The 101,258-nt window shown below is 31.7% G+C and overlaps 9 protein-coding genes, 1 long non-coding RNA gene and 1 pseudogene across 23 annotated transcripts; 9 read left to right on the top strand and 2 right to left on the bottom strand.

Moving 5' to 3' along the window:
* Positions 1-3,515: 3,515 nt before the first annotated feature.
* LOC107420835 (sugar transport protein 5) lies at positions 3,516-7,692 on the top strand. Of its 6 annotated transcripts, none has more exons than XM_048476621.2 (5): positions 3,516-4,036; positions 4,234-4,462; positions 5,612-5,931; positions 6,068-6,697; positions 6,800-7,692. In XM_048476621.2, the coding sequence occupies exons 2-5, from the start codon at positions 4,330-4,332 to the stop codon at positions 7,262-7,264; spliced, it is 1,548 nt and encodes a 515-aa protein (XP_048332578.2). In that variant the 5' UTR covers positions 3,516-4,036; positions 4,234-4,329; the 3' UTR covers positions 7,265-7,692. The 6 variants fall into 6 exon arrangements, with proteins under 6 accessions (XP_048332578.2, XP_048332577.2, XP_048332574.2 ...); XM_048476620.2 differs by having other exon boundaries at positions 3,516-4,039; positions 4,179-4,462; XM_048476617.2 differs by having other exon boundaries at positions 3,516-4,039; positions 4,145-4,462.
* A 10,316-nt stretch (positions 7,693-18,008) lies between these two features.
* Positions 18,009-20,670, top strand: LOC125418121 (sugar transport protein 5). Its single transcript, XM_025075213.3, has 4 exons — positions 18,009-18,224; positions 18,905-19,224; positions 19,361-19,990; positions 20,125-20,670. Exons 1-4 carry the CDS (start codon positions 18,092-18,094, stop codon positions 20,599-20,601), a joined length of 1,560 nt encoding a protein of 519 aa, XP_024930981.2. The 5' UTR covers positions 18,009-18,091; the 3' UTR covers positions 20,602-20,670.
* A 2,793-nt stretch (positions 20,671-23,463) lies between these two features.
* LOC107420836 (sugar transport protein 5) lies at positions 23,464-27,152 on the top strand. The gene is made up of 4 exons (XM_016029897.2): positions 23,464-23,596; positions 25,587-25,906; positions 26,005-26,634; positions 26,736-27,152. Exons 1-4 carry the CDS (start codon positions 23,464-23,466, stop codon positions 27,150-27,152), a joined length of 1,500 nt encoding a protein of 499 aa, XP_015885383.2.
* A 4,199-nt stretch (positions 27,153-31,351) lies between these two features.
* Positions 31,352-36,623, top strand: LOC107420843 (sugar transport protein 5-like; annotated as a pseudogene).
* A 4,767-nt stretch (positions 36,624-41,390) lies between these two features.
* LOC107420845 (protein CURLY FLAG LEAF 1) lies at positions 41,391-42,668 on the top strand. The gene is made up of 2 exons (XM_016029908.4): positions 41,391-41,758; positions 42,054-42,668. The coding sequence occupies exons 1-2, from the start codon at positions 41,537-41,539 to the stop codon at positions 42,489-42,491; spliced, it is 660 nt and encodes a 219-aa protein (XP_015885394.1). The 5' UTR covers positions 41,391-41,536; the 3' UTR covers positions 42,492-42,668.
* Positions 42,669-50,028: 7,360 nt separating this feature from the next.
* LOC125423062 (uncharacterized) lies at positions 50,029-50,784 on the top strand. The gene is made up of 2 exons (XR_007241627.2): positions 50,029-50,570; positions 50,670-50,784. It is a non-coding gene; the product is annotated as an uncharacterized LOC125423062 (long non-coding RNA).
* Positions 50,785-57,221: 6,437 nt separating this feature from the next.
* On the bottom strand, positions 57,222-64,971 carry LOC107420852 (synaptonemal complex protein 1). The gene is made up of 19 exons (XM_016029916.4): positions 64,595-64,971; positions 64,456-64,505; positions 64,074-64,281; positions 63,840-63,965; positions 63,558-63,656; positions 61,862-62,538; positions 61,531-61,779; positions 61,320-61,448; positions 61,165-61,233; positions 60,984-61,094; positions 60,430-60,537; positions 60,234-60,344; positions 60,071-60,157; positions 59,371-59,460; positions 59,155-59,262; positions 58,887-58,973; positions 58,690-58,752; positions 57,888-57,994; positions 57,222-57,530 (listed from the first exon to the last, which is right to left on the bottom strand). Exons 1-18 carry the CDS (start codon positions 64,746-64,748, stop codon positions 57,890-57,892), a joined length of 2,631 nt encoding a protein of 876 aa, XP_015885402.2. The 5' UTR covers positions 64,749-64,971; the 3' UTR covers positions 57,222-57,530; positions 57,888-57,889.
* Positions 64,972-67,067: 2,096 nt separating this feature from the next.
* On the top strand, positions 67,068-71,716 carry LOC107420837 (probable mitochondrial adenine nucleotide transporter BTL3). Its single transcript, XM_048475998.2, has 4 exons — positions 67,068-67,774; positions 68,330-68,633; positions 69,766-70,227; positions 70,925-71,716. The coding sequence occupies exons 1-4, from the start codon at positions 67,332-67,334 to the stop codon at positions 70,991-70,993; spliced, it is 1,278 nt and encodes a 425-aa protein (XP_048331955.1). The 5' UTR covers positions 67,068-67,331; the 3' UTR covers positions 70,994-71,716.
* A 2,538-nt stretch (positions 71,717-74,254) lies between these two features.
* On the top strand, positions 74,255-79,661 carry LOC107420855 (uncharacterized). 3 transcript variants are annotated; one of them, XM_016029919.4, is made up of 8 exons: positions 74,255-74,676; positions 74,815-74,955; positions 75,096-75,323; positions 75,626-75,833; positions 77,021-77,157; positions 77,739-77,819; positions 78,776-78,842; positions 78,935-79,661. In XM_016029919.4, the coding sequence occupies exons 1-8, from the start codon at positions 74,357-74,359 to the stop codon at positions 79,244-79,246; spliced, it is 1,494 nt and encodes a 497-aa protein (XP_015885405.2). In that variant the 5' UTR covers positions 74,255-74,356; the 3' UTR covers positions 79,247-79,661. The 3 variants fall into 3 exon arrangements, with proteins under 3 accessions (XP_015885405.2, XP_024930705.1, XP_024930704.1); XM_025074937.3 differs by lacking the exon at positions 74,255-74,676 and having other exon boundaries at positions 74,815-74,903; positions 75,091-75,323; XM_025074936.3 differs by lacking the exon at positions 74,255-74,676 and having other exon boundaries at positions 75,091-75,323.
* LOC107420844 (signal peptidase complex-like protein DTM1) lies at positions 79,276-82,018 on the bottom strand. Of its 7 annotated transcripts, none has more exons than XR_003056392.3 (4): positions 81,483-82,018; positions 81,253-81,368; positions 80,401-80,461; positions 79,276-80,249 (listed from the first exon to the last, which is right to left on the bottom strand). XR_003056392.3 is itself a non-coding variant. In XM_016029907.4 (3 exons), exons 1-2 carry the CDS (start codon positions 81,722-81,724, stop codon positions 81,281-81,283), a joined length of 330 nt encoding a protein of 109 aa, XP_015885393.1. In that variant the 5' UTR covers positions 81,725-82,015; the 3' UTR covers positions 79,276-80,249; positions 81,253-81,280. The 7 variants fall into 7 exon arrangements, 5 of the variants coding, with proteins under 5 accessions (XP_015885393.1, XP_015885392.1, XP_060673385.1 ...); XR_001581707.4 differs by having other exon boundaries at positions 81,233-81,368; positions 81,483-81,994; XM_016029907.4 differs by lacking the exon at positions 80,401-80,461 and having other exon boundaries at positions 81,483-82,015.
* A 6,241-nt stretch (positions 82,019-88,259) lies between these two features.
* Positions 88,260-89,865, top strand: LOC107420842 (transcription factor MYB93). The gene is made up of 3 exons (XM_016029902.4): positions 88,260-88,436; positions 88,570-88,699; positions 88,817-89,865. Exons 1-3 carry the CDS (start codon positions 88,304-88,306, stop codon positions 89,592-89,594), a joined length of 1,041 nt encoding a protein of 346 aa, XP_015885388.2. The 5' UTR covers positions 88,260-88,303; the 3' UTR covers positions 89,595-89,865.
* Positions 89,866-101,258: the final 11,393 nt, after the last annotated feature.

Genomic DNA, 101,258 nt, shown 5'->3' with positions numbered 1-101,258 from the left:
AAATTTTATATTTTAGTATTTGTTTCTGATTCTAAATTTATTACAGTTTAATAATATCAATCATGTAAAATGGTTCTTCAATCCTATCAATCAAAAATTTAAAAAATTTAAATTATAATAAATTGAAAAAATAAAAAACTTAATAAATTATTTAATTAAAAAATTAAAAACTTAAATTATAAATTTTTTAACTGAAACTGCAATTAATCTTTAAAAAAATAAAAAATCATGAGATTTGTTATCCTCTCTCAAGTGGCAATTTCCTTTAATTGACTAATCAGACAATTTAAAAATAGAAAGATGCTCTTCTTCTGTACACGTAGCTTCTAGGCTATAACTTATAAAGCGTGTACAGAGTGCGATTTTTTTTTGTTTTTTTTTTTCCGCTCTTGTACATGTAGCTTAGAGGTTTTGACTTACTAGGTTTGTACAGAGTGTGGACTTTTGTTCGCTCCTCCTGCTAATAAAACACCGAGAGTTACTATTTGTGATCATAGTGTAAAATTCTCATGAGGTTCAAAGCTTTCTAAAAAATAAAAACTACATTTTTTTTATTTTCTTTTGGGATAAAGTCGTTATTAATTGTAATAAAAAAAATTATATAAATTATGATGGGGTTCTGAATTTAAAATATTATTATGATACAATTAATATCAAATAGGCCCATCCTCGGAGTTTTCAGTTTGAGTACAAAGAAATCCAGAATACAAGGATTCATGTGGACAGCTTGAGTTTGGAGAAGACCAAGTCATGGTGGTGCCTAGCAGCATAAGATTTGTAATGACAATTTTGACCTCATAAATCCGATTCCCACAATGCCACGCCTCTAATGGGGTGGGGATTTCCTAGTTAAACAGGTTCATTTTATAAAAAGAAACATTATTCCTCAATCCTCAAGTGGAGGCCGAGGAACAAAATCCACACCCTCTGTCGGCTCCGTTGGGTGTATATATATATATATATATAGATATATGTATCTTTAAAAAAAATTATATACAAATATATTGAACGTTTGAAATATATTTATTTTTAATTCCTTTTTTATTATATTGTTGAAACTTAAAGATTTCAAAAGAAACACTTGCTCACGCTAGTGTAAAGGCACTCCTCTTTACTTTGATAAAATGTCAAAGTTTTATTTATTATATGTATTTTGTGGTTGGTCCCATAATATATAATAATTAATAATTAAATAATTTATAAAATATGTGGGGATACAAGTTAATTTTAATTGATTATAAAATTTAAATTGACATGTGATAGTGTGCCACATGGAAGTAAGGAGATGTACCTCTATACTGGTAAGGGGGTAAGTATTGTCTTTTCCAAACCACCTAAACTTGATTTCAATTCTTCTCTACAGGCCCCAAATTTCCAAAATGCAAACGAAATACCACTTGACGGCTCTAGTCCACCTTGTCCAAATCAATCATCACCAACCATCGACCATCGTCATCACGACCAGTCAATCAGCGTGGCGACCATTCGAGCACTCTGCAAGTCTCTCGGTCTATCTCTCTCTCTCTCTCTCTCTCTCACCCCATTCTACTAAGTATTTTGTAACATTTGAAAATTGAAAGTGTGAATTTGCTGAGATAAATTGTGAATTTTGTGAATTCAAATATTTGGATATTTGTACTTTTTTTTGTACAATTTTTTTATATCTACTTCTCCTTCCCCACTATTTTTTAGGAGCTGTGTTCACATTACTCGATCTTCTTTTTCATGTGTGTGTATATATATATATATATATATATATTTTTTTTTTTCTTACATTCTGTTTGCAAAAGTAATGTGTAAGACGAACAAAACATTGTAACAGCGATGTCGGACAGGGAATTTTGATCCCCATCGGACTCCCAGTCTGGGGAATCCCCATCTTCAGTTTGACTCGTCATGGGCAGGTATTTGTTTGGGGATGGGACATGCAATTTCACACAAAGATTGAAATGGGATTTCCAAAACCAACCCCGTCGTCTTGCTCCATTGTCATTCCTATGAGACATGCACATTTGGCATACAAACCAAGCTGCCGTCACAAACATGTATATGTGTTGTCCAATAAAAATTCCTTTTGGAATGTGTGTGCGAGCATTCATGACAAATAATGCATACGACAAAGGTGCATAGCAAAGTTATGGGACCGTGGACATTAATAATTGTACGACGTGGGGTATATATGCTGTGGGTAGGGCCCGTACTTGGTGCATTTTTGCTTGTGTTTCGCATATTGAGAACAAATAATTCATGTCTTGAGTAGAAGGATAGTTGTTGCTGTCTTATGCATCCCAATGCGGTAAATTGTTATCGACATTGTGGCATGGCATATATAGGGTGATAGGTGTTCAACCATTCTTAGAGGGAGTTAAAAGTCTATTAAATAAATAAATAAATAAAAATATATATATATATATATATACACATATATATAGTTTTACTATATATATATATAGGGGATAAATTTATTTTATAAAATGAGAATTCAATATATCATATTAAAAAAATCAGTTTTACTTAAAAACAAACATTTTGTATAATATGTTTATTAAATATATCTATTATTTTGAAACAAAACTGACATTTTTAAAATAATGTTTAACTTATTATCATCGTAGAATAAACTTAATCATTTTCTATACAAAATTGTATATGTATTTATATATAATCAATATATTATTAGATCAATATCTTGTTATAGTTAAGACCTATGATTTTGTTTTTTTTTATATATATCGTTTTAAAAAATAAAATCCAAAGTTAAACAAACCCATTAAGTTCAATAGTTGACATAGAGACATTAATATAATATTATCACATTAATCAGATTTGAACCTAATACACACACACACAAACACACAAATAAGAAGGCTTTTATCCAGAATTTTTGTTTTTTTTTTTGGATATTGATTTTTTATCCAGAATTTTAAACAATATATATTTATAATAAGGCTTTTTATCCGAAATCCAAGATGATAATCAAAGTCGTTCCAAGATCATTCTATTACTATATATTCCCACTATATATCACTATATATAAGTACGTTGGATTTGGACTGGAATTGTATAATAAAATGCACGATAATTTAATAAATAAATTCCGATTTATTTATCTACACACAATAATTTAATGGCGTCCGGTTTGACGGACTAAATTTAACACAATACCATCATGAATATAGATAAAACACTGACACATTGCCATGCTTGATGTAACTATCTCCAAGCAATAAGACGACTTTTAAAGTTAGAACGCACAAAACCATCATCAATAATTTTCAAACATAATTACATTTATTTATTTCTTTTTTGCTATGCCCCCAGGCATTCCCTTCCCCCCAAGACACGAACCCAGCGTTCACTGGCCGGGCTGTGGTGTGCTAACCTTGTGCGCTGCTTTAATCAACTTTATTATTATTATTATTATTATTTGGCTTCAAGTGCTGCTCTAACATTAATTAAATACTTTACACTCTTTTTTAAACATATACAACGCCAGCAGGAAGAAGTAACATAATTTGACGCTAAGAAGTTCCATAAGAAATTCCAAAGTCCAACCCGCACATGGCAATTGTATTATCTTTATGTCTAAAAAATTGTGATAATATTTTAATATTGTTCGCACGTGCTGGGGATACTAGTGAAGCAGATGGAGCTGGTTGTACATGTAAAGAAGATTAGGTAGTGGATGTACAGAGATGCCACTCCTTGTGACCAAACAACCTTCCTCCCCTTTTCATCTTTTACGTCGGAGACTGTTAGTTGATGTATCAAAAAACCAACCCCGCCCCAATTTTCAGACTTAAACGAAATATAATTGTTATGTCGTTTGACAATTTTGTCATTGTAATTGATACCCAGCAATTGTCATCTCTAATAGAAAAAGAGAGTGTCAGTATCTCTCTCCCATGTTTTAGTAGCCCATCGTTTACCCCTTTTAAAACGACCTGAGTTAAGAATTAAAAGCTCAACACCCAACAAAAAAACAAGAAGCAGAGTTCATTCAAAGGGCAAAGAGTAGAAGCTGCTTCACCACCAAGTTGTAAGCTGAAGATTATGCATTAATTTTATTTCAATAATGTTCGATTAAGGGTAATAGTTATATCTGTTTTCTAATTAATTTCATCTTTACATCTTTGTCGTATAGAGTGCTAAAAGAGCATGCTCTGTTTTCCTTCCAGTGTTGGTTATTATTTTGTTTTGATTCAATAATTTGATGATCTGGGCAATCATCAGATCAACTCAAGAATATCCCGTTTGGATTCCAAGAAAAAGAAAAACAGAACAAGAGGGAAAGTGGTAGTGAAAGTTAAGCAAAAGAAGGAAAGCAAAATGGCCGGGGGAGCTTTTGCCGTTGATGGGCCAGCCAGCGCTCTTTACGGCAAAATAACAGTGGCCGTAGTGATCACGTGCATCGTTGCTGCTTCCAGTGGCCTCATCTTTGGTTATGACATTGGAATTTCAGGTCAGTTTCTTTTATCTTTTATCTTTTTCTTTTTCCTCTTTTCAGGTTTTACTGAGTTGGTAATTACGTTGTTAATTAATTAGCAGTATATTTAAGTAGCATAATTAAACCAATTAAAAGAAAAGAGACAAAAAATAATTATGTATTTACATTACAGTACATTTTGTGTCTATATTTATTTATTTTTTGCCCTTTTCTTGTTTCAAAAACATTATATTTAATTAGTCAAGTCACTATTGAAGGGAAAAGTGGTAAGCCTCAATGGAAATTCATGTAATACTGACAGAACACAAAGCAGAGCAGTATAATTTTCTCAAAAGAAAAAAAAAAAAAAAATATATATATATATATATATATATTTTAAGCTTCCACGTAAATAAATAAATAAATAAAACAAAAACTTTCCCTTTTGTCTTAAAAATGAGACATAATTAATGATTATGCTCCGCGGTTTAAGCAACATTTTTGCTCAATCATTAAATATGATTAAATTTTAATCATAGTTGGTTTAGGTCGCTGAGAATTTTGTAGTGTTTGTTGTGGATTTCAACAAATTGATTTATCATTTACTGAAACTTTCAAAAATGTCATCAACGAGAGGACAAAAATAGCCATTTATGATGCTAGCTCCTTTGACTATTAGTTTGTCCTAAAATTTCCACCATAACATAACAAACTTCAATAATTGGCCCTGTCTCCGCAATTTGTTGTGGGATATTTGTCTACGATAACATATAAATGCTAGTGAGTGGATGCAATTTAATTATTTCACTTGTCATTTTCTAATCAATGGAAATAAATTTTTTAATTATTTATGTTGTCATTTTCTAATTGATAAAATTAAAAAAATTTCGTTTTACAATTACAAGGATTATTATTTTTCATCTCCAAATTCTACAGTTATCTTCCATTTTCATACTTTCATTCTTTAGTATTTTCTTTTATCTTTTTTTTTAAAAAAGAAAAAGAAAAAGAAATTCTACAGTGAGTCAGTGACACAAAGTACCAACTGAATTACGATGATATGCTATAGTTTATTTTATTTTATTTTTTTTGTTAAGAGAAAATTAATTGTTTGTTTATATGCCGAAATTGACAATTTACATGAAAATTAACTTTAAAAAAGGAAATTTTGATATGTTTTTTCAGGGGGTGTGACAACAATGGTACCATTTCTAAGCAAATTTTTCCCATCCGTACTAAAGAAGAAAGAAGAAGCCAAAACAAACTTATACTGCATGTATGATAGCCAGGTCTTGACAGCATTCACGTCCTCGCTCTACATAGCAGGTTTAGTAGCATCACTTGGAGCTAGCCGTCTCACTGCCTTATTGGGCCGCAGGAACATCATGATCTTAGGTGGCTGCACTTTCCTTGTTGGAGCTGCTATTAACGGCGGGGCTGCCAACATTGCTATGCTCATATTAGGCCGTATTTTGCTCGGATTTGGTGTCGGTTTTACCAACCAAGTAAGTCTCATCTCCATCAATACATTGCTAAACAAGAAATGTCACTCTTTTTAAAGTCTGCTTAATTTTGTACTTAAATGTTGTTTCTTCAAAGTTGACATTAAGTTCTTCATACAAATCTTATCATCATGTATAGGCTACTCCTGTTTACCTCTCAGAGGTGGCACCTCCCAGGTGGCGTGGTGCATTCAACACGGGCTTTCAGTTCTTTATAGGGATAGGCGTGGTGGCAGCCAATTGCATAAATTATGGCATGGCTAAGCATAGCAGGGGCTGGCGTGTATCGCTTGGCCTTGCTATGGTTCCTGCTGCTTTCATGACAATAGGAGCGTTACTAATTTCGGACACGCCTAGCAGCTTGGTGGAACGTGGTAAGCTAGCTCAAGCCAAGAAATCTTTACAAAAGGTCAGAGGATCAAAAACTGATGTGGAACCAGAGTTGAATGATCTTATTAAGACCAGCGAAATCACTAAATCCATCAATCAAGAGCCATTTGTGACCATATTCCAGAGGCAATACCGGCCTCACCTTGTGATGGCAATTGCTATACCCTTTTTCCAACAGCTCACTGGCATCAATATCATAGCATTTTATGCACCGATCCTGTTTCAATCCGTAGGATTTGGAAGTGACTCTGCTTTGATAGGAGCGATCATATTGGGGGTGGTTAACCTTTGTTCGATCCTAGTGTCTACATTCGTGGTTGATCGATTTGGTCGTAGATTCTTGTTCCTATTGGGCGGGATTCAAATGTTTGTCTGTCAGGTAACTATATATGCATCTAATTGTAGACAATATGTAGCTTAAATTACTTTTTGTCCCTCAAGAAAGAATAAGAGTTTTGTTACCTTTATTTTTGGGGAACAGGTTGGGGTGGCTTGCTTGCTAGCTGTGACAACAGGGGTTTCTGGTACCAAGAACATCTCCAAGGGCTATGCCATATTAGTACTAGTGCTGATGTGCATCTATGCTGCTGGTTTTGGATGGTCGTGGGGGCCTTTGAGCTGGCTTATTCCAAGTGAGATATTCCCTCTTAAAATTCGATCCCAGGGACAAAGCATCAGTGTGGCTGTCAATTTTGCTACCACATTTGTGCTATCCCAAACATTTTTAACCATGCTATGCCACTTCAAGTACGGTACATTCCTATTCTATGCCGGTTGGATCTTAGTCATGACCCTTTTTGTTGCAATTTTACTACCGGAGACCAAAGGAATCCCTTTGGACTCTATGCATGTAGTGTGGGAGAGGCATTGGTTTTGGCGTTGGTTTGTTCAACTCCAAACCGAACCACCCAGAGTCAATGAACATTTTGCTTCTACGCTGAATTAAAATTAGCCAGGAGAGTTAGGGATCTCTATATATATATAAGGTTATATTTGTTTAGAACTATGTGAAAACAATAGATTTGCCTTTGTTGTGTAAAAGCTATGCATTTCCTCCACAAAAGAAAAAGGACAAAAGACAAAAGAAAAATAATACTATACAGATGCCTTTGTTGTGTTAGCCTTGATTGAGCTCAATATAGAAGGTTATCATTGGTGGTCATTATCATATAAGCTGTCTTAAATGGTTAATTCCAATATTAGATGGTTTCATGACTTTTATTTTATCCATTTCTGATAATTTATATATTTGAAGTTGTAATTTAGCCAAAACCATTGGGATTTTTCTCTTTGGATCATTTAGATTTGTGCAAAGATATGTAATTTATCATATTGATATAGCAATAACGTTCAAGTGTACAATTTTCATTTTCATACCCATTGTGTAGCTTACTAAACCATCCACGATGTACTAGACCATTATTATTATTTTTTTAATGACACACGAGTGATTTACTAATGTTGTCATGGAAATACCCCAGAGTCTACTCAAAAAGGCAGTCCCATTTCTAACATGTAAAAGAAATAAAATTGGGCTACTACAACATATTGTTGGCAGGATAATTGGAGAGTTATGTAGGTTGGGCTTACCTTGCATCTATAAAGTCAATTGTAAAGTAGTAAGCATCCATGAAAATAAAGCTTTTCTTTTTAAAACTTTTGGTAATATATTTATTTTAAAGAATGTTTTTATTAAAAGACTAATAACACTTGAGTTGTCAAATAAAAAAAATTCTGTGATATATGGCAATATAATTGTAAAAGTGATTTTGACTTGAAGGTGTACTATATTATTTTTATTATTTTATATCCATATATTTTTTTTTTATGTAAGTAATGATTATTAAGAAATATATAACATCTACAAAAATCAATAATATAAAAGTTAATGCGGTAAATATTATTGTTTATAAATATATTATTTTAATTTTGTTTGTTAGATTTTATATTTTATGGTTAGTTCTTTAAATATATACTCAAAAATTAAAAAAAAAAATTAGGAAGTAAAAGAAAATTAACAGGGTAGGGGAGGCAAAACGTTTTAAACAAGATTAGCTATTAGCTATGGTAATCTTGGGTCGGATCCTTCTCAGCCTTGTAGTTGATTTGACTAACCTGGCAAGACTATCTGCATCACGACTATTTTATGTTGTTAGTTTCTCCAACATTAGTGCATTGCTGATTTATAGCTGTAAAATACCTCATTATAAATCCCTATTATAAATCTCTCGAAATTGTACATACATATATATATATATATATTGCTAAAATGGACAATGTCATCCGGTTTTTGATAGCGGATAGGGAGACTTTTTATACGAAAAGCTTGCTCAATTATATGAAAAGTATAATGATTGAATGGTCACGATGGGCTGTCACCCTCCATTTGATAGACGACCTCGCCTTGGCTTTTATCAGAATCATAATTAACGTCCAAGATCTTCCCAGTACCATGTATGTTCCTACTATGTATAATATCGCATTGGATTGGGAGATTTCAAATCCTGAACCCTTTATCTACTTAAAAAAAATTAAATTTTTAGAGCGTTTTCCTATAACCGATTTCTTGTTATTCATATTTTGTACATTTCTTATGTGCAAACCTATGTCGACTTTAAAGGTTTCGAGTATTTTTATGTGACCGGTCTTATATGTGCATATTTTTTTTTTTGGGTCAAATCTTATATGTACTCGTTATTATTCGTATTTTGTACATATTATGTTCAAATCTTTGTGCCTAAGACCTTATTTGCCAAAGCTTTTAATAAGTAAAAAGTAATTTTTAAGTTTTTAAAATATTTTTAAAAAGTACTTTTAACTTTTAGAAATTTTTCTAATCAAAATCAATAAAAATGGATATTTTCAAAAAGTACTTTTAGAAAAAGAAAGGGGGAAACAAAAATAAAAGTAAAAGTTATGCTAAACAGGATCTAATTAGGATAAACTTGACACTAATAGTAGTAAAGAATTCTACTTTTGAGAAAATTGATTGCAATAATTGGAATTTAGTGATTTCTATACACAAAAAGATAGAGTAAGCCACTTGGAAGATTTTAAGTGTGCCCCATTTATTTGTGGCCAAACAAAAAGTACTCATGCATATATTATGAGGTCTATTTTAAATATAATTTGGATAAATCGATTTGATTTACAAATATATTCCAATTATCAATAAATTTTTAAAATTTTAAATCGCATGAGGATTGTCATTCTTTGTACTTCTAAGATAAAGAGACTTGATTAGATGGAACACCTGGAGAAATTTTATGTTATATATGGTAATCCTTCTAATTATATGCAGAACTTTTTGTGTTATACATAGTAATCCTTTTAGTTATATGCAGAACTTTCATACTTGTAAAGAAAAAAAGAAAAAAAAGGTGGTTTTCTAATATCACCTTCCTTTATTAGTTGATAATCAAGGAGTTTGCCCAAAATGAAAGGAAAAAAATGTTAAAATTTCATATAACTTGGTAACATGATATAAATCCATACCATTTTAGTTCGCCAAATAAAACCTAACAAGTTTATATTAGTAAAAATCCAATAAGATTTTAAAAGTTAATTGGCAAAGTATATTAACATGAGATTAACCTGTTAGACCCAATAATGAATGTGTTCGCCATTCACTGCCACGTACGGCCAGCCCTCCTGACATGTACACTTGTACACCAGCTCCATCACTTCGCTATCCCACACGTGGGAGCAATATTAAAATATTATCGCAAATTTTTAAGTTTAAAGATTTTAAGAATAATACTAATCATAATTAATATACCGATCATATAATTACCATGTGAAGTATGGACTTTGATTTTTCTTCTCTTTTAATTTTTTTTTTTTTTGGGTGAAATGGAGTTTGAAGTTTCTTTTTGTCAGATTATAAGACTCCTTCCTTGGCTTTTTATGTGTATAAAAAGAGTTCTTTTTGTGTATAAAAAGAGTGTGCCAGGACACTCAACTTTGGGGCCATAACGTAAATGGAAAAAAATATACATGTATGTATTGCTCATTTATAATATAATAATAATAATAATTCAAGATATAAAATGAATAACACTTTATTATATTAAAATAATACTTTATTATATTAAAAAGAACAAACCGCTCTGAAAAACAATATAATTATCAAGAAAAAAAATTCATCAAAAAAAAAAAATTATCAAGAAAAAAAAATGATACAACTTGTAAAGAAATGATATAAAGAAAATTGGTAAAAAAATTCTAGACAAGTTTGCTCTTTTAATTATTATTAATATTTTAACAAATTTTTTATGTAATTATTGAAGAAAAATTGTTTATAAGTAAATTTAATTTTTAGACTAATTATTAGATGAACATTTTTAACTAGCAAGACCTAATAAAGGTATGTAAAACCACATAACCCAAAAAAAAAAAAAAAAAAGAAAAAGAAGCACATTAAGCCAAATTAAAGAAAAATTAACTAAAACCACTACATTTTTTTTTTTGGTAAATACTACATTTATTTATATATATTAAACTAAAACTGATACTAAAATTTTAGGATGAAATATATTTACCTTGGTTTATTACTTTGTTATTTAAAAATAAAAATAAAAAAAAGAACATAACATTATTAATTGAGTTTATTATATATTTAAGACATAAACTATAAACTGAATTCCTTCCATTTTAAATAAAGACAAGGATATATGAACTAGAAGCTTTTAAAACAGCAATTGATTATAAACTTATTTGGTCTGTCACCATTGGAAGGGCCACATTATAGGTGTTACGTGAGTTATTAATCGTAAGCCCTTTATACTTATACACGAAGTAGGAGCCTGGAGTTCAAGACACGTTGCCTCTAAATTCAATTGAAAAAATATTATATAGTTTACAAGGAACTCTTAAACGAGTATGAAAAGAAAATGGAAGGGCAGGAGGCGCCATATGTCTAGACTTTCAAATCAAAGTCAACATGCCTTTCACCTATTCGAGTCCCATAGACTTTCTCATTGCTTCTCAGCATTCATGGTATTTTGCCAACACACTCCCCAATCAATATATCCTCACAGCCATCAAAGCTCACAACGCTGAACAAGCATATACCCGATGGCATGTCTTGCCTCGTGAAGCATTCGCTTTCTAAGACTTCTTATCCTTATCTTACTTTCAGGATCTTCGCTCAGCTTTATTAACATATGCATTCTATGTGAACTTTTTCATTTGTTGGTGGCCTAAAGCACAACTTTATGCTAAGATCAATCCAACATCCCTCTTTCCAGTTAGGTCTAGTTTATATGCACGTTCCAAATAGCTCATGACTTTAAGACAAGCATAAAAGCAATGTGTAAACATACTATTCAAGGGAGTAACACTAGATCCGAAGCACACATACAAATGTCCCACGTTGGCACGGTATCCTTCACTCTGTTGGTGCTTACTTGCTTCTGAATTTGTCAAGCATAGTCTATGGTATATGTCGCAACCCATATGCAATACAAGATATGTTCAGCCCATCACCTACATCCGATGGCATAATGGATGTGTATCTGTTACGGAATTGGGAGAAAAACAATTAGCAACGGAAACAAAGAAAGCGAAGAACAAACACAAATTAACGTGGAAACCCTTGATGGGAAAAACCACGGGCAGGGAGAACAAATCCAATATCGAAAGATTGGTACAAAAGGTGAGCCTGACTGCGCGATACCTTCTAACCCTAATTACAGCCGAAAACTAAATATATATAGTACAGAAGAAACCCTAAAATTGAACAGGTCCATACCGCGGGGGCACTGCCTCCGCACCCCCATCGGGCTCAGTGGTGGGCTACGGTCTCGGGCCTATCGGTCCGAGACCTCCGCTTCCATCACAGAGCCCCAATTTTTTTCTCCAAAATTTAGTTTCACCAAATGGGTCGCACCGCGAGCTTTTCGGGTCGGGTCAACAAGAATTCGGGTCACAAACTCTAACAATCTCCACCTTGACACGAATTCCATATAAGGAATGAAAAACATACAAAACTCCAATCTTCGATAAAAGTTGCCATCCTCTTCCACAAAAGTCCCTAAAAGGCAAAGCTCAACAACAAACACCAACCAAGTCCAAGCAATGCTCAAACTTGGCTACTGGAAGTGCCTTGGTCATCATGTCAGCAGGATTATCATGAGTACTCACCTTGCTGACAACAATATCTCCACGAGCAATAACATCACGTACAAAATGATACCGAACATCTATATGTTTTGTCCTCTCGTGAAACATCTGATCCTTAGTGAGATAGATAGCACTCTGACTATCACAATTGATGACCGTACTCTCCTGCTCAGAGCTCAACTCACCTATCAACGCCCTTAACCAAATAGCTTCTTTCACCGCTTCAGCTATAGCCATATATTCAGCTTCTGTAGTTGATAGTGCAACTGTTGCTTGCAAAACAGACTTCCAACTGATAGAAGTATCTCCAAGAGTAAATACATAACCAGTAGTGGACCTCCTTCTATCAAGGTCCCCAGCAAAATCTGCATCAACATATCCACGTACACCCTCCTTACTTCCACCAAACTCTAAACAAGTGTTAGTAGTGCCTCTCAAGTACCTTAGAATCCATTTGACAGCTTGCCAGTGTTGTTTGCCAGGATTAGCCATATACCGGCTCACAACACTAACAGCATGTGCAATGTCAGGACGGGTACACACCATAGCATACATCAAACTACCAACAGCACTAGAATAAGGAACATGTGACATATACTCAATATCTCTATCCGACTGTGGTGACATATCAGCAGACAATCTAAAATGAGTAGCTAATGGAGTACTTACAGGTTTAGCGTTCTTCATTCCAAAACGCTCCAGAACTTTCTCAACAAAAGATCTTTGAGTCAAGAAAAGTTTACCTGCAGATCTATCTCTCTCAATCTCCATACCAAGAATCTTCTTTGCCGCTCCCAAATCTTTCATCTCAAATTCACCACTCAATTCTGCTTTCAATCTGTTGATATCGGATTTCTTCTTGGCCACTATCAGCATATCATCAACATAAAGCAACAAATAAATAAATGAGCCATCTTCCAACTTCCTAAAATACACACAGCTATCATATTGGCTTCTAGAATAGCCATGGCTAAACATAAACCCATCAAACCGCTTGTACCACTGACGAGGGGATTGCTTCAAACCATACAAGGACCTTTTCAACAAACACACATGATCCTCTTTTCCTTCAACCTCGAAACCTTCGGGTTGCTGCATATAAATTGTCTCCTCAAGCTCACCATGCAAGAAAGCGGTCTTCACATCTAGTTGCTCCAACTCTAAATCATGCATAGCAACTAGCGCTAACAAAGCACGAATAGAAGTATGTTTAACGACAGGGGAAAATATATCATTAAAATCAACTCCCTGTACCTGTGAATACCCCTTCGCTACTAAACGTGCTTTGTACCTCGCATCTTCAACACCAGGGATGCCTTCTTTCTTTTTGTAGACCCACTTGCATCCCACAATCTTCTTACCCTCTGGAGGTAATGCTAACTCCCAAGTGTGGTTCTTATGAAGCGACTCCACCTCTTCCTGCATAGCAATTAACCACTTTGCAGAATCCTCACATGAAATGGCTTCATGATAGTTGCAAGGATCACTGGGACTCTCGATCTCCTGTGCTGCAACACAAGCAAAAGTGACATAGTCTGCTAAACTAGAGGGCTTCTTGATCTCCCTGCGAGGTCTATCCTTGGCAATCGAATGCTCCTGCACCTCCTCAATTCTCTCTTCTTCCACATGAGTGGGTGTCGCAAATGGGCCTGAAACTGAACCATTCTGTGAAGTACTTACTTCCTCCACCCTAAACTCCACCTGCTTTGGCATACTGTCTGAAACAACGAGCTCCTTTTTCGGATGCAGCATTGCCATCTCATCAAACACAACATCCCTGCTAATCACAACCTTAGATGACTTTGGATCAGGAAGCCAAACTCTGTATCCTTTTACACCCTGCGGGTAACCAAGAAATATGCCCTTCTTCGATCTAGGCTCAAGCTTACCATCATTAACATGAACATAGGCAGGGCATCCAAACACCTTCAAATCTAAATAATTAGCAGGTTTTCCAGACCATACCTCTTCAGGAGTCTTGCAATCGACTGCTGCCGATGGAGAACGATTCACCAAGTAGCAAGCTGTAGCAGCTGCTTCTGCCCAAAAGTCCTGTGCTAACCCAGAATTCGACAGCATGCATCGGACTTTCTCCATAAGAGTTCTGTTCATTCGCTCAGCCACACCATTTTGCTGCGGAGTTCCTCTAACTGTGAGATGTCTAACGATCCCTTCGTTTCTACAAAACTCATTGAAAACACCATCACAGAACTCCAATCCATTATCTGTACGAAGGCGCTTCACCCTTCTTTCCGTCTGCTTCTCTACCAAAGCTTTCCATTGCTTGAAGATAGCAAATACGTCATTCTTGTGCTTCAAAAAATATACCCAGGCCTTCCTGGAGAAATCATCAATGAAGGTCAACATATATCTGCCACCACCCTTAGAAGCAGTACGTGCGGGTCCCCAAAGATCTGAATGAATATAGTCTAGAGTACCTTTGGTTTTGTGAATTCCAGTACTGAAGCTAACTCTCTTCTGCTTCCCAAACACACAATGTTCACAAAACTCCAACTTCGAGATACTCCGATCACCAAGCAAACTCCGTTTGCTCAACATCGCCAAACCTTTCTCACTCATATGGCCCAATCTCATATGCCACAAACGAGTAACATCCGAATCTGACATGGACACTGAAACAGCAGCCGACCCCATTACCACAGAACCCTGTAGCCTGTATAATGTACCAACCAGGCTAGCTTTCATCACCACCAAAGCACCCTTCAGAACCCTCAAAACTCCACCTCCACCAGCAAAAGAACAACCAGACTTGTCCAAAGCAGATAAAGAAATTAAATTTTTAGACATATCTGGAACGTGACGTACCTCAGATAGTGTTCTAATAATTCCATCATGCATCTTCACCCTTACAGTTCCAATGCCGATGACACAGCAAGGATGATCATCTCCTATCAGCACAACACCTTTATCCACCGGAACATAAGAAGAGAACCAATCCCTATGGAGACAGATGTGAAACGAACAGGCTGAATCCAAAATCCATCCCTGCTTGCCCGAACTATCCTCAGTCACTGAATAAACATCTCCATCTTCAATTTCCTCATGTGCGACACTGGCTTCGGCATGTTCCTTACTCTTTTCATTATTTTTATTCTGAAGCTTACGACATTCAGTTTTGATGTGCCCCTTTTTCTTACAGTAGTGACAAATAAGGTTTCTGAACCTTGACTTCGATCTTGGCCGACTACCACCATTGTTATTTTGATCTCTAGATGATGTTCTACCTCTAACAATCAAACCCTCTCCTCCGGAACTCCCAAAATTATTGTTATCCGAACTGCTGGTCAACTCCTTATCAAACAACTCCTTAGAATATAAAGAAGCTTTCACATCCTCCAATTTTAGGGTTTTATTACTGTAAATCAAAGTTTCCCTAAAATTTTTATACGATGGAGGTAAGGAACGCAGTAGCATTAGGGCCTGATCTTCATCATCATATTTAATGTCCATGTTTGCCAGATCCAACAAAATAGTAGAAAAATCATCTATGTGTGTTTTAATAGATGTACCTTCAACCATAGAAAGGGTGTATAGACGGTGCTTCGCAATCAGTTTCGTTGTGAGATTCTTTGTGATGTACAAAGATTCCAACTTGTCCCATAAGTCCTTTGTTGTCTTCTGATCAAGGACCTCCCTCAAAACTTCATTGGACAAGCATAGCTGAATGGTGGATAGGGCACGCTCATCAACCTCGGCTTTCTTTTCGGCATCCCACGAAGACGGCATCTGCTCCTTGCCAACCAACGCCTTGTGTAAACCGTTCTGTGTCAAAATCGCCTTCATCTTGACTTGCCACATGGAGAAACTCATGTTGCGCTCAAATTTCTCCATGTCGAACTTTGTTGCCATGATCGAAAAAAAAATAAAAAAAATTCCCAAATAGATCGATGCGGCTCTGATACCACTTGTTACGGAATTGGGAGAAAAACAATTAGCAACGGAAACAAAGAAAGCGAAGAACAAACACAAATTAACGTGGAAACCCTTGATGGGAAAAACCACGGGCAGGGAGAACAAATCCAATATCGAAAGATTGGTACAAAAGGTGAGCCTGACTGCGCGATACCTTCTAACCCTAATTACAGCCGAAAACTAAATATATATAGTACAGAAGAAACCCTAAAATTGAACAGGTCCATACCGCGGGGGCACTGCCTCCGCACCCCCATCGGGCTCAGTGGTGGGCTACGGTCTCGGGCCTATCGGCCCGAGACCTCCGCTTCCACCACAGAGCCCCAATTTTTTTCTTCAAAATTTAGTTTCACCAAATGGGTCGCACCGCGAGCTTTTCGGGTCGGGTCAACAAGAATTCGGATCACAAACTCTAACAGTATCTTTCGGAGAGACAAGATCACCTTCGTAGTAATCATATACTCGCTCTGTAGGCTTGTCCATTGCCCATGAGTAGCTTATTTTGCCCCAACACGAAAGCATGGAATCATGCCTTCCTTTAAAGAACTTATTTAATCATTTCGCCTTAGTCAAAAGGAAACATTAAGATGTGCATGATGAGTTATAATGCGTTTTTTGAAACAATCCATCATATTCAAAGTCGCCCTTTTCCGTACAACATTGTCTTAACTTCCATTAGGCTGCTCCATGGCCAAAAATCGATTATCTCACCGGCATCTTACAATACTCTATAATTACCAAAATACCACTATATAATTACAAGAATGCCACTAGACCAATCCATGGGCAGATCTTAGTACCATACCATGCCCCTTGGGAATAAGTATAGGTCCGTTTCTATGTGTAATATTTAATTAATCTTAAAGTGACACAGTAGGTAAAACCCAAATTCTTTTTTTTTTTTTTTTTTTTTTTCCCCTCGTGAAGAACCTGAATTTGTTTCATTAAATCATTATGTAACTCTTCACATAATTCATTAAACCAGTTGAAAACATATACAAATTTGGAATTACAAATTTAATTTGGATTTCAAATAATAACATGGTTTATATATATACATATATATACTATCTTGCGAAATGGATTTATTTGTTTCATAATTTCTAAAAAATTATAAATTAAAAAAACAAATTAATAAATATTTAAATAATAAACTAAACACTTTTAAAATTATGGTCGTTTTTTTGTCACTTTATGTCGGAGACTGTTAGTTTAACGTGTATCAGGAACAACTCCGTCCCATTTCTGGAAGTAAACGAAATGTAATTGTTATGGTAGTTATAACTAATTATCGATAAGCAGGAATTCTCACCTCTAATAGTAAAAAGAGTATTTCAGTGGTTGTTTGTTCCATGTTTTACTAGCCCACCATAATCCCCTTTTTAAATGATCAGAGTTTATGAATCAAAAGCTCACCGCCCCCCCAGCAACAAGAGGCAGCAACGGGTAGCTTCTAAGACTAAGGAGAAACTGCTTCACCACCAAGTTGTAAGCTGAAGATTCTCTGCATTTTTATTTCAACAATTTCCTTTATTGAAATAATTTTACAATGCAAAAACATGCTCTTTTGTTCTAATAATATTATTTATTTATTTGGTTTTAATAATTTGATGATATTGGCAGGCACTCAGAACTCAAAAGTATATAACTCTGTGGATTTCAAGAAAAAAGAAAGAGGGAAAGTGCAAGTCAAAAAGAAAAAAGGAAAGCCAGCTAGATGGCCGGGGGAGCTTTTGCAGTTGATGGGCCGGTTAGCGCTCTTAACAGCAAAATAACGGTGGCCGTAGTCCTAACGTGCGTCGTTGCTGCTTCCAGCGGGCTCATCTTTGGCTATGACATTGGAATTTCAGGTTCGTTTTCATTTCTTTCAATATTAATTAATTAGTTCAAAGGAAATGCATTTAATGCTCTTTTTTTTTTTTTTTTTTTTTTTTTCTGGGTAATTGAAATGCATGTCACACTGACAGAAGACAAAGAAGATCAGCATAATTTTATTTTGACAAAGAAGATCAGCATAATTTTATTTTTCTAACAAACTACTTATTTTAAGCTTCCTCGTAAATAAATAAAACAAACACAAAAACGCATTAACTTTCTCTTATATGTTAAAAATGAGACATATTTTCTATTCTCCACCGTTTCGGCTACATTGATGTAGTGGTGTGTTGTGGATTTCAACACATTAATTATCATTTATCCAAACTTTCAACAAAAAAAAAAAAATTAATATATATATATATAAATGAAAGAAAAGTCATCTATACAATTAGTTCCAAGATTTGTTTTTCCTTCTTCAAATTTGACAGTTGCCTTCCATTTTCATACTTTTAGCATTTAGTATTTTGTTTATCTAAATAAAATTCTTAGCGACATAAATGATCTCATCTGTGAACCAAGTGTGTGTGTTTTTTTTTTTTTTTTTTTTTTTTTTTTTTTTTTTGGTTGGCGAAGAGAAAACTACTTGTATTAGTTTGCCAAAATTGTCAAGTTACATGAAAATTAACTTAAAGAAATGGTACATATTCTTCAGGGGGTGTGACAACAATGATACCATTTCTAAGCAAATTTTTCCCATCGGTATTGAAGAAGGGAGCACAAGCCAAAAGAAACTTATACTGCATGTATGATAGCCAGGTATTGACCGCATTCACATCCTCGCTCTACATAGCAGGCTTAGCAGCATCACTTGGAGCTAGCCGTCTCACTGCCTTATTGGGCCGCAAGAACATCATGATCTTAGGTGGCTTCACTTTCCTTGTCGGAGCTGCCATTAACGGCGGTGCAGTCAACATTGCTATGCTCATATTAGGCCGAATTTTGCTCGGATTTGGTGTCGGTTTTACTAACCAAGTAAGTTCAATCTCTATCAATACATTGCTCAATTAGAAATGTCACTACTTTAGAGTCTACTAAATTTACACTTAGAAATTCTGTTTCTCCAAATTTGACATTAATTTCTTCATCCAAATCTTATTATAATGTATAGGCTACCCCTGTCTATCTCTCGGAAGTGGCACCTCCCAAGTGGCGTGGCGCATTCAACACGGGCTTTCAGTTCTTCATAGGCGTAGGCGTGGTGGTATCGAATTGCATAAATTATGGCACGGCTAAGCGTAGCTGGGGCTGGCGACTATCGCTTGGCCTTGCCATAGTTCCTGCTGCTGTTATGACAATTGGAGCTCTACTCATAATGGACACGCCTAGCAGCTTGGTGGAACGTGGTAAGCTTTCTCAAGCCAAGAGATCTCTTCAGAAAGTCAGAGGATCTAACAACGATGTGGATTCAGAGTTGGCTGATCTTATTAAGACCACCGATATCACTAGAGCAATCAATCAGGAGCCTTTTGTGACCATATTCCAGAGGCAATACCGGCCTTACCTTGTGATGGCAATTGCTATACCCTTTTTCCAACAGCTCACTGGCATTAACATCATAGCATTCTATGCACCTGTCCTGTTTCAATCCGTTGGGTTTGGAAATGACTCTGCTTTGATAGGATCGATCATATTGGGGGCGGTTAACCTTTGTTCGATCCTAGTGTCTACCTTCGTGGTCGATCGATTTGGTCGTAGGTTCTTGTTCCTACTGGGCGGGATTCAAATGTTTGTCTGTCAGGTAACCATGCATCTAATTTAGACAATTTAGCATAATCAGTCTATATATGAAATTTTATCTTACATTTTCAACATATATATATTTATGCATGTGTATGTATGTATACTTATGTCTTTTTTTCTTTTTGGGCACAGGTCGCCGTTGCTTGCTTGCTAGCAGTGACAACAGGTGTTTCTGGTACCAAGGACATCTCAAAGGGATATGCCATATTAGTACTAATTCTAATGTGCATCTATGCTGCTGGTTTTGGATGGTCGTGGGGGCCTTTGACCTGGCTTGTTCCAAGTGAAATATTCCCTCTCAAAATTCGATCCCCGGGCCAAAGCATCAGTGTGTCTGTCAATTTTGCTACCACATTTGTGCTATCCCAAACATTTTTGACCATGCTCTGCCACTTCAAGTACGGCACGTATCTATTCTATGCTGGTTGGGTCTTTGTCATGACCCTTTTTGTTGCACTTTTACTACCGGAGACCAAAGGAATCCCTTTGGACGCTATGCATGTTGTTTGGGAGCGACACTGGTTTTGGCGTCGGTTTGTTCGACCCCAATCCCAACCCCCACCAACCCCACCTACCCCGGAGGCCATGAACATGTTGTTCATACACTAACTCAAAATTAGCATGGGGAGGTACGGATATCTATATATAGAATTTTAATATATTGGAAGTTTATTGATATACAAGTATTAATAAGGTTGTCACTCACCAATTATATTTAAAGTTTTAAATTATTAATTAAGATGATATCTTTAATATAGTTTTAAATTATTAATTGACGTGACATCTTTAACATGAAAAGATTATGTTAAAAATATATTTTTAAGATATCATTATTATATATCCGTGACTCTATATTTGTTTAAAACAATATGACAATAATGGCTTTGCCTTCTATTGTATAAAAGTTATACATTTCTTGCAATACAAAAAAAATAAAAAAATAAAAAAAAAATTGACGTAGTACTATACACTCCAGTTTTAAGGGGTCTTAAGATTCTTATTTTTATGCACAGGAAAGGCTATATGTTTGAAGTTTTGGATTTGTGTAAAGATTTGTAATTTATCTTGTTGATAGAACAATAACATTCAAAGGTACAGGTTCATATACCCCATTGTGTGGGTGCTAAATCATTGAAGATGTGCTAGACATTTGTTGTTGTTTTTCTTTTCTTTCTTTCTTGCTTTCTTATGGATAGAATTTCACTAAATTACATTTAGTGTCCATTTGAAAGTGATATTAAAATTTTTAAAAGTATTTTTGAAAGAATAAAAACACTTATTATAATCGTTTTGACAAAAATGAATCATTTAATGATTTTTGTTTTTAAAAAATTGTCTATTTAATGATTCTAAAAGAAGCATTGATCAAATGATTATGAAAAAACCACTTCCTCTATAGAAAGTGATTCCTTTGAATCATTTCCAAGTAGACCCTTACTGAGGCATTCTTATGTCTAACGAATAAAATTCGGCCACGTAACATTTAAGGGGAGCGTTTATTATGGTATCTATCCATTAAATGAAATGGACAAGAAAGATGATATTCAAATATCTCGTACATAAAACCAGTCTGCACGTATAATTTTGGTAAGATAATTGGAGACGTATCTAGGTTGGGCTGACCTTGAATCTGCTAAGTCCATTGTAAAGTTGGACTAAATTGTACTGGGCTGTAGCATCCCAAAGCTTGTAAAGTTGGACTAAATTGGACTGGGCTGTAGCATCCCAAAGCTTGGATGACTTTTGGGGAAGACTTCTCACACACACACACACACACATCCAGTCGCATCCTAAGGCGTGGAAGACTTTTCCGATAAGAGAAACGGTTAAAATGCACACACACAATAAAAAATAAATAAATAAATTGAGAGAGAAAAAAAAAATTATAAAAAAAAACAAAAAACAAAGAGAGATATTTTTTACACTTCTAAATTAATTATAAACAGTTCCATAAATATTCAATTTATCTCAAAGCTCATTTTATCTTTCTTCTTTTTATTTTATATATATATATATATATTTATATTTATTTATTTATTTATTTTAGGATTAGGATTTTTTATTTATTAGGTGCTTTGTCATGGTCGTATTTCCAGTAGCTTTGCCGTTTATACATACTTTAACTGCGAGACAACTTGCTTTTTGAAAATTTTCATTTTTGATCTAGACTAGTCTTTTAGATATATGATATTGGATTTTCATTTATTCATTAATAAATCTTTTAAAACCTTGTTTTAAAAGCTTTTCAAACCATTTTAGACTGGTCAAGATTATCATTGAAGGTTGCAGGAATAGAGGGAATAAAGAGAGGAGAATAAGCCGAAGGTGGTGGTGGCAGAGCATGTAATAAAAAAATAGTTTGAAAACTTTTAGAAAGGTGAAATACCCAAAAAACCAAAAAAAAAAAAAAAAACACAAGAAATCACCATTAATAGAGCACCAAGAGTCTTACACCGCTGGCAAGTCTTCCTCTATCATGTAAGATGTTGAACAGATAAAGGAGAAAATAAGTAGAATTTTTCAAAGGTAAAATTTTCTTTATTGTTATTTGTATAGAGTGGTTATGTGTACACATTTATTCATAACTTATATTTCTAAAGCTTAAAAAAATAATTAAAACCCAAATAAAATTTCCCACTTTTATTTTTTACAAAATTTTTATTTTTAAATTATTAAATGTCCACGATTTGTCCATCTGAGAACGCAACCAACACTCAATGTCTATTTCTTTTTTCATGAAATTTTGGTAATTTTTCAACTGACTCGTATATTTTAAATTCTTGCCTTTTTACTTTTTGGTCCTCTTAAATTGCCCCCTTTGCTTACACAAATTGTTTTAAGTTTTAACCACCAACGAAGTTTATTTAAACCCATTTATGATTTGCCAGTCAAATTACCAAACATTCCTGTCTACCTAATTTTCTTCTATATTCTACAAATTCTTAATTCTTTTATTTTCCATATTCTAAAAATCAATATAGATGCATCTCTCTTGTCTTTTTGGTAATCTGATTTTGCTAAATCCAATATACTAATATTACTCCTCATTTATCTAGTAATACTAAATTGTCAAATACAATATTTGTTCTTTCCTTTTGATTTCATAATAAATTTTATAACCAAAAATAATAATAAAATAGCCGAGCTAGATAAATCCACTTCTGCCCCAGCAAAACTTGGGCTGTACAGGTTTTTTTTCCTGAAACATATTTTCTTTTCTTTTTTTTTGGAACACTTTTTTTTTCTCAACATTATCGGTTATAAAGACTCGTATATATTGATGACACGACGCTCTGACACACACTCGATATTTAATTGCATCAATTCCATATTACTTTGTTATAAATACATCAAAAAGACTTTCACAGAATATTTGAACTCAAAAAAAGCCTTGGCTTTTTCACACCAATTAATCCTGTTCGGATTCCAGGAAAATAAACGACAGTAAGAGTGAAGAAGAAGATATAGCAAATGGCTGTCGAAGGTTTTGCCGTTGATGGATTTGCCAATGGCTTTAACGACAAAATAACGATGTCAGTGGTTATAACATGCATCGTGGCAGCATCTAGTGGACTCATATTTGGATATGATATTGGCATTTCAGGTTCGTTTCTTTACAAAGTTCACAACTTGGTCTGAACCTCAGAAGCTCTAGATTGTTTTCTTTGATTCAAGTTAACTTTTTTCTTTTTCTTTTTTGGTGATGAAAAAAAAAAAGTTATTTATTTTTTTAAATCTTGAAAAAAGAACTATATATTTAGAAGCCTTTTTCGTTTTAAGTTATTTATTAAAAGGCTCCAGAGAAAATAGGAAATAACTTGCCCATTTTGCGAATTAAATGTGCAAGTATTAACTGTTAAATTAAGTATGAAAAGTTTTTTTTTTTTTTTAAATAAAAAGTATGAAAATACTTTTTGAAAAACATTTCAGTTTATCGAGAATCGTAGATAATTACATCAAGTATTGGCAGTGATGTCCTTTCCACTTATATCCTTGAATGGTAATTTAATGCCTACTAATTCCATAATTTGCTCATCCTTTACTATGTGAATTTGAAAGCTTACACAAAAGAATTCACCAAAAAAAATAAAATTACAAAAAGGCTATTTCTATTTATTGTCCTATAATGGAGTCATAAAGGTTGAATATGGAATTCCATAAGACGTTATAAAAACATAATTCTCTGTTTCACAAATAAATTGTTATGTTCGAATAGCAAATCAAATATGCAGTACACTTTGTGTTCAGAAGATAATAATAATAATAATGATGATGAATACACAGTGGACTCCTAGCTTAGTCGGAAGCAGTTTAGTCTACCTGAAACTTTTTGTTTTCCTACGAGAAAGATAGAACTTTACCGTTGGGATTTTCCCTTGTTCCATGTGTAACTCAAAAATTGTCTTCTGTTTTTAAAAACAACTTTTTGAACGTGGCCAAAAATGGTGTATTTACATATATACATTGAAGTTATTTGCTTTTAGATGTTCTTTTTTCTTTAATGTGATCCCAAATATTTTTGTTTAATTTTCTTTTTAGGGTTAATTGTATTTTAGGATCTTTAATTTTTAGAATTTTGTCATTTAAGTCTTTCACTTTTCGATCTAACAATTTAAATTCTTGATTTTTTTAATTTGTTGCAATTCGAATATTATTTGATTTTTAACTACAAAGTTTAACTATCGTCTCACATAACAAGTATTAAATTTTTATCAATTTTCAAAATAGAAAATATTAACTTGCAAAATATTGAAAATATTACTTTAGTATCCTTTATGTTTTGGAAAAAAAAAAAAAATTTGTTGCAAGTCACATGACTAGTACTATCTTATTAAATTTCAAATTAGTAGATACTAAAAATGTAAATTTTTGAAATTAGTTTTAAAATTTTATAATTTTAATATTTGTATCTTCTAATTTGAATTGGATTTATGGTTTAATACCAAGCAAGGTAAATATTTACCTCTATCAATTAAAAATTAAAAATATCAAAATTACAATAAATTAAAAAAATTAAATTTTAAATTGTTGAATTAAAAAGTTAAAAACTTAAAATACAAAATTTTCAAAATCAAAATATCAAACGCAATTAACTTTTTTTTCTACGCCGCCTTCACTAAATAAATACTCTCTAATGTACATACAAATTTAATTATATATCACCAGTCGAACGGTAACCTTTTTTTTTTAAATCAATTGAACGGTAACCTGTACATATATAACACAGCATATAGCATGACATTTACCAATTCCACAATCTTTAAGAGACAGTTGTATATATATATATATATATATATAGAGAGAGAGAGAGAGTTATCAATGACGTTCAAAATATTAGGAAAAAAATCAAGTACATAATAACGAATATAAATATGAAATTATATATAGATAAACAGTAATGCTACCATGTGCAAAATCGCTCTCACCAATATTACATGCAATTTGCGTTAAATATAACCCACCAATGATATGTAATTTGGTGTAAAAATACTTGTTATAATGTAGTGTATGGACAACTCGCTCATCATAGCAAAATTTTTATACATTGTATATGATAAGCCTAATTACTTGCATGAAACACGTGTTTAAATCAGGAGGAGTGACAACAATGGAACCATTTCTAAGTAAATTTTTCCCATCCGTATTAAAGAAAGCAGCAGAAGCTAAAACAAACATGTACTGCGTGTATGACAGCCAGCTTTTGACACTGTTCACGTCCTCACTCAACATAGCAGGCTTCATTTCATCACTCATTGCTAGCCGTCTCACAGCCGCACTGGGCCGCCGGAACATTATGCTTCTCGGTGGCTGTACCTTCCTCGCCGGTGCTGCCATTAATGGCGGTGCCGTCAATATCGCTATGCTAATCTTGGGCCGGATCCTTCTGGGCCTTGGCGTCGGTTTTACTAACCAAGTAAGTCTCCATCAATTTACCAAAAAAAGTAAGTCTCCATCACCACTTTCCGTGCTTTACAAGTAAGTCTTCTAACAATGCAAAAATATGTTGTGTAGGCCACTCCTGTGTACCTCTCGGAGGTGGCACCTCCCAAGTGGCGCGGCGCATTCAATACTGGCTTCCAGTTCTTCATAGCAATCGGTGTGGTATCGGCCAATTGCTTAAATTTCGGCACGGCTAAGCATAGCTGGGGCTGGCGTCTCTCCCTAGGCCTCGCAATAGTTCCGGCCGCTATAATGACAATTGGAGCACTTGTTATCTGGGACACGCCTAGCAGCTTGGTGGAACGTGGGAAAATTGCTCAAGCCAAGCAATCTCTAATCAAAGTTCGCGGACTAAAAGCTAATGTGGAAGCAGAGTTGGATGATCTTATTAAAACTAGCCAAATTTCTAAAGCAGCCAATGAGGAACCATTCGTGACCATATTGCAGAGACAATACAGACCGCACCTTGTGATGTCAATAGCTATACCTTTTTTTCAACAGATCACTGGGATTAACATTATAGCATTCTATTCACCTGTCATGTTTCAATCCGTTGGTTTTGGAAACGACTCTGCTTTAATAGGAGCAATCATACTCGGTTTGGTCAACCTCTGTTCGATCCTTGTGTCTTCGTATGTTGTTGATCGGTATGGTCGGAGATTTTTGTTCCTAATTGGTGGAATTCAAATGTTTGTCTGTCAGGTAAAAATTAAGAATTATCATTATTATTATTTTTACATCCAATTCTTGATTAATAATAGTTGTTCAATTTTTTGAAGCATTTGGATTTTTGTTTGGAGTAGGTAGCTGTGGCTTTGGTGCTGATGGTTGCGACGGGAGTTTCAGGGACCAGGCAGATTGCTGAGGGATACAATATACTAGTGCTAGTGCTGATGTGCGTATATGCTGCTGGTTTTGGATGGTCATGGGGACCATTAAGCTGGCTTATTCCAAGTGAAATATTTCCTCTGAAAATTAGGCCAACAGGGCAAAGTATAAGTGTGGCTGTGAATTTCGCTACCACATTTGTGCTATCCCAAACATTTTTGACGATGCTTTGCCATTTCAAATTTGGGGCTTTCCTGTTCTATGCGGGTTGGATTACGGTGATGACCATTTTTGTTGCAGTTTTCTTACCGGAGACCAGAGGAATCCCTTTGGAGTCCATGTATGGAGTGTGGGATCGCCACTGGTACTGGAGTCGATTTGTTAAAAACTGACTTATAATTTCCTGCAAGGCTAGACATTTGGATAATATATAAATACTTCATGAGGTGTAAGCTGAATGATTGAATTTATTTATTTATTTTTGGCTATGTTGCAGCATGGGGCTTTGTATTAATGTTTTATTTCAAACCCTTTTTTTTTTTTTTTTTTCTGGTAGAAAGGGAAAAATACTTGTTCAGATGTTTTATAATCTTAAAACAATCATTAGTCATATTGAACTGTTTTGGCTAAAATCACTTTTGGACCCAATGAATACTTCATAGCCATTCTAATTAATTTTGGCTACAATAATAGTTGTGGTTAAAAAATAAAAATTATTGACCATAACATAGTAATAAGGTGTATATAGGCTATGTTTGGAGCATGAATTTTAGGAAGGAAATAGAAAACAAACCATAGGGAATTTACTTTCTGTTGTTTGGTTATAAAAGAAAAAGGTGCAAAAAATTTTACGATGGAAACTATGGGGGAAATTTCCTTTAAAACAGGATTACAATTTTCCTTTGAAATGTGTAAGAAAAACTAATAAAAAAAGTATGGGACACTTGATGTGTCCTTTTCTTGTCTCATTCCTTTTCTTTCTCTCAATATTAGTTAGAGGACCTCCCTGTCTATACAAACTAACTCTATCTGTTCTCTCTTTATAATGTTATACAAAATCTCTCTCCCCTCTCTCCTCTCCCTCAATTTTACAAAACATCTCTCTCTCTCCTCTCTTTCTCTTTGTGACTTTCTCTCTCTTCTCACTCTCTCTCAACGTTACAAACATGCGATTTTCTCAGTCAAATATTTTTGCACTAAATTTTTTCTAGCTTTTTTCCTCTGACAAATTTCTAAACTAAACAAGAGAAAAAGTTCCCTTTTTTTTTTTTTTTTTTGCATAATTGTTTTTCCTTCTGTTTTCCCTGCACATTTTTTTACTCAAAAACATTTTCTTGACTCCAAAAATATTGTTTTTCTTTTGTTTTCATTTTTCGGCCTCTTTTTTTCCTAAACATTATTGGTTATAAAAAATTGGTATACGTTGATAACTCGCGATGCACGGACGCACATTCGAATTTTAATTGACTCAATTTCCATATTATTTGTCATAAATACATCAAGAAGACTTTGACATTCAGAGTGAATATTTGCACTCAGAAAAAAGTCTGGCACATTCAGAGAGAATATTTGCACTCAGAAAAAGTCTGGCTTTTCCCACTCCAATTATTCTGTTTGGATTCCAAGAAAATAAAACAGTAAGAGTCAAAAAGAAGGTATAGCAAATGGCTATGGGAGGTCTAACCGTCGATGGATTTGTCAACGGCTTTAACGACAAAATAACCATCTCAGTGGTTATAACATGCTTTGTGGCAGTATCAAGTGGACTCATATTTGGCTATGATATTGGCATTTCAGGTTCGATCTTTACAAAGTTTTGGACAACTTGACCTGAACCTTAGAAGCTCAAGATGGTTTTTTTTTTTTTTTTTTTTTTTTTTTTTTTTTTTAATTTTGTTCTCTTTATTTCTTGTTAATGAAAAAAAAAATTATTTTGTTTATTCTTGAAAAAAAAAAAAAAGAACTATTGAAAATCCTTTTAAGTTTTCATTTATTAAAGGCTCCACACAAAAGATAGGAAATAACTTGCCAAATGTGGGTATTAAATGTACATGTATTAACTGTTAAATTAAGTATGAAATTGGTTTTTAAAAAAAATAAAAAATAAAAAAGTGTAAAAATAGTTTTTCAAAAACATTTTCGGATTATTGAGATTGGTAGATCAACTACATCCAATATTGGCAATGATGTCTCTTCCACTTCATAACAACTTGAGTTCAGATCCTCTCAACTTCAATATTAAGAGGGGAAAAAAAAAAAAAAACACTTAACTATATGTGAAAGCTTACAAAAAAGATTGTTTTGATTTATTGTCCCTGTAATGTAGTTAAAAAAACAACTTTTTGGAAATAGTTTTGAGTAGCATCCAAAAATAATATATATATATATATACATATGTCTAGTTTTTTTTTAATAATATGGATAAAAAGTTCCTGATAAATATCAAGTAATATATTACTTGATATTTTGACATTTTTTTAAGGAATATGTTGGCTGATGTAGGCATCTGTAAATTTTAACTTTCTCATATATATATATATATATATAAGTTATTTTCCATTAAATATACACCATAAAAAAACTTATTTTCAGTTAAGCGTTTTTATTTTTTAAATGGACAACTGACATTCTTGTTTAAATTTCTTCCTAGTTAGCAAATTCATGAATAATATGTGTAAATAAATTTTTTTAAAAAAAATTATATTTTTCATATCGATTTCAAATGTGTATAAATATATATATATATATATATAAACGTTTTTATGAAGGGAAAAGTTTAAAATATGTATTAAATATATCCTTATATTATATAAGTAAAAAAATCACATATTTTTGGAAAAATAAGTATTTTCAATTTTTTTCCCTCTTTTAGGTCAACAAAAAAATGTATATAAAAAAGACTTTTTATTTTATTCTTCTAATCGTTTGCTATTTTTATTTTTCAATATGTTAAATTATTACTATTTTACTAATAATTATATTTTCATCATGTGTAATTTTGATATATATTTAATATGGTCTTATATTTTTTAATTTGTAACGTATTAATTATATACGTATACACCGAATTTGTAAGCTTGTGTTTTTTGGGCCAAATTTTTAACTTAATAAGATAATTTGTAAATATATACTACTTAGATATTTTTATTATCCCGTACTTTACCAACTAACTATGGTTTCTCTGTCAGGTACTATGAATGAAATTAATTTTAGACATTCAGTTGAAAATTTTGAAGCATTAATTTGCATTTTTGTTTTGATTAGGTAGCTGTGGCTTGCGTGCTGGGGGGTACGATGGGAGCTCCGCGGCGGATTGGAGAGGGCTACAATGTATTAGTGCTGGTGCTGATGTGCGTATATGTTGCTGGTTTTGGATGGTCTTGGGGACTATTAAGCTGGCTTATTCCAAGTGAAATATTTCCTCTGAAAATTAGGCCAACGAAGCAAAGTATGGCTGTGAATTTCACAACCACATTTGTGCTATCTCAAACATTTTTTATGATGCTTTGCCGCTTCAAATCTGGGGCTTTCCTGTTCTATGCGGCTTGGATGCGGTGATGACATTTTTCATTGCATTTTTCTTACCTGAGACCAGAGGAATCCCGTTGGAGCCCATGTGTGGATTGTGGGAGCCACAGTCGTACTGTGGTCGATTTGTTAAAAACTGACGTTGTAATTATTTGTTGCTGTAGGGTAGACATTATATGCATGTATATATAGTTCATGAAGTGTAAGCTGATGATTGAATGTATTATTATTTGTTTATGTAATTTTTAGCACTGTGACAACATTGGACTCTTGTACTCATGTTTTATTTAAAACCATTTTTTTAATAGTATCAAAGGGAAAATACTTCCTAGATGCTTATGATCTTAAAACTACAATAATTAATTTTTAGTGCCTAAAAGCTAAGGTAAAACAAACTTAATGGTTTCTAGGATTTCATGGACCAAAGAACTAAAAAGAAAGAAGGGGCTAAAGAGGAAAACAGAGCTACATTTCTGTATTGAAAAATAATATCCTGCTTACAAATAAAGCTAAACTCTTTAGCTTATATAGGACATTGAAAAAAAAAAAGAAAAAAAAAAGAAAAAGAAAATAAGTCTCCAATAAAAGGGATACACGTGGCATCAACAAACTAAACCCATAACCAACCTACTAACAGAAACTAAAATACAAGAACTAATTCTAGTGGCTTAACTAAATTATAAACCAGCACATGACCTTAGAGAAGGAATACTATTTAATAGTGTTAAATATTATTTTATCATTTTTTATTATACATAAAATTAAAAATTTATGAAATTAATTTATAATATTATTATCAATTTTAAAAAGATTTTATTAAAAATATATAAAAAATTAAAATTAATATTCAATGTATTAATATTATTATTATTTTTTATTACTAAATTTTAAATATTTTTATTTGAAATAGAATAAAATAATTTTAACCTTTTTCCTAAGATGAATTGAATTTAGAACGTGACTATTGAGTGGAGTCAAAGCAACTCCATTTGTATTTTTTATTATATAGATATATATATATATATAATCTTTTTTTAAAAAAAATTGACTAAGAAGTCTATGATCCAAAGAAGTTAGTGATCCAAAGTGCTTAAACACCACGTGCCACACAGCTCCGAAAGTCGTCTGTAAGTGATAAAATTTGTAGATTTTTTACCGTCTCAATCTCTCTCTCTCTCTGTCAAGAGTCTCTCACACAGAGAAAATTTAGAAACCTCAGAGAAGGATTGAGCTTCAAACTTCATGCTGTGAGTCTCTGCCTTTGTCTTCTTGAGGCGGGTTTTTCATAGCTTTGCTCTATTATTGATGTTGAACATTACCCTTTCACTGTCGCTTTCCTTTTCCTTCGAATCCCTCAACTCTAAATATTCCCCACCTCCATTTCTTTGTACCCTTTTTGTTATAGAGAGAGAAAACAGGATTGGAATTGCAGTCTCGCAGATCCAGCTCGTTTTGCCCTACTCTTCAGGAGGTCAGCGATTCTCAAAGTGGTAGACTATTTGTGTTCTGGGTTTTTCTTGTTTGTTCGGTATTGTTCAAGCTAAGTTTCTGTTCACTGTAATGTCCATTTTACCATTTATTCAACTTCCAAAATAATGTTAAAATTACGTAATTTGAGAAGAAAAAAAGGGCATATTTGTATTTTCAAGGGGGCCCGAAAATTGGAACAGTATTTGGCATTCGGCGACAATATGCAAGAGATAACCTTCAGATTAGCTTCCGTTGAAGCTGAAACTTTCAGGATATCTTTTAAGCGAACTCAATCTAGTTTCAATTATTGAATTTTTTTTTTTTTCCCTTGTTCTAAAAAATCATGTACCGGAAATGATTTCTTGTCTAATATATTTGTTTTTCAATCTTATTTTTTTATTGAAGCATATTAAATAGAAATGGATTCAAATCCTCTGTTTGTTTATTTTTAGATCTTATCCAGTTTCATTTCTAATCCTAATCTTTCCTTTTAAATCTATCTAATACATCCCCTCCTGATTATGCCACTAATATTACAGAGAAATCTGGATTGGTCGTTCCTTGGCTGGAAAGTTGAGGACACCTGTAAATTGATCGTTGATAGTGACATATATTTTCAACAAGCTTTTCTATATTTGTTTTCCCCAAAAAAACAAAAATAATATTGCTTTTTCTAATGCAATCAACATACTATCAGGCAAGATTTGTTGTTTTTACATTATAATTAATCAATTATCATTTTCTGAAATTAAAGCTGTATATTTTAATTTGGAATGTTTTATTTGTTTTCCAATTTAAATAAAATATAACGTTTGCAAAATTGATGCAAGATTGAATGTTTTCTCTAAAATGTTTTGATCAGATTGCATGGTATTTGACAGGCACACAAATCACATAAGTGTTTAATTTATTTTTTATCCAAAAAAAAAAAAAAAAATTATACGTACTCACTTGGTACTTTTGTGTACCCTCGTATCACTCTCTGTTTTGTTTTGTTGTGTTCTGTTCTTTTTTCTTTTTCGTAATATGTTTTTTGTTTTTCCTTAACAAAATGTAAAAGAAAGAATCTAACAGCAAAGGTATTACTTTCATGATAGGTGGAAAAGTATTAATACATATTTGTTTTTCCTTTTTTGATTTTTTATTTTCGCTGAAAAGTTTTCCTTTTTCTGAATTTTGGCCATCAATTTCAAATGTGGGCCTCTTTTAAGGCGATTAGTGTTTTAAATTCTAATTACTGAGTATAAATTAAAATACTTCTAACAGATACACGCTTCTTGACTCAAACTACAGAGCATTTGTTCCTGTTCAATAGAGAAAATACAAAATGAACACACGAAGTATGACTGTGGGAGGTAATTTTGCTGTAGATGCAGGGTCCATCAACCATGTCAATAACAAAATAACCCTATCGGTGGTGATCACTTGCATAGTAGCTGCGTCCAGCGGACTCATTTTTGGCTATGACATTGGAATTTCAGGTGCATACCGGAAAATAAGATGAAGAAAAAAACGTAGCACAAGTTAGCTTTTGAAGTATTTGCATTTCGAAATTGTGATTGAGATTGATTTAGAAATTTTTATTGCGAATTTTGTGTTGCTTAATTTCCTGTTTTTCATAACCCCAATTCTGATTTCTCTGTTTAATTTCTCTAGGGGGTGTGACGACAATGGCACCATTTCTAAGAAAATTTTTCCCATCTGTGTCGAAGAAGGCAAGGGGAGGAACAAGAACAAACATCTATTGTATATATGATAGCCTGGCTTTGACAGCTTTCACATCTTCACTCTACATAGCTGGTATGGTTACATCGCTTATTGCTAGCCGTCTTACCATGATAATCGGTCGCAAGAACATCATGGTCTTGGGAGGTTTCACCTTCCTTGTTGGAGCTTGTGTTAATGGTGGGGCTGTTAATCTTGTTATGCTCATCATTGGCCGTATTCTACTTGGATTTGGTGTTGGTTTTACCGTTCAAGTAAGTGTATATATTCACGTACTCACTTCAAAAACAAGGAATAGAGTTTCATTCATCTTTTCCTAGGTTTTGCATAATTAGTGCAATTAAACTCATATTGGTTTGAAATCGATTGATTTTGTCTCTTATTGCTGATTACATTTTGGTTTTAGCTAATAAAATTTGTCAATTACTTTGTATTACTAGTAACTAGTAAGGTTTAATTTAATTAAAAGGATAATTGCAGTTTAGGATTTCTAGTTTGGATTAATTGCATTTAGGCACTCAAGTTTAAAACATTGCAACTTGGGCCTTCAACTATTCATATTTTGCAATATGCGCCAATTGGATTTGCTAGCAAACTGTTCTTTCTGGCAATATTAAAATACAATTTGGTTTTTGTTTTTAAGTTCCTAACTTCAAAATTTGCATAATAACACTTTTAATAATTATCCTCTAACCAAAACAATCTAATTTGATTGAATTATAGCTTTTCAGTTTTAATATAATAAATGATTTATAAAAAAAGACGGTAAAAGATAACATCTAATAATATTATATCTATATGATCTGATAATCATGGATAACTATCTTTTACATTTTTTCGTTATAAATCCTAATCTATGTCAAATATGAAAAATGCAACTAGCGGAACTAAAGGTATTAAATTTCAATTAACCCTTAATTACTCTAAACTTTAAGGGAAGTGATCTTAAATATTGCATTAAAAATATAATAATAGTAATAAGATTGAGTTATTTTAGTGATTTCCCAACATTGAATTTGTTTGTATGAAAAATGAGTTAGGCTGCTCCACTATATCTCTCAGAGGTAGCACCACCAAAATGGCGAGGTGCATTCAACACAGGCTTCCAATTCTTCTTAGGAATCGGTGTGGTAATATCAGCTTGCATAAACTACATGACTTCTAGGCTTAACTGGGGCTGGCGTTTCTCTCTAGGCTTCGCCGTAGTTCCAGCTGCTTTGATGACATTCGGTTCGCTGCTCATCTCCGACACTCCAAGCAGCTTGGTCGAGCGTGGAAAGCTCGCTCAAGCCAAGCAATCGCTTCTTAGAGCCCGAGGCATAAACTCTGACATTGAAGCAGAGTTGGCTGATCTCGTTAAGAGCTCCGAAATCGCGAAAGCCGCGAATCGAGAGCCGTTCATCACCATATTTGAGAGGCAATATCGGCCACACCTTGTGATGACGTTTGTAATACCAATTTTCCATCAGCTTTCTGGGATTAATATCATCTCGTTTTATGCACCGGTCCTGTTTCGGTCCGTTGGTCTTGGGAATGACTCGGCTTTGATCGCTGCTATCATATTAGGGGTCTGCCACCTTAGCTCCATCGCTGTTTCTGCTTTTCTTGTTGATCGCTTTGGTCGGAGACTTTTGTTCATGGTGGGTGGAATTCAAATGTGTCTTTCAGAGGTATGTATGTCTAATCTGCTGTCGTTTTGCTTTTTCTTTGGGAAAATTATGCTAACAATAACATCCTTTGGCTTTACCAGTTTTGCATTATATGCCATTGTAGTTTTTAGAATTTTGAGAAGCACCCCCTTTATTTCAGTTTTGTTGTCGTATCACTCTTTTGTGTACATTTTTTTGTTTTTTTGAATGTTTCACCCTTCTTTATCAAATTTTTAGTTAAAATGTAATTGACAGTCACATATATGATTATGCACAAAAGGGGTTAAAATGCAACAAAAATGAAATGTGCAAGGATGTTTTTGTAATTAATGAAAATACGAAGGCCAGTAAAATTAGAAAAACAGAGGAGGTGTTAATATGGTGATTTTTCCTTTTGCTTTTTTACAATAACAAAATATTGATACTCCACCATTGAATTTGCTTATTGAAAATTGTTCCTTAGCGCTTTAACTATATTGACAACCATGTAACCATAGTTATCAAAAGCATTTAGAAGATGACCAAATCCAAGGCATTCTATAGTAAAATTTGTCTAAAAACAAACAAAATGATTGAAGCTTTTATAGTATATGTGTTAAATAATCGTAGTTTTCATCATAATTATTAGTAAATGATCCAAAAATATTATAATATGCTTTCAATCTAAAAATATATATATATATATATATATCCAAAAGGAAAAGGCCATTTGGCTTTAGTTAAGCCTAGCAGCCTACTTTTTGTTATAGTCACAAGTTTAAATTTGACATGGTATGGTTGACTGTTTGCAGACACTCATCTTAGAAATTAAGTTCAAAAGCTTAACCATTCAATAGGATCATACCATAATTTGCACACATTTACCGTTTAATAAAATCTGTGTAGGTGGCGGTTGCTTCCGTTTTAGCGGCGACGACTGGATCGGGAACAAGGCAAATCTCAGAGGGCTATGCCATATTAGTGTTAGTACTGATGTGCACGTATGTTGTGGGCTATGGATTGTCTTGGGGACCATTAAGCTGGCTGATTTCCAGTGAAATATATCCTCTCAAAATTAGAACAACAAGCCAAAGCATCAATGTGGCCATCTACTATGGCGTGACGTTCCTTGTGGCCCAATTCTTTTTGACAATGTTGTGTCACTTCAAGTTTGGTGCATTCCTTTTCTATGCCGGTTGGATTGCTGTGATGACCATTTTTGTTGCACTTTTCCTGCCGGAGACGAAAGGAATACCTTTGGATTCCATGCATGCGGTGTGGGAGCGCCATTGGTTCTGGCGTCGGTTTGTCATTCCAGGGCAACTCCAGGGACATTCTCACTGAATCAACTGCTTCAACTTAGCCAGGGATAGGCATTATGTGTTGGCATTTAAGAGAATGGGATATTGTATGTTTATATATTTCTTTTTTCTTTTTTTTTTTTTTGGGCAAAACTTGGATTCCATGTAAACCAAAAAAGAGAAATGATATACATGAACCCTGACTCAAAAAGTTTCCTGTGATACACTATCCTTAGTCATACATAAACAAGGATTCGGATATCAAACTAAACTGAGCTTTTTGCATTTAATAGCACAGATATTGACGTTGTCTGTGTAATCAATCAGCGCAATATAAAATGAGGCCCCTACACCAAAGAAAGGAAAGTGGGCAGTAAATATATGGATCTGAAGGGTAGCTTAGAGGGCGCAAGATGTCCGCCAAGATGGTTGACATGTTTAGGTTTGACCAATCAGTGCGGCGATTTATTAGGCACACTAAATAAATGTCAAAATCATGCAAGTAACAAATTCATCCCCACTTAAATACACTTTTTGAAAGCTCTTCCATTGGAGACTCATATCATTACCATTTCATTTCAATTAAAAAAAACTATTCTCAGTATTCATCAACAAACAATATATTATTATTTATTACTTTCAAAATATTAAATTATTATTATTATTATTATTATGTTTCATGTTCACCTTTAATTTGTTATTAAATTTTTTTATAAATTTCTATGCAGATTGTTCGATTTCTTTATGAAATTATTCTGGATTTGAATTCCAATATCTTTAATATATAATAATAATGATAGTAATAATAATAAATCTGGCCAAAGGAAATTAAATTCCATTTTTCCAACTAAGCGTTGAACAGTCCATGGTATGCCCACAAAATGATCTGCCCAGGTACTCTGAAAACATGATGACGATCAGAAAAAAGTGGGACTCTCTAATACATCTTATACACCAAATTAGGACCCAATCTAACGTAACTTGGGGGTGAAAATAAATATATGATTGAAGCCCTTCATTCTGCCGATGGTCGAGGAAGGATATATTAAAAACTTGGGCCAACCGTATGATACTGCAAGTTGTACCCTTTTTCAGGTATGAATTTAATTTTAGTTTATACACAACATCTACTCCATATATATGGATTAATTTTTCTTCATAGGAGTAATTGGAACACTTAAATTTATATAATGAAAATAATAATAAATGTATTAGATTTATTTATCAAATTTTAGATGTAAGACTGATTCATTATTAATTCATATTTTTGGACACATAATTTTTTTAAAAAAATTATAGTAAGCTGTAAGCAGTTAATTTTTTTTTAAAAAAAATTATAGTAAGCTGTAAGCAGTCCCCTGTTTTATCAATTTTATTTCTTTTTTATTTAAAAAAGAGAAAAGAAAAAGAAAGTTGGAGAAAAATCTTTGTACCCAAAAAAAAAAAAAAAAAAAAAGGGAAAAAAGGGGTAATATTGCAAACAAGACTAAAATATGAAAATGTTTTCTAATTTATAAAACATAAAGGAACTGCAAGTAAAACAGAGGCTGTTTTTGTAATTAATTTTCCTTATTATTTTATACGTGGTTTTTATTTGTATTTTAGCAACTAAGATGCCGGTTAGTGGTACATAATGACTTATACTAAGTTTTTAATTGAATTGTTTTTTGAACCGATAAAATTAAACTGAAGTATCGTATAGGCAATGTTTAGTATTTTAAAAAAGAAAACAGAATGTGGAACTTGATTATAATAACACATGCCAAAAATCATAATTAAGAAAAAAGGAAATACAATACTAGTATCATAAAACAACAATGTTAACTTACTGAATGTCTACTAATTAGTTAATTAGTTTGTTGGCTATTGATGGAATTGGTAGAGGAACAGACAAACACCAAAAAAGAAAAAAGAAAATACAATATATATATATATATATATATTCTATTAGATAGTATTCGACAGCTTTTGTTATTTGACTAGTATATGATTATATGTAATATAAAAGGTTAAATACTTACATGTAATTCTAGCTAATTGACGGTCCGGACAACATAAAGTGTCCTGCCATATGTAGTTCTGTTTAGTTTTTATTTATTTATATATAAAACCATCTGTTATTTCAAAAATATGTATATTATATATAATTTATACCACATACCCAGCTCCTTCCCTGATAAAGTTTGCACCTTAAAAATTAATAATGCGCTTACATGCACCTTGAGTTATTTGTGTATAAGGAAATCTCCATTTTTATCAAGAAACATCCCAAAGTAACTTGCTCTTACCCTTACATCCTCAAAATCTTAAGAGAGTAGGAGTGCTCTATCTAGCTAATAATTAATTGTGCTCCTATTCATCTCATGCGTCAAGTCATCATAGCTAAGACACATATCGAGCTGACATCACAAATCATAATGGTACAAACCCTAGCTAGCTCTCTAGCTCTACCATGCATGCATGAAAACAATTAAGCCTCTTCCAACGAAGTGTAAGATATCATTTTTCCTTTCCTACCAAAACATCTAAATGCCCAGCAAAAGTTTTACACTAGCTCGTTTTGCTTCCCTTGTACCGAACAAATTATTACCCCATGTACTCTCTCTTGCTACATGATCATATATGTCTCTAGCTTTATTGGAATCTTGGTTTTTTGAAGTATTTCGAGTCAAAGTGCAAACAAAATTCGGCTACCTTTGAATTTAGTTTATTAATCGAATTGCAAAATAATGTTATATATATATATATATATATATAATATTTATCCAATTGTCAGTCCAAATTAAATTGTTAAATAGTTTCTTTTCCACGCACACATTCTTAATTGAAATTTGTTGGTATGGCATACATGCAATAGAAATTAAGTTGGTCAATTTGCAATTACATGTTTTTTTAAGAAGCATTTTATTAACTAAAGGAATTATTAATGATAAGTGTAGGTTCTGACAGTTCATCCCAAAATAGGAAGTGATTGAAACTTTGAGATAAATGAATAAATTTTGAAAGAGAAAGAGAAAGTGGCTGAAACAAAAACATAAATGAAGGGAAGGAGAGGTGGGTTGGAAGCATTAAACAGAAGGAAAACAGGTGGTGAGAGTGACGAAGAAAGTTGTTGAAGAAAGCGAAGGTGTTTCAATAGTCATCCTTGAATTCTGCATTTAAGTGAATTCAAGATGAGTTAATGAAGGCAGGTGGACTTACTTGAACCTCCTCTCCCTCTCCAAGACTTTAATACCTTTGGGTCCCTTTTTATTTATTTATTTATTTATTTCATGGATTTCTTTCTCTTTAGTTTTCCTCTTATTCCCATTTTCAATTTGGTGGCTACCTTACAAAAATACCCTTAGTTTAGGAAACCAGTTTATTGTGCCTTAATATAACTCTTTTGACTACTAGCAATGAAACGGTTTGGTATTTATGTCATTAGCTGTGTGGTCTATTTAGGGTCCCTCACCAATTTATAATATGGTTGTTGATATTTAGCTAAGGATACATATCCCTCCAAAACCTAGCATCCTAAATTCGTGCATATGCTTAGATCTTTTCCCTAACAAAGTAACTTTTGATCGGAAAAAAATTCTGAAATTTATATTAGCCCTTTTCTAATTCACTGCTCTCAATCCCGATAATGGATCGTATCACGGGTAGAGTTTAAAAAGAAAAAGAGAATTGGAAAGAATTCAAATTAAATTAAAGAATCTTTTGAAGGCTATTACAACTATATATCACATGATATAAAACAAGGAATAGTTGATATACAATCATATAGTTTTCGAAATGAAACAGTTTTATATAATAAAATTTGTTTGATTGTTGGTCCAAGAAGAACCAAAATTAAACAAGAACAAAAAAACACAACCCTGATCTAAGGAGCAAGTGGGCATACATATTTTGGAGCATTAGTTGTAGGGTAGTGTTTCTTGTAAGTGTATCCATGTATATAGGACGTATGAAGAATATTTATTGGGAAGAGGGTGTTGAGAGCTTTAAAGACATATATAGTATATTTCTTATAACGTTGATATGATATGATATTATATTAAAAATCTATCAAATCAACCATTTAAATTTAATTTTAATAATACACTCAACCTAATTAAAAAAACTTAAGCAAATCCTCCAACTGTTATGATTTAATAATTATTCCATAATATTATTAGGTCAACTTGATAATAAAATTATATATATATATATATATCTATATCTATATCTATATCTATATATATATTTATAATTTTATAGAGAACTCATGTATCCAACAAGTATTTTACAATAAACGAGTTGAGCAAGTGACATCTATTAATATTTTTCACGTAAATATATCTACCAACATATATAAACAAACGAAATAGTTTCAAGGTCAAATTTGTATTTATGTATATGTATGTATTGTACGTTTTGCAGCGCCAGTGATTAAGTAATAGGTAGCTGATCCATGGGATTTGGTTATTGTTTTAATGGCCGAAGGAGGGAGGGGTGTTGAGAGCTTTAAAAGTTTTTAGTTCTTTGAGTGACCCAATTGTGGATGCTGGAGTTATTATCACTATTAAAGAATCAATAGGCATGCATTCAAGTCCTCCTTCAACCGTATACAGACTCTCCTCATTTAATGACCAATATTTCACGCCCCCCCTCTTCCTCTTCCTCCTCTCTCACCGCCTCTCATAAGTACCAAAACTTCCCCTTCGGCTTCTTTAATTTGGCTTGGCTAACATTTAATTAATTTATTAGTACCAAAATTCACATGAAGTTTATCTATTTTATTTGAGCATCAAGATCAGGAGGGTCTGACAGTATAGAGTTAAAGAGAAAGGATTGAGAATTTAGTGCATGCAATGAAAAGTAGTAGTTGGTTAGAATTTCACATCCTTGTCTTTAATAAGATGGTCTGAGAAGGGCTTGGAGAAGCTGTGTAGTTTAAATTATATAGAACCAACTTGGAATCCACGTCATGCATAGGTAGGCCAGGAACGTCCTTTAGTTTCTACATTCAAAGCTTTTGCCCCTATTAGATATTCTATCTCCCTTGCAGTTACACTCCAAAACTTCCTATATAATCACCAAAACCTTTTCCACCATTTGATCACTCTCTCTCTCAATTCAAATTGTACTGAAGCTATAGCTATGGTTTCCTGTCAACCTCCTCTTTCTCCAAATCAAAGGAAGCCGAACCCAGGGTCCGATAACTTATCCAAGAAGAGAAAATGGGAAGAGCCCTTTGTCGATCAAATATTCGAAAAACGTTCCAAAGCTGAAGAAACTACAAAACCCATCTTTGATATTGATCATGATGAGCACTTTGAGATTCCCTTGCCTTTGGAATGGCAACGCTGCCTTGATATTCAGGTATTTAATAAATGTATATATTTATTACATAAAAAGATATGTTAATTCTTTAACAGCTATATATATATATATATATATATGAAGATCGATCATCTTATGTATGAAAATGTTTATACATATATATATATATATATATATATATGTATACATAATTTTTCTCTCATCCGGGAGAAATCTGTCCAAGACCGTCCAGAATAACATCATGCACAATATGTTAGATAACGTTATCTTTGATGATTTCGGATAGAATTCTGGATGAGATAATGATTATATATGTATATATTTGTACATGCAGTCTGGGAAAATACACTTTTACAATACAAAGACACATACAAGAACATGTAAGGATCCAAGGAGGAGCCCTGATCCTGATGCTGATCTGCCAATAAGTCCAGTGCATAGGAGCTTAGACCTCGAACTGAACCTAACATGTGATCAGTCGCTAGGTAAAAACAACATGGACGATCATGACCATCATCATTTGTCGAACCTCAATTCCGGCGGTTCGGGGAAACAGAAGCGGAATTCTTCAGGAGGGATAAGACGGTGTCCGTCGTGGTTGGCGTTCGAAATGGATCACAAACAAGAAATGGTAGCAAGGGTGTGTATGCGGTGCCACATGTTGGTGATGCTATGCAGGTCATCACCAGCATGCCCAAACTGCAAGTTTATGCATCCACCTGATCAGAATCCCCCGACCTTGTTCAAGTCCAGGTGTCGCTTCTTCTGCTAGTATAGGGATCGATCCTGCAAGTGCAAGTTAACTATGTTGGTTGAAATTTAAGGCCTAGTTAGCTACTTAGCTTATAGTTATTTTCACCTCTACTAAAAATGACTCATCAGAAAAACAGAGTAACTTAAATATATAATGTAAGTATACGTGACTGCCCTTTCTTCTTCTTTTATTTTATTTTATTTTTGTCTTCCTATATATATATATATATATCTTCCTATATATATATATATATATAAAATATATTTATTTATTTATATATTTGTCAATCGGCCAATGGCGGCCGGAGAAGAAAACTAAAACGTGAGTGCATTGTTTTTGGCTAAGACTTTTGTGCATTTTTCCGATGCCTAAGTTTTTCTAACATTTATTAAGCTAGGGAACTCGAAGAATTATTATTATTATTATTATTTATTAAGGTTCTTTGATAGGATGAAATTCAAGAAGCAGAGGCAATAAGAACACATGTAAATTTAAAGCAATCTTTTTCTCATCAATATTATCACCAAATTTACCAACAACTATAAATTTATTGTGGATCACTGTATGGACAAAAATTATGAAAAATAAATTTGCAACCTTTATTATCATGTTTTTCTTGATTCCACTTTATTATTGGGTATATATGTTTATCATTAAAAGTTATTCAAATTCAAACATTACAAATAAAGTAGTGTGGACAAAACGACTAGACTGTCGATTATTGAGTATTCTATTTAAGACAACTTTATAATTAAAAAAATATAAAATATTAAGACACAACTTTATAATTAGAAAAAATAAAATATTAAGACAACTTTATAATTAGAAAAAATAAAATAAAATAAGGACCTTAATTGAAAATTTTTTCAGCTATTTACATAACGCAATGTTTAGCTAAAAAGCCAACTCACAATTAGTAGTTTTTGACGTGGTTCTAGTTTAACAATTTCCTATTCTGGTTTTAGTGTTATTTTTCTTTTTGTCAAAATATATTTTACTATCTTCTATTTTTATCGAGTTCTTATTTAAAAATTATGCAAAAAATTTTAATATTTGATATCCTTTATTTACAAATATGTTAAAATTTTTTTTCTCTCAGTTTTTGCAATTAAATCTAGAAAAGTAAACCACAGTAAACAAAAAAAAAAAAATTCCCTACCCACATCCCCTCTCTCTTTCTCTCTCTCTCTCTCTCTCTCTCTAAACATTTTATTTTTTTTCTCCCTTTCAATCTCAGTTTTCTCTCTCTCTTTAAACCAAATTCCAAACCCAATGAAACTTCGAAAGTTTTTTCAATTTTTTTCAGCAACATGATTAGAAACAGAGAGGACATTTCACACCTCGTCTGGTGATGAATCCCACCATTGAAGCTCAAGCTCCTCCTCCACCACCACCACCACCACCACCATCCCTTCCACCTTTGCCTCTGCAACCACCCCGGCCCTTTGATACTCAAAAGAGCATTTCACTGGTTTCTGCTCCTCAAACATCTGCAAGCGCCTTGCTGTGCTCGATGACTCCTCATCTACTTCATCTTCTTCAAAACCCCCCCACCACCTCCGCTGCCCTTAATTCAACTAGGTACCTGTCTTAGAAAATATATATATATATATATATTCATTTGATCCTATAACACTAATCACCATTAGAATTCAATTTGACAGAAGGGAAGGCTAGGCAGAGCAAATCACCATTAACCACCATTAGAGAAGCATCGGAGGAGATAATTCATGGCAATAATTTTTTTCTTTTTTTTTTTTTTTGGCTAAATTTAATTGCCAAAAAATTTGAGGGGTAACTTCTCCGTATCAATATTTAATTTATTTATCTTTTAATCCATTTAAAAAATTTATTAATTATATAAATATGTCAACTAAAAAATATTATAACATATATAATTTTATAAATAAATTTTATATATATTTAAATAAAATATATTTTAATATCTTCTATGTTTATTAATTTTTATTTAAAAAACTGTAAAACAAATTTAACAAATAATATCCTCCATCCTCAAAATCCGTTAAAATCAACAAAATCAGCTAAATGAGTTTCATGTGTCTTGCTGTTAATCCCGCATTACACTCACAATTGAGTTCGATCTCTACTTAGCCGGAGACCATGTCATTCTAGGAGAATTACAAGTCCCATATGTTCCGATGAAAGATCAACTTGCCGATATATTTACCAAACAATAAATCAAAGCCTAACACCAAAAGCCCATAATGATTATTGTCATTTTTAGCTCAAATAATGAAACTTCAGGAATGCTCTAGAAGACTAGAACTATCCAGGTAGGCTTTTCGTATGCCTGTCATTCTTATCTACAGGAGTATTCTTATCCTCTAGTTTATGTTACTTTCTAATAGTTTCTTTTTTTCTTTTTATTTATCAATTATTAATTCCACGTAAAATACAGTAGGGTCACACTATAAATGCCAATGATAAGAGAGAGAATTATTTTTATCTTTGTTTCCGCAGTCATCACTGTCTAAATATCTATATTGTCTCCTCCATCTGTTTTAAATATGAATTATTTTAACTAATTCTTAGATTATAGATAGCAGTAACACATTCATAAAAAATATATATATATATATATATATATATAGTACTAACACATTAAAAAAAAAAAAGAAAAAAAAAAGTTGAATAACCTCTTGAACGAAGATGATATATACATGTTAATGTGTTATTTTTGCCATTAAAGAGTTACTTTTGACTAACCAATCAAGGAATTTAGGAGTACATTTGATATGATTATGTAGTAATAAATACAAAAATAATAATAAAGATACTAAATATTAAAATATATACAAATGATCATATATTAATATTTAATTAGTTTAATTTTAATTACACTTTTTATTTCAAGAGTTCATTTATTTATAATTTGGTTATCTTAACATGGTAATCAATGAAATATTGATACATGACATTTAGTATGTATTTTATAAATTTATATAGTATCTCTAAAATGAATAAAATACAATGAACAGTATTTGCAAAGAGACGACAAAGCTATCTATACAGAGTGAGTGAGGCATTATGACACGTTCCAACGATTTGATGACTACTCCTGTTTATTTTATTTATTTATTTCTTTTTTATTGGCAGGCTTGGCTGATGTTAAAATAATTGAGACACACTTTTAAGTTCAATTTCAAATTTTGACTTGGATGAAAATCATCATTTTCTAAGTTGCTATTGAAAAAAAAAAAAAAAAAAACTTTATTTTTTATTTTTTATTTTGTGGGTTTATTAACGTATCTTTTAAAAATAATAATAACAATCTAAGCTAACATCAAAGGTGGGCATTTTGCAACCCTACAACTTTGTAGAGTAGAAATTGGGCTGCACACATTTGAAATGGGCTGGATAAATTACGGGTTCAAATCTGGAATGGACTGGGCATGCTTAACTAGACTCAACTATATGGGCTAAACTAAAAAATCTCACCTAATCCATCCAGTCTAATATTGTGAATAGGCCCTATGGTAAGCAGCGGTGGGCAAATAACCGGTGAAATCTAACCGGATCAGTAAACCCGATAGAACTGAGTACTTATGGATCGGATGGGTTTGGGTCGATCGAGTGGTTCAGTTCCTTTGAGAGGGAATAAAAAATAGTTCGGTTCGATTTTCGATTTTAAAACTAATATTCTTAAACCACTTGAACCGAACCGAATAAGTTAAAATATTATAAAAAATATATAATTACATTTATATATATATATATATAATAATTTGATGTAAAAAATTAAAAAAACACTCTCTATCTCACTGGTATCGGGCCTTTCTCAATCTACCCCTCCTCTTTCACTCTCTGCCTCTGGAAAAAAAAAAAAAAAAAAGAAAAGGATAAAGCTCTCTGAAAAAAAACCTAACTTACTGTCACTCTCGGTCACCAGTGACTACTGACGAGCAGCTCCTCCGGTCACCCGCCATCTCTCCGATGACCAACGGTAATCTTCCTTATCTCTTTCTTCAATTCTCTCACTCCCAATCTCTCTCACCATTTTAATTTTCACCCTTTCGCTCGAACCTCTTCACTCTCTCTGTCTCTCTTTATCTCTATCTCTTGCTCGAAAATTAAATCTTTCTATCTTTTTTACTCTCACTTTCACTTTCTCACACTCCAATCTATCCATTCTCAGGTTAGGTGGTTGATTGAAACCCTAGCTCTATCACATTTACACTCTGCGATGGGCCAGTGGCTGTGAAACCATCAACAACCTTGATTATCATCATCTAGTCATCAACCATCACGTTATTTCTTTGGTAATTTTGCAAATTTCCATTTTCCCCAATTTTTGTCATTTGAGGGTTTAATTTCTAAAAAATCATTATTTCAAAATTATAATTTTTTTTTTGATGATCTCAATTCTCAAATATTACTTGTTTACTGACTGTTGGATTTTAATTTTTGAGAAAATTGACTATTCCAGTTGACAGATTCAAGAGGAGAGGGTGAGGTAGCTTTGTGGCTCATGGCAGGCTGTGTCATGCTCGTGTGTGGCACTGGCTTTGTGCTTAAAGCTTAAGGTAAGGTGTTCTGTTCTCTCAAACTCTCAATGGTTGTGGATGGATAGATTGTAGTTGAAGTTGAGTTGACTTTCAGAATTTAGATTCTCTGTGATTGTGACTCTAAATTTGACTTAAAATTCAAAAATTAATTGCTTCTGTGAAACTGAATTGTCTCTGTGAAATGTTGAATTGGTTGTAAAATAGTTTTATTATGACAGTTCATATGGTTTTAGTGTGAAATTTCATATGGATTTGAAATGCTAAATTGTATTTGTGAATTGTCTTTACAACTCTATTTTTATGAAATTTTGAATTCAAATCGTGTGATTGCTTGCATTTAGAGTCTTTGTGACTCCAAAATTTCTAAAATTTCAATTTTAAGAAGGTTAGCTCATTTCAGAGTCTTTGTGACTTTGAATTCCTAAAATTGCAATTTTAAACTGGTTAGCTTACATTTCAAAGTCTTTGTGACTCTGAAATTTGAAGTTGTTGTTTAATTTGTAATATTTGTGGAATTGTTGAATATTGTGCAATTTTTAAATATTGTGGAATATTATGGAATTGAAACTGTTTAAACAAGATTTTTGCATGTTTGTAGTTGGAGTTGTACAATTTTAAGTATGTTAGCTTACATTTCAGAGTCTTTGTGACTTTGAAATTTGAAATTGCTATTTAATTTGTAATGTTTGTGGAATTGTTGAATATTGTGCAATTTCTTAATATTGTGAAATATTATGGAATTGAAGTTGAAATTGAAACTGTTTAAACAAGGTTTTGCATGTTTGTTGTTAGAGTTGTGCAATTTTAAACATGTTAGCTTATATTTCAGAGTCATTGTAACTCTGAAATTTGAAATTGCTGTTGAATATGTAATGTTTGTAGAATTGTTAAATATTGTGGAATGGAATTGAAGTTGAAATTGGGATTGTTTAAACAATGTTTTTGCATGCTTGTAGTTGGAATTGTGCAATTTTTTTTAGGGAACCAGCCAGTTAGTTATGTTTCAATATTGTATCATACAGCAGTTGATTGGTTCTAATTGTTAAGCTATTGAGTACTATGAGTCTAAGTGACAACAATTTTTTCAAAGCTTAAAACCGTCTCTCTTTTATTTTAGTTCATTGCATTGTAATCAGTACCTGTCTTGCCTTGAAGTTTTGTGTAATTACTATGTTGTTTTTGTTTGTTTCCTCTTATGTAAGCAGTGTCTTATATATGCTTGATATGGACCCAGATTCCCAATCATCAGTTAATGCACCTTCCTCTCAAACCCCAATAGGCCAAAGTCTATCACCACCAAGTCCACCACCATTGTCAAAACCTACATCGTCTAATGCCAAATCAACATTACCTCCACGACCTTCATTAAGGGGCAAAAAAACCTTCAGCAAGTGATGTACAAGATCACTTTGTCAAAATAGAAGATAGTGATCCTGATGACCCTAGATGTGAATGCATATATTGTCATAAGGATTATGCATGTAGTTCTAAGAAGTGTGGAACTAGTACCCTAAGGGACTATTTGAAGCAATGTCTGAAAAATCTTTATAAAGTAGATGAAAAGAAGCAAAATACCTTAACTTTTGATAGGAATGATGGTAGTGGTAGCAGTTTGCTAGCTACAGTTTTCAACAAAGAGGCATGTAGGATGGCATGTGCAAGAAAATGATAATATTGGATGAGTTGTCTTTTAGTTTTGTAGAAGGCCATGGGTTTAGACACTTTTGTAATGTTGCATGTCCTAAGTTTGATCTTCCATCTAGAAGAACCATCGTGAAGGACATTTATCAATTGTACTTGGATGAGAAGTTGGCTTTAAGATCAATGTTTGTTACAAAGCAACAAAGAGTTAGCCTTTCAACTGATACATGGACTTCTATTCAAAATGTTTGTTATATGTCATTGACTGCCCATTATGTTGATGATGATTGGATGTTACATAAAAGAATTTTAAGTTTTTGTGTGGTTCCTAATCAGAAAGAAGAGGCAATTAAAAAGCTAATTGAGGTTTGTTTGCATGATTGGGGTATTGAGAAAGTGTTCACAATAACCCTTGATAATGCAAATGCAAACAATAATGTAATTGCTTATCTTAAGAGGAAAATGGTACATTGGAAAAGTTGTGTATTGGATGCTAATTTTTTGCATATTCAATGTAGTGCACACATTATCAATTTGATTGTGTGTGAGGGTTTGAAAGAATTAGATGACTCAATTTCTAGCATTACGAATGCTGTGAGATATGTTAGATCCTCTTCTTCTAAATTGTAAAAATTTAAAAAGTGTATAAGTTAAGAGAAAATTAATAGCAAAGCTTTAGTATGTTTGGATGTTCCAACAAAATAGAACTCCACATATTTAATGTTAAAGTCGGCTTTGAAATTTCAAAAAGCCTTTAAGAGAATGGAGGAGGAAGATGGACATTATGTTTCCTATTTTGGAGAGGATGATAATAGTAGAAAGAAGGTTGGACCTCCTTTTGCTTGGCATTGGGATGATGCCAAAGTTTTTGTCCAATTTCTTAAGGGCTTTTATGATGTGATTCTTAAATTTAGTGCCTCTCTGTATGTTACCTCCAATATTTATTTTCATCAAATTTCTTCCATACAAAAATAATTGGATGACTTGTGTGTTAGTGAGGATAAACGGTTGTGTGTTATGGCAAGAAAATGAGAGAAAAATATAATAAATATTAGGGTTCCATGGGAAATGTCAATAAATGGCTTCTAATTGCAGCAGTGCTTGATCCAAGATATAAGTTGGATTATGTGTCATTTAACTATGGGTTGCTTTATGATAATGATGAAAGTATGGTTACTGAATTGACAAATAGTTTGAAAAAGACTTTAATGAGGCTGTATAATTGGTATAATGAAAGAGAAATGGATTCAGATACTAGTTGCCAATCTTCCATTGATGTTAAGTCTTATGGAACTAGTTTGGATTGTAATAGCAGTGGATTAGAACAAGCCAACTATGCTGACCGAGTTTAGATTGCTTATTGGAATAAGAGAGAACAAAGCCAATGTAAGGAGGTAAAAAATGATGTGGATAGGTATCTAGCCGACCCTTGTGAATCTGGTTTAAATAAGAATTTTGATATTTTAAATTGGTGGAGGGTCAATGGAGAGAAATATCATGTGTCAGAGAAGGTTGCAAAGGATGTATACGCCATTCAAGTCTCCACTGTGGCTTCTAAGAGTGCTTTTAGCATTGGAGGCAGGATACTTAATCATTTTAAGAGCTCTTTGACTACTAAAATGGTGGAGGCTTTGATATGTTGTCAAAATTGGCTTAATGCTTCTCCAAGTTTAGACAGATTCTTTTTAGATGAAATGGAGTATTATGAAAGCCTAGATGCAGCTAATATAATATGCAACCGAGACAGGTTTTTGTTTATATGCAAATTATATTATTTTTTTACTGTTTTTATAATATTTGCCTTTGTTTGTTGTCACTCCAAGACCTATGCCAAAGCCAAACAGTGGCAGCAACTTCGAACAGCAGCACTAAAAAGGATTGATTGTGCATTGTGAAGTGGATAGACTTGAAACTTGACAGCAGCACCAAAGTAACTCTCTTTGTTTTATTTTTTATTTTGTAATAATCATCACATTATTAAATTAATACTGTATTGGTTTGATTTACTTAGGTTTCTTTGTGATTATAGGCTTTGTAGCAGTGGCAATTGAGGCTTTGGTAGTGGCAATAAAAGAGTGGTTTCGGATTTTTGGAGGATTTGGCAGTGACAGTAGGAGAAGGGCAGTGGCTGTTGGAATGGCAATGGTAGTGGCACTTTGGAATTGTAATTTGTTATTTTGATATTTGTGTTTTGTGTCTGCATTTCTCATTCTCAATTTTGGCCGTGGCATTAGTAGTGGCACTGCATTTCTCAATCTTCAATTTTTCCTTTCATATATGTTTAATTCTTGATCAATTTATATTTGTATTATTAAACATTAGTATTTTCAATTTGTATATGTGTTGTAACTTGTAAACTTCTAATATTTAGTTAATTGCCTATATTTGATGCAGCAGCAAATGTAAAAACAATACAGAAATGCAATTTTATTTTTTTGTTTAGAACTATAATTTGATTATTAGGCTCAAAAAACGTTCAACACTCCAAATTTGCCCATTGGACAAAAAAAAAAAAAAAACTGCCCATTTGATACCTAAAAATTGACCATTTCATACCTAAAACGTTGGATGAGACAGATAAGTATAGGTATGAAAGTTGGTCCAAAATTGTAGGTCCAAAAATAGGCCTAACCCGACCAGTTCAAAAATAGGTTGAAAATTATAGGCCTAAAAAAAATTAAGGCCTACTAAATTGAAAACAAGCCCAAATTCAGAAGCCCAATTATAAGCCCAAACTGAAAAACTTGAACCGAACCAAACCAATCCGTTTTACTCGGTTAAATATCCGATTCCACTCTCACATCAGGTCAGTCCGGGTTCAATTTTAAAGCTTACCGAACGATCAGTTCGGTTGGATTTTTCGGATGGAACTGATCCAACCCTAACCGTGCCCAGGCTTAACAGTAAGTCCACTATTATAAGTAAAGTTTGAGCGATGAATACCAATTTCATCATTTATAGCAGCTTTGATATGTTTTTTCATTTAACGCGAGAGAAAACAGAAACTACAAGAAATGTCTTAAGAAGACATTCTCCCCACAGTTTTGATATGTGGAGAACATACACCTTATGTTGATTATTTAGAAACTTGGTAAATACTAAGGATTGATATTTATTTAATCAGGACTTTAAAATTTTGAAATGGCCCTTCAATATTTGACATGTGACAAGTTTCTGTTCTCTATCATCATAAAGAAAAGGAAAGAGAGCTATTATTTGAAAGGAGACTGCAAACAAAAATTAAGTTTTGATTAAATTAATTAAAATCACATAAGCATCCATCTAAATGCACTGGAACAACAGCTTAAAATAATGGAGGATTAGTGCAAAATACAGCAGCATCCGAAATCCGAATCTTCATGTACTATATAGACCACAGTCGGATTTATTTATTTATTTATAAAGGATAATATTTAATCATGGAGAAAACTAGCAAAATTAAAGAAATGTTCTCAGTCTTCTTCTTCTTCTTATTGTTTTTTGGTTTTTATTTTCTATTTCATTATTTCATCCTTTAATCTCTACTTTTATGTGTATTCATTTGATTAGAGGATTCTTTTTTCTTTTTCTTTTCCTTTTTTTTTTTTTTTTTGGGGGCATGATAATAGGATTCTTAAGTGCAATACAGGTTCTTTCGACTGAAAAAAAAAAAAAAAAAAAAAAAAAAAAAAAAGGTGCAAAGACACGTACGATATATTTATAGCAGTTATGATCCAAAAAAATATATAGATTCAAAAAAACAATTTAAAAAGAAAACGATAAAAGTCAAATCCCATGTAGATTCATATAAAAAGAAATTGACGAAATTTGTACTTTGCCATCGCAACACTTGAAAATGGTAGATTTTAGTTTATAAAAGCATCAATTAGGTGACAAGCAATGGAATTACAGACCCAGAAAAAAAAATATATATATATATATATATATATCAATTGGAAACCAAGTCAATGATTATTGAGTTAATTCATTATGATAGGAAGGAGAAATTACAAGTCACCGACAGGAATGTAAAGAACTGAACTCAAAGGCAAAACCCTTAACAAATCTGATGTTGAAGCTAATAAATCTAATTTGGAAAATTTACCTTTCTATATAATTTATATATACCTATATATATATATATATATAATTTTGCTATAAATAGGCACACATATTATGAAAGGCACAAACACATTCTATAACAGAACTATATATATATATATATATATATGTCTATATATATTGGAGGGGCATCAAGAGGGGTCCTTAGCATTATACAAGAAAGTGGCAGAGCAAAGAATTGAAGCAATAAAAGGAAAAATTACCAAACCAGTCATGAAAGAAAACCCTCCTGCCACAAAAGCCATTATGCACTGCACACTGAAACCCATTACGAACACCACTCTCTCTCTCTCTCTCTTTCTCTCTCTCTCTCTCTCTCTCTCTCTCTCTCTCTCTCTCTCTCTCTTTTTCTTTTCTATTTTCTCGGAAGCAAGGGGTGAGTGAGCTCCATGTGGATAGGAATGCAGCAGGAGCAAGAATCCTGCAAGTGTGAAAGGAGGAGAGGAAAGCTATGGAATTGGGAAGAGGAGATAATGTGCCATATTAAATGATGTTTCATTGATTTTAGTTATTAGATTAAATGATTTTGAAATAGGTGGTTGTAATAAAAAGGCAAAAATATAAACAAAAACTGAACAAAACAATAAATGATTCAAGTCCGTTGTATTTTATTTTATAGTCAACAAAAATTTATTATATTAATTATGTCCATATATAATCAATTTTACTATTTATTATTTTTGGTAATGATCACCTTTAAAATTCTTTATTTATGTGACAATTATTGATTGATGGTATATTTAATTTTTTTATTTTAAGATATTGAAAAGGGAGTTTCTAGTTGCACTACCATTTGAACTCAATACAATTTCATTATTGATTTATATTTTTATCTCCATTTAAAATTACCATTAAGGACATTTGTTAACTAAACGTGTTTAAATAATTTCTTTATACAGTTTTATTTTTCTTCTAAAACATATATCTAGCTTATTCTCCATTAAAAATTAAGGTTACAGAGACAACAATTATTCACAAAATATAGAAACTCAAAAATATGAAAAAGTAAGATATATTTAGTTTATTTATTTATTTTTTTTAATTTTGTGATGATTATTTTAGTTAGGATTTTTTTTTCTACCGATTATGAACGACCAGTTCCGATATATTAAAATTCGTCTTTTATTTGGAAGTTTAAAATTGAATATTTTTTAATTGTTCAGAAGAATTCATCCAAACATTATTGAAATGTTTAGTTTTTATCTATCGAACATTTTATGTAAGTACAAATATTAAATACCATACATTATGAAATATGCCTTTTTTTTTTTTTTAATCGACAATGGTTTACCAACGACCACGGAATTATATTTGATCTGGTATATCAAAATTCATCTTTTATTTAGAAGTTTAAAACCAAACTTTTTAATAGTTCAGAAGTATCCATCCGAACAACATTATATTGTTTAACTTTTATCCATCGAACATTGTATGTATACACAGATATTAAATACCGTACCTTATGCCAAAATTGGGATGCTATTATTTTCCTCCGTCCAAATTGAGATGCTGTTATTCTTTTTTAAAATTACCTAGGGTTTGCCAAAATTGGGATGCTATTATTTTCCTCTGTCCAAATGCATTCTACCCGAAATTGCAATCCCATCTATTAATTTTTGTTTCATCCTCTATATTTTTCTCCTCTAACAAAGAAGAAAATTGGATTGTGATAAAAATAAAAGAAGACGAAGATAGGACTGTGATAAAGATGATGAACAACAATTCAAGGTTCATATTTTTCTAATCAAATTCTGCTACAACTTCCTCTGCTATTCATGCTCTCCATTTCGTTCAAAACCAAAAAAAAAACCTTAAACAAGGAAGGACTAAAATAATAATAAAATATTCTTTTGTCTTGAAAAGAGCAATTGTGTTGACATTTTAAACACAGAAAATCAGAGTGAAAGAGATAATTTTTTGCTTTTTCTAATGGTTTTGGAAAAAAAGAAACGAGAAACGGATTAAAATAATAATAAAACTATTTTTGTCTTATCTTAAATTAATGAGATGGTAAAATAATAATAAAATTTTTTTTTATCTTCAAAAAAGTAATTGTTTTGAAAATTGAGATCGTCAATCCCAGTCACCATTACTGTGTTTGTTGAATTTTTCTTTCAAATAAATAATCAGGTGGATAAAAAAGGTGAAAAAAAAATCCTAGTTCATAATGTAAAGAAGAAAAAAATGAGTATTTTAAGTAAGAGATGGTATAAAATTATTTTAGAATTGTAAAAAGAAGTTTTATTTATAAAAGATATATAATTTTGAGATGGTATGGATTAAGAATATTTTAAAAATAAATAATACTGTATTAAGTAATTTTACACTTTTTGTATATTTATGTAGTAATATATAAAGAATAGAACTATAAAAAGTAATTTTGAAATTGTAAAAAGAATTAGATTTATTTGAAAATCTAATAATACCCAATTCAATTAGTATATCACAATGCCACAAGGACCTTAGGACCGTGCAAACCACTAACTTGAACTATGTTGTCAAGGAAAGAAAAAGACTCCATATTATTTATTTATTTTTTTTGGATTCAGATTTAATACTACTTTTATGGGAGCTTCATGGGTAATCTGTGCATGATTTTTAATATTGTGACATTAGCAGATTTTCGCATGGAATTTTGATGGATGGGAAAAATAGAAAAACATATACTTTTAGCATCCGGATGGGAAGAAGTTGGATTTAGACACCATGCTCGGTTTCAACAGAACATGCATCATTTTCTTATTGTACATAGCAACTCTTTTGCAATTTCTGAAGCTAATACAATAGCATGTCTTAAGGTGATTTCCTTAACATGTCTTAAGGTGATTTCCTCTCTCTTTCTCTCACACATATGATTAGTAGGTTCTGTCTGTTGAAAGGAAAGATAAAAATGTCTTGCTTTTTGCTTCCAGGAATGGCAAGTTCAAAAACAGTCGCACAAATTTTTTGTTCAATATTTCGTGTGACAGCAGCATTATGTATACCGTTTTTCTCTAAAGGAATAATATTTATATTCGAAGCTTTGAAATTCATACTAAATGCAAAAGTTCTCCCCATACATACCCTACTGTTTCAAGGCATGTGTCAAGTGTCATTTCAATTCTGTCAATTGTCTGGGTTGTATTACAATTGTCGATTCACCTGAACTAATCTTGTTGCCATTGTAGTTCCCTTTGCTGTTAGATTGTTGATTGAGACAATTCATGTCCTAGAACTTTTCGTTACTAATTTTTTAATTTTTGCTGTTAGATTGTTGACCGACACAGTTAGTGTCCTAGAACTTTTCATTATTACTAATTTCTAATGAACATTCTCGATGTAATACAATGGAATCAAAATGAAATGTATTACATCAATTAGAAATGTAATACAATGAATCAAACTATTGTATTCAGTAAAGTGAAGAGAATACCATGAATCGAATTATTGTATTCATTAAAGTAGTGAAGGGTATTGTATTCATTAAAGTGAAGGGAAGAATCAAACAGAGGCTCAACCCGATCATCCAATTAACGCCAATGGGAACAATTAAATTGATTAAATTGATTTTCAAGGAAAATTAACTAAATAATTAAATGTCTTATTGATGTGTGTTGATGTGGGATCCTTTTCAAAGCTCATGAGCCTTCTATAACCTTCTATATATATAAGAATAAATGACTCAGCAATCTCATGATATTCTTTTGATGTGGAATCATTACAAACTCCATCTTCACATTTTAATTTATACATGTGGCAATCACACATACCTTTTCTTCATTTTCAATCAATCACCTTCAAATAATATTTCAATAAATAAAAATATTAATTTGGCAAAATTAATATACCGCCTAAACAAAAATATCACTTGCAAGTTGTTGGGAGTATTTGATTAAGATTTTTTTCTATCAACAATTTTGGTTAATGACACATCAATATAAGAACACGAAAGGATAGAGGAGGAGAGATAGAAAGCTTGGTTCAAGCAGAGATACATATTGATTAAATTTTAATTAATTGACTCAGAATTATAGGCACATTTATGATTTTAACTATTATCTCCTTTTTCAATAGGTTTATAAAATTATTAGTTGACTTTCAATCGTTGGTATATTTTATTGTTTTCTTTTTTTTTTCCCTATCATCCACCTGTAATTTCAAATTGAATAATGTCTCTGGAAACTTTTAATTAAACAAAAGATAATTTTTCTAAAGGAATTACTTTTAGTGGCTGTATCAATTTTAAATTATAATTGGAAAAAAAAATTATTGTTGTTGTTTTTTCCATTAAGGAGACTTAATGTAGGTAATTAAGTTCAGATAGATTTCTTAGTATTTCTTTTTTAGCACAAATTTCTTATTAAATTAAATTTGTTTTAATCCATTACTAAATACATCTAGTACTTTTACCATATTACTATCCCACGGGAATATTACGGAGAACAGGAGATATATATAAATAAATAAATAAATAAAATTTAAAAAAAAAAAAAAAAGAAGAAAAATAAGAGTTCTTAACAAACTCAAATCCCATATTTAAAATTTTCCGAAGAAATATGTAATGTGATATCCATTCTCCAAAATGCTTGTGTTACAGTTCAATTATTAACGGAATATTGTAATCGCTTTTATATTTTCTAAAGCCCTACCATACACACAAAGGGGATAGAAGTGACATGGTAATCCAATCCAATTTTGCAATTCTTGAAATTTAGCAATACAATGTGCATATTCAAAGAACCAGTACTCCAAAAATCCCTCACAAAGTGAAGCAATAGCGTTCGAGACTTGAGCAGAACCTTTTGTTGTCCTGGAATAAACAAAAAGGCATATGGTGAAAATGGAATTCGAACCCCAAACTTCTAATAGAGTTTGATGGGAGCATGGAAAATCCGATGTAATTGGAGACGAAACTAAATTTAAATATGACCAAAATTCAGTGTACAAAAAAGGATTGACAGGCTTAGAACAAATTGTAAACTTGAAAATGTTTATTTGCGGCGTCTTGGTTGAGATAAAAATTTTCTATGACGTATCAGCAAACACTTGAAATGATGGCTTAATGAAATAGCAAAGACTGTTTTCCTCGTCAATGCTCGTGAAGCATTATATTTTTTATAAACAAAGTAAAAAAAAAAAATCGTAACAAATAACCAATTGCATATACCTCTAATCAAAAGCGTAAGGATCATCAGCATACGGATTCAGAGATCCTTCGGAAAACAAATCACCTATGTTTGAAGGATGATGTGGAGGAACCCCTTCCTTGACTCCCTGCAAGCAAAAAGATACATCACACGCTCAAAATATGCGGAATTTATCATCAGTGAATATCCTGAGAATGGTATATTTTCATGGATATCATATCATATGCTTTAACTAAATGTCTAATTCATTTTTTCATCAATAGTACCGACTGAAGTACCCTGTAACCCACAAAAGAAGCATTTTCTGAATTATTCATTTGTGAACATTGTTTTTCTTGGCGTACATTTCAGAGCAGAAGGATTCTCATAGTGACATTAAAAGTGAAAACCCATCCTACTTTAAATAACATTACTCTCTATGTTATTGCACAAAGGATGCAATGGAATTGGCCACTAAAAAAGCTAAGGAAAACAGATGTGAAGTATTCTAATATTAGCAAACGCGTGTCACTTTTCCATAGGCCCCTCATTAGTGAAAGCACGGAAACTTTAATCCATTTTTTTTTTTTTTTTTGGTAAATGGAAATTTAAATTTGAATGTGTGGAAATAAGTCTGAAATCAAAACACTGGTTTTTTATCTGGATAGTTACCCATTTTTTTCCATCTTTGTTCCATTATATCATATTTCAACAATATGTATTTCAAACTTTTATGCTTTTTTTGACATGGTTTACCAAACTGCTTGAGATGTAAACAAATGTAAATGGATTGTCAGCAAATTATGAAAAAAGTTTTATACAAAGTAATTTGCTTTCTGATACCTTGACAACGCTCCTGGGTGTACCGGCCTTTGGTGTGTTCCTCTTTTTATGTTGTCTTGGATCCTGTTGTTTTATAGAAAATAAATTTAACACTATTTTACACAACATAATGAATCTTCAATTCAAGAGGTTTATCTCAGAACAAATATAGCTCAAGAATGTGCACAGAGGCTTCACTGGGAGGAGCAGGGATGTACCTCAAACATGACTGTACTCCTTGTTCTCCTTCGTGTTGTCACTGTTCTTCCATTAGAAGTTTCGACTTCATATTCACGATGGGTTACCTGCACATTATGAAGTTAAAAGAGGTTGAGCGGATGACATTGAGCTTAATCAGATCATAAGTGGAGCTAAACTAGACTCTTGAACCACCCCTGCCAGAAAAATAATTTTTATGTGATCTGGTTTTTACTACTTAACTATAATTTGTATACAAAACATATTGCATAGTTTGAGTATGCTCACCTTCTTATGATGCTTAGGAATATTCAACGCGCTCCCTGTATTTCTGTTATCTACTTTCTTTAACAACTGAGATACTGGTGTTTGTGTTGCTGTGTTGAAAGGTGAATCCTAATAAGAAATAGAATGACAAACGAAGATGAGTAATACACTAATACTGTAATGTGGCAAGGCTGAAATATGAAGCCAAGAAATTGATCCATCCCTTTCATGTTTCACCTTCTCTTTGTTTTCTGGTCTAATAAGAGCTCGCTGACTTGTTTTTGCACCAGCAGAATTTCTCATATGGATGGATGAAATCGAGTAATCCTGATAATACTAGCAATTAGATAGTATTTAGATAGTTCCATTGCATAAATGAACACCATGCGATTATTCACCATTATCACACCCATCTCCTCCCCCAAGTAGATAACATCTTAAATATGAAAGAAAAATGCGAGAAGATGATTTGGCTGCTTCAAGTATTGAGTATGATGCAGGAAATTATTCTCGTCGAATTACAAGATGTAACAAAAAGATATGTCAGATTCGGAATATAAAAGATGTTTCCAGTTACAATTGAGAAATAAAGAAAGCAGAGGACCTAAGTCAGTTGAATCAATCAATCATGTTCTAGAAAAAAAAAAAAAAAAAAAAAAGCCCTTTCACAAAATTTATTGAGGATGCTAAGAAAAATCATCATGACATTCTATAATGCGATAGGAAGTAGATCAATCTGAACCTTGAAGTCTGAATCATATATAAACTACTATATGCAACACGGAAAGGATAACACATTAGCTTGAATTTCAGACATCTATCAACAGATATGAGTCCAGACCATGAAATCTCCATACACTCTACTTCTACCCCCTTTGCAGCAAACCATTTCCAAAGGGGAAAGACGGAGAATGATCTACTAGTTTTAAAGCCAAACCTTTTTAGAATTCACTTCTTGGTCCTCTTGGGGTTTATCACCCATCACTTTCCACTGCAATTGCAATAAAGCCCTCTGTCTCTCCTCCTGTGATAATAATTAAAAATTAAAACAATGTACAGATGACTCAGTTTTGTTTAGTTCTCCTGAAAAAGATACTTACTCTGGACTTCTGAAGATCCAATTCATCTTGAAGTTTTCTTAACTCATCTTCATGCTGACATCTCTGAGCTCTCATCTGGACTTCATGTTCGTTCCTCATAGATGTCATTTTCTTCACAAATGATAGTTAATTAGAAACTGAAGCCAATATTGCTGTTGATTTTAACAACTCCAACTAAATTCAAAGCTATATGTACTTCTTTCAGTTCATTATCAGCCTGAAGATGTGCACGTTTTAGCTCTTCACTGTGGTCAGCTTTGAGATTTCGTTCTTTCCTGTCATATTCCTGTTGAAGACGACTAACCTGCACGATATGCAGATGAATGTTAACTCTGTTATAAACTGAATGTGAAGGTGCATCTAATAATGCGAAGGAGTATCATGTACATAAGAAAAATAAATAGAAGCACGCAACACATGTGCCTCGGAATATAAGAAAATGCCCCACTATTACACTAAGCAACTAAAAATGAAGTTAAAGGTAAACTTTGTATTAGTTCCTAAAACAACAATGAATGTTGAAGGGTAAAATGATGAAAAAGGAGTATTATATCTTTGAAATAAGTCCCTGGTCATCTAGCATTTGCAAAATATCATTAGTCAAGTAGGAAAAACGATTTACAATAGATATTAAAAGGCATCCAGAAATAAGTGAGAGATTTGTGTCATATACTAGCAACCAAATGCATATTATGTAGGAAAAAATAATTAATAATATAATATTGATCTTGCATATGTTTTGATGCATACCAGAGCCGCATGTTCTTCCTGAACTCGTATCAAGTACTGTCTTGATTCTTCTTTGCATTCTGTAAGTTTTTGGTCACATTTTGCCTCGACCTCTCCAATGACTTTTTCTGCCTGAAGGTTCGAATGGATAATTAACATGCTTCTAGCTAAGGTTATTGAAATATATAATAAATGGGCAAACCTTCTCCTTTTCCAGAGTAATAGTCTCCAGCTTCTCCACCTCGTACTTCTTCCGGATGTCATTAATTGCCTAATCAAATTCCTCATGCAGTTAAACTGAAAGTTCTTGTAGAGCCTTTATAAGTACATATCAGGGTAAATAGTCAGAGATAGCACCTGATCATTCTTCTGAGATAATTCTTTCAAATGTCTTGATAATTCGAGCTGCTTACTCTCTAGCATGAGATCATATTGCTTTTTAGCTTCAGCAAGTTTACCTTCAGCAACTGTCGATAATGCCTGATTCTGCAATAACATACAGAATCTTAAGATTATTCAAACACTTTGAGGACTCTAGATGATTATATACAAAAGCTGTTTCCAGAACCTTTGTGATTTTCTCTTCCAGCTCCTTCTCTTTTTCGTTATATTGCAAAATTAGCTGTTCCTTTTCCTCTAGAATGTCATGAAGCTCATCAACTTGTTTCTCAAGTAAGTTTACACGCTGCTCATATTTCTCACTCTTCTTTTGCAAAGTATCAATTTCTTCCACTTTTTTCTGCAGCTGAGCTTGTAATTTTTCTATATTATCTTTATTCTCAGTTTCTAATTCTGAAATTTTCAGCAACAGATCTTGCTGCAATATATTAAAAAACAAGCTTAGTAAAGAAATAATGCATGCTAAAAGTAGCATAGGTAAGTTGAAAAAAATTGCAAACCATTTGATTCTCAGAGGATCTTGAACTTTCTGACAGAGTATCAATTTGAACTTCTAATTTCGATACCAACATCTCTGTTTCGATCTTTTTTGAAACTAGAGTTTTTGCTTCAGACTCCAGCTTCTGGATCCTCTCCCTTGCCATTTGGCATTCCTCTGAAAGCTGTATCATGACAGACTCCTGTACTTTCTGAAGTTCAGTGACCTTGTTGTTCAGTTCCTGATTTACCAATTCTAGTGCATTGTTCTCTGATTTTATGCATAAGAACTTATCATGAAGCTGATCATGCTGCTTCTGAGCATGCTTGGCAGCAAGGTCTCTCTCCTGCTGGACCAACTTGAAGCAAGAGTCATAAAGCAAGTTTAGGCGATCAAACTTATCCAAAAAATTCAAACTTTGTCTATCCAACTCAACCAATTGTATGCCCAACATATGAACAACAGCTTCGAAATTTTTTATCTCAAGGAGAGATGTGTCCAATCTTTTGGCAAGGTCATCACTGCAGAATTTGATATCACTCTTTTCTTTCTCCAAGTTCTCCTGAATGGTTATCAAATGTTTAATTTCATCTTCTTTTAACTTCAACTCAAGATTCACCTCAACCAATTTAGAGTTCAAGCTCTCGGTAGCCACTCTATTAGTTGCTAAAGTTGCCTCAAAGTTCTTTATCATGTTGTCTGCAGGAAAGCAAAACAAAAGAAGTGCCTTTGTAAAGTGATCCCAATAATCAATGACAAATTGCACTGACAATTTCCAAATCTCACAACTTAGTAAAAGAAATTGGTTTAAATGGACTAACATTTCCTTTAGCATGGGGTTTTGTGAAAACACATGTTTTATAGAGGAAGTAAAACATTGTGAAAATTATGGCCCTTAGTATACTTCAGAGGTAAATCCGTATAAAGGCCATATGATTTCGAGCACATTACTCAAATACATATATATTATTAAAATTTTAGAATGTTCATTTCCACTCTTCAAAAGCGACAATATTTTTGCAGACTTACCAAGGACATAAAACCCATAAATTACACAAGAAAAAGACAAGATTTTGTTGCAAAAAGCTAATTTTTTCTGCTATGAGAATAATGATGCATAGTCAGTCCTTTTTTCCATTTTAGTTTCTTTTTCTTAATTATTCTGCTAACCACAGCTACTACTTGTAACAATTACATTACGCAAATTAACAAGAAGCTGTGTAACAAGTACCAGCTTTAAACTCTAGAGCAGTGATTAATTAGATTCTATGATGAAAAGTGCAGAGCTTCAGAAGAACTGAAAGCCATATAAATTTTCGAGATTGATAAATAAAACTAACATAGAGAAATTATAATATAAGTCAATCTCAATCAGTTCTCCAAAATGCTTATTCCAAATTGAATAACAGTAACAACAGGCCACAACAATGATGATGGTGACAATGACCAAAGAGATGATAAGAACTTATAAAATGTAAATTAATATAGTCAAGTTTCAATTTATGGAAGAACCAAATCCAAAGTAATTTACATGAAAGACTTCTCAAAGTAAGGAAAGACTAATGTATGAAGCACATGTCATATAGTACACGTTCTCACTACACAAGACGTAGAACAAATTTGGACTTAATAGTTTTCCTGAGGATCAATGTAACCTAAAACCATTTAGTTGGAAATGAAACTTGTATAAAATCTCAAGCGCGTGAAAAATATTTTACCTTTTTCCTTTATGAGATTGGCAGCTCTACTGTGTTCATCTCTAAAAAAAGTTTCTCTCTCTTCTTTTTCAATCTTCAGTACCTCCAGCTCCTTTTCACCTGCAATTGGAATTTGAACCAAATTGGCAATTTGAAATACTATAAATGAATGCAGTGGTTTACAAAAGAAACGGTAATCGACTTCAACTTTTTAAAGAGCAGATATACATTGCATTATCTGTAAAATAATAGAGACTCAATACTTTTATCAGGAAATAGGAAAGAATAATGAAAAAAACTTACGGTTTCTAATAGTTTCCTCTGCATTTTCCAATTTAAGAGAGAGACCATTCATCTGTTGATTCAAACCCTCAACAGCTACAGCACTTGCAGATAGTTGTCCTTCAAAGAACTCCTTATCTTTTTCAGCTGTTAAAGCAGGCATAATACAATTAGTACTCTTTGTTCTTTGTTGCATTAACAATAACATCGATATAAGCAAATTTTGAAAGGCACCAGAGTTTGGATAATTAGTACCATCATGAACCTGACTGGACAGGTGCTGTAAGGTTTCAGTAAGTTGATCACACAGGGTCTTAGTTGAAGAAAATTTAGACTCTAATCCATTCCACAACTTGTCGTCTTCCTTCTGCTTCACCTTAAGCTTAGCGTTTTCGTTAAAGGCATTTTGCAATTTCTCCTCTAATGCACGAATGTGCTCCAGTGATTTTTTCAGCTTATTGTTCTGCATTTTTTTTAATATATTTTCATAGTATTTAACAAATCAAAATCACCGCACTGAAAAATTTTAATTAAACCGTAACGATCACGATCCATTGATCAATGCAGAAAAATAGATAAATAAAAACAATCATATGCATGCATTCAGATACAGAGAGAGAGGAAGAGAGAGAAATACCGCCATTTCCAGATCAGTCTTCACGGAAGCTTGCTCTTTTACCAATTTCTCTAAAATAAGAAATCAAACAACACAGATTTTGAGAAGAATTTCAGCAGAGAAAATTCAACCGAAAAACCAAACGCTTGCGATAAAAAACCTGCAGTGAGCTTCAAATTCGTGAAACTGCCTGAAGATATCGTATCCGGAGGACGGGAAGAGAATGCGAAGGTCTTCGCTTTCCCGGATACCGATGTCGAGAGCGATTTGAGCTGGTCCAAGCTCTTCATGTTTGCAAACCCTAGCTTTTGCATTTTCCGAGTTCGAAAATCGATCGCGCAGACAAATTCCTACAATTTTGCCAGAAACTCTCTGGCTCTGATCCTCTGGAGCTCTGCGAACTAGCTTTGAATTTCAGACCGTAAGGCGATTGAAAATAAATTGAGCGCCAAAATATAGCGTGGACGGTATTTATAGGTGCCTATCACGTGAGGCAGTTATTACTTTTTCTCAATAAGGTCGTTTTTTTTTTTTTTTTTTTTTTTTCCTGATGGATTTTAATTAGATCGTTAATGAAGATTATATTATAATACTCTTTCTTTACATATGTCATTTGAATTTTTTTATTTTTGAGTTGGATGAAGGTGCTTTTGGTTTTTCATTTTTACTTTTGGTACATCTTTGGATTTATGGAGAGGAATAAGATTATCAGTGTGATTATTTTTATTTGCTGCTGTTGCAATTTCAATTGGGATAAATAGACATGCAACAAGGACTAGATATATATAACTTTGTTTCAAAAAGAAAAAAGAAATATATATATATATATATATATAACTGGAATTTTTTTGTGAAGCAGTTTATAATTTATATTAAAAAAAAAAAAAAAGATGTACCACAAATTTCTGATGTGTAGCGATTAGACCATACAGTTAGAAAAATTACGCTTCATTTTATTTAGTAGGACGTACATATATATATATATATATAAACACACATATATTCTTATAATAGGATGTATATTAGATGTTGTTTCTTCTTTTTTTCTTTTTTTTTTTTAAAGCTTAAACAGATGTTGTTTCTTTTGTCTACGCATAAAGGATGTTGGATCATAAATATTGAAAAAACCAAAACAATGTAATTCCGTTGCTTGAAAAAATGGATTTAATGCTTTAAAGTGGTACATGCAGTTCTGTTTGCTATTAGGTAGATCACATTAATCGTTAACAGAAATTCTTCTCCTTTTTATGTTTTTTATTTTTATTTTGTTAATCATATATAGTTCATCAAAAAGGAAAACTAAACAAACATTCTCGATTATTTTGCCAGTTTTACATAAATATCATTGTATTTTTTAAATATTATAAAATCACCCTCTACATCATCGTAATAATTAGCTTTTTTGAAGGTTTTATATAAATATAAGAAATTCAAATATAATTTGAGATACGAAAATATGTAAATATCAGATAATCTAATTATTTGTATTTACATAAAAATGTAATAATTTTTTATAGATAAATTTAACAAAGAGAAAAATAAAACACTGCACCATTTGAGTTTGAAGTTTTCTTCTCCATCTTCAGGTACACTTTAATTTAACTTTCTAATTATTCAATTTTTTATCCAAGCTTTCATTTTCTTTTCTGGTAAGTTTCTTAATATTCATTGAGTTTCTTCTTCTTCTTTTTTTTAATTATAAAACTATTTAATTTGTTGGAGTATAGTTTATTTATCAGGAATTGATTTTATCTTTTATTACTAGTCATGATTTGGTTCCGTAGTTAGCACCTGATAGTATTCAATGGGTTCTTAATTTTTTGCTTATTAATTATAAAGCTATTGAATTTCGTGGAGTATTCTTTATTTACAAGGAAACATATTAATTCTTGATTGAATCGATTAGTAAGTTTCTAAATTGTAGAACGGTTAGAAATTGAAGAGAAAAATATTTTGGAAATAGTTAGAATATTTTATATCAAAGTATTTTCAAATACAAGCTAAGAAAAGAAGTAAGAGTTTTTGGCAATTTGTGAAACTTTCAACACCTCACTTCAAGCATTTTTCTATTCTATCCAATTTTGATTTGTTTTTCTTTTTCATATCCATTGCAAATGGATGAGGCTAGCTATTTATAGAAGCATTAACTTGATATGCATGTTGACATCACCCTATACATCATTGTAATATTAGTTGTTTTTAATGTATTTTATTTAAAAAAAAATTCAGATATAAATTGAGATATGAAAATATATAAATATGAGATATAATCTAATTATTTGTATTTATATAAAATGTAACAATTTACATGTCAAAATTTTACAGAACAAATGTGTTAAAAGAAAAGTTTAAAAAAAAAAAAAACTCTGATATTTTTTAATAAAAAACACAAAAGAAAAAAAGAAAAAGAAAAAGAAAAATGATATAAAACGAATGTCGTTTTGTGACTGTAATGTTGTTATAAATGTAAAATCTTACGTCAAAAATACCGAACCGCTTCTCTAACCGGCAATCCGATAATGGTAGTGACTCACCAAAAAAATAAAAAATAAAAAATAAAAAAAATGGTGAAACGCATGGCAACAGTGGAAAAAAATAGTGATAAAATCGAAAATCGAAAAATTAGAAAAAGAAAAAAAAAATGAAAACAAATTAGAAATAGCCAAGAATAAGAGTGGAGTGAGCTGAGGAGGGAGCAGAAAAAATGCACAATGCGCATGCGGCGATGGAAGCAAAGCTGCCGCATCCGCCATTTTTATCCAAACCTGAAGCTTCTGCTCCCAATCCCATTTACATTATTATCCCTCCTATTCTCCAAACCCATTCCTCTACACTCCATCAATAACAAGACCCAAAAATCCCAACCCTAAATAAAAATCCAATTTCTATTTATAAAAATGCAGGGGTCAGAGCTCTTCTGCTCTAGCGATTACACGGTCTCGGACGGAGTATCTCGAACCCCATTTTCTTTTTCTTCAAATTCGGCTTTCTTTGTTAGCGGTGGCTTGTTTCTCGAGCCCACAATTTCCGAATCCTTTCTTCTCTCAGTCTCACCTAGAAAACACCATGCAATTGGAGCTTCGAATTCGGGTTCGGGTTCTGTTTCGTTGTCTGCTTGTAGATATAGAGTGGTGGTTGGTGGTGGGTTCTTGTCCGTGAGTTTGAAGAGCGGTCCGATTGTTGGGGAAACGAAGCGGTGTGAATTTCAAAACGGATATGAGGGATCCGAGGAGGCCGTGGTTGAGGAGATGAAGGAGGAGAAAGTTAAGGTACGGGGAGGCCGTGCCATGAATACCACCAAGCATTTGTGGGCTGGTGCTATAGCTGCCATGGTTTCCAGGTCTGTTCTTGTTCCTTTTTTTTTTTTTTTTTTTTTATAACTTATTTTTGCTTGGGGATGGATTAATTCATTGATTGAGCTATTTGAGTACTTCTTTTTATCAATGAAGTTCATTTCCTCTTTCCCATCAAATATTCTTGAATGGGTTCTTTTTATGCTTCTTTGATTCAGATAGATTCAAATGCCATTTCTTGGTGTGCTAAAAATTTGCTTTTAGATTCTGCCTTGGATTAGTTCTTTTCCCTTATTTGTTTTACATTTGCTACATGAGGAGTTCCTTTTAAGAGTACCAATCAATGGAGTTGATTTACTTTTTTTCATAAACTATACTTAGTGGGTTTTTTTTTTAATTTTTTATTTTATTTTTTAATTTATGCTTCTTGATTCTGATAGATTCAATATCATTTCTTCGTGTGCTAAAAATTTGCTTTGAGATTCTAATACTGGACTTGCAAACTGCTTTCATCACAAGGCACACGATAATTTTTCAGTTTTGAGCTTATCAAGTCGTGTTTTGCTTTCTAGTAATGTATTTGTTAGTATTTCTTTTATCAGAACTTTTGTTGCCCCACTTGAGAGACTGAAGCTAGAATATATAGTTCGTGGTGAGCAGAAGAACCTATTTGATCTTGTCAAGACAATTGCGGTTTCTCAAGGTTTGAGAGGCTTTTGGAAGGGAAACTTTGTCAACATCCTACGAACAGCTCCATTTAAAGCAGTCAATTTTTATGCTTATGATACTTACAGAAAGCAATTGCTCAGATTTTCCGGGAATGAGGAGACCACAAATTCTGAAAGGTTCATTGCTGGTGCTGCGGCTGGGATTACTGCTTCTGTACTCTGCTTACCACTAGACACAGTATGTGAAAATTTTTAGATTTTCTATTAGATCAATATTGGTTGCAATTGAGTTTAAACTATCTGGTGGAAGAATAATTCAGTTAGTGGTAAGTCTTGCATGTTCATTTATTTACTGTGTTTAAGGAAAATTAATTCTACATGATTACAAATTATAACTTTTACGACATCTTGCTGTGATTCTCATGTGGGTGTTAAAATTCACTGTACATTTGGCATTAAATGTGTCTCATAGAAATTCTGAGGATTTGAAAATGTGGGAACAGCTAAATGATATGATATTTTCAATTTTTTCTTTTATCATTGACAAATAAATGCACAAAATAAAGAATCCTCAAGAGTTGAGACAGACTTTTTGTCAGGGGCATGACTCTCAGGACAAAATAAAAAGCTGTAACTATTAAATATCTGAAGTAATGCATGGTGAAGTTGGAATTTGTCTATTCCATTTGTTTTTATACAGTAGCTGAGTATCCTTTCGTAATTAGCAGGTGTATAAAACACGTATCATAACCATGATCTAGCAATGTCACATGCAATGTATTACAGGTTGCATGTAATATTTTGTATTGTTGTCAGTTGGAAAATTCTAAATTGGTACTATTAGTAAACATGCAAAAAGTAGCTTAGGATCAAGTCTTTTATTGGATGGATGAAACTGACTAGGCTTTTCACACTGTAAATACCCTGAACAGAACCAGAGATTACCATTTTTCCAATGTTGTAATGGACTTCGTTCCTCACTGAGGAATTCCATTGAAATGCAGGGTTATATACCATTTATGCCAACGCTATAATTTCTGTGATTGTGAAAAAATTATATTTTTATGTTTTCCTTATGGTTAATGAAAACTACTATCATGCAGCATAATGAAACCAATTTTTTTCTTTCACTTATAAGTTTCTCATCTTGATTTCTTTGTAAAATACTTAAATGACAACTGAAAGTAAGTAGTTTATGTCTTCTTGTTTTATATTTTACATCCTTAGATTGATCTACACATATTCATCAGTCTAATGTATATAGTTTCTTTTAATGAGAGAGTATTTATAGGAAAGAATCTGGCTTATTTTGGTCTTTATTTGCCTTACAATGACCTGTATACACCATGCTAAAATCCTTTACCTTTCAGATTAGGACTCAGTTGGTGGCTCCTGGTGGGGAAGCTTTGGGTGGTGTTATTGGTGCTTTCCGCCACATGATCCAAACTGAAGGGTTCTTTTCTCTTTATAAGGGCTTAGTACCCTCCATTATGAGTATGGCACCTTCAGGTGCAGTTTTCTATGGTGTATATGATATATTAAAATCAGCTTATCTACGTTCACCAGAAGGAAGGAAAAGAATTGAAAACCAAAAAGGAAAGGAACTGACGGCCTTGGATCAACTTGAATTGGGACCAATTAGGACGTTGGTACACGGGGCTATTGCCGGCGCTTGTGCTGAAGCTGCAACATACCCCTTTGAAGTTGTGAGGAGACAGCTTCAGCTACAAGTCCAGGCAACTAAATTAAGTGCTATACAAACTTGTGTGAAAGTAGTTGAGCAAGGAGGAATCCCAGCTCTTTATGCAGGACTCATTCCCAGCTTGCTACAGGTACATATGACAAACATCTAGATCTGCTTTAGCTCTCTCTCTCTCTCTTGACACACAGGCACTTACAATGAAACTAAAATAACTTTTGAATTTTGTGTGGGTGTAGAAATTCTGCATGATTGTTTTTCATGATGGTTGATCAGTGGCTCTTTGTCTTATGACAAACAATGTTCTATCTGGTGAAAATTTTACTTGCTGCTTGTGGGTATTATTATGTCTTGGTTACTAGCCCTTACCACGTCTTTATTGAAATTGAGCAAATGCTCCTTGTGGAGAGAATTGACTCTATGCTTTATCTTTTCTTTTCTTTTCTTTTCTTTTTTTTGGGATAAAAATATATATTAAAAAAAAAAAAAAAAACACTCTTTTTACCCCTTTATATGTTTCTGGCTGTGCATGTATTATTTGATCAGTATTTCTCTCTGAATGAATCTTTTTTGACCAAATATGGTATAAATGCAGCAAAATTAAAGGAACTTTTAGTTGTATCATACAATAGGATGTACCAAGATTTTTTTTCCTGTCTTGGAATTACTTTTCCAAATATTTGTCTGGAAGTTTGCATATTTTTTCCTCTCCAGTGTTGTATTTCCTTATGAGTATATGAGGTTCTTTCATTATCAATTTATTATTATAAAGCTTTCAAGATAACAATTTGTTGTTATTGCCCTTATCTTTCATATTTCATGGACTGCAGGTACTTCCTTCAGCTGCAATAAGTTACTTTGTGTATGAGTTCATGAAGATTGTTCTTAAAGTAGAATGAAGATAAAAAAATGATCCTCTGGAAGAACATTATAGGAGGTTGTTCATCAACAGAAAGAGAACCAGAAATAAATTTAGAATCGTAGGAATAGGATGGTAGGTGATTTTAGCAGTTACAATTGATATTTGCAAAATATTTTTATTGGAAAAGGAAGAAAATAAAATCTCCCTATATATCACTGCCTTCTCTCAGTTCAAGTTCTATACTCATTTTCATATCTAATTCTTTGGTCATCTCCTAAATCCGAAGACATACTCGAGAAACTTTGTTTGATTTGCTTATCGATTCATAATTCATTCTAAACATGTTGCTAGTAAAATTCCTACTTTGGGAACAACAATCTGAGTATTGCTGGTCAACTGGAGCTAGATTTTACAGATCCAGTAACCATGTGTAGCATCGAACTTTGGAAGCCTGCATCAATAGCTAGCATTGAGAAATTGGAACGAGAATCGTGGCTTCTACCGCTACATTATGCTATTGCAGCAGAAAACTTGCTTAGTGTACTCAAGCCACAACTGTATTCCTTAATGCTACCATCCGCATCATGGTTATGGAAATCTTCTGTTTTAAATTTGTTGGCGATGTAAGCATTTGTTGCTCAACTTGTTACTTTTACGCCATGCCAAGTAAAGATGCATTTTTTTTTTTTTCTGGAACCTTTCAGTTCCTTTGCAAAGATGTTATTAACTCAATGTTTCAGATTGCCTTTCTGTTTGTTCACCAATTTATTGTTCCTACACAGCATAAATGCAAGTAGTTATGATCTTGATGATGCTTCGTAGCTGGAAACAGCAAGGTTTGAAATAAGTGAACTGGCATAAATTCAGGGTAAAAATTACTTTGGAAAAAAGTTCAGGGCCAAATTGATTTTATTTTATTCATGGAGGGCAAATAGAAATTTGAGTAAAAACTTTTAGGGGTATTTTTGTGAACTTACATTGTTACCTCCCTCTGTTATTCCAAAACACAACTTGGCTGGAACAAATAATGACCTGCTACTTAAAATTTGGTACTAAAATATCAAATGATCATTGATGATGTATAGGGGCACAAAATAATAAGATTTTTTTTTTTTCTTTTGACAAATAATAAGAAATTATTGATGAGAAAATAGTTCTATCTAAATTAATTTTTTAAAAAAAAATGTGTTTATGATGAACAATATTTTATGAAATTGAATATCAAAGAGGCTGTATGCAATATAGTAGATGGTATACCATACTAGATCTTGCCTTTTCTTGGGGAGACTATTTGTAACCATTGATACCATCTTCAAAGGAATTCGTGCTAATGTGATAGTTATTAATTAGTTGCTAACTTTTTTTCTTATTGAACTTTTTAATACAAATGTAGTTAACCCTATGACAGTGATGACGAATAGCACTTTTTGTTTCTATGAAGAGGGCTAGAGGGCAGTATACGAAGCTAGTTCATAGAATCATATCATATCTCATCATTCTTGTAGGATAAAAATCGGAACTTGAAACCATTTATTTTGGACAAAGTTGCAGAATCTGGATATGGGGGAGATCTACCACCCATGGTATCCGATAAAGACAACAAATCAAATCATTTATGCTTTTGTCCTTCTTCTATTTCTTCATGGTCGGAGTCATTTATGCAAGTAGGTTGCTTTCCAACCAAAATCACATATTAATGTTGGGCTTGGACTTTTGATTTCAAGAAAAAAATAATAATTATGAAAAAACATATATAATTTTCTTTCAAAAACATATCAAAGTTAAAATAATATATATTATTTCTTTCATGAAAATCGTTTGAATTTTTTTTTTCAGTATTTTAAAATTCAGTTCAACTAGAACAAAGATGTTGAATTCTTATAAAAGCAAGACTAAAAGTAGATAATCATACTGTTTTTCTGAACTCTGTTACTCATGGAATCTCTAATTAGTAAAATAAGAAACATGCAGAATGTTGATGCCAACTAATTAATTTAAAAATAAATAAATAAATTTTTTTTCAGAGAATAGGAATTTGGAATGCATTGTCATCGTAAATTAAATAAAAATATTTTTCAAACGGTAAACAAACGTGGTTAAGAAAATGGCCAATAATTTAAATCTTTATCACGCAGATATGTGTGTGTATATATATATATTTAAAGGAGAATTCATCACGCACACTTAAACATTTTTGTTTCACATTGTTGTTATTATAATTATTTTTCTTGTGAGATATACCACTTTCGAAATAAACATTTTTCTGATAAAACAAAAAATAAAAAAAAGGTCAAAGAAACGTCTCTAATTGGAGTGATAATTAACTTTCAAACTCAAATAGGACCATCCTCGTGCTATCAACTTCGGTTATAAAACGTTTTCCTTTAAAATAATAAAATTGTTACATATGGAATTTTTTTTTTTTTTTAAGACATGTCGAACGCGCAAATTGATTAGAACTTAAATGATTTATAAATTACAATTCATAGTGACATCTTAATAACAAACATATTTCATGAAAAAGATTTAGTTTAGAGGATTCGGACTCAACCAACTTGAAAGAGGAAGTGGTGGTTTTGAAATAGCACAGTTAATTTTGCACTAATAGTTTAATTTTAATCCCAAGTATAAAACTTTATAACATTTTCAGATAATAAAAATAATTAAACTAGTAAAAGTTTAGTCAGTTTTTTAAGATGGACAAGTAAACAGGCTGCATCATATTGTTTCTTTGAAAAAAATCTGGCATTAGCTTCACATCCTTTGAAGTGTTGAAACTCAAAAGTTATTCAAAAGTGGCTGCAAGAAATTAATGCTGCCAGCAGAACAAATGGGTTAGAGCATAGCCGACTATAATATAAAACAAATTAATTAACCAAATTATAAGATTAATTAGTGTCAAAAAAAGCTCATAAAAAGTGGAATATTTATTTTGCTTAAAATGGAATCACTTTCCCAATGGGGATAGTCCTGTATATGTTCATTTGATTGGACCACTGTACCCGTATGGGCTTTACAGTTGCATTTATTCGGTTTCTTTTCGACAAAAAATGGTTTTGTTTTTCAGTGTCATTAATTTGTTTTTTTTTTTTTTTTTTCATCCCTTTATTTGGAAAATGAACCAAAATAGGTTTCCCAAAAAATTAAAATTCTATTTTTTTATTGCGTCATCATTTAGAACCGCACAGAAAAACTGCCAAACAAACACGTGTGCGACGTTCACTGGGCTTTCGATATTGGCAAAGCCAGTTGTCTCTCGCTTAGCTCTTCCTCTTGCTCGCTTTCAAATACTTCCCACTAATCCCAATAACTTCTTCATTCTTCTTCTTCTTCTTCTTCTTCTTTGCTTTTCTGCAGAGGACTTTTTCTGTGAAACCCTAACCGATTTTTTGTCCCGGCCATGTCACCGTCCGGTGGGCGCTGCGAATGCTTCTCCGGTGATAATGCTGGTGGTGAAGTTAACCACCACGACGGATTCGCTGGCGGTGATGTGAACTGTGCGCATTGTAAGAAAATCGATTATTTGTCTTCGCACTCATGCAATTCGGCATCAAACGGCTACGTTTCGATGCCGTTGCCTTCAAAGGACTTGGAGAAGCTGCGCAGAATTGTGACTGCTTCGGCCAAGGGATTCGTTATTGGAGCTGGAATCAAAGGTGGTCTAGCCCTGTTCTCGATCGTAGCTCGGTTGAAACGGAGAAAGGCATTAGCCTCTCTAAGGTGGAATTGGCATTTTAAAAACCTACTTTCGCAAAACTGGTTTTAATTGTGTGGGGTTTCAGGGGAATTCTTTTTTTTTTTTTTTTTTTTAAGTGATTTGTGTTTGGTAATTGGGAATTTTGTTTTTTCTGGCCGCAGAAAAGAGGGCGTGATTACGAATAACGAGGCAATTGTGATGGCTGTGAAGGAGACATTGAGATACGGTCTATTCCTTGGCACTTTTGCTGGTACATTTGTTTCCGTGGATGAGATTATAGGTTCTTTGGGAGGTCACCGTAGGCATGTTCTCTATGCTTGATTTGCGAATTAATTGCTTTTTTGTGTCTGAATTTTATTTTATTTTTATTTTTTTTCTTTTTGGGGAAAGTGAATTATTGTTTCCGATTTGATTGATAAGAACTTGGGGTATTCTAGTTCAGGACAGCGAAATGGAGGGCTCTGTTTGCAGGGGCTGTAGCGGGACCTTCGATGCTTCTTACTGGGCTAAACACTCAGCATACCAGCTTGGCCATATACATACTTATGCGTGCTCTTGTATTAGCATCTCGCTGTGGCATCAAAAGCAAACGGTTCGGGCGGATTTGTAAGCCACTCACATGGGCTCATGGTGACATTTTCCTTATGTGTCTCTCCTCTTCGCAAATTCTGTACGTGACCCTTCTTCCGCGATAAGTAGTTTTCTCATATTTTCTTCTACTTTGGCGTTATTTGGTTGTATTCCATATATAAGCGCATTTAGTATGGTATAAGTTTCATAACCTTCCATTCTTTCTGCACAATTTTACATGTTAGTGTCCCAAAGTCAATGTTCAATATAGAGTGTGACCCAAGTAATTGAATAGCGTTTGTGTCTTGTATATATTTCTAACGACCCTATTCTTTTTGAGGCCTTTATCATTCTCTTAGAATATACTGTAACTGAAGAAAGTAAGCAAAATTTGTTCCTCAGGTCTGCTTACATATTGAAGCAGGAGAGTTTGCCTCCGTCATATAAATCGTTTCTTAATAAACATGGTGGAAAGGATACTGTGATCTTGCAAGGTGTGAAAGAGATTGCAACTGGCATGCGTTTTACTAATTTGGAAGCAATAGAGAAATTTTACAAAGCCAATGGTGTGAACATTAAGCTAGATCCAAACATGAAAGTTCCCTGTACGGTATGTATTCCTTTGTTATTATACATTTTTTTTTTGTACCAAGTGTTAACAGTTCGCATCCATTTATACATACATATATATATATATATATAAATATATAATATGCAATTTCCTCTTCTCCCTCTTCAATTTCTTCTCTGTTTAATGTCCTCTGGAGGAGATGCCACGATTTATAAAGAAATGTATACTGTCGTACTTGATCTAGAATATTTATTCGTCATGGCAGTAAAATATACCCTAGTCTGTTTTTCTGATTAAAGCCATAATTGACTAGAGAATGTGCTTATTTAATTTTGAGGAGTTTCAATTAGTTTTCCATCCTGTTCCTTTTTATTCATTAAGGGACCAAAAATCTTGTAAGATGTCATTCTGCAATTGTCTACTTTCTTACTCAAAGTTGGAGCTCAAAGTTGGAGTAGAAGTTGATTAGAATCATTATTTTAATATGTCCATTTTTTACTAGGTAAGGTAACTCAGACACTCTTTTCGAGAAGTGGATTTGACTCGGATCCTTGGAAAGTCACAAGGGGACTTTTCCAGACTGAACCGACCAACACGTCTCATATTCCTCCCAATTTCTAGAGTCCATAAATCTTTTGGCTCTTACAGCCTATGTATGGTCATATTATACATTTTGCGCCCGAAATTTTCTATCTATTCTGATATTCTCCATAAATCCACATCTTTTTCATTTTGATGGGGTTACACGCTCAATGTTTTTCTCTTTTTCTTTTTCTTTTTCTTCTACAAAAATATACTGGGTCGGGATCTGGATCGGTCTATCATGGTCAAAAGGCTGTGATTCTAGGCTAGTAATGACACTCGATTTGACTAACATGTTTATTTATACTTTTAAGGAAGAAAAAAAATTAAAATCTTCAGAAACCTCCAGTTTATTGGGCCTTTCAAAGTTAAATCTTTATTGCAGATCTCTGTAGTGCCTTTTCCGTTTCTGAAATAAGCTGAATATGACAATTGCGAACTCCTGATGTTAGAAAAGGACAAAAGAATTCCAATGCTTTCGCATCAATAAGTTACCATGTTGTGTTTGTATGAAATACTAATCGTAGAGTGATCTTTGGTAGAACTCAACTAACATTGAACTTTGTCATTTTTTCAAATATTATTCAAACTTAGCTCATGTCATTGTTACCTTAATGCTCAAGCTTTTGAAAAACTTTATGCAGATTGTTCATGGTGATCAGTCATGCAGTGGGCATTTTCTTTCTTTTCTTATTCAAGCATATAAGAGAGCATTACCCGTTTATCTACCAGTGTACCTGATTCCTGCACTCATAGTTCATCGTACAGGCCTCTTGAAAAGGTGACTGCATTTTTTATTTCCTAAATCATGTCTTTTGTTGTCTGGGCTATTTAGAAGGCCTTTTCCTTTAGCTTTCAATGAAGCAGTATTGGTTTTGAGAGTTCTGCTAGAAAAATACTTAGAAGTTTTTTAATTTATCTTACCACTTTGCTGTTGGAAGCAAGATTATTTAACCTTAAATGTAAGCATGTGGAATGTTGCATACTTAATGATTAATATCGATTGTCGACTGGGATGGCTGCCCAAGTCTGCTAAAAGTTTTATTATTGCTAGCGCATATGCATTTGGGTTTTGTCTTACAAGTTTCCTCTTCAATGTCCTTTCCATTTGTTCTATCCTGTTCTCTTGGCATTTGGCAAAAGGTCTGTCTGCATACTTTTTCATTGTTTGTCATCTTTTGTCCTCCATTCTGTATCTAATAGTAAGTTGATGCAAATGTACTTTCTTGTTGTGCATTTAGCTCTTATTGATATATACACTAGCACAAACAAAAATATTGAATACCTGCCAGTGAATTTTGTTAGTCATCTTTTTGCTCTTTATGCTACCAATTTCTTACAGATCTGTTTAACCATGTGCAGGCCTTCCATGATACTAGGAAAAGGTCTATTTGGTACGGCAAGATCAAGCTTGTTTCTGTCTGTATATTGTGCGTCTGCCTGGTTAGCACAACTCTCATTTGTCTTCTGCTTTTTAACATTACAATTTTCCTGGATTCCCCTTATGCATTTTAGCATTATGACTTCCATGCAACCCACTAGTAAAGAAAATGCTCATTCACACACGTATGTTGACAGGAATAGATGGAATATGTCAGATTAGTGTAGTTATATGAGCAAATATTAGCTTGTAACTTGTAAAGCATTCCACCTTTGCTCTGTAGTTATTGTCAATATTGTTATTTTAACTGGCTAACTCAAGAGATTTAAAGTACCAAGTAGAAAGTTTCCTATTGCAGGTACTGCACACGCTGATCACTGATAAATAAAAACTAAAATGAAATAAAATAAAATTAGTTTTGATATCTAACTCGTATTGCTGGCTGACATAGACGATCCATTAGGTGTATGAATTAACCTAAAGTTTTTGGTAAGGGTCAACCCCTGGATACTACAGCATTATAGTTGATGTGGATCTGCACATTTTGTTTGGGAGGGCACAATTCATCTTTGCAGACTTGAAGGCATCATTTTTTAATTTTTCACAGACAAACCAAGATAACCATATCAATCATCTAGAGAATTTTCACACTGTGGTCTAGTGTGCATATTGCTATTCATAGTAGGTGCATACAGAATAATTGCAATTTACATCTTTTCAAGAGTAATTATTTCCCTTTCAATATGAGCAGAACTGCTGGGTGGATATCATCCTTTATTTTGTTAGTTTTTGACTCAATGCTTACATACATATTAATTTGTTCTTGAATTATTAATAAGAAACTTCAGTGGGACAACAGATCAGATGATCTGATGCAAACTTTTCCTGTGTAAGATGTTCCTTAAGATGAATAATAATCAAAACACCTTGCATTTCTCATATTGCACCTGTTTCGTAGCTGAAATTTATGGAGAATGCTGGAATCTTTATTTTGAAGCCCTCTTTTGCTTTTCATCAGGATGTGGACATGCTTGCTGTTCTGGATTTTCAAGAGATGTAACATTCCAATGGTGGCCATGGGGACAGTACGGGAATTTATCTTAACATTTTTATTTATTACTTAGTGGCAAGATGAAATTATGAATTTGTTCTAAGTCTTACTTCTGTTTTTGGACAGTTTCCCACTGGCCTTGCCTTGGCCATTGAGAAGAAAAGCAGACGGATTGAGATATCACTTTACTGCCTTGCTCGTGCCATTGAGAGCTTTTTCACATGCATGACTGACGCAGGGTATTTTCCACAGTTGAAGAATTTGAAGAGAGCTGATGTGGTGATTTTCAGCTTATCAACGGCCATCATAATGCACTGCTACGCAGAGGAGAGGGAAGTGTTTCGATCAAAATACTTGAATGTGCTTGATTGGGTGTTTGGCGTTCCCCCTCCACCCTGTGAAACACCCCGCTGTAAAAATAGCGAAAAGCACGAGTGAGTATGTCTATTGTGCAAGGTGAGAAATCCTTTTCTTTTCTTTTCAACTTTATCGGAGCTGTCTTCTCGCAATATTACTTGCTATCAAAGAAATAGGTTCAATTTTATACATTATTTGTTGTGGTGAAAAGACACTGAAATTGAGAGGGTGAAGAGTATGTTTGGTTATGTAAATCCCGTTAAGCTTCAATAGATCAAAAGTTTTAGAATTCTTTCAAAAAATTTTTGTGTGGAAGGGATGTGTAACTACTGAATACTAATAAATCGAGCAGTTATTGGCGTATTAGAAAATTAGTGCTGGAAGATGTACTAGAAAGATTGTAAAATCCAAAATGGGTGGCCCCTTATGTTCTATTGTTATGTCTATTTTTTCTCGATTAATAATCAGCGATTACAGTTTTAAACAGAGGTATCAATTCATAACTCTTATGACGTACGTTTATTTACTTTCTAATTGAGTCTGATTTTATTCACTTTCTAATTCAGTCTAATTCAAACTTTCTAATTAAGTTCGAGCTGTTGTGAAGAGTTTTAACTCTATGCTCATGATTTTGACGAGTTAAAAGTATTATCTTTAATATTAAATTAGACCAGCTGGTAGAGGATTTTCTAATGCCTTATGTTCCCTTTTCTCGAGAGGATTTAGTTAATGCCTACTTAAAAGTCTCCAAATACCGGGTTTGAGGATCCATTAGGAGGTGCCGAACTTATGAGCATGATAATAATGAACTATTATATTGATGGGTTAATAAATGTCTGACTTAGATTGTAATCACTTATAAGTTCCTGCTGAACCTCTACCACTTATTTCCGGTAGAAAGAGACCTCTCCTTTTGCCTTACCCTGAATCATACAAACTAATCATAAACGCGCATTAAATTGTCCTCTTCTCCATGAGAAAATGAGCCAAAAGTAGGGGGTACTTTCCCGGTACAGACACTTACTGCCATGGTAGATTTCTTTTTTCTTGATTTTCTTCACCCGGGCTACTGGCTCTAGACTACCTGAGCAAACTCGAATAAAATAAAATACCAATTAGTTAATAACAGCAGCTGGTTTCTTATTACAATTCCTTTTTTGGGGCAGTTGAGCCACCGTTAATGAATACACAAAAAAATAAAAAAAAAAAAATAAAAAAAAAAAAAACATATTCACATTTTACACATTATGATTGGAGAGTTTCCTTCAAAGTTCGATCCACAAAAGCTCCTGAGATCTAAAATAAGGAGAAAACCAACAGAAATATGTAGTAAATACTCCAAAAAATTTCCTAATGACCATTTCAATCATCATTAGTTGTATTCATGGGGGAGAGAGCAAAACAAAAATAGGAAGTTTAATTTTCCATTAAATGTTATTTAATTTCTTTTGAATTTAGTACAGGAAAAATATCATAATCACAAAAGAAGAGTTGAAATCTGTACATTTCATTAAATACTGAACGAAGTGCAATTATTGTGGTTTTCAAATAGTGCTGCCCAGAAGAGGGTTTTTGATATATAGTACTTACAATCATGGGTATATCACAAGAATATTATTATAACTCGTAAAAATTTGCTTTTATTTATTTATTTTATTGGTAATAACTGGTAAAAACCTGCTATTTCCAGTTATGTTTACGCAAAATATATAATCAGCTATTCCATTAAATAACACAAACTTTCCTTCATTTACGAAATTGTAAGCGAAAATTTATTTTTCTTTGCTGTTGAACAAAATGATAGTTTAGTTACTATAGTAATAAATTGCCCAAATAAATCTTAAAATCATTCGTTCAATTTTGTTACAAATTGCGATAAGCATATATCATGGAAACTGTTCAAAGAATACAAGCCAAATTTCGACATGCTAGCTAATAAGAAGAAAATCATCCTATTTCTTTCATCAATCATTAACAAGGAGATTTTCAATCTGGTTGACCCCCCAAAGCCAACAATTTAATGTTATAACGAGAAAAGTGAGAACCAAATTAACATACACAACTTACAATCTGAGAAAAGTACTCACGAAACCATTCTTCATGAACTGCTTTTCACTACTTGGATACGAACATCCACCACTTGTACAGAGCAAACCCATATACTGTGCTATAAACTATCACTCTCAATGGATGGTGCATTAACCTAAAAAAAGAATAAAAAATTATTCGCTTAATTAAATTAAATTTTCAAAGAAAGTAGTTATTTTGGCATACATTTGAATAAAAAGGAAAACAAAATAAGAGAGAAATTAGGAACCTTGAAAATGCAGATCTTTGAGCCGTCTCAGAGACCCTTTCATGGGACTCAACCGGAGTAGTCCACCTTGAAAAGTCTCGGTCGAAGTAACCCCAATCAGGCAAAAGCAAACCGGAAATTCCCAGAATACCCACGATGTAGGTTGCTATCATTTTCTTGAAGGAGAAAGTGCAAATCCCGACGACCACAACCACCGCAGCTAACCAAACGAGAGCGGACCTCAGAGCGACGTCGTTGGCCATGGAAAGAGAGAGAGAGAGAAAGAGAGAGAGAAGAGGCGGAGAAGGAGGAGGAGAGTGTGTGAAAACGACGCAGTTTGGAAGACGAGGAAGAAGGAGTTGGTGATTTTGGCCATTGATGGATCAAAATTTAGGTAACTTGCGGGAAAAAGGTGTAGTAGTTAGGACAAGTGCTTTGAATGCTTCCCCAACTGTTCATAACTTGGTATTAATTGCATTTTTATGTTTCATCAATTTCTTTTCTTCCCTTTTTTTTTTTCCCCTTTATTCTTACGTGGCAAGTCTTCATTTGCTGAGCTGTCTCCTTGTGGGTCCCAATTAATCTATCTTTCTCGGGAAATCACTGAAACGAACGAGCATTGTTTTCCTCCCCTTTCTCGGGAAAATTTATGTAGTATTATATTATTATGATCGTATACCTAGCAAGAATTCTTGGGATAGAGGGTAATCGTAGTTTAATAAATTATTACGCACGTGTTGGACATCGAAGGACTTTAGTAAATATAAAAAGATCTCTTCCAAAGATTTGTAACCAAAACTTGATGAAAATATAAATTTAAGATTTTTTTTTTCTTTTTTTTTTTTTTTAAAGACATGAAAATTGGAACTTGGAATGGTTGTACTGTACTTTGCTGCTGTGTTGTTCCTGCAGTGACATTTAAACTAAAATTGGTTGAACATTATAGATAGCCACTTCAATTTCACGAAAAAAAACACATGCTAGAACAAGCCACCTATCAATCCCTGTCAACCAAATTTCTACACCTACGGACAACCCCACAGAGATGGATGGAAAATGGTTGTCAATGCCTTTTAGCAACACTAAACAACATATTTCGAATCAATTATTTTCACTTAACTTCGAGAAGATACTAAACAACATATTTATAATCAAATACTTTCTCTTTTAACTTTTTTTGTAGCCGTCAAGTTTATCATTCATATTCATGATTGAAAGATTTTATTTTCAAGATACCAAAAGAAGAGAAAATTATTATAAATGATTTTTTTTTTTTTTTAAACTTTCTTGTGGCCCATTTTTGGAAAAAGGGATAGATCATGATACAATCATTCATAACTTACCAACTTTATAGTTAGCCCCTAACATAAGTTATTCAATTTAATAAGCAAAATATGTGGAATTATTTATTATATATATATATATACAATCCGTCTCAAATGATTTCCTTTTTATTTTATTAATCTAAAATTTATTTTAATAATCATTAAATTATATAAAAAATTATGATTTAAAATTTAAAAAATAATCAAATATTGATTTAATGATATATTAAAATTCTATATATGAAAAATAAATTATATCATAATCGAATCATTGATAAAATATAATTTTAAATTTTAATTAGATCCAAAAATCAAAAAGAAAAAAATTCTATATTAATTTTCATATTAAAAATCTTATTAAAATATAATTATATATATATATATATATTTTGTTAGAGGTCAGGGTTTTACTTTATGTAGGATGTGGATGTGCACGTGGTTAGTAGTGTCAGTGCTATTCAAAATTATCAAGAGTTGTAGGTTCCATTAATGGTGGGTGGGGACAGCATTGACCTTAATATAATTTTATGATTTTTTAATATCAGTTTTTCGATGGTATTAGATTTATAAAAATATTCATCAAATTTATTAATAAAATAATATAATAAATTATATTATAATATTTAATTGATTTATTTTTTTAATTTAACAATTTATTTATTTATAAATAATATATCAACGGAATAATATATATAAGTTAATAAATAAATTTAATAAATATTTTTTATGTCTATATATTACTGTCACCTTTTTACATCTTTTATTTGCCAAGCACTTCTAATCTTTTAGAGGTTGAAGAGTACTTAAAAAGCCCATGAACAGTATTTAAAAGGCCTAGCCTACAAGCTAGGTCTTTCTTTTGTCCAGCCCACATTTAATGACTGATTTTGAGCTCAGTTTCGGCCCCAAAGGCTTTAGTGGATGGAAAAATCAATGAAAATTAGTACTTTTTATTCATTTGGATGAAAAATTATAATTTTTGTTTTTTGTGATAATTTACAAATGGGGTTAGACATTGACCTAACAGGAAACAGAAACAATCAATAATAATAGAAAAGGGAATGGAGTAACGGAAACAAATTAATCATAAAGACAAAGAATCAAAGAAAGACCCTAGCAAAACTATATACTAGATAGTAATTTTCAAAGGCCAACTTTAAAGTCAATAAGGATTTGTTGCAAAGTCCTGATTAGGTTACCCACGAAGCCTTTACTCAAGGTATACGTACCTTTAGAACAGAACCTAACACTAATTAGAGGCTCCAAAATTCACTAATTATTTGATCATTTTCTTAATTTACCTATACAAAACTTTTATCAATCATGCATCAAATCAATCGAGAAATTACACTAATTACAAATAAAAAGCAGTCGCAAAATGTAATCTTGATTAAATCCGAGCTATATAATTTCCTAATTGTGATGTCATTCTCATGCTTCTATTTATGTGTACGGTGTACCTAGCGAAAAAAACAAAAATCGGCTGCATGCGTAATTAATCATCAGAAAAAAGTAATTATTCAGAGGTCCTGTTCCATGAGAAAAAATATATATATAAATAAATAAGAAAAAAAAAATTCCATTGAATTCAACAGTCAAAGAGATCTTAATTTACTCAATCCAGGCAGGAGAGCAACTTTTCCTGTAAAATATACCGCTGCTTGGAGACAAAGAGGCAACAAAACCTTATACGTGGTGGTTGATGCTCATAATTAGAAGACCATTAAGTCTGGGTTTTAGATATATATTTGTTAGAAACCCATTGAAGCAAGCAAATCAGTTGTTTAGCTGACACTGAAAAATGAAGAATATTTCAGGAGTATATAACATAAACAAATAAATTAAGAGCCATAGTCTATCTTACATCATGGATTATATCCTTTTCTTCAAAATTACGCATACAATCTAACCCGACAATAAACCCTTGTCGGAAGGAGACTAGAAAATCAATATTTAAACCGTTTAATAGAATGATGTAAGAAGATGGGAAAATGGGGGTTCATAGAAAGGGAAAGAGAAGGTTCCTAAAGAAAGGGAGTAAGAAATTGTCTCTCTTACGCTTCTAAGCTAATAGGAAATATGAAGTTGACACTTAAATTAATTAAGATGATAATAAATAAAAGTTTGGGTTTGAATTTGCATATTGCTAGCTTTCAAAGTAAGATAACTGATCACAGCTCCATAGCTTAACACACTTGAGCCACAATACATATAAGCCTCTCAGCACAGCACACAATTACTTGTACTTAAATTTCAAGAACAATACTTGTATCCACACTGATATGGCGGCAGTCCAGTTTATCTTTCATGAAGTACTGTTAGAATTTCATTTGTTCATATGGTGTAAACTTGTTTTCCAAGAAATTTTATAATTAATTATTAAAATTCATTTTTTTTAGAAAAAAGATCAATTATTGATCACACATTAATTAAACAAGTTTAAAAGCAGTTAAAATATTTAAATAGACTGATGAAATCTTGATACCTAAAGGTAAGAAATTATAATGTGGTCCAAAGTTAAAACCTAATATAGTATAGGGTTGTTATTGGTGGTTCAAATGCTTTCATGGTGCAAATAGCGTGTACTAAAATAATAATCTTTTGCTTTACTAGTTGATTAAAAAAAAAAAAGAGGGCTAATCAATTAATTACCCCATAAGGAAGGAAAATTGTATAAGAACAAAAAGAAGAACGAGGTCGGCAAAAAGGAAAGGAATGGTTTATGGCATTGAAGCATTTTGTGAAGCGTGTATAGAATTATTATGGTTAGAGAAATAGGAAAAAAATGATGCAGATTCGAGGCGTTTGCTGCACCAACTTCTTCTCCCTAGCTAACTGCTCTACCCTCATAGTCAAAACGAGTCACATCCTGATCTTCTGTCTCTTTCTAAATATTAATTAGCACCTCTTTTTTTCATTTTTAAATTATATTTTGGTTCAGTTAATGTTTTTGAAAGAGGGAAGAGAGTCAACCATTTGATTGGTTCACATTTTTTTCCAAGGGCGTTTTCTAGTCTTTCTTAGCTTACCTGTTTTCGATATCTGATCATTAAAATCGTGATTAGGAGCGTTTTAGGAATCGTGTAAGCATGCACACCTCATTCAGGTTAAAACAGTACTTGACCACCTTTATACATGTGAAACTCTTGTCATTTGTATTTTAAAGTAAAAGATAATTATCTATTTAAAAAATATATATATATCTACTTATTTGAAATATATTAAGTCTATCTGTTTATGATAACTTTGATTTTTTTTTTCATAATTTTAATTTTTTTTAGAAATTTTTTTCAATAAGTTACATTTTACTAGTTTTAATTAAACATTTTAAAAGTATAAAAGTTTTTTTAAAAAAATATAAAAAAATAATTTTTTTTAAAAAACTTCCCAATAAGTTACACTTTATTAGTTTTGGTTAAGTGTTTTAACAGTCTAAAAATTTTTAAAATTATTTAATCATTTTTAAAATCTATTTTGGAGCCTGGAAAAACTAGAAATAATGTTTCAGAAATCATGCTAGATAGACCTTATTAACCTTTTAAGTCATTGTTTCCTTCTTACAAACCAAAAAAAGGTTCCTATGAAGAGCCCTTTTTTATTTTCCTTTTTGCTAACTATTTTCTTCTTCCAAACAAATAATAGACAAAAGTTTTATATAAATTATATAAGAAAAATTGCTATTTGTCATCTAATAATACAGCAACAATAGAAGCCACATGCGGTATACCAATTTTTATTTTTAACAAATGACATATACAAATTTAATTGGTTATTATGAAAAGGTTAACTTTCTTTTATTAATTAAGTTTTACTATTAAAAAATAAAATAAAAAATTAAATGTCATGAGTTAATATAAATATCAAATTAAAAATGGATTTCATAGATAATAATTATCAATAATAATAAATAACAAAACTTATTATATATAAATATATTATAATCAATATATAATTAGTTATTGTTGAATAAAAAATAAAGTACAATTTAACGAGCCCATTTATCTGTACTTGTCTATAACTATTGCTACGCATGATACACGCAATGCATGATACATCTTGCGTGTATTTGCACGTTATTTATTTACGTATTTAGTAAAGGAAGTGTATTTGCACTTGAGAATCCTATTATCACCCAATAATAATAATAATAATAATAAAGAAATAAATAAAAAGTCCTACTATCAAATAAATACACATATATAATTAGAGATTAAAGGAAAAACAGAAAAGAGATAGCTGATTTGAATTCCTATTTAATTGCTTAAATATTGTATTAATTGAAATCTTTTAGTAAAGACACTGCTTAACTCCCTTCTAGGCAATAAAAATTAAAATTAATTAAGCAAATCTCAGAAGAATACCACGCATCACTCAGGCACAAGGAAACCAGTTAATACCATTTGATATGACATGTGCACAAAGTCCCACCGGCCTATAGAAAGTATAGACTAGACATAATATATATTACTGTCTTGACGAATTACAATGAAATATACGTTTCATTAAATTGCACGGTAGCTTAATTATGGTGCAATTTTTATAAAATGTTCTCAAGGGATATATTTTCTCTTTAATAAAAATAACTTTAATGAATACATAAACATTTAATTTATATGACCCAGATTCATCAAAAGCATGCAGACCCCCTCTTCTTTGCGTGCATGGGACGGGTTCTTACGCACGCTATCACCTGCCACGTGTTACGTAATCTGATTTGAAAGTTTCACCCTTCATTTTTTGTTTTTTTTTTTTTTTCTGTTTTGAAATACATAGTTTAATGTACGTGGCATTATTCAGAAACTAAATGTATCGCCTGGATAGACCAATCAAGTTGTCTATCTTTTACTTTCTTACCCTATGTTCCATAAAAATAAATTTGTTTACTTGTGCTGCCGAAAGATTCGGTTGCTGTGTAATCAAAATAAAATAAGAAAAATATATTATATAATTATATTTTAAAAATAAAAGGATAATATATTATTTTAACATAGGAATAAAATACTGATGATTTGACCATATAAAATTAATTATTGATTACAGCTTTAAGAACAAGATCGATTTTTATTTTTGTTTTTGTTGAAGTTTGTGTAAAATACAAAAATGGGACAAAAGTAAGAGACAATGGTATTTTAAAAAAAAAAAAAGGTAAAAGAAAAAAAGTAAAATTAAAATAATTATATATATATATATATGTATATGTATATTATAAAGTAATATTAAGGAATATTTTTCAAATCAAATATATTATGTGGAGGAAGTTAGAGGACATATCTGTCATATTTTCAAAATATGGGCGTTTGTTAACGGATGTGAGGAAGTGTCCCAATCTTGATCAGCCAGCGAGTAAAAAGTGTAACAAAACATTTTCTTTTAAATAAAATAAAATAAAACAGGATAATTAACGACATCAGCTAGGTGGTGGAAACTAGATTGTGTATAAATAGTAGGTACTAAATATCTTTTGCAAACAGAGAGCGGTCAAAGCAAATAGAGATATTAATCAAGTAAAAAAAGAAAATGGGTAGGTCTCCTTCTTCTGATGAAAATGGTGTGAAGAAAGGTCCCTGGACTCCTGAAGAGGATCAAAAGCTTGTCCAACACATCCAAAAACATGGCCATGGAAGTTGGAGAGCTCTCCCTAAGCTTGCAGGTTTTTGTTCATTCATTCCTTCGTTTTATATCTTAATTATTTTTTATAATCTTTTTCATTCATTCATTCATTTTCTTTCTTTCTCTTTATTTATTTATTTATTTATTTATTTTATTTTTTTGGGTCTTTTTAGGTCTGAATAGATGTGGAAAAAGCTGTAGATTAAGATGGACAAATTACTTGAGGCCTGATATAAAGAGAGGCAAATTTTCTCAAGATGAAGAGCAAACAATTCTTCGTCTCCATTCCATCCTCGGAAACAAGTATAGTGCTAGCTCTCTAAAATTTTATTCTCCTTTCGTTTTTAGTTTAGTTTATTTTGTGTTGATTTCTAATTCATATGCTTTTATATATACATATATATATATATATATATATAGATGGTCAGCAATCGCTACACATCTACCTGGCCGAACGGACAATGAAATCAAGAATTTCTGGAACACCCACATGAAGAAGAAGCTAATTCAGATGGGTTTTGACCCAATGACCCATCAACCAAGAACGGACCTGTTTTCAAACCTGCCTCAGCTTCTGATCTTAGCCAACCTCAAGAACATACTTGAGAAACATTCATTGGATGAACATGCTCTAAGATTACAGGCCGAGGCTTCTCAGTTGGCCAAACATCAATTCCTTCACCATCTCCTCCAATCTCCAACTCAAAGTCAAAACCATACCCACCACAATAACAATCCAAATGCAGCAGATTTGGAGGCTTTCAATAATTTGCTTATGATCAATTCGGTTCCTGATCTTCTTCCAAATTATAATGTCTTAGAAAACCACCCAAATATAAAATTGTCCCAGCAGGTGGTGGAGGATAATAATTCTCAACCGCTCCACCATGATACGACCTTATTATCTAATATTGTAGACCCACCACAACAAGAAGTCCTTTTCAGTTCTCAACCATCTTTGAATAATAGTGGAATTGTATTAAGCGAATTAGACGACGCTTCATGGTTTCTGTCCTCATTATCTTCTTCTTCTAATATTCCAGTTCCAAATTTGACGGACCACGAGACGGCGTCCGTTAATGGAGATGCAAGTAGCTGCACTACTTCCAGCCAGGGAAATGGAACTGCAGCTTCTTCATATTGGCCTTCTCATGATCTTTTTCTTAATGGCGACTCTTTCCTGCATGAGATTTCATAGTTCGTTAATGGTGGTGGTTTTAGATAGTTGCATTGCATTGTGTACCCTTGCGTTTGGTTGGTTGGTTAATTTCTTCCTAACACTGTGTATACATCTAAAATAAACTATATATATATATATATATATATATTGTTGTTACATATTTTCCCATATATGTATACGAGTATGTGGACAGTACCCATGTATACAGCATGTTGTATATATACATTGAGCATGTATTTGTTTTTTTTTAATTATATATGGAAATTATCAATAAATTTTTTAGACTTAATTAATTCCGTGTTTGTTTTGTCCAATCTAATTGAATTCTACCTGCCCCACCTACCCCAGCCACGAGGGTACAAAAATGTTCTCTCTCTGTCTATATATATACAACTTTAGTAGGCTACCTAGAAATTTTTAATTTTTGTTTTAAAAATTCAATGTTATTTATATACCTCACAATTTAATATATTATTATTAAAAGATTTATTTTTCTTTATTAAGTTTTTAATATTAAAATATAAAAATAAAAATAAATATTATAATTAGTATTGTCATATATTATATGCGGATATTACTTTTAAATAATCAATTATAAAGTGAATTAAATAATCCATTAAAAATTATTACTAAACGTATATATTTTAATTTTCTTTTATTAATTTTTTTCATTTCAACTTTTGTTTTCCATGTCTATTATACAGCATAAAGTTAAATACAAAATGGCAAAAATACATAGTGAATAAATCATTTTATTTGAAAAAATTTCAACGCGAAATACTTTCTCTCTTCTTCAAAAACAATATAATTTCTCTCTCTCTCTCTCTCTCTCTATATATATATATATATATATATATATATATATATATATATATATATACGTAGTTTATTGTAAAATACATACTATTGAGTGGTTGTAGACAATTTATTTATATCGGCTTTTGAATATTGAGAAGTTGACTGTACCTATGATATAGTGGATGTGTAAGTCTACTATAGAAAAATTGTATATATACATATATTTTTAGCTAGTGCATGTGCATAGTTTTTAATACATGCTTTAAATAAAAATTCATTTAATTAAGTTGGTTAATGAGTTTTCCTGTTCTAATAGCTCTTTTAATGAGTTGGAATGGAAGAAAAATAGACAGATGATGAAATATTAGTTAATGCCGACATAAGAATAATGCTATGGAAGATTAATTACACTCTATGATTAAAAAAAAAAAAAAAAAAACCAAGCTACTGATAAATAATGTCAATACATCTTTTACATATATAAGTACATGAGAACAATCTGTCCAAATAAGTTGCATTTGAAACTCAAAATTAGGAAAAAGTTGCAAGACTCCCCTCGTCCAATATATTAATTTTACTTTTTTATTTGTGGGACTATAATATTGAAGGTTTTCAAATGACAAAATCTGCCAGAAGATCAACATGCATGTACAGGGTGTAATTACAAATCCACTTTTCAAACATTTTTCAGTTTTACTTAGAGCAATCTTACTATATATGAAGAAGGAAGTTATAATTTAAAAAAAATAAAAACTGATATAAGAACTTTATATACTACATGTCTTTAACATTTTTTTTCTTTTGTTGGATTAAGGTTAATTAATCTAGTTTATACAGACATTTAGCACACAGCACTAAAATTAGAACTATAATGTCCTATGCACTAAATATGCAATATTTCAATATTTGAGTAAAAGGCTGAGAAAAGGCATGTGTATATGTGATATCAATCTCAACCTCAATATATCAATCTCATATGCATATATGTAAATAATATTGGAAAAGTATATTCACCAATAGAAAAATAATATTGGAAATATATCAATCTCATATGCATATATGTAAATAATATTGGAAAAGTATATTCACCAATAGAAAAATAATATTGGAAAAGTAAGAGTTGAAATTCGAAATCATTTCATTACCTGGGAAGATTATTTTAGATTAATTTATGCCCATAGAGAAATTCTTTCTAAATTGGAGAGTCGATCCATTAATTAATTGATTAAAAATTCAATAAAATCAAAAGAAAAGAGAAATAAGTAGATTGATGCACACTATTTCCTGGGTGAGTAGCAGTTAGACTCCATGCATTCCTTTTCTATCAAGAAATTGACATATATACCGCTAAAGCCACCTGACTGGTTGTAATCGATCAATTTTATTATATAAAGTCTTTGTAATCAAACTAATATCTCACACTTGTCTATATGTTAGAGGACTCTACTGAGTTAATTACTTGTATGTTTAAAGGAAATTTGTGTGAAAACTGGTTAATTGGTCAAGTTGATCATAACAATAGTCGTCAAAGCGACCTGGAAAAGCAAGATTGATTAGGTTTTGTTTATTTATCCTCTCCTTTCCTTCCAATTAATAAACAGAAATAGAGATTCCTCACCACCTAATCCTACCCCATTTTTTGTATACCATTCAAAGTTTCTTATGTCATGGAAATCACGTTCATTATGATATATGAATTTTTTTATATATTAAATATATATATATATATATATATATATACAAACGAGATTTAAAATTTGTGGTGAAAAGCTATGGGAATTTAGCCACAGGAGGAGCTTGAAGATGGAAATGATGGCTGCAAGTGGCAACTGCAATTATAGGGACACCTGTTTGTTTTACTGTAGATTCTCGTCAAATTGCCAACGGAAAAAAAATATATATATATATATATATATATAATTATATAATATATAAAAAGGTATTTTTTGCAAGTGTTATTCATTCAGATTTTGGATATTTCTTTTTCAATCAGCTGTTATCCCAGTACTAGATGGATGCTTATACGATTAATATCTTTGCCATATTAAGTCCTGATCTAATAATTCATGAACGTTACTTAAAATATTATATAAAATAATTCTTATAATGGTGGACTTATATAAGGCCTGTTTACGATATTGGACTTTTAAGTTTACCCCAATAAAATAGTCCAGTCCAGTTTGATCATACCCACAACCATTTCCTGCGCTCAGCCCATAGCTGGTGAGAAATATAAAACTAAGTTCTGTTAAGATTATGTCTATTGTGTGATTAAACGTACATTATTTTTCTACCCAAAAAAAAAAAAAAAAAAAGAAAAAAAAAGGCTCTTTTGTTGAGAAAAAATATAAAATAAAATCTCAGGTACTCTTGACGTATCTCACCACGAATTCAATAGCTCACAATTTTATTATTTAAAATGTGAATTCAACGTTTTTTTGCACTTTATTTATAAAAAAAACATAGAACTGAATTCCTACTTAAGTAATATAATATTGTGGGTAATATATATAATTTCTTTTTCTTTTTTTTTATAAGAAAAGTATATCAAAAGCTAAGCTGTAAAAAGTGATAACGGCAGCTATAAAAGCTTAGCTACAAGATGTAATATATATAGCAAGGTAACGGCATATCTGAAATTTTTTTTCTTTGTTAATTAATGCCATTTGAAATTTGATGCACTCATGATCTATCTAGAGTTTTAAATAAAGCATGGCTAATTTTTTTATTTTTTTTTGGGTGAATTAAAGTATGGCTAATTTAGTAAATACACACGTGCATCCATAATATCAACATTAAAGATCCATAATAAAACAAATGGAAACTATTGTTATAGTACCTGTTAATTTATTATTTTTTTAATTCTATATTTTTATTATGAAAAATATTGTTACAACCTTTTACATTTTGTGTATGTTTCAATATAACATTATTTTTAAAACTCTTACTCACAAAATTAGAATTTGACCGATTAACCTATCCTTTCTTTTTTTTTTTTTTCCTATTTCCATGAATTTTGAAAAAAAAAAAAGGAAAGAAAGAAACATACACATACATAAATACACGTACATACTTCTTTTCAAATTACTAAAATTTTAAAATATTGGTGCTAAAATATTTTTCCCCAATTTATCAAAAAAAGTTTTATATATATTAATTATAATTATCTCAAACACAAATTCAAAAGTTAAGTTTAATATATTTAAAAGTAATTCTTTTTTTAAATTAAAAAAACTAATTATGAGTTGATTATATTATTTTTATTTATTAATTTTTATTTTTTATCTTTAAAAATAGTTTACAATTTTAATTAAATGAAGAATAAATGGATAAAATTTTAATTTTATTATTTAAAATTTAAAAAAAAAATAATTATGTTGAAAGGAAAGTGAATAGAGATTATATTGATATTTTTATAGCAGAAATGTATTATTGAGAAAATTAATAGTGAAATAAAAAGGACTCCAGTAATATTTATCGAAAAATAACAAATAAAAAATAAAAATAGAAAATAGCAGCATCGTCAAAACGTTTGGAACATGGGCTAATGACTGCCTTGTACTGAAAGCATTGTCCTCTGTTGACAAACCACTCATGGTACTTAGCACTACCTAATCTCACTATTTTTTAGAAGAATTTGAGAAAATAAAATTCAATTTTGTGAAGCTTTAAAAAACATATATATAATAATAATAATAATAATAATAAAAAGGAACTCTTTTGCGGCCTTTGGCATATATTGGAGGATACGTATAACATTTTTCTTTTATGGGATTGGCTTTCAACGTCAGTTGTGAATTTTAGTATCGATATCCAAGATGACATTTTTGTTGTCAAATGAGTTGGATGTCCAATTTTCTCCATTTTTAGCGTATACTTTGCTAGTTCTGCTGTGAGAACCACTCATTTCCACTACTACCACTTCCAAGTTGCAGCTTTTATATTATTTACTTCTTCCTTGGCATATATAGTATTAAAATGTAGAACTTAATGATAAGAAAACAAATGAAGTTGAGAGAATTGTCTTTTGAATTTCCTTTTATTTTAAATTTTGTTTGGGGTTTTCATTTCATGAATAACTATGATAACCCTTTTTGTTTGGTAGATAAGTAATAATCCTTAGCACATATTGCTAAGTTTCCAACAAGTCAATGATGGTTTTTCCTTCAATCGGAAGAAAAAGCAGAAGATGTTATTGTGATTGAATTTTAGAGTTTGTGAAAATAAATAAATAAATAAAAGAGGGAGGGTTGGAGATGGTGGTTGATGGTGGGTAGAGGTGTGTGTGTAGGGGACCACATCACATCGAGCACACACGGCCACATGACATGTGCCCCATTTGCCCAGTCCTTCCCATTAGGACTGTTCTGCCAACCCCGTAGAATCCAACCGAATCGATTCAATCCAATTCAATAATAAAAGAAGTCATATCATTCGAATGGGTTGCGGATTCGAATTCTTTCTTTTTTTGGTTAAATTTTCAATTCGAGTTCATCAGATCGAATATCCGAATCGATCCGTGCATTATTAATTGCTGTCAATAAATAAAACATGTGAAATTAAAAATCCTCAATCTATTTTGCCCTAAAATTGGTTCTCCTTCTTTTTCTCTCCGTTTCACTCCTTCACTTTGTCACATTGCCGACCATTCATTTCAGTCTTACTATTGACATTACCGCAAGCCACAGGATGTCTCGCACCATCAATCCTTTTAACCAGAGAGTCTAGGGGCAGAATCTGAGTTTACTTAACTGCTAATTAGCAAGCCCCAGCTAGTTAGCATTTAGTATGCTTTGTTTCATCCTCTATTGACTTTTTCTTGTTTGTTCTTGCTTTAAGCACATGGTATGATCTGTTTAAAAAAAAAAAAAAATGCAAGATTTCTCTTCTCCGATTTTTTAAAAAAAGGCATAATTTTTTTTTTCTCTTCTTTTTGCTTTAAAAAACATACAGGATTTTAAACAAAAATATGGGATTATAAATTTCTCTTCTTCGATCTTAAAAATGGGAGATTTTTTTTTTTTTCCCCTTTTTAGGGTCTTGCTTGAAGGATTAATCTTGCCATGGAAAATTTTTTTTCTTCTCATGAATTTCTTTTTCCTTCTCTAACCAAAAAGCCTTTTTTTTTTTTCTCTCTAATACTTGTTTTTTAATTTGCAAGAATTCTTCCAAATAAACATGAAACAAAACCAGGAAAAAAAAACACAAAAAAAAAAAAAAGCAGCAAAAGTTGAACATTGGATTCCAAATTTTGGTGGTATTGGACCAATAGTCAGATAGACAAAAGTGAAAGCCTTACTTGTTATAAGTGTAATCTGATTATCCAATCCAATCCAACCTGATTATTGTTGGATTGGATTGCTATGGCCTATCGGGTTGAATCGGATAGAAACCCGATCACTCCAACTTTATCGGGTCAGTTATTATTTTTCTTCTAATCTAATCAACTCGATTCATGTTCAGGCCTACTTTCCATGCTTTCTAAGGATGATCTTCTTCAAACCCACCATTTTATTAATTTTGTGTTCTCTCTTCAAACTAAGTTGAGGATATATAGCCTACATGAGATAACATAAAAAGCTAAATATAAATGAATAATATGCAAGTTATTTAATACTCTTTTAGAAGATTAATTAATTACAAAATACATCTACCAAAAAGGTTTAAAATGAGTTTGGTATACTTTTCACATCAGGATAACCTAGCGGTAATATATATTTCTCTAACATTTTAAATTTTAATAATCTTAATAATATGTGTGTGTATATATATATATATATATATATATGATAAGAAAAAAAAAAGCATATATATATATATATATATATATTTCTTGACTTCAAATCACTTGTGCTTTCAACTCAAGTTAGATTTTATAAACTATATTAAGGTCCATTGTCTATATCTATGGGACTTAATTTTAATCTCAATTATATCACATTGAGAATATGATATATATATATATATATATATATACAGTTTTGCTATAAAGAAAATCAAGTTCACTTTATAAGCTAAGAATTTAAAACTAAATATTATTTTGAAAGGATCAATATGTCTACTTAGTAAAAAATTATTTTGGAAGGGTTAATATGTCCACTTCATAAGAATGAGCAAAACTAATATATCTAAAATGATGTTCAACGGTGGTTTTCATTTTATAAAGTAGGCCTAATCCTTTCCATAACAAAACTTTACACACACACACCTAATCTTTTCCATAACAAAACTTTACACACACACACACACCTAATCCTTTCCATAACAAAACTTTACCTACACACACACACACACACGACGTAATTGTTATATTCAAAAAGATAAAGTAAAATAAAATCAACAGAATGACCTTCCTTGAAGCACTATATTCATTTACGCTTTTGTTCTCAAAGAAAATACTCATTTATGCTTTGGAAGCTAGAATTTTGATGGAATAATGTTAAAAAACACTTTACATATATAGCGAAATAAAATGTTTCATTTTCTGGTTCGGTAATTTTCGCTCTAATGGATTTCTGGTTGTCTACTTGATTCTAAAATTAAGTTTAACATAATAAGGTAATAAATAATTAAGTATAATATTCCTTACATAAATGTCTGGTTTCCTTCATGGAAAACATGTCATTGTCTCTGTCTTTAGATTTCAAGACCATATATTTTTTTCCAGTAAAAACTAAACAAATAAAAGAAAAAGACCATATATATTTTACGTAGGCGAATTTTTGCCAAGCAAGATATTATAAACTACGTACATATAAGTTCATCAACCATCAACATCATGATGATCACAAATTGAAATGCATGTTATCAGGAGTACAATTTATTCGTACACAAATATATATTGTCTGGGATCTTCCCTTATATCTTCAAATTATATGCACTTGCTGAATTTAGATTTTATGTCGGGAAAATTCTCGAAAGTTGAATATATATTTTGATAAAATAAATGATAATAACGTGGGTGCTTTATATATATATATATATATATATAGACATATGGCCTTTAAAAGTTATCAAATTCCTGTTTCAGATCTGGACTTCTCATTTCCATTAATAATTGCTAAGTGGAACTATATATATGTTATCCTCATTTATTATCCGATACTTAATTTGCAGTTTCAGCAAAGATATTTAATCACAAAATTAATAATGATTGACATGCGGTGAGAGTACTCGATGAAGCATTTACAAAGATATGACTAATAATGGCTTCAGTTTTACTCTGCAAGTATTGTTATATGCATCAAACATTATTATTTAATTAGTTAAAATTTTATATAGAGTACGTGAATTTTCACTAATATATATATATATATATATATAAACAATTGAATCCTTTAAAAAGATAAACGAAATTAAAAATAATGTTAGATGGTTTATTTATTAAAATGACATAGCAAGATGATATATTTTATTTTATTAATTGAAATTTTAATATATTTTAAATATAGTATATGAGTTTTTTAAAGAATAAGTAAGCTAGTAATATATTAATATTTATCATTTGTTAAACATTTTAATAAATTAATTAATATCTTTAATATTATTCATGAAACTAATAAACAGAGCTGTATTACTCTTATATATCAATAGGTAAACAATTTGATATCTAGATAATTATCGTTGGAAAACATTATAAACTTATATTTTATACCGTGTTTAAAAATATAAAAATATTCATAAATTGTCTACATTAAGATTTCAATTTATTACAAATTAATGTGGTGATAAAAAATATTATCTATTTCTTTCAATCCACCAAAAAGGAAGTAATAATATGTTTATGTTTTTAGGGGGAAAAAAAAAAGGAAATAATAACATCTAGAAAGGGAGAGAAAAAGAAGTGAAATTGTTATCGAATTTGAAGGTTCGACATCATCAAATTCAATGGTATATATCGCTTTTTTTTTCAAAAACAAAAAAAAAGAAAATCATATAAGGTGATTTTATATGAAAAATTTGTGTACAAAGAAAATGATAGGAAAAAATCACATTTATATGTATACTAAAAACTATTTCTTAGAAAAAGAAAAAAGAAGAAGGAAGAAACCAGTCGAATCCCAACTGTACATGCATATTTATAAAAAGCAACCACACATCAATATCCTTTTTCTTGGGGGAGGAAGAGGAAATATTTACACATCATGTCCATTATTGACAGAGGAAAGCTTGACATCCTACCCTTTTTCCGAACATTAATTTTCTCCATTTAGAGAATTTATTAAAACTTAAAGTCCCATTGACCCCCTTGTCCTTTTATATTTTATTCCTGACATATCTTGTACGGCCTTAAGCTGAAAATTCTCCAATTATATGTGCTTTTGTAAATGATTCGTGACTTGAACTTATCTAAATATTAATAGAATTTGTAATATTAATTGCATGTATTTAATTATAAATTAATTTGTTATATTAAAGATTTAGCTTAGAAAAATGAATTTTTTTATAGTTAATTAAATTGTCATGTATCATAAATTTTATGGATATTCCAACAATAATGATAACAAATAGTATTTTGTAAAAGCTAAAGGTTGAAAAAATATATATATATATTTTACATGTATTTGTATTCATTACAATATTTCTAATGATTCTATGAATTATTATTAATGTGGTATAGATGTAGAAAAGACTTCCAACCTATTGGCATAAGTATTTACTTGATAAATATTGAACTCAAAAATTGATATTAAATTGTTTAGTTTAAATTCTGATCAATTAATTATGTATCAATTATTTTTTAAAATATATATTTTTTGATAAAGATTGTTTTTAATAGTTATGAGTGTGTTATTAAATGTTTGCTTTGTGAATAGACCTTTCATAAGTATACACTCACTTTGACGGTTTTGGGTTTTGGCAGATCCATGGAAGTTTTATTTTTTTAGTAGTTGTTTATGTTTTTTAAAAAGTGATAAATAAATTATCACAATAAACAGAAACAATTGAAGATACTCTTAAGTAAATAATATGACCTATTCATAACAAAAAGAAAAAGTAACATATATATATATATATTGTTTCAAAAATGAAAGAACAAAATGTGCACAATAACTTCTACGTAGAACTTTCAATTGTCAGTTTGTGTATTGCCTCTTAGACAATTTAATTTTAAATCATAATTACATATAACTTTTTTAGTAAATTTTATGTTAACAACTCTTATAGTTTTATGTATATTCACTTAATTTTATTATTTGTTGCATTCTGTATACACGTTTTTGCACTCAAATATATTACATAAAGGAAAAAAAAAGAAGAAAAAAAAGGCATAAATTAGTTTATGAGGTTTGAAAACTGATCTAAAAATATATTTTTGATGATTTTATTATTGGGCTAATTGAGCTAGGACAAAGACAAATATACATTGTTAATATGTTTGTAACCAAACATGAAATATTAATAAATGAAATTAACATTGTCAGTCAGTACTAATTGGCTAACTTTTTCATCATTTGATTGTTGAAAGGGCAAATAGGTAAAACTGATATATATGACTTTTTTATTTTTTTCCCCCTAATAAGATGTATTTACGTATAAAATTTAATTTAACTTATAGCTATTTTTATGTAATTTATAAGATGTATTTACATATAAAATTTAGTTTAACTTATAGCTATCTTTATGTAATTTATAGTGCATTTTTAATAGTATTTTCTTTTTCTTTTTCTTTTTTAATTTTTTTTTAACCTTGTTCGCAAAATGTTTAGATAACAATTACAGCATACACATATAATTAAGTCCATAGTAAAATTACCAATAAAATTAACCGAGTACAATCATGTTTGGGTATTTGGATTGCAAACCATTTGATGTAAGTAATATTTCCCAATGCATCAATTGATTTGTGAAACGGGGTTAATAAACTAAAAAAAAAAAAAATGCATTATACATAAGCTTACTTCATATAATGAATTTATTAATATCTAATTATTATTTATTTTTTGAAAGTAATATCTAATTAGTAATATTTGATTTTTTTGTGGGCAATAAAATTTAATTTGAAAGTTTTCAGTATATGTGACAAAAATATATAGGTTAAATACACTTTACCTCTTGAATTATGATATTTTTTGCATTTTACCATTTAAATCTTGAAAAAAATCACCTTATTGCTTAAATTATTTTTCTTTTGATTCCTTTAAATGTAATTACGCCATTTTAATAAACAAATTTTGTAAAATTAATTATTTACAGTTAATGCAATTCTATTATAAAACGGTTTTATTTTATTTTACTTCATTTTTTAAGTACTATTTATAGTCAAATTTTGCCAATTATACTAAAAAAAAAAACTTATATTACAATATCCAAAATAGTGCTGTGATGTTTTTTAAAATTTAAATGGTAAAGTGAAAAAAAAAAATATATATATATATATATATAATATAATAGTTCAAAAGCTATTTACCAAAAAAAAAAAAAAAAAAAAGTTCAAAAGCTAAAATATATTTAACGTAAAATTTAATATTATGGCCAGAGGAATAGAAAGGTAGGAGCACATCAGAAATCACTTTTAACAGTGACGCATCAATGGAATCTGAGGTTTACAGAAGTCCCAAAAAAGTTGAATTGGTCCACCTTCTAAGAAAGGCCAAATCCAAGTTGTTAGCATTCTTATCTCTCTTGCTCGCTGTCCCGTATCAATCTTATTTAAATTTCATTTTAAAATTACTTTTTTTTAATATAAAAATCTTATTATAAAGAATACAATTAAATTCGTAAAGGTTTGTAATTATAAATATTAAATAATGCACTATAAGAATCAATAATTATCATAAAAATATCTTAGTATAAAATTCTTTCATCAACCAAAAACAATTTTTTTGAAAAAAAAAAAATAACGTAGCACCCAATTGTGACTTTAAAAACTTATTTCAGACA

This window comes from Ziziphus jujuba, chromosome 5 (genome assembly GCF_031755915.1).
Source record: "Ziziphus jujuba cultivar Dongzao chromosome 5, ASM3175591v1".
Taxonomy (NCBI): Eukaryota; Viridiplantae; Streptophyta; class Magnoliopsida; order Rosales; family Rhamnaceae; genus Ziziphus; species Ziziphus jujuba.
The sequence above is the reverse complement of the archived record's forward strand: the minus strand, read 5'-3'. Positions and strand labels throughout refer to the sequence as shown.

What these genes read in the sequence shown, in the direction of transcription:
- LOC107420835 (XM_048476621.2), top strand. Translation starts at nt 4,330, where the DNA reads ATGGCCGGGGGAGCTTTTGCCGTTGATGGGCCAGCCAGCGCTCTTTAC. An exon ending in GTGTCGGTTTTACCAACCAA is followed by an intron (nt 5,932 to 6,067) that starts GTAAGTCTCATC and finishes CATCATGTATAG; the next exon opens with GCTACTCCTGTTTACCTCTC. An exon ending in TTCAAATGTTTGTCTGTCAG is followed by an intron (nt 6,698 to 6,799) that starts GTAACTATATAT and finishes TTTGGGGAACAG; the next exon opens with GTTGGGGTGGCTTGCTTGCT.
- LOC125418121 (XM_025075213.3), top strand. Translation starts at nt 18,092, where the DNA reads ATGGCCGGGGGAGCTTTTGCAGTTGATGGGCCGGTTAGCGCTCTTAAC. An exon ending in GTGTCGGTTTTACTAACCAA is followed by an intron (nt 19,225 to 19,360) that starts GTAAGTTCAATC and finishes TATAATGTATAG; the next exon opens with GCTACCCCTGTCTATCTCTC. An exon ending in TTCAAATGTTTGTCTGTCAG is followed by an intron (nt 19,991 to 20,124) that starts GTAACCATGCAT and finishes TTTTGGGCACAG; the next exon opens with GTCGCCGTTGCTTGCTTGCT.
- LOC107420836 (XM_016029897.2), top strand. Translation starts at nt 23,464, where the DNA reads ATGGCTGTCGAAGGTTTTGCCGTTGATGGATTTGCCAATGGCTTTAAC. An exon ending in ATATGATATTGGCATTTCAG is followed by an intron (nt 23,597 to 25,586) that starts GTTCGTTTCTTT and finishes TGTTTAAATCAG; the next exon opens with GAGGAGTGACAACAATGGAA. An exon ending in GCGTCGGTTTTACTAACCAA is followed by an intron (nt 25,907 to 26,004) that starts GTAAGTCTCCAT and finishes TATGTTGTGTAG; the next exon opens with GCCACTCCTGTGTACCTCTC.
- LOC107420845 (XM_016029908.4), top strand. Translation starts at nt 41,537, where the DNA reads ATGGTTTCCTGTCAACCTCCTCTTTCTCCAAATCAAAGGAAGCCGAAC. An exon ending in AACGCTGCCTTGATATTCAG is followed by an intron (nt 41,759 to 42,053) that starts GTATTTAATAAA and finishes TTGTACATGCAG; the next exon opens with TCTGGGAAAATACACTTTTA.
- LOC107420852 (XM_016029916.4), bottom strand. Translation starts at nt 64,748, where the DNA reads ATGCAAAAGCTAGGGTTTGCAAACATGAAGAGCTTGGACCAGCTCAAA. An exon ending in AGGAAGAACATGCGGCTCTG is followed by an intron (nt 60,538 to 60,983) that starts GTATGCATCAAA and finishes CATATCGTGCAG; the next exon opens with GTTAGTCGTCTTCAACAGGA. An exon ending in AAGAAGTGAATTCTAAAAAG is followed by an intron (nt 59,461 to 60,070) that starts GTTTGGCTTTAA and finishes TAGTATTATCAG; the next exon opens with GATTACTCGATTTCATCCAT.
- LOC107420837 (XM_048475998.2), top strand. Translation starts at nt 67,332, where the DNA reads ATGCAGGGGTCAGAGCTCTTCTGCTCTAGCGATTACACGGTCTCGGAC. An exon ending in ATAGCTGCCATGGTTTCCAG is followed by an intron (nt 67,775 to 68,329) that starts GTCTGTTCTTGT and finishes TTCTTTTATCAG; the next exon opens with AACTTTTGTTGCCCCACTTG. An exon ending in TCATTCCCAGCTTGCTACAG is followed by an intron (nt 70,228 to 70,924) that starts GTACATATGACA and finishes CATGGACTGCAG; the next exon opens with GTACTTCCTTCAGCTGCAAT.
- LOC107420855 (XM_016029919.4), top strand. Translation starts at nt 74,357, where the DNA reads ATGTCACCGTCCGGTGGGCGCTGCGAATGCTTCTCCGGTGATAATGCT. An exon ending in AAGGCATTAGCCTCTCTAAG is followed by an intron (nt 74,677 to 74,814) that starts GTGGAATTGGCA and finishes TTCTGGCCGCAG; the next exon opens with AAAAGAGGGCGTGATTACGA. An exon ending in CGTACAGGCCTCTTGAAAAG is followed by an intron (nt 77,158 to 77,738) that starts GTGACTGCATTT and finishes AACCATGTGCAG; the next exon opens with GCCTTCCATGATACTAGGAA.
- LOC107420844 (XM_060817402.1), bottom strand. Translation starts at nt 81,724, where the DNA reads ATGGCCAACGACGTCGCTCTGAGGTCCGCTCTCGTTTGGTTAGCTGCG. An exon ending in CAAAGATCTGCATTTTCAAG is followed by an intron (nt 81,369 to 81,482) that starts GTTCCTAATTTC and finishes TTCTTTTTTTAG; the next exon opens with GTTAATGCACCATCCATTGA.
- LOC107420842 (XM_016029902.4), top strand. Translation starts at nt 88,304, where the DNA reads ATGGGTAGGTCTCCTTCTTCTGATGAAAATGGTGTGAAGAAAGGTCCC. An exon ending in AGCTCTCCCTAAGCTTGCAG is followed by an intron (nt 88,437 to 88,569) that starts GTTTTTGTTCAT and finishes GGGTCTTTTTAG; the next exon opens with GTCTGAATAGATGTGGAAAA. An exon ending in CATTCCATCCTCGGAAACAA is followed by an intron (nt 88,700 to 88,816) that starts GTATAGTGCTAG and finishes ATATATATATAG; the next exon opens with ATGGTCAGCAATCGCTACAC.